The sequence below is a fragment of the Candoia aspera genome, chromosome 1 (genome assembly GCF_035149785.1).
Source record: "Candoia aspera isolate rCanAsp1 chromosome 1, rCanAsp1.hap2, whole genome shotgun sequence".
NCBI lineage: Eukaryota > Metazoa > Chordata > Lepidosauria > Squamata > Boidae > Candoia > Candoia aspera.
The window spans coordinates 243,683,608-243,827,786 of NC_086153.1; the positions used below are offsets into that span (position 1 = coordinate 243,683,608).

General features: G+C 40.7%; 1 protein-coding gene across 1 annotated transcript; it reads right to left on the bottom strand.

Annotated features, from left to right (window-relative positions):
- Positions 1 to 1,216: 1,216 nt before the first annotated feature.
- Positions 1,217 to 112,088, bottom strand: PTPRJ (protein tyrosine phosphatase receptor type J). Its single transcript, XM_063289368.1, has 23 exons — positions 111,770 to 112,088; positions 51,673 to 51,691; positions 50,071 to 50,283; positions 47,295 to 47,561; positions 44,854 to 45,120; positions 37,363 to 37,629; positions 36,724 to 36,990; positions 34,283 to 34,549; positions 19,718 to 19,975; positions 17,764 to 18,024; positions 16,936 to 17,067; positions 15,673 to 15,874; positions 15,422 to 15,540; positions 13,457 to 13,544; positions 12,497 to 12,535; positions 11,435 to 11,522; positions 11,064 to 11,154; positions 9,690 to 9,763; positions 9,470 to 9,604; positions 8,673 to 8,792; positions 6,877 to 7,037; positions 5,042 to 5,177; positions 1,217 to 4,774 (listed from the first exon to the last, which is right to left on the bottom strand). The coding sequence occupies exons 1-23, from the start codon at positions 111,818 to 111,820 to the stop codon at positions 4,616 to 4,618; spliced, it is 3,681 nt and encodes a 1,226-aa protein (XP_063145438.1). The 5' UTR covers positions 111,821 to 112,088; the 3' UTR covers positions 1,217 to 4,615.
- Positions 112,089 to 144,179: the final 32,091 nt, after the last annotated feature.

Sequence of the window (144,179 nt, forward strand, 5' to 3'; positions counted from 1 at the left end):
CAACACAGGTTTAGGCCACTCTGCCCACCACTCACCTCTCATCCTGAGCCCTAAAACTTTTATTAAGCAATGTTTGTGCCAGTGGGTCTATCAGCATAAATTGTGGGCACATCTTTCTACTACTGCTTTCCTATAAAAAGATACCATTTCTTTTAGTACGAAAGAGGCCTAAACTTTGGTAACTTTCTGACCCAGCAGTTGTTTGTGCATGGCTGGGCAGTCACTTCATAACAGTAACAACCGATAGGTCAGGTTTGGGTGTGTTCATAAGGGAAATTATGTGTGGCTATCAGACCTGGGTGGCAAAGATCTAGACAACTACCAGAGAGCAGCAAAGACCGTTTTCTGCATCTTTTAACGGCTCTCTACTGGTCATTCCGGATTTTGCAGCCCAGATATAATAGCCATAAAGTTTTTTTCTATAACTGTAATTACCTCAAAACCCATGAAGGCTGCTTAAATCCATTGTTAGGTGATTAGCATTTTGTTATCCCTGACCAGTTTCTTTTCTCAGTTAAATTGTCTGCAAAGCTTTTTTCCTATGGACCAGCTTTCACCACAAAGAACCTCATCTTTATAAATCAGTCTGTATGGGCTCTCACCAACTTGCAGAGTAAAAGTTACATTAAGAGGTGGCCTCTTCCTATTTAACTTCCACATACTGGTAAATTATATACTATGCGTGTATGTGTGTGTGTGTGTGTGTGTGTGTGTGTGTGTGTATATATATATAGAGAGAGAGAGAGAGAGAGAGTAATGAGGAAGATAGGGCAACAAGATTATTAAAAAAACCAAGGCAAGTAGAATGCATTTGGACAAACACACCAAAATCCAGTGCCAGTTTATGGAAGGAACATAAAGAGTAAAAGGAGCCACCAAAGATGGACATCTGTACCAGAGAAGCGGCATAGACTAGGAAAACATTTCTATACAGCAGTCTGTTTCCAAACTTCGTAACACTGGAATTTCCCCAAATCTTAAAGTTTAACGGTGTGAGCAGTTTTGTTCACAAGCCTCATGCAACGGGGGGCTGCACTGAAGAAAAAGCTGAGTGAAATCTACAATACTAAAATACATCCTAGCTCTATAATACACTCAAATATCATACCAGTTTCTAATGCTGCCAGCGCATCAACTAAAAGAAATACATGAATCCCCTTCCCTTTCAGAAACCATGTCCTTCATGAAAAATGTCTTCATCGCTGTCAGATCAGTGTACCAACAACATTAATTTAATGCTGAACCCTTCATTTTTCATTAATCATATCCATTACAAACTACAGCAGCATAATACAAAAACAGAGCAATTATATATACATTCATACAGCAACGTACGCATGAGTGTGTGTGTGTGTGTGTATTCCACTGCATAAAATACTCTGCAGCTGAGAGTTTCAGTAGATCATTGTATTTTTAGTCTGAAAGTAACAGAGTAAATGTGATTACTCTACCACAGGAGTTCTTCAGGCTTCTGAAAATTATATGCACAAGAACATGAACCAGAGAACAAACAGGAAAAATACCGAACCTGAGTAAACTCTATTCAAATAGAGGCAGTCATTCAATCAATCAAATATTGCACTTTTAAATAAATCTTCGTCACAGAAAAGAACACAAAAACATAGCCAGGACAGGAGGGGTACCCACCCCACCAATACCACACACTATTACAACAGTCACATGCAAACCATAAAGCTACATAGCTTTTCTCTTCCCCTAAGAATGCCACTTGTGGTCAGTCCTCAAGATCAACTGAAGTGACAGCTATCGAGTGAAAATCTTTTAACTTGGATAAACTGTTCACTCCGCAATGGGCACTCAAAACGACCAATGCGGTAATTTTGTAGCTGTTTTGCATATTGTGAACCAATTATTACTACTCTCCTATAGTTATTCGGAAACCTGAGAATACATGAAGGGTGTGTGAGATAATGCTGGACTTAATGGGAAATCACAAATGAGTTTATCTCTACAGTATTCAGTTTGCAACACAGTAACATGCTTTTAAGTAGCTAGTGTAAGATTTAATTTGGGCTCCAATTCAGAAGAAGTCAATTCTGGCTGGTTCAACTTGGGACCTGAGTATGAAACTTCATTTAATTATGCAAACCTCAATGTCTCCACTGAGTGCAATGGGAAATCAAGTTCTGTTTAGAATCTTTCGTCTTTCTAACATAACTTCATGAAAACTGCAGGAATGGTAGGTTCTTGTAAGACAGAGGTGCACAACTTTCCTAGCCTTAAGGGCTGCAAGGGAAGGATGGAACATAAATTCAGCTGGGGAGTGTAGAAATTGGTGGGTGAAGCCTCTGGGGGGCAAACAATGCTATTCCCATAATTGGAAGCTTTTCAAATTCCTCACAAAAATCACATCACTGAAATCTGGTAGCAACAGGACCAAATTTAAGACCTTTTGCAAGGGTGTCAGGAGATGAAATGGGAGTGGGCTATTTCCCAGAGGCCCCCTGCTTCTACTTCCACTCATTTCAGCAAGTAATGCTGAAAATGGGCCATTTTGTTACTGAATATAAGCAGTGTAATGGTGAAGAGATGGGCACCATGGGTGCCCTCTGAATGTAGACTATCCATCCCATGATAAAGGAATGAAGCCTCCTAACTTTAAGTCAACTAGGTATAAGGGGGTTGTGCTGGGCATATTGAAACGTTGCTTTTTAAAACAGAAAAAGTGCCATTAAAGATCTTTTGTAAGATCTGGTAACATTTGTAGGACTAGTAAGCCCCTCTAACTTTTCAAGTTTGCTCAGTTTCATATGAAAAGGTTGAACAGATTTTGTGGAACTGTTGTGCCTAACAGGTTGCCCCAAAAGAATGCACCAATCCCCCATTGGTTTATTTGGACTCTTGTTACGAAAATAACATGTAACACAGAGAAGATTCCAGTTAAGAAGCTTGCATTATTCTAGAGGGATCAGTCCATTTTTCTGGAATGGGAGTTTCTACAGTTTTAAGTTGGAGGGAATTTTTATTAAAATAGTGAAACTATGCAGATCAACCTAGGCAAGGAACATATAGAAGGACAAGTGCAGGGTTTTGCAAATTGCTAAATGAAAGAAGTTTCCTTTTTTCCTGTTTAATCAGTATTAAATACCATCTTTAGTCACCACAGGACTGGGCTAGATAATGCCTATGAAGCATGCCATGACTGAGACACTTGAACTACCGTGGTCAAGCAGGAAGGCATGCTGTGATATTCCCAGGTCCTATAAACTCCACTTTTAATATACCTGCTTTTGGGTGGAAATCTACTAAAACACTGAGCACTGCAGATATGCTGTATATTACTTAAAAACCTTGCCCTGAAGAACTATGCTTTGAAAACTTTGATAAAAGCATTAAATTTGATAGGAAGTTAGAGTTGTCACTCAACACACCCACTCTCCCTATATTTGCATTATTAGTTGCACAGCCCTAATAGTTAAACCTGCAGTCACAAGTATTGAAACTTGGACATCCCTTATTTTGATATTTACCTTGAAATTAGCATATTCCACAAAGTAAGAGCTTGACTCCCTTTTCCCTCTTAAGCGGCTGCTATTTCTTATCACCATTTTCTTTCACATTGTTGATCATATTTGACAACAGTAAGGACAATCGCAATTCACAAGAATTGCTAAGCATCCAAAGTATGACATCAGATGAAATCTGATGGTCATTATAATAAGGGCAACTAAGACTGAGATCAAAGAAGAAAATGGTACTGAGAAATAGATCAGCCAGGGTCTTCAAAGGGCATGGAAAGAATATGAATATGCTTGTAACACCAAAAATTTTAGAAAAGTGGGAATATTTTCAATACATGAAAATAAAACTGGATGAATTTTAATTTACCCATATAAGAAAGCCTTGTCCTTCTTACAAAACCAAAATATGACATGATAGCTATTGTGCTCACATGATCAAGTAAATTAATTCTGCAATAAAGTTTCTGCAGAATAAAGCATCATATAAATGAATGGTTGCAACTTCCATAAGGAAGGAATAAGCATAAGTATTCCAGATAAGAAATTGGAAATAATCATATTCAAATGTTAGATTTCATCTGAGAATTTCAATACAAAAATATAGATCTCTGATTATTTTGTCTTTAGCAAAATAGAAAGGCACAATTACATAATAAAATATCCTATTTATAAAAGGTTTATGTGTTCCCATTTTAAATAAAATGAATTTGAGCAGCCACTGTTGAACTTAAATGTTAAAGTGACCAATATACTGTACATCATTAATGTTTCTGGAACAGGAACAATAGAATCAGTATCCTGTGAAGTCTGAACATGAACATTTAAAAAAAGATTAAAAGTGTCTGTTTTTCACTCTTTTGAAGTTTTAAAAAGGATCTTCTTATTCAGCCAACATTAATTTCACCAATAATACTTTGCTTTATCAACCCTCAATGCAAAAATTCTCTGCAAAATACAGTATAGAGTTTTTTTTCTTTTCACACTATATCAAAACCAGAGTTTCCACTGGCAATTGAACATGTGCATCTTCAAAACAGGTTCTGAAGTCTTTGTACATGAAGTCATACAAAAGCAGTGCATATTCCACCTCCTCTGCAAAAGGCCCAAATGCGAAGCATGTCATTCCTTTGTAGTTATACATGATAGCCATTTGCCCTCCCAATATATGGTGATGGTGTGAAGTTCTCATAGATTGCCATGGCATTTGTGTTCTGATAGATGAGATCCGCTTTCTTCTCTTTCTTAGATTTAATAATGTCCATAACGCAGTGGTTTAGGAAGACATACTGGTCCTAAAGGGAAAAAAAGACAAGGCGATCTTTACCAGTGCTTTACCAATGCAATCGTTTTAGATGACGCACCCATCAGTTTGAAGAGAAAATTGCACGTGTCTGAAGCCAATAATGACTAGGGCTGTGTATCACCTTGGATTCAATCTCCAAAAGCTGCTACATACTCTGGAGCACTTTGGAGATCAAATCCAAGGCACTGTACAGCCCTAATAATTATGACATATCCAACTATTTTTCTGCAGGTTTAGAATAACAGTCTGCCCATACCTCTGTTTGTACCATTAAAGATCGATGCATTCGTAGATCATATACGATGCCATACACGTCGACTGTGTTCTCCATCTCCATTTGCTGGATCAAATGGTCAATTGCAATGAAAGTTCCTGTCCTCCCAACACCAGCACTGTTTAAAAAATGCACAGGATTGAATACCTTCATCTCATTCTTCTATTAGCTTTTTCAACCATTACATTTACAATCCAGTTTAAAGACAGCACAGCCCAATTTTGTCTCTTCTATGTAAGGAAAAAGAAAAGAAAAGAAATAATGTCCTAGTTGTACAGCTACCCTATTTAATCTATATGCTGTTTTTCCAGGGACTAGAGTACAGTGTGGTTAAGTATAATGTTCTGTCATCATCATCATCGTCATCTTGTCAAGGTGTGGATGGGAGACTACTGGATTACATGGATGGGGGATTGTTAGGGATAATACGGCTGTAGGCTAGACTGGGAAATTGGGAAAAAAAACTTATACTAGAAGAAGACAGTGGCAAATCACTTCTGTGTTATTGTTAAGAAAACTTCCTGATTGCATCTGTGAAGTCACCAGGAGTTGACCACGACTTGAAGGAGACTACCAATTTACCGAAAGCAACAGCCAAGCCAGTTTATACATAAAACAGTTTTGCCAGCTGGAGGATGGATTATGGAGAAGGAAAAAGGAAAGTGCAGATGCTCTCAAATTACGATGACTACGATACCAAGAAAGTGGCTTTCCGGCTTTTAAAAATAAAGTATCTAATGCCCAGGCAGGTCCTCAGGGTTTCACAATGGATGAAGAAGAAAACATGACCTGGCCCTAGTGTTTTTTTTTTAACAACTGCGCTAAAAGTTGAGTGATTGGTTTGCTTTTATATTCTGATTGTCTACAGAATGAGATAATGCATTTTGGGAAGGGCAATTTAGAAGAAAACATATGGAAAAGGGAAAAAAAAGCACTCCCATAGCACAAGTCGGACTTGAACCCTGATCTTTTCCTTCCCCACACCTGCTTCGATTTAATAAAAAATTGTTTAAAGCCAGAGGGAGCCTGACCGTAAGTCTCCAGCTGGTTTGTTTTTGACTCCATGAGCTTGAAAAAATTCTGCCATTTGTGGTAGCTACCACTTAGCAACACTCTGTGCCTCATACGCACATTAAGTTAAATCATCCCAAAGTTTGTATAACTTTTCAAGTGCATACATTCCCAACACACATATAGTCTCCTTCTGATATATACCTTGATGCACATGCTATCGTATTTGGAAATATATACACAGCTCTCATCTCAGTCCATTCCTCTCCCTGGGATAATCCAGTTGGCTGGGACCATGTTTTTTGCTATAGTGGCAGCGTGACTCTCTACCAGCCAACTGATCATAGTTGTTATAAACCAACTAGTTAGATGCCATCAAGTCAAAAAACTGCAGTTGGTTGCTCTAGTTGACTGACACACAATTACTTAAAAGTAAATATAAAAACTCCAAACGCCCACTTCAGGCCATGGAGGAGGAGAATACATAAATCCAAGGTGGAGCATAACATTCAAATATAATCAATATAAAATAGCCTCCCTTGTTCAGATGATTTAAGAGGGTACAAGCCAAAAGGCTGGGTGCCCCTTGTGTATGAGTGTCACACTGACAGCATGCATTTCAAGTGTGGGTTGAGTTCTAATTGCCATCCTGCATATGGCATTGTCACTTACTAGCTCATTGCCTGATTTTATAACTTTGAAAGCAGTCATCTCCATGAATATCCTTGAAAATCTGCCATTCATTGTACACAAGCACAACTACACAGAATCATACTTTAACGTTCATAAAGACAGCATCTTTGTACCTGCAGTGAACTAAGGTTGGAGAAGATGGTGGCTTCTGCTTCATGAATTCATGAACCAAGTACCTGAAGCTAATGAGGAGGTCAGTGGTTTCTGGAACCCCGTGATCAGGCCAGGCAGTGAAGTGAAACTGACGCACAGGATGACTCTCTGGTGAACCACCCTTGTCAACATACAGAGGAGGAGTTAGAACTCACAAAGAAATTATTCCTGTGGATGCCTCCTGGCATCCTGCCTTACTTTTTAAAAAAAGAAGCTTTGTTCTGACAAGCTATCAAAAGGGCTGTATTGTGACTACTGTTTAGTATACCTTGGTCCTGTAATATCAAACAAAGGAAATGCACATTGGGAGAAAAAAAGATCAAAGCTATCTGGGCAAATGGACATTTTTCCTCAACCTCGTACCCTCCAATTGCGTTGGGGCTCTATTTCCCAGAATTATCAGGTAGCACTGCAGACAACAAAGCTCACTGGGAATTCTGGGAGTGGTATTTTGCACAATTGAGGGCACCAGGTTGCCAAAACTGGCCTAACTGGAAGCAAAAATAGAAGGAGTGAAATTAGGTCCAAGGGCAGCTGCTGGAAGAGAGAGAATGACAAACTGGTCATGGTGAATATAGGCAGGGGAATAAAAAACCAAACTATGTTTATGAGTTCACATTAAGAACAAATGAATTTTCTGACCTACATTTTTTATTCATTCTTATTTTTTTATGGTAATGCTAGAAGCTGACTAACTGGAATTAAATATGGTTAATGCAAGTGCAGGCAAATATATATAGTTTTAATATGATTTTTAAGAAAAAGATTTATCCTATGTGGGGAATAATATATTGCCCCATTCTGAAATCTATTGGCATAACATTGCTCCTACCTGGAATAATTTAAAAGTAAGGGTAATTTCTGGATCCTGGCACATTACTCTTAATTAAAGACTGACAGGATTCTGCCTAGCTCCAAACTTCAAGGTTTTAAAATATTTTTTTCCCCCACCCAAATTCTTGAGACAAGCCAAGATATGAACTGACCTAAAATCAGCAAGTAAGTAAGTAATACTAAATTTAGCTTTAGGAACAAACCATACAAAATTGTTAAAACACAGCCCCAATGCCAATCTTGGTACATCTGTGAAAAATTCCTTCTATCAAATCCAGTTTTACAATATTTATTTTATCATAACAATATTTATTTTATCATAACTAAATGATAAAAATGGGGCATATTGCAGGACTGTTTTTACTCAACATCTACAGAAAACCACTTGGTGATATTATCCATTGGCATGGGGTCAGGTTTCATCACTCTCTTGATGGCACCCAACTGAACATCTTGACCCCTGGCTGCTCAGTGATCTTTAAGGGCAGCCCCATGAATAGCAAATGGCAGCAATCAAGCTGGAGAGGGCAAGAGTGTAAGTGACCTAGATCAGGCTGCAGTGGTGGTAGCACCTGAAGCTGGACAAAGGCCCTCGTGGCCATGATCTCCATGTGCTCCTGCAGGCTTGACCTCCCACACCACAACCACAGACTTGTCTGCTCAGAAAGAAGTGGAATCACCATAAAATAGTGCCTCCCACTCCCAAGCTTTATAGGCAGCACAGAAGGATACTGTGGTTCACAATACGGAAGGCTGCCAAGCTGTCTAGCAAGACAAGAATAGCTGTGCTCCCACCATCCATGCCTTGCCACAAGTCACCTATGCAGTTTCTCTCCCATACCATGGGTCTGAACCCTGACTGCCAAGAGTCCAGGTAATTTGCTTCTATCAGAGTCTTCTGTAATATAGAATCACAACTCACTTGCTCCATGGAGAAATCTCTTATTGTCCACTCTGGAAGGACAATTTCTGAAGTCATGGCCACTATTATGTCCCCATAGTTCATGGACTGTTTGTTTGGCCAATACCCTTCACATTTTGTCTAAAAATATAAATGACATATAGATTAATAATTCATAAAATAAATTTTACAATGTCAAATCCTTTCTTGGACTGGAGATACATTGTACCAGACAGACATGATGTAACTACAACTCCCAGAATTCTTAGCCAGCATGGTTAGAGAACTCAAGAAACGACTGAAAACCATGTCTCCTCTACCTTGAAGACTATCATGATTCCAATCACCATCTAGACAGCAGTTACAAGAAACCTCCTAAACCTTGCCAAAGAACACCATTCTAATTATCTGTTGTTCTGTATCTATAGACATGACATGCTGGAGTATCCACTGCTCCTTAATTGCTGCATTATCTCCAAGAATATAAATAAAATCTAAATGGAAATATGTATCTGTTAATAATTGACTTTTAATTTTGGCCCTGTCAAAACTAACCTTGTTCTTCTATCTTTCCTCTAAACTCATTTTTGAGTGTTCCAGTGTGGACAAAATCTGAATCTTGGCTTTTCTTGCACAGCTCTCTCTCCTGCATATATCCTGCATCTTCATTATTCAGAAACTGGCAATATTGTTTTGTGTAAGGAGCAGGGAATAATAGTCTTAAATAAATTCTAATGCTACTCAGATGCATGGGGCATAGCACAGTTGTTGTGGGCTGTGATGTTTTGTAACTGGTCCCAGAACTTTAAAAAACTTACCCGGCCTTGTTCAATGCATTTCGTCAACATAACAACTGTGTAAATCTTCTTCTCCCAGATCATGCGCCAGAAATCATGCACAGTGTTAGGCAAAGGGCCTTGCGCAGCAATGAACTCTTTCTTGGAGTTATACCCCTGTGATAAAAGTATGGTCTCAGTATCATTTCTCAACAACCTCCCCACACTAAATAACATGTGTTTTAAACAAACCAGGACTTACAGGCATATAATTTGCATTAATATAATCATCAACTGGATGATTTTGAACTGAAAGTTTAACACGAGAAATATCATCTGCAAGGAGAAAAAAAGAGATGTAAGGTCTTGCTCTTTATTATGTAAAGTCATTAAATAAATAAAATGCAATTATTGTGAAAGGTCAGATGCAAAGTGAAAAAATATAGGAAGTAGGGTTACAAGTGAATTTAATTATTCAAGCCAAAGGTTAAATCTTAGGCAAGTAGAAAGAATGTTCCTTAACAACAAATGAAAACTTCAGCCCAATTAATCATGCTTGGTCACATGAAATAATCATGGCCCACTAAGGAAAGGAGCTAAAGCAGCTTTGGAATGCAATTTTCAAAATTTTCTTTAGGGGACAATGATCAACATACAGCTTTTTATCTAGTACACATAAGAATTGCTTAGTACAGAAGCATGGTTACTGAGAGATTGCTTCTGAGCACTAAAGACACCTATCTTCCCCTTCATTTTTCTGAATGCGTGGACTGAGACACTTCAAACATCACATCAAGCATTTAATGGGAATTGGTTACACATGAGAATACTCCTTTTCATAATCAGGTTTGGTTCCTATTTGATGGCTGTCCATGCAACTTGAGGTGGGAAGTAAAAGACTATGATGATCTTATTAGACCAAACAAATAGTGTACTAACTAGGCACACTTCAGGAAAAAATTACTTAAATCCTTTTGCGATCAACAGGATTGAAGGAAATTACAATTCTACAGATTAGGCCTCTAATGTGAACCTGTACAATATTTAGGATTTGCTTTAGCGATCTTCTTCCAGGTGTCCCTACATATGTATGATAAGCAAAAAGAAAGAGTAACCCATTGGCTACCTGCGGTCCTTACAATATGAATTCCCTCCATAGTTCTTAACTGAACCATGACAGCCAAGGTCTACCATCCATACCAAATTTTGTGTCATGGTCCAAGTAAAATATCAAGAATTTAAAATCAAAATCAAAGTTGCCTTTTCTATTACAACTGTTTTTATTTATTTAATTTATTTTATATCCCACCTTTATTATTTTTATAAATAACTCAAGGCGGTGAACATACCAAATACTCCTTCCTCCTCCTATTTTCCCCACAACAACAACCCTGTGAGGTGAGTTGGGCTGAGAGTGCGTGACTGGCCCAAAGTCACCCAGCTGGTTTTCATGCCTAAGGCGGGACTAGAACTCACAGTCTCCTGGTTTCTAGCCCGTTGCCTTAATCACTAGAAGTGCTAAGTAAAAAATCAGAAAACCTAACAAATGAAAGTTCTGATCACATTTTTTAAAGTTACAGCTAAACTACTTTCAGTAGTAGTAAGAATAAACAAAGAACAAGAATGGGGAACCTACAAGGCAAAACATTGTTATATCTGTTTTTTCCTTTGTTTTCTGGCAATTCAGCAGCAAATTTAGGCTGATTAGCACCAACTACCCGGAGATCCTACAACAGAGAAAGATATAATTAATTACTTTTCTGTCTCAAAACACAGGAACAGTTTTTGAATATTTAGTACTGTTGTACTTCAGTGACAGTGGATGCCAGGAAGGGTAATTTTTATCTCTGCTTGTTATTTTGCTTTCACAATTGAGTTTTGGCTCTTTACTGAAATCCACTCAAATACGTAACTGTTACAAGTTGCAAGAATTTACTTAATAATGGAAGTGACCATATATGTATGGATAATAGTTCCTGCGTGAATAAAAATTGTAAAAATGCATACCTCATACTCTTCAGCAAACCCACAGTTCGAGTCAGCTTTCTGTTTCTTAAAATAAGATTCATAATTTTCAACTTTCAGTAACTTTGACCTGCAAAGGACAAAAACAGCAGCTACAGTTTAGTGCACAGTTTTGTTCAAACTACAAAAAAGTACTGAGACACTTTCGGAATTAACTCCTTAATTATGCAAAAAAAACCCCAAAACTTCCATGCCTAAGAGCCAAGTGTGTCCACTGAGAAATGCTGAAGCATATCAAGGTATGAATTAGAGACAATAGCAATTTAGAAATTCCAAAGGTCAAAAGCATAGTCACTTGACAAGTGAAGTTTTTAACATGTAAAGAAAGGACAAAAAAGTTCACTCAAAAATCAACACTAAACGGCTTAGAAACTAAGCAGAAATCATAATGTGTAAATACCTGGGTAGAAAGGGAGACACATTAATTCTGTTTGTTTATTCAGGGTTGAATTATTTACTTACTTTTTAGGTCTGGAAAGGAAAAATGAAAGAAAAAAATATACATTAGTTATAGTCTTTATTAACTGAGCAAAACAATTTTTACATATAATACTTGGGATTTAGCAAAGGTTGTAATGAGTTCCATAAAACAATTCCCTGTTGTGATATGAATGGTTCCAATTAAGTTTTGAAACCAGTGCGTTGCTTTAAAAAATGATCTTATCCAGATTTTAAGCTATGTTAATGCCGATTCCAATTATTTGTTTCCTTTCTTCCTGCTTCTTAGGTATGTTATTTCATTCAGAAGGATTTTAAAATAATTATTAAATTAAAATTGATGTGATACCAGTTGCACAATTAGTAACTATGTGAATGATTTTTTTTAAAGATTAACTTGCTTATTAAAATTCTAAAGACCTTAAATGTTTGTAAAGCTTTGGAAATGTTTCAGAATTTATTTATTTGAATGTATGGGCCACCCAACTCCATTGGACTCTTTATGTATCACTCTCTCCCACCCATTTTCAAACCAGAATCAGAGAAAAAATAGTTCAAACAGATTTCTGAGTACTAGGCAAAGAAAAAAAGCAACATTCAACTCACTCAATTGGAGTAAATGGCACTTCGTTATTTCCACCTTTCCTATAAAATTGGAGATTTGAAAAAAAGTTAGTTGGGATTTTCATTTATCGCAAACTAGCTATGTAGCTTTTCACAGCTCTAGTTAATGCACTTACATTATGCCATCAATTATGCTTTTGGGGAGGCAACAAAAGTGTTTTCAGAAATTGCTAAAGGATGGTGTATTCAATCTTCTGTCACAAGACAGATCTGGGTAACCAGCAGTCCTGCCTTATTCCAGGATACATAGCTTATAACCAAAAAAAAAAAAGGTCCGTGTAGCAATGGATCTAAATCAAGAATAAACAAAAATATGCCCTCCTTGTTTTGAATTACAACTCCCCTAATCCATTAATAGCTATTGTAATGATTGCCTATTCTAAAACATTATCAGACTCACAGGCAGAAGTTTAAGGATATCTGATTTATTAAAGAACAGCATGCAGGATCATAAAGAAAGCTGAGAATGCTAAAAGCGCGGGCAAATTCAAACTAAAAACCCTCGGTGAAAACGAAATCCCTCCCCCTTAGAATCTTCTCAAGTCCATATCCACAGGTGCTCCTAACGGTTCCTGATGGTCTGTGGGAAAAGTCCTTGAACAGACAGAATAACCCAAACACATTCCATTCCCCAGATTCCACAGACAGAGTTTGGTACAAGGTTTCACAGCAGCTCCCTCCCATACACGCGTCAGCGCCATGTCATGGGAAACGTTACAATGTTTTAAAATACATTGAAACAGTGAACATGACAGCTATGCTGACTAGATCTTTTAGCTGAAGATATCTAGAGGAAACCATATGGACAACGATCTAGCTGGGAATTCTGGGAGTTCTAGGCCTAATCCATTTGGAGAATCTTGGTGGAGGAAACTGCGGTAGAGATGCCTATGATTTATCATGGAACTCAAAATGTAGCTGCATTATAAGTTGTTATTATACCTTTTCTTTCTCCAGAAGATGAATGCCACTACTGCAACAATAACTATGAGAACTAGAATGCATCCAACAACAGCTCCTGTAATGACAGCTTGGGGTGGGGGAAGAAATAATTTTCACTCTTGATGTATGTTTTTAGATCCTTTATGCTTCTTTCTAATGACTGTACCCCACCCACTTATGCTGGTCTATGACTGTAACTAAGATTTGATGCTTTTATTGCCACAATGTAGCCCTTAATAAAGGCAGCCAACTGAATTGGATCAGCTTTACCTCAAAACTTCATTGATACACAGCAGGGTTTCTCAAGCTTGCCAAATTTGAGAAACACTGATATACTACATCAAAGCAAAGTGAATTGGCAATTCACACATCCCTTATATTTGTTATTGTTTTCCATAAATTTGTTAGTTCTCAGAACTGAGAGTGGATTCAGGGACAGGGGCTGCCTATGCAGTATCCTTAGTGATAAGGAATATCCAACACCACTCGCTAAGTAAACAAATCTGCCCTACTTTAAAAAAAAGTCCCAGTAATTTAAGAAACTGGTGCTAATAACACCAAGTAAATTTAAGAGCCTGGAGCTTAGAACATGAAGTAAAATTTATAGTTTGCTAATTGTCATATATGCTAGCACATATAAGGCTTCAGACTAGCATAGAACAAGTCCTGGCACATGCAGATTCCTATTAACAGGTAGTGTGGAACCCAATGGAATATTGTCCATCATGTTAACTTAGTGCACCACCTTAAACTCTATCTGGATGGAGAAAGCTTGGCTTCAGTAATTCACTGCTGTGATAAATTCAGACTAGGCTACTGTAGTTTGATCTGCATGGGAATGTCTTAGAAAATGGTTCCAAATATAGGGATAAGACTGTTAACTTGGATTGACCATTAAGGTTATAGTATGCTTATGCTTCAGGAACTGCAGGATGTCTCTGTTTATTATTGGATTTGAGCCAAACAGTGGCTATAACGTGGCCTTCCAAAGCTTAGGTCTCTAAATAAATGCTTGCAAACATGAAGGTTTGCTTGTACACTGAGATCTTCAATGAAGATCTTTCCCTGGGTGTCCTTGATATTTTAAATACTGTGGATGGTTTTTTCAGAGATGACTACCCCAAGGGTGCATTGCTGTTCCCAGGATGGCCTAGGTGATGCTCACCCTAAGATCTTATATTTTCCTAGTGTGGTGGATTCCAGTGCTGCTGCTGGTTTCCAGGGGAAGAACACACTCCAGACTAGTAAGAGCATGGCCGCAACTAGGGTCTGTGTCACCCAGGGCAAACATGGATTCCACACCCATTGTGGCGCCCCCCCCCCGGTGCTCATTTTGGCACACAGCCCCAGCATGGCACCTGGGGCACATGTCCTGCTTGTCCCCCGCCCCCGTCCCCAGTTGTGACCCTGAATAAGGGGCTTCGCAGCCCGGACTCCGTTGATGAGAAGGTTAAGAGGTGCCCTGGAGCCCTTCCGGGTTATTTTCCCTTAGGTTAGTTGAAGAGCCTGAACCTGGCAAGATTCTGTCTATAGAGTGAGAACAGTAAAGGACTAGAGTTGGAATATCGGCTCACCGTGGTTCTTGGCCTGGTTCCCGACATCAATCTTGCCAGACTCAGGCTCTTCAACTAACCTAAGGGAAAATAACCCAGAAGGGCTCCAGGGCGGAGCTCCCTTGAACCTCTTAATCTTCCCATCAACAGAGTCCGGGCTGCAAAGCCTCTCATCAGTCTGGAATACATTCTTCCCCTGGGAGCCAGCAACAGTGCCAGAATCTACCACATCACCCCCTCCTTCAGGAACACATTCCATCACACCTCGCCTGTTAAACTACTTTTATGCCTCTGTCTATTTATGAATACACAATATTGACTTTCTCTTCAAATTCAGTAAGGATTTTGATCAGAAGATTCAAAGGTTTTGGTCTGAGCAGAGGTGGGTTTGCAACAAGAATTTAATCAGTACCTGGATTCTGAGGTAAGATAACAGATGGTGAAAGAGGTGAAAATGAGACATAACTCTTCTCTGCGTTGACAATGGTCTCATTCAAGAATACAATCTGAGTGAAAGCAGCCACACATGCCCTAATCAAAGGTAGGGGAGAAAGAAAATAGCTGTTAGGTTGAAATACAGTCAAGAGTTTAAATATGTAAATTACTCATTCATCATGTTTCGTTCACATGCAGAACTGGAAAATGCAACGTAAGAAAAATTACCTGTATGAAGCAAGAGGATCTAATTTTCCATTAAAATAACCGTATGTTGTAGATTCACTTCCTATTTCAACATCATAGTCCTGATTGTTGGTGGAAGAAGACGAACGCTTTTGTTCAGTTTTGACATATGCAACGTAAGTTTTTGTTTTCTGACTGCTGAAATCATTATATGTGTACTTTAAAGACTCATTGGAGACTGTACCTATTTAGGAAAATAGCACACTTTAAGCTAAAGTTAAACGAAATGCTATTATACTGTTTTTAAATTGGAAAAAACATTGAGACATATTTTTACTATTTTATTCAGCTGCCTGGGAAGTTTGCTGATGACTGTAACATGCCTCACTTCTATACATGCAAGATTCTGTATTGCTATATTCCTGAACAGAAGTTACAGTACAAATTTCTAAAGATGGTTAGTTGAATTCACTTTTGGAAATAGTTTATATACATTTTTATGAGTAAATGGACAAAACTGTTTTTTTCCCAGTTTCTAGAATTTGCTGATAAAAAGGAAATACTTTTTCACCTGAATGTTTCTGAAATTGATCATACTGCCGTTTAATTTTCCAAGTTACTACTGGAACAGAATTTGAAGATGTAGTCATTTCATTCCCTCCCTCACTTTTTAAAAGAAAAAAATATCCAATGCTCACACCCCTTGACCAATTTGGGTAAGTCAGGGGGGACACTACAGCTGATACTATAAATTTTGCAGGTGAGGATCTCTATAATAGTTTCTGCTTATTGTTTTGTAGCTCCTTAAGGATTTACTGAGCAAGTGTTCAGGTATGTGGCTGGGTTTTATGAGGAAAATGATACAGTGTTAAGGTGTTTGTAAAACTCTTGATGGCTTCATTGACATATCCATGTCGTTTTCTTAGCAACAATATAGAAATGGTTTGCCACTGCTTTCTTCTGGGATGCTATTTTGACTTCCCAGTTTAGCCCACAGCTGTAATTATTCCTGGTCTCCCAGTCCTGCTTAGCTTTTCAAAATCAGACAAGATCACCTAGGTATAATTTGCAGGCATGCGATAAAAAACGTGCTATTCTCCCAACGATTTTTAAAAACAAGAGAGGATGACCTTTGCATACAGCAAAGGATCTGGATTACTGGATCTAAGTGCTGTCTTAGAATTTAGCTTTCACTTACTCTTTCTTCTTCTTTTAATAAAAGAACCCTTATGTATAAACCTCATGACATAAAGACGAAGTATTTTTAGATAAATGGAAAAAAAACTAGAGATGTAATATTTTTACCTTCTGGTGTGGTAATAATTACTGCATACGCTTTTATAGGTCCATGACTTGAATTAAAACTACTGAACTGAACATTTAAAGAATTGTGGCTGGTTGCCACGACAGTAGGGGATTTGTGCAAAGGTGGGGGATCTGGAAAAGAAAAAGTAACCATGAACTTATCAGTATATGGAAGGAATAAGAAAAAAACACTGTGCCAAACCACCACCCAGACAGTCATTCACAAAGCAGCAACCTCATCACATCATGCAAACTTTATGACCCCATGTTCCAACTCAAACTGCAGAAAGGGATGTGTCTGGATAGTTGCTCATAACTGCCTCCAAGTAAAAGATGTTCCAGTTTGGACTGGCATCTCCTCATTTGAACTAGTAATTTTGTAATACATATATACCAGTTAGATACAGTATTCATCCCTGAACTTGGAGATAAATGTATTGCCACATCAGATTGATTATGTGCCATCAAGCTGGTGTCAACTGTTAGTAACCACATAGATACTGACATACTAATAAGGAAGAGTTGTAAACCATAGGAAACAAAATATATAACACTGTCCCCCTCTGCTTACTAAAAAGTTGAAACAACCAGTATATAAAATGGAACAGAGGTACAATTTTTCTTCAAATGTGTTCTCCCACAGATCTGCTCCAGAAATTTATAAAGCAGATTTTGAGGGGTGCAAGGAAGAGAAAGGAAGCACTGACCCACAGAGGTTTTCATGGAAGTACATTTCTCATGTAAAAATGGAAATATACATACATGCATCCAATAGCTGTATCATTTTTATTCATTCAACAAGTCCATACAAGGTAGGTTTATGCTTACTAGTGATACTTGTGAGACACGTTTCTTCCTGAGGAAAGCTCACTTTCCCACATGAAAGGGTGACAATTCTAATGGTGTAAGTGGTAAAGTAAGCCAGGTCTGTCACTGTGGTTTGATATTCTTTCTTCAAGGTCTTGTTCCAAATATTTAGGACCTCAATTTTGAAGCCTTCATAAACTCCTTTTGGACTACTCCAGTTTAGAAGTAATTCTGGCTGTTTCGCTACTGGATTACAGTCCAATTTATCCACTGATGCTGGATCTGCAACAAAACAGAACACCTATGTTAGTCACATTTGCGATTTAATAAGCAGATAAATTTGAATGAAAAATAAAGTAGCATGGAGCAAAGAAAAACACAGTTTCTTCCTATCAGTCATCTCTGTTTATTTTTTGAAAAAAGATGCTAAAGAGTTAATACCCCATTTGCATTCCTGTGATGATTAAGAGAAAAACCATATCAACATAAAAATGGGTCATTATTGCACAAGGAGAAAAAATACTGAACTCAAATAAATTTCATCTGATCAATGAATGAATTTAGGCTATTATATTTACAATTCCTGTGGAGTAAGCTCACTTGAATTCACTGGCACTTAATTCTGAGGACACCTGAACAGAATTTCATTACTAATAACATTCTCAAATCACAAATCTAGGATCATTTGATGATTTGTTGTAGAGTCTAAAGACACTACTCAGCTGAAATATTGCCTATAACCTTGAAAAGATTCAGAATTACATTTCTGCAGTATATTGATTCATTGATAGAAGCAAACGCCTACCATTCTATTATAATCTCATCATCTTTACATTTCAATTTGACTTGAGTTTTCTAATTTCAAGACTATCTTGGGTAAATATTGGCTGGGTTCACTCAACACATTTAACCAGGTCACAGTTAGAAACACAACATGGTAAGTTTTGTTAGTTTTAACCTTGTTTTTTTACTTTGGTAGTTTAGCATGGTATAGGACAACAGGCCATTTTCTTAGTTTCTGAGTCAGTACATAGTAACACCCCAGAAAAATGGATAAATTTGGTAACCAAATTCTTCGTTGTATAAATATGCAACTTCAGTGTATTAGCCAGCTGGTCAATGGAGTATTGGAGTCAATAAGAGTCCCTCCCAGTATAGTAGAAATGATAGAAACTCCTGGGGGTGCAAGAGCTGATAGAACGTAACTGCTTTTGTATGCAACACCCAGGAAAAGCTCTTCTGCAAGCAGAAGAGGTCTTCTCACAAGGTGCATCTTTAGAGCAAAATCCTTATCAGTTACTAAGGAATCACATAACATTTTTAGCTGAAAGATGTAGGAAGCTTTCATCTATAGCATCCCTGATAAATGATTATCTAGCTCTTCTTGTGGGATGTGGCACTGTCAGATACCTCTTAAAATATCTATCCTAATATTTAGTTGCTCTCCTACCCCAGATGGGGGAATTAAAAAATAATACGGCCTAACATCCAACTACTAGAAACAAAGTAACATCCAACTTATCTGAATACTTTTTGTTCAGTCAAGAATACATGCTTTTTGGATTATGCTCAAAGCAGACCACCCTTTTCCTCCACTGAGCCTGCCCTTTGGAACCCAATCCCCCTGAAATTAGATTGGCCCCAATGCTGCTGGTCTTTCAGAAGGGACTGGGAGGTTAGGTGAGCCTGTGAGTTATTATGATTGCTGATGGTTATTCTCAGCTGCCATCCTTTTTGTCCTTGTTGTGTATTGTTATTTTTTATTATTATCAATGTGCCAACATTCTTAACTCTGCCACCCAGAGTGGCTTCTGTTACATTGAATAAAATAAATAAAATCTTTGACCCAGTTTCCAGATGGAGCAAAGCATACACAGCACACAGATTTCACTCCATGTACAAATCGTATGAAAATGTTTATTCTGTGTACAGAGCAATTTGCTCATCCTTAGTATGTACGTCTCTAGAGACTTACTTGTACAATGAATTATACTCCTGAGTGTTCCTTTGGTCTTGTTATCTGCTGCTATGGAATATATGCTGAATGTATATTCACTACCAGGATTTAGCTCTGAAATTTCAGTGCTGGTAGTTGGGGATATTTTATCAGATTCTCCATTGATGAGTATCCTATAAGAGTATGTAGAAGAAGCTCTATCAGGACTTTTCCATGATACGTTGACCACGGTTGTACTGACATCTATAATTGTGATGTTGAGGACTGAGCTAGGCTCTGTAAAGAAAAAAAGGTCCTTGAATACATACATACACATACATGTGCACAGAATCTTGATGTCTTCAACTGTCGGATCATCATCATCATCAAATCATTTATCATTAAAACCATATATCTAAATCATATGCAATCAAAATATAGCAATAATTTTCATTGTGTATTTATAGCCAAGCCCACTTCATCCACCAGGTAAAAAGAATGGATTATTAGTCATAGTAGTCTGGAACTAGGTGCCTAGCTCACCCCCCAGAGATGACTATCAGACCCACCCTTAAATTTAAAAAAATAATTTAAATTGTCAGTCAAGATCCTTTCAAAATGTCACAATTCTTACATAAGATTATGTGATATCTCATGTAATAACACTGTAAAAAAATACCTGAAAAAAATCATGACTTTGGTATTCTTGAGGGAAGATAAGATTGTTGAAAAACTGCAAGGCTTGACATCTTGTGGGAATCTGGGTAAGTCTTAAAAATGGATGGAGGTGGGGATTCAAATCATTTTGTGATGAAACCTGAAAACCGCTGTATTACAGAATGAAAACAAAAACCAAGATAATCTCCCCCCAATGCCACCCCAAGAATTCCCTGGAGACAGCTCTTTTCTGAGCACATTAGAGGTCATTGTAGGGGGACAACCATATCCCCAGCTTTGGGGGAGGGCAGCTGCCACTAATCATGCACAGACATTTCTTAGAAAAGGATGGCTGAGACTCAGTCTTTCTGTGGATACCCACCAGCATAAGAAAGCAAAATAAAATGCCCAGCATTAATTGATACACGTGGGATACCTGTATTAACACATTCTCCTCTCTCATTGCTTTTTTCTACAGAACAAGGAAACAAGGGAAACGCTTCAAAAGAATAACCTTGCTAAGCAAGTCAAGGTCTTCCAGAATCTTAAATAGGAAATTCTGGGCACGGTTGAGATTCATGGCTTCAGGAAACAGTGGTACCTTATGACAAAATAAAAACTGGAGTTGAACTCAGATTCTGATGATTTCATGGCTGCACCTGTTTCTTTCAAGTGTTCCAGTCTAATCTACAGCCCTGGAATTCCCTCGTGGTCTACCATCCAAGGACTAAACAGACCTGATTCTGTTTAGCTACAAAGTTCAAACAGGGTTAGAGACGTACTGCCTCTTGCTGAGATTTTCAACAAAATCATAGGATAGAGAAAGACATTGATTCAGTAAGATATTTCAGTATTTTTCACTACTTGAAGCATAGGTTCAGTCTTATGGAAAATGCAGCTTTGGAGTACACATGCACTGTACATGATTGTCATGATCATCGTTGCGATGCTTGTGACATCGCAATGGCTTGCATGACAATACAGGGAAATGGGTCCCTGGCGGATTAAGGCAAAAGGCAACCATGAAACAAAAAGAAAGCAACAGGTGCTGGAAACTAAGTAACAACCAAAGCCGGCGGCGCGGAAGACAAAGATACAAAGTTGCCAAAAGGTAATTGACAAGACAACAGGAGAGGCGCGCCCGAGTTGTCAAAAGGGATTAAGAGCCTGATCGCCCAGCAGTGAATCATTACCGTTCAGGAAGGCGATCGAGGCGACGCCCGGGGCACAGGGGGGATGAACAACCTCTCACCTGACAAGGACGAAACCGGTGGGACTTGTGGGACGCACCTGGAAAAAGGTGGGGTGGAGCGCTGACCGGCGCGGGCTATTAAAATCCCGTTCCGGCACGCTCCCCTCACTCTCAGCTTTTTAAAGGCATGCACTCTGTTTTCTCAATAAAGCCAGAACCTAAGCCTACGCTAGCGTCTGTGTCTTTACTGGTTAGCAGGCAGAGCCTGACATAAAGCTGAGAGTCACAAAAACGAACCTCGCCAGTCTCCACCGGGGAAATTTTTTTTCCACAGGAGAAAAACACCGGCGATGACGGAACCGGGGAAGACCATGGAGTTGGCGCTTCACACCGGAGGCGCGAAGGATGCCATGCAAGAGGAGGAGATGACCCGACAGCTGCTAGAGTCGGCACACCCGAGATGGGACACAGGCTCCCTCCCTGCCCACACTGCACCCCAGTTCCAGACCTGGAGCTCCAGCCCGGATTGGAGAGCCCTGACAGAAGATGAAGTCGGGGGCCAACAACTCTTCACGTGGGACGGCGGAGCAGGATGCCGGACGGGGACATCTTACACCACCTGGAGACTCCACTACCCCCAAACGCCCGAGCAAGGAGTCGCAGGACTGCCGATCGGGCAGCAACTGGCAGCACCGAGGACGGATGACCCTGGCATACCGGACAGGGTCAGCACCCTGGAAGCCAAGGTACGAGCCCTGGAACACATGCTCCAGTCCATGGCATCGGTGGTGAGCGAACTCACAAAGACTGCTGGTGCACAGGGGGCAAGAGGGGATCGGGGCACCCTACCCACCCCATCAACAACCACGAGAAGAAGGGGCCAAGCATGGGACTCTTTTGCAGGGCTTCGTGGTCCCAGCCCGGTGGGGGTCATCCCTAACCACCCACAGGTGGGGGTCTCGCAAGTTGGGGGATTCGCCAAGGACTTCCTCGTAAAGTTTGACGGAGACCCCACGAACCTGTCATTCTTCCTCATGAACACCAGGAACTACATGGCCCAGTACGGACATTGCTTCGGGATGGAAGCGTCCAAAATCTCAGCAGTGGCCACAAAACTCAAAGGCAGGGCTGCGGACTGGTACGTTCAGATGTCCGAGTCTGGAGCCCCAGCCCTGGCCACTTTTCACGACTTCCTGGCCGCGCTGAAACAATACTTCGAGGACCCCCTGGCAAAGGAAAGGGCCAAGAGTACCCTCAAAGGACTTCGCCAAGGGAAAAAAGCGGTCGCTGACTACGCCCTCGAGTTCAAGGTCCTGGCGGGCAAAATCCCAGAATGGTCTGAGACCACCTTGATCGACATGTTCAAGGATGGCCTCAATGAAGTGCTACAATGGGCACTCTATAGGGACGATCCAGACTCCCTACATGGGTGGATTTGTCTGGCCAGAAAGGCAGAGCACGCCCAGCGCACTTTCATGCTAGCAACCGCAAACGACAGGACCCCTCCCAGCATGAGAGGACCAGTCCCGCAGTCGGGCCCGACCTGGGACGCAGAGCGACAATGGAGGTTTGCCCGTGGGCAATGTGCCAGGTGTGGGAAGACGGGCCACCGGGCAGCGGACTGCTTCAAAGACAGGATAATGGATCGCCCGCCCAGACCAACACAGACAGCGCCGCACAAGCCACCCAACCCTCCCAGACGGCTGACAGGAGCGCTAGTGACCCCGGACGAGGAAGCGGACGCCTACCTCGCAGGGGACGTGGTTGACGCCCAGGAGCAGCCGGCGGGAAACGCCTCCCACCTGCCCTAAGCAGCGCCACCGGGCAGGTGGTAAAGAAGGGGCACGACAACCCCAGGGTGAGTGAAGATTGCTCCATCCTGGCAGGGCAAATAGAACTCACTTATGGCTCTAGAGCCATCGCGGTCAAAGCTCTGCTGGACTCTGGGTGCTCCAGAAATCTGATCCACCCAGACATTGTCGCCGCACTCAAACTGCCCTGCTCCCCCCTCCCTAAACCGCTGGTGTTCCAACAACTCGACGGCTCTACAGCAGGGGGGGGGAGGACCGGGCACCCAGGGTACAAGAAAGGTCACCCTGAAAATGGGCACCCACAGGGAGTCCATAGACTTTGTGGTAACCCTGGTGGGGAAGCCCATAGTGGTGCTGGGGATCCCCTGGCTAGCACGCCACAACCCCTGCATAAGTTGGAGGACCCGGTCTATCACATTCGAAGACGGGGTCTACCAAGCACCAACAAAGGAGAAATCCTCCGCTCTGACTGGGGAGGGCAGAGACCGTTGACCAAACCCACGCCCCCCCCCAAGAAGGACTGCCGGAGCAATACTTAGACTTCGCAGACGTCTTCAGAGAAGAGGAGGCGGACCAATTACCCCCCCATCGCAAGATGGACTGTGCAATCGAACTGCTCCCGGACGTCCCATTACCCAAGCCCAAAATCTACCCCATGACCCAGAGGGAATTGGCGGCGCTGCAAGAATTTTTGGACAAAAACCTCTCCAGGGGCTTCATCGAACTGGTGAACTCGCCGGTTGGAGCACCCGTCCTATTCCGAGAAAAGAAGGACAGCACCCTGAGACTATGCACAGATTACCGCGGATTAAATTCCGCCTCCCTATCCAACAAATACCCCCTTCCCCTCGTAAAAGACATGCTGGCACACTTGTCAGAGGGAAGGGTATTTTCCAAACTCGACCTCCACGAAGCGTACTACAGAATTTGCATCATGGAGGGGGACGAGTGGAAAACGGCGTTCAACTGTCCCTTGGGCTCCTTCCAGTACAAGGTACTACCTTTCAGTCTTGTGGGGGACCCGGGGGTCTTCATGCAACTCATCAACGAGGTGCTGCATGAACATCTGTTCAAGGGCGTACTAGTTTACCTGGACGATGTCCTAATCTACACGACTCAGAGGGAACACGAGAGATTAGTGAGACAAGTTCTCACTAAGCTCCGGAAAACCAAACTCTATGCTAAGCTGTCCAAGTGCGAATTCCACAAGTCGCGCTTGGACTACTTAGGGTACAAAATCTCTGACAACGGCATAGAAATGGACCCCGCGAAGGTTCAGGCAGTTTTGAGCTGGGAACGCCCACACATCAGGTGCCAGCTTCAAAGCTTCCTTGGGTTCGCGAACTTCTATAGATCCTTCGTGAGGGAGTTTGTGGAAATTGCCCTGCCCTTAACCGATTTACTAAAGACCAAAGGCATCGGGGAGACGCGCAAGGTCAAAAACCCAGGGGCCGTGCTTAATTGGACTCCCGCCTGTCAAACCGCTTTTGACAGGCTAAAAGCGCTGTTCACAGCGGAGCCCATTCTATCCCACCTGGACCCCGAACGGCCTTTTGTGGTGCAGGTGGACGCCTCTGACTTCTCAATTGGGGCCATCCTGCTGCAAAAGGATTCCGCTGGAATCCTGAAGCCATGCGCCTATCTCTCTAGGAAATTCTCAGAGACAGAGTTAAAGCAGCACTGGAGGCTTGGCGTCACCTTTTGGAAGGGGCGACTTGCCCGTTTGAGGTCTGGACAGACCACCGCAATCTCGAGGCGCTCCATATGCCCCGGCGCCTCAGTCCCAAACAGATACGCTGGGCTCAGTTCTTCAGCCGGTTCAAATTCCAGCTGAAGTTCATCCCAGGGAAAAAGAATTTCCTGGCAGACGCATTCTCCCGACTACCCCAGGATGCGGAGCCCATCTCCGACATTGTAGGGACTGTGCTCTCTGATTCCCAGCTGGGTCTGGCAGCTGTCACCCGGGGATGCGCTCGGGGACAGCCTGCCCCCCCCTCACAAGCAACTCCGGCGCAACCCGCCCCCAGGCGCAGGCAACCCCAAATGCCAGGTGGGTTACGGGCAGATTTTACAACGGTGTTAAAATCTGACCCCTGGCTCCTCGCCAACCCCAACAAGGTCACTATGGAACAGGACCTCGCATGGGCAGAGGGAAGGTTATACGTCCCTGACTCACAAAGGCAGACGATCCTCAGCAGATCGCATGACAGCAAACAGGCTGGTCACTTCGGGTTCCTGAAAACCCTACACCTAACTCGGAGACAGTTTTGGTGGCCCTCGCTGAGGAAGGACGTCAAGATGTATGTGGCGTCCTGCCCGGTGTGCGCAATGGCCAAGCGACCAGCTGGCAAACCCCAGGGGCTGCTGCAACCCATGGCTGAACCCTCCTGCCCTTGGGATGAAATCTCAATGGATTTCATTGTAGACTTACCGCCTAGCCAAAAGAAAACGGTCATTTGGTGTCCTAACTACCAGGAAACACACTGAGACAATGAACTGGTCTCTAATATTTATTACTAGTACTTAACAAGAATCCTAACAAACTGAAGAAACGTGGGAAAAACCCAGACATATAACCCCCAAGGGTTAAGGCGGTCCCGATCTGTGTCTCTTTGAATGGCTGAACAGTTCCTCAGTGCTACGCATGCGCTTGACAGTCTGGATGGGAGCCCCCTGCTCGCCATCCTTACTCATGACATCACCCTCCCCTCCAGATTCACATTCCATTTCAGCCCCCTCCCCTCCAGAGTCTTGATAAGATGTGCTATCTGCTTGTAAAGTCCCATGGGAACTGGGCAAGGAAGGCAATTCTTCAAAGGACAACTCCTCCAAGGACGAAGCAGTGCTGCCCTCCCAATCCGATAACGCCTCCGGGCCAGGTGGCTGCTGCTGGAAAACATCTAGAGAGTTAGCAGGGTCAGCCCCCCTCCCCCCTGGGAAATGCAAGCCCGAGGTTGAGGGCTGTGGTTCCCCCACCTCCTCTGTAACTGGAGTCGAGGCTTCAGGCGGGGGCGGGGGGAAATACACACTCACAAACTCCTCAGCTTGGGCCTCTTCGGCCTGCTCAGGCGAAAGAGGAATCTCGGGTAAAATGCGAGGCTTGGGTTTGTGAGGGAAAAGTTGATGGAATCGATGAACCAGTGCTGGAGCATGTACATCTCTGGCATTCTCCCACGTGCGCTCCTCCTCAGGATACCCTTTCCAGTGTATGAAATATTGGATGCCCCTTCCCTTCCTCCTAGAGTCCAGAATTTCCTCCACTTCGTACTCTTCCTCTCCCTCCACAATTACTGGAGGTGGGGGGGGGGGTAGTTGCGATCGCAAGTTACTTGGGGGAGGGTCTTTGGCTAGCAAGGCTCTGTGAAACACTGGATGGACCTTCATGGATGGTGGGAGCTGTAAATGATAAGCTACTGGATTTATCTGCTGCACCACAGTGAAAGGGCCGACAAACTTAGAGTCCAATTTCTTGGAGGGTCTGGTAGAGATCAAAAACTTGGTAGAGAGCCACACTTTGTCTCCTACTGCAATCGCTGGCCCCTCCTGCCTGTGAGCATCTGCCGCCCTCTTGTAAGCACTCTTTGCCCTGTTCAGCTGCTCCTTTAACAACTCCTGTGCGGCTTGTTGCTCTTTAAGAAAATCAGCTGCGGCTGGAACAGTTCCCTGCTGGGAGGAGGTGGGCAACACCTGAGGGTTAACCCCGTAGAGCGCTTGGAACGGAGACATCTGGGTAGATGACTGCACAGAGTTGTTATAAGTAAATTCTGCCATGGGCAGCAGGGCTGGCCAATTGTCTTGCCGATAAGTGGTGTAACACCTGAGATACTGCTGTAACCACTGGTTAATTTTTTCGGCTTGCCCATTACTGGCAGGATGATGCACTGATGACAGGTGGATCTGGACCCCTAATGACTGGAAAAGGGCCCTCCAGAACCTGGAAGTGAACTGTGGGCCTCTGTCACTCACCAAGTGATTCACCATGCCTCTATACCTAAAAACGTGGTCTATGAACAACTGCGCTGTGGCTGGTGCAGATGGGAGGCCCTTGCAAGGAATAAAATGTGCCATCTTTGTGAAAAGATCCACCACCACCAGTATGGAAGTCAGGCCCTGGACCGGGGGTAAATCAGTGATGAAATCCATGGAGATCGTATCCCAAGGCCTACTGGGGGTGGGTAGGGGTTGCAAGAGTCCTGTGGGCTTCCCTGGGAGAGGCTTGGCTCGTCTGCAGGTGTGACAAGAAGCAACGTACCCCTTAATGTCTGCAACCATCCTAGGCCACCAGTAGTCTCTCAGAGCTCTATGGAGAGTTTTGAAAACGCCTCCGTGGCCTGCCGTTTGGTGGTCATGACACAGTCTCAGTACTTCTTCCCTCAATGAAGGGGGAATATACAATCGCCCACTATGCCAGAGGATTCCTGCCTCCACACTGAATGGGGAGGCAGTGTCTTGCGGGGCCCTCTGGAGGTCATCCATCCTGGCCCTGGCATATGGGTCCTGTTGCTGCTGAGCTCTGGCTCTTGAAAATAGGTCCTCTGCTTGTCTGCCTGCTGCTAAATTCTCTGTTTGGCTCCCCCTCATCGGCTGATCAAAGTTGTGAGGTTGTAATATAGCAGCCTGTACTTCCTGGTGAGTGGGGGGTTTTGCCTGAAAGGATCGAGACAGGGCGTCTGCCAAGCAGTTTTGCGCCCCGGGCACATAAGAAATAAAATTGAAACGGGAGAAAAACTGGCTCCATCTGATCTGGCGTGGGGGGAGAGATATGGTGTTCTGTAGAAGCTGTAAATTCTTGTGATCGGTGCAAACTTTCACAGGAAAGGTCGCCCCTTCTAGCCAGTGCCTCCACTCTTGGAATGCTGCTTTAATTGCCAGCAACTCTCTGTTAAAAACATCATAGTTTCTCTCTGCTGGTGAGAGTAGGCGTGAAAAAAAGGCACAAGGAAGCAATGTATTCTCCTCCTTGTTTGTATATTGCAATAACACTGCCCCAATGGCAACATCTGAAGCATCTGAATACATTATGAATGGCTTCGTGGGGTCAGGGTGCCTTAAGAGTGGTTGGGAAGCAAAAAGCTGCTTCAATTCCTGGAACGCTGCTTGCTCCCTCTCCCCCCATATGAATTTTGAGCCTTTCTTCAAGAGCTGTGTAAATGGTCTGGTACGTTCACTGTGATTTTTTATGAAACGGCGATAAAAATTACAGAATCCTAACCATTTTTGTATATCTTTAACATTTCGGGGAGGTGGCCAAGAGAGAATTGCCTGGACCTTAGCAGGATCCATGGATATGCCTTCTGTGGATACTATATAGCCCAGGAAATGTACTTCAGTTAAATCAAAGGCACACTTCTCTAGCTTGGCGAACAGCCTGTTCTCTCTTAGTCTTTGCAAAACATTACGTACATGGGTTACGTGAGTTGTGGCATCCTCAGAGAAAATTAATATGTCATCTAGATAAACGACCATGTACTTGTCTAGTAAATCAGCAAAAACGTGATTCATAAATCTGGAAAATATGGCTCCTGCATTAGACAAGCCAAAGGGCATAACAAGGTACTCAAATTTTCCAAACCTGGTGTCGAAGGCAGTCAGGTATTCATGCCCCTCTTTCACCCGGATCAGATTGTACGCACTCCTGAGATCCAACCTGGTAAAAATGCGTGCCTTCTGTAAGCGATCTAGCAGATCCGAGATTAAGGGCAAAGGATAGGATTCTCTCTTTATTTAAAAAACTGAAGTCGTGGACCACTCTCATGGGTGTCTCCTGGGTTGCAGGTGCCAACGGGTCAGGCTTCTTTGGTACGAAGAAGGTAGGAGCAGACGCTGGGGACGTAGATGGTCGGATGAACCCCTTTTGGAGATTGGAGTCCAAGTAATCCTTTAAGGTGGCTAACTCCTTGGGGGACATGGGATATTGTTTCCTTGCTGGAATCTTGGCTCCTGGTATCAACTCAATGGTGCAGTCACAGTCCCTATGGGGGGGTAGTGCTGTGGCCTCTTGCTCGCTGAAAACGTCTGCAAAATCTGCATACTTGGCTGGCAAGTGGACTCCCCCTGCTACTGTGACTGTGTTGGTTGCTGGAGAGTGTGGAGCGGCTTGAATCTTGTGGTGCTGGCATTCCTTAGCTGGGAAGGAGATTGCTCCTGTAGTCCAGTTCATCAACGGGTTGTGGATCCTCAGCCAAGGCGTGCCTAGGATTACCGGCACATTTAGCGCTGCAGTAACATAAAGCTGGATCCACTCAGTGTGGTCTCCCACTGTCAGTTGCACTGGTTCTGTGAGCCTTCTAATCGGCCCTGCCTTGAGGGGCTGGCCGTCAATGGTCTCCACTTCTATGGGGCATGGTAATTCTCTGGTCGGGATGTTGCAGTCTTGTACGGTCTGCGCATCAATAAAATTAGTTGAAGCTCCAGAATCCACGAGGGCCTCTAGCTTGACCTGGTGCTCTGGGTTGACATGGACTTTTACTGGTAAGTAGTAAAAGGCTTGCCTGGAATCTTCGGAATGAGCCCTCCTTAATTGATTTATGGTCTCCCTGCTGAGCTCTGTGGAGGGAGACCAACGGAGTTTCCCTGATTGGAAACAGAGGCGGGGATGGGTCTTGTTTCAGCTGCCTGCCCTGGGGGTCTTACTAAGGCTGCTTGGTCTCTCGCTGGGCAAGCTCTCACCATGTGCCCCTGGGCTCCGCAGTAGAAACACAGGGCTCTCTCTCTCCTTCTCTGCCTCTCAGTCTCGGAAATCAGTCTCCTGCTTGCCCCAATCTGCATTGGCTCCTCTTGTGAGAGGCTGCTACAGAGAGAGCTGGAAATCCTGAAAACGCTCTGAGGGTCTTGCTTCTCCCCGGCTGCATCTGCCTAAGCTCCTCTAGCCTGGCATCTATGACCACTGATAGCTGATATAGGGCTTCTAAAGTAGCTGGTGTTCCCTGGCGCACCAATTCATTCTTAATTTCCTCATCCAGCCCCTGTTTGAATTGGTCTTTTAATGCACTCTCATTCCAGTCCAGATCTCCTGCTAACAACTTGAAATCAGCAATGTAGAGTCCCACCCTCTTGTTACCTTGCTTGAGCCTCCGAATTTCCCGGCTGGCCATGGCTTCTCTGATGGGGTCGTCAAAGTGTGCTCGGAACCCTGCCAAAAAGTTCTGGTAGTCGTTGAGAATCGGGTCGTTGTTCTCCACCATGGGAATAGCCCATTTGGCAGCTGGTCCCTTCAGCAGGCCTAGGATGAAAGTGACTCTGGTTCTGTCTGTGGGAAACTCTGCGGGTCTGCTGTCGAAGAACATAGTGCACTGTGTGAGAAAGATTCTCAGCTGTCCTGCTTCTCCTCCAAATTTCTCTGGTAGACTGCCCTGGGATCTCAACATTACTGGTGGAGCTGCTGCTGCCGGTTGTGGGTTAATCGGAGCTGGTTGTTGTAACTGCTGTAGCATGGCAGCTTGTAATGTGTTGATCTGGAGATCTACTTGTTGCTGGTGTTGTTGTAGGGCTGCTGCCAATTGCTGGATGGCGAGTCGCATTTCTTGGTTTTCTGAAGACATTTCTAAACGTATCTCCTTAATTGCTTGTTCCTCCCTCTTTCAATGGGAGTAGGAGTTTGTTAGGATTGATGTCCTAACTACCAGGAAACACACTGAGACAATGAACTGGTCTCTAATATTTATTACTAGTACTTAACAAGAATCCTAACAAACTGAAGAAACGTGGGAAAAACCCAGACATATAACCCCCAAGGGTTAAGGCGGTCCCGATCTGTGTCTCTTTGAATGGCTGAACAGTTCCTCAGTGCTACGCATGCGCTTGACAGTCTGGATGGGAGCCCCCTGCTCGCCATCCTTACTCATGACATTTGGGTAGTCAAAGACTACTTCTCAAAACAAGCCCATTTCATCCCCTGCACCTCGATCCCGTCAGCGCAACAGCTGGCAAAACTGTTCCTAGTACACGTGTATCGCCTACACGGCTGCCCCTCCCGCTTGGTGACCGATAGGGGCACACAATTTACCTCGAGGTTTTGGCGGGCTTTTTTGAAGCTGATAGGTACCCAGCAAGCCCTGTCAACCTCCTGGCATCCCCAGACGGACGGATCTACAGAGATCCTTAATGCCACACTGGAGCAATTCCTCCGCTCCTACATAAACTACCACCAGGACGACTGGGTGGACCTACTCCCGTTTGCAGAGGTCGCATACAACAACGCAATACACCAAAGCACGGGACAAACCCCCTTTGGGGTGGTGTTGGGTCAGGAGTTCATTCCCATCCCTGAACTACCTCAGCCCCCGTCCACAGCAGTGGCCGCCTGTGATTCGGGTGCGAAACTCGCAGACTCCTGGCCGGTCATCAAGGATGTTCTTAAAGAGGCACAAACCGCATACAAACTGCAAGCGGACAAACACCGGCGCCAACAACCAATGTTTCGGGTAGGGGACCTGGTCTACCTATCCACCAGATTCATCAAATCACCGCAACCGTCTAAGAAACTGGCCCCAAAATTTATTGGGCCATTCCAGGTGACACAAATCGTGAACCCAGTCACGGTGCGCTTGGACGTGCCCCATAATTTAAAGAGGCTGCACCCGGTGTTCCACTGCAGCTTACTCAAGCTGGCAAGTGACCCCTCCCGGTGGCACCCACGCACGCCCCCCCCCACCAGTGATGATAGACGGACAGCAACACTTTGAAGTGAAGGAGGTACTTGACTCCCGCAAGCTGCGGGGCTCCCTCCAATATCTAGTAAAATGGAAACACTTCCCACATCCTGAGTGGGTCGCTGCCCGCGACATCCAGGCTCCCGACCTGGTCCGCAACTTCCATACTGCCTATCCCTCCAAACCCACGGCTTGACTTTCTAAAGGGGAGCAGTATGTCATGATCACCGTTGCGATGCTTGTGACATCGCAACGGCTCGCATGACAATACAGGGAAATGGGTCCCTGGCGGATTAAGGCAAAAGGCAACCATGAAACAAAAAGAAAGCAACAGGTGCTGGAAACTAAGTAACAACCAAAGCCGGCGGCGCGGAAGACAAAGATACAAAGTTGCCAAAAGGTAATTGACAAGACAACAGGAGAGGCGCGCCCGAGCTGTCAAAAGGGATTAAGAGCCTGATCACCCGGCAATGAATCATTACCGTTCAGGAAGGCGATCGAGGCGACGCCCGGGGCACAGGGGGGCTGAACGACCTCTCACCTGACAAGGACGAAACCGGTGGGACTCGTGGGACACACCTGGAATAAGGTGGGGTGGAGCGCTGACTGGCGCGGGCTATTTAAATCCCGTTCCGGCGCGCTCCCCTCACTCTCAGCTTTTTAAAGGCATGCACTCTGTTTTCTCAATAAAGCCAGAACCTAAGCCTACGCTAGCATCTGTGTCTTTACTGGTTAGCAGGCAGAGCCTGACAATGATGCTATAATGCTGATGAGTAAAAATTTACCTGCAAATGTTGTTCAACATAAAAAAATTAGTCAACTAAAGCTTTAGTAATGGCACTGTCATCAGTAAAATTAAAGGTTAAAGGCTTCAGTGGAACTTCATTGAGCAGCAGAGATGAGCTAAGCAATCTCTCTTCCCCGCAAGTTTCCAGCTCTCAAAATTCAATCAGTGAACTGGGAATAGCTAAAATGACTAATATTTTTGTTTAAAATATGTTTTGCATTATTAGTATGAGCTGAACAATTTCAAATCTAATTGTATCAACATGAAAGTAGGCTTGTATAAAACAGATTGGTTACTAGCAACAGATTTATATTGATTGCCTCTTGGGAAAGGTGGTTTGAATTCCTGCTTTTTGTTCTGGGAAAGCACTTTCACCAGATTCATGCTCATGGACTTTGGGAGGCACATAAGAGATTATTAGATTTTTTTATTTGTCAGACAGAGGCTTCCCAAATTATTTCTCCTTCAGGCTATTATCAACATGATTACCACACTAATTACTGGTTCATTATTCCCAATACAGTAAATCTTTTAATATCTATGAATATAAAGGCTTTATAGGCTCATGTTGTGACAATGAAATGCACTAATACACAGAAGGTGTCTGGCTCAAGACTTCCAATAACCATTTTCTTGAATTATGATGGTACAAACATTTGTGTTTCAATTTGTTTAAACATTTCTTTATAAGCACACCCTGGAGAAGTATTATCAACATCAAGCTAAGCTAATGTAAGTGCTCTTGTACTAAAAAAAGCAAAATGGAAGTCAGAAACATGATTGGGTTCCATATGGAAAGCACAAAAGAAAAACAGATGTCAACCTTGGTGGAAAGAAGTATTTTAAAGGCTTTAGCTGTTCACTTTTTTTATTACAAATGGCAAAGTCAATCTCTCTCAATATTGTTTTGCCTGAAAGCATACTGGGAATGTAAAGAATATTCTTTTGGCATTAAAGTAGTATATCCCTTAATTTATTTTATTTACTGATGTAACTGTTTTCTGAGAGTTTAGGGTAATGGGTAAATTTAGGGTTTAATTACATAAAAATAGAGTACACATGATGATACATGTGAGAGAAAAATAAAATAATTTGCAATAAAGGCGAATCCTGATATTTATTTATTTTCTATCCTGCCTTTATTATTTTTATAAATAACTCAAGGCGGCAAACATACCTAATACTCCTTCCTCCTCCTATTTTTCCCACAACAGCAACCCTGTGAGGTGGGTTGGGCTGAGAGAGAGTGACTGGCCCAAGGTCACCCAGCCAGCTTTCATGCCTAAGGTGGGACTAGAACTCAGTCTCCTGGTTTCTAGCCCATTGCCTTAACCACTAGACCAAACTGGTCTATATTAGCATGTCAAGGAGTATTATTGATCAAATGTTAATATTGCACTAAAACATTAGTCTTTCAGCATGTTAGACTTTATGCTGTTTAACTCCATGCTGCGCATTTATAAAATAAGCAGAAAAAAATCACATCTCTTAATGTAAAGCACTTACTTGTATAAACACTTGTTTCGTTTGGAAATCCTTCAGTTTTATTGACACCAACTTGTGAATATATTTCAAACCTGTATAACGTTCCAGGTTCCAAGTGATGAATTGACACATTAGTAGTATTAGAAGTTGTATTGCGAAAATGATCAGGTCCACCAAATTGTATTCGATAAGTGTAATTAGATGCATCTGTATCATTATTATTCCAATATAAATCCAGGGATGTAGTACTGATGTTTTCAACTTTAATATCATAAACTGGACTGGGCTCTGTTTAAGAGAAAAAGGCGTTATTTTAGATACTGAATGGATTAAAGATTTTTTTATTACCTTGGAGAGTGAATGCAACTTCTCAAATGGTACTGACAAATTATAGACGAAGGTATGTGGGCTTGCAAATAACGTATGCAAGAATACACTGTGGAAGAGGCATGGAATTACATGCACAATACTCTCCCTCATCCCAGCCAATTACTGTATGCCTCAATCTATGTGCAATGAACTATAATTATGCCTCAATCTATTTGCAATGATCAAAAAGTCTTCCATCAGAAGACTTTCCCCCCCATATATTGTGAGGCAATGTGAACAAGGCAGAATCACCAATGGAAACAGTAATGAAACTAGCATTCTCAACTAAGGTCAGCCATATGTCTGCTGTATTGCTTTCTTCAGTCTATGAACTGCTGTATCTGTTAACTGGGGAAAAACACATATACTTTAAAAAGGATTGTTTCAATATATTCCTAAAGTGAAGATGTAGACCAAGACTGAAATTACTAAACTTCTAGTATTTTCTTTTAGCTCTAAATTTCAGGATTTATGTAGCAAAAATGTATGTATGCATGTCTGTGTGTTTGGGTGCATTTTTATACACATGCACTACAGTGACGGTCAAAATGAGGTTTTATGGGCAAAATGTTGCCATTTGTACGGGGCCTAAAAATTAAGGATCCTAGCTACACATAGCCCAGAAGAATTCGAAACTGCCATAAGCCCTATTCAGAAATGGGGGGAGGGAAGGAGTGAAGCAAAGGAATTACTGGACATTTTCATTAATTCATCTAAAAAGAGCGTATACCTTGAAACTATATGAACAAAACAAGTGAGCAGTTGTGCTTTGAAAAAATACAACTACCCACAAATATACTGTTTCTCAAATATATGCTCTATTTTAGATGCATTCTCTCTAAAATATCATTCATTTATCTGCTTGGGCTTTTATGCTCCTTTTATTCTAATATACGGGGCCGCAGTGGCTCAGCGGTTAAGACGCTGAGTCAGAGAACCATTAAGGACGGCAGCTCGGCAGTTTGAAACCCGAGAGCGCGAGCCGCATGACGCAGTGAGCTCCTGTCAACTTGTCCCAACTCCTGCTAACCTAGCGGTTTGAAAGCATGCAAATGCAAGTAGATAAATAGCTACCACTCCAGTGGGAAAATAACAGGGACATGAAAGGAGCCCCCTTGGGCATCCCCCGGGCAACAGTGACGTCACTGGCAAATCCTTTCAATACAGAAGTGCCTTGGTAGGTGCTTCTGACACACACACACACATAAATAATCCAATATATAAGGGGCTGAAAATTTCCAATTTCAGTAGATTTAGAAACATAGAAGATAACGTGACATCGTTTTGTACACTTTTTAAAATTGAGGAGATCAGTGACATCTGTGCATTACTGCTTGTTCTCTTGCACTAGGCTCTGTAATGGCAGAATGTGCCATTTTAGTTTCAAATAAATCCTCTGCATATCAAGTTTATATTATTATTATCACTTATTATTTGCAGCAAAATGTGGACAAGTATTTTCCAGAATGCTATATATCGTATCCTCTTTTGTTTAACTTAGTATCATTAATGTATAGGCTTTACTCCTGTTGTGCATGTGCAGGTAGATATAATCACACCTCATTGTCCGAGTTGGGGGAGGCTGGGGGACGGCCTGGGAGGCCTGGCATGGCCCACCCATGGACAGGGTGTGTGTGTGTTACAGGTGGAAGAAAAAGCGGGAATGAGTTACCGGAGTGACTCGCTACCTTCCCTGCTGGCTTTGCTTGTGGGAAGCCGGCAGGGAAGGATGCTAATGGCGCTCACGTGACGAGGCTTCTTGCAATGTTGTAATTGGCAACTGGCACGCTGAACACCCAGATCGCGATCACATGACTGCGGGGGTGCTGCAATGGCCAGTACTTCGAGGATTGGTCACACATCCATTTTTTCAGTGTTGCTATAACTTTGAACGGTTGCTGAATGAATGGATGTAAGCCGAGGACTACCTGTACATAGTATCCTCTTTTGTTTAACTTGATATCATAAATGTATAGGCTTTACCCCTGTGGTGCACATGCAGGTAGATATAACCACACCTCATTGCATATTTTACATAATCGCATTATGTAATAATGTAATATACATCACATCTCTTAATGTAATGCACTTACTTGTATAAACATTTATTGCACTTGGATCCCCTTCAGTTTTATTACCATCGACTTGTGCATATATTTCAAACCTGTATAACGTTCCAGGTTCCAAACGATGAATTGACACATTAGTAGTATTAGAAGTTGTATTGCGAAAATGATCAGGTCCACCAAATTGTATTCGATAAGTGTAATTAGATGCATCTGTATCACTATTATTCCAATATAAATCCAGGGATGTAGTACTGATGTTTTCAACTTTAATATCATAAACTGGACTGGGCTCTGTTTAAGAGAAAAAGGCGTTATTTTAGATACTGAATGGATTAAAGATTTTTTTATTACCATGCAACTTCTCAAATGGTACTGACAAATTATAGACGAAGGTATGTGGGCTTGCAAATAACGTATGCAAGAATACACTGTGGAAGAGGCATGGAATTACATGCACAATACTCATCCCAGCCAATTACTGTATGCCTCAATCTATGTGCAATGAACTATAATTATGCCTCAATCTATTTGCAATGATCAAAAAGTCTTCCATCAGAAGACTTTCCCCCCCATATATTGTAAGGCAATTAGCACATTTAATATATGTATCTATATGTGAACAAGGCAGAATCACCACTGAAAACAGTAATGTAATGCACTTACTTGTATAAACATTTATTGCACTTGGATCCCCTTCAGTTTTATTACCATCGACTTGTGCATATATTTCAAACCTGTATAACGTTCCAGGTTCCAAGCGATGAATTGACACATTAGTAGTATTAGAAGTTGTATTGCGAAAATGATCAGGTCCACCAATATGTATTCGATAAGTGTAATTAGATGCATTTGTATCACTATTATTCCAATGTAAATCCAGGGATGTAGTACTGATGTTTTCAACTTTAATATCATAAACTGGACTGGGCTCTGTTTAAGAGGAAAAGGCCTTTAGTGAATTAACATTTAACCATATTGTTAAATGAAGAATGGGTTAATATAACATGGTGAAATATTTATCTGGATTATAAAAACCCTTATAGTAACCATTATACTATATACATTATTGATTATAAGAACCATTTTAGTAACTTTTCATTTGTTTAGATTGTATTCGGTATCTCTTTATTTCTGTTGGCAGATTGCTAGGAAAGCCTTTGGCCCAGGAGAGATCAGAAAAGTCACACACCAGGCATTTCTATAAAAATAATTTTTTATTTACAGAAAGCAAAACATATTTAAAAGCTTCCGCATTCTTACAGGCTCTCAGTGAGAGCAGCTTGACTCTCTACATGCCTACACAGAAGGGAAACAGAAACTAAAACAAGTCCATTCCCCCAGGTGCAAAAATTAACATTTGAAAAGGGGACAGTTGAATTCAACCTCTTCACCTGGCCAAAATGATTAGTTACCATAGTAACCTTAATCTGTAGAAGAAAACATTAACACTCCTTTTTATACTACAGAGTAAGATGCAAACTAATTTTCTTTGACAACTCTATCTTTCCATTCACATTATTTTAACATTATCTCCCCTTTGGTTTAACAGAAAGCTACCATCCTTCTTCCTGTGTTTTTTTCAAACCTAGGTTGTTATAATTCCAAGGCTTTTTAACGCGAAATGGCTTTTCATGCAGGCTTCAAAATCAAGCCTTTGTTTTTCTGTTGATGTGAACAGCAGCAAATCATCAACATAAATGCAGATACATACAGCCTTGTTTGTCTTTCTTCATATATACACATGGATCTGCTTTTCCTTTTTCAAAACCAAAATTCTGCAGTTTTTCATCTAATTTTTGGTTCCAGGATCTAGCAGCTTGTTTTAACCCATAGATTGACTTCTGCAGTTCACAGACTAGATTCTCCCCTTTTTCATAGCCAGGGGGTTGCTGCATGTATAATTTGTGGTCTAAATCACCATAGAGAAATGCAGTTTGAATGTCATAGTGGTGAACTGACATTCCTTTGAGTGCAGCAATTTTTAACAGTAATCTAATTGATTCACCTTTAGGAACTGGTGCAAAAGTCTTGTCAAAGTCTAAATCTTTCCTTTGAGTGAACCCTTTTGCAACCAGCCTTGCTTTATATTTTTGGATTTTTCCATCAGCATCCCTTTTCAGTCTGAAAACCCACCTGCAACCTAGACAGCGTTCATTGGGAGGTAGATTTACCAGTTTCCATGTTTTATTTTCTTTCAAGGATGCTAACTCCTGTTGCATGGCAGAATGCCAATTTTGTGCAATCTCAGGTGGTAAAGCATTCACTTGTTCTAAAGACTCAGGTTCTGTGAATATGTGAAAAGCCTTTACTGTTTCAGCCTGAAAACGTGATGGAGGAACGCCTTTATTACTCCTCTGAGATCTGCGAGGTAATACAGGGCTTAAATTTTGACTCCTATCACTTTCCTGAGAAGCATCTGTCTCATCAGACAGATCTTCAGTTTGCTTTTCTGGTTTAATGTCCTCATCAGGCAAAGATCACCATCAGCAAGTCCTTGCTGTTCTCTTGTGGTCAGTTCAACTGGAGAGCTAGAATTTAATCTCCCCCAGTTTTGTTCAGCAAAAGAAGCGCTTTTGCTAAGTATTAATTTCTCTCCCATTATGAACCTGTAGCTCCTTTGGCTTTGTTCATAGCCAACAAAGATGGCTTTCTTTGTTGTGGGGCCTCCTTTCCTTCTCTGTTGTTTTGGAATATGAACCCAAGCAGTGCTACCAAACACTCTAAGATGGTTTACCTTTGGTTTCACACCATAAAACAAATGGAATGGAGTGTCCTGAATCACAGAGTTATACAATCTGTTTTGGACATAACAGGCAGTAGATATTGCCTCTCCCCAATACTTAAAAGATAAATGTGAACCTTTAAGCATGCATTCCATCGCATTTTGCAAGGTTCTGCCCTTTCTTTCAGCAACACCATTTTGCTGAGGGGTGTAAGGGTTAGAAATAATTTGTTCTATCCCCTTTTCTGCTAGGAGCCTTTTGAATTTGTGAGAAAGGAACTCTCCTCCTCTATCACATTGGAGTGCAGATACAGGCCTAGGGAATTTTCCATTTGCCCATGTCACAAAACTTTTAAATTTCTCAAATGCCTCATCTTTATGTTTTAAGATGTAGATAAATGTGTATCTTGAGAAATCATCAATGATGGTCATTGCATACCTTGCTTGTCCAAGACTTGGAGCAAAAGGACCAATAATGTCAGAGTGTACAATTTCCAAAGGTCTAGTTGTAACTCCGTCACTGTGCTTACTCACAGGAGCTTTTAGTGTTTTGCATTCTTTGCAAACTACACGATCTAAGTCTTTGTCACAGGGTTTTATCTTTAGGTCAGCACACAGCTGTGGCATTTGTGCTATATACTTGAAATTAGCATGACCAAATCTCCTGTGCATCAGGTGTACACATTGGTCATGATATGGCATGTTGCCAACTGCAGCCTTGCAGCTTGGCTTCCTTGCATTTTGCACAATGTACAAGGAGTCTTTTAATATACCAGGAGCACACAATTTTCCATGTTTACGTATCTCACAACCATTTTTCTTAAATGTTATGACATACCCTGATGCAGCCAATTGTGCCACAGATAAAAAGTCTGATTGTAAATTTGGCACATACAACACACCTTTTACAGTTTCTCCCAAGCAGGATAAATACAAGTCACCTTGTCCCATAATTTTGGTCACAGACCCATCAGCCAAAGATACACTTTGTCTTTCAGTTTTAGACAGTGACACAAAAGAGCTTTTACAATTACATAAATGACAATTGGCCCCAGAATCTAACACCCATACATCAGAATTACCCTTCTCAGCAACCTGTGCAATTTGGCTTGTCTGAAGAGCCTTCTTCTGCGTTGCCCTTGTGTTCTTCTTCTCTGTCTTTCTACTCTTGGGTCTCAAGACACAGTCTTTCTGCAAATGTCCAGCTGAACCACAAGTGAAGCATCACTGGCTGGCTAGTGCTATGGCCTCAGCTTCCTTTCCCTTCTTTTCCCTTGTTTTCTGGTACTGCAGCTTTCCAGAAGAGATGGGGGGGGGGATCTTTCCTCTCTCTTCTCCCATACAGCGAGTAAGCGCTGTGTAACATATGATGGGGTGAGGTCTGCTTCAGGCATAGCCTCCAGGGTACAAATCAGCATGTCCCATGTTTCAGTGAGGACAGGAGGATATAGGATTTTGTGAGAGGTATAAATTCCATTCCTCTCTCCTGCAACTCAACAAACAGCTGCTGAATATAATGCAGGTGCTCAGGAAGGCTATCTCCTAGGCTTTGTACAGCTTTTTTGTCAGGGTAACTTTACTCCCTGCTGTTGCCTTTACATACAAGTCTCTCAAAGCGTCCCAAAGTTGCTTTGCAGACTGCATACCTCGCACGTGGACTAGCTGATTGTCCTCAACTCCCAGGATAATGGTGGCTCTAGCCCGCTCATCCTGTCTCAGCCATTCAGCACTGGGATTTTGGGGGGTTTGCTCACCAATTGGCAGCCAAAGATTCTCTCTGTGAAGATACATCTCCATCTTCAGGGCCCAATTCAAATAGTTGGTCTCTGATAGGTGCTCCAGAGGCATTGCTGAGGGCTGGGAGGTAGCCATGGCTTCTTCCTTCTTTTGCAAGTCACCTCAGCTGGCTTCTTTGTCCTGTAGACCGGCAGTTGCTGGAAAATCTCCAGGTGGCTCCAAAGAAAATCTTCACAGGTCTTTGCTACCTGCCTTTAAATTGTGCATGAGGTGTGGAGCTGATCTCTCTTTTCTCTCTGGGTTTTACTGGGCTTACTGGGCTGTTTACTGGGCCCATAACCTGTTGGCAGATTGCTAGGAAAGCCTTTGGCCCAGGAGAGATCAGAAAAGTCACACACCAGGCATTTCTATAAAAATAATTTTTTATTTACAGAAAGCAAAACATATTTAAAAGCTTCCGCATTCTTACAGGCTCTCAGTGAGAGCAGCTTGACTCTCTACATGCCTACACAGAAGGGAAACAGAAACTAAAACAAGTCCAGGCAAGTTCTTTCCCCCAGGTGCAAAAATTAACATTTGAAAAGGGGACAGTTGAATTCAACCTCTTCACCCAGCCAAAATGATTAGTTACCATAGTAACCTTAATCTGTAGTAGAAAACATTAACAATTTCCTGATTTTACTTGCCAAATTCAAGCCTATACTGCAGAATCTATTTAAAAAACAGTGACATGAACTTGGCCATTTGACTGATGGTGATCTCATCACTTACAAGACATTTTTATAGACCATGTTCATTTTTTCCCCTTATAGGTTGTGTTTTGGTAAATAACATACTTCACCAGATACTCCATTTTGCAGCAAAGGAGCATTCTTCGTCTAATATCACCATTTATTCAGCTGGTTTTGTTTTTTTCTTATTTAAATATCAATGGGTAGTCCACTTCCATTTTGTGGCTCTAAGTCCTTACAACCATCCCTCTCTATCAGCTCCCTGCCCCCCACCAAAAAAGTCAGGGGCATAAAAGGCTGTAAACAGAAATATTCAAGTCATCCGAAGAAGGGCAATAGCAATGATTCTTACATCAAATTATTACTTTAGCACAAGTTAACAATGTCTTAAAATGTACCCGAAATGAAACAGGGGGTTAGACCAGAAGACCTCCAAGATGTCTTCGAATTCTACGATTTTATAGGACTTGCATAAAGGGCCCTGGTGAGGATCTAACAGCATGAGACAGACAATATTGGAATAAGTGATCTTGAAATAATTTAGGTCAAAACTGTGTAATCACTTAAGTGTACTTGTTTATTCGTTTAGTCGCTTCCGACTCTTCGTGACTTCATGGACCAGCCTATGCCAGAGCTTCCTGTTGGTCGTCAACACCCCCAGCTCCCCCAGGGACGAGTCCGTCACCTCTAGAATATCATCCATTCACCTTGCCCTTGGTCAGCCCCTCTTCCTTTTGCCCTCCACTCTCCCTAGCATCAGCACCTTCTCCAGGGTGTCCTGTCTTCTCATTATGTGGCCAAAGTATTTCAGTTTTGCCTTTAATATCATTCCTTCAAGTGAGCAGTCTGGCTTTATTTCCTGGAGGATGGATTGGTTTGATCTTCTTGCAGTACAAGGCACTCTCAGAATTTTCCTCCAACACCACAGTTCCAAAGCATTTATCTGCCTTCTCTCAGCCTTCCTTATGGTCCAGCTCTCGCAGCCATATGTTACTACGGGGAACACCATTGCTTTAACTATGCGGACCTTTGTTGTCAGTGTGATGTCTCTGCTCTTACTATTTTATCGAGATTTGTCATTGCTCTTCTCCCAAGGATTAAGCGTCTTCTGATTTCCTGACTGCAGTCAGCATCTGCAGTAATCTTCGCACCTAGAAATACAAAGTCTTTCACTGCTTCTACATTTTCTCCCTCTATTTGCCAGTTTTCAATCAAGCTGGTTGCCATAATCTTGGTTTTTTTGAGGTTTAGCTACAAGCCAGCTTTTGCACTTTCTTCTTTCACCTTCATCATAAGGCTCCTCAGTTCCTCTTCGCTTTCAGCCATCAAAGTGGTATCATCTGCATATCTGAGATTGTTGATGTTTCTTCCAGCGATTTTAACTCCAGCCTTGGATTCCTCAAGCCCAGCTTGTCGCATGATGTGTTCTGCATACAAGTTGAATAGGTAGGGTGAGAGTATACAGCCCTGCCATACTCCTTTCCCAATCTTAAACCAGTCTGTTGTTCCGTGGTCTGTTCTTACTGTTGCTACTTGGTCGTTATACAGATTCTTCAGGAGGCAGACAAGATGACTTGGTATCCCCATACCACTAAGAACTTGCCACAATTTGTTATGGTCCACACAGTCAAAGGCTTTAGAATAGTCAATAAAACAGAAATAGATGTTTTTCTGAAACTCCCTGGCTTTTCCCATTATCCAGCGGATATTGGCAATTTGGTCCCTAGTTCCTCTGCCTTTTCTAAACCCAGCTTGTACATCTGGCAATTCTCGCTCCATGAATTGCTGAAGTCTACCTTGCAGGATCTTGAGCATTACCTTACTGGCATGTGAAATGAGTGCCACTGTTTGATAGTTTGAACATTCTTTAGTGTTTCCCTTTTTTGATATGGGGATATAAGTTGATTTTTTCCAGTCTGATGCCCATTCTTGTGTTTCCCAAATTTGCTGGCATATAGCATGCATTACCTTGACAGCATCATCTTGCAAGCTTTTGAACAGTCCAGCTGGGATGCCGTGGTCTCCTGCTGCCTTGGCATTAGCAATGCTTCTTAAGGCCCACTCAACCTCACTCTTCAGGATGTCTGGCTCTAGCTCACTGAACACACCGTCAAAGCTATCCCTGATATTGTTATCCTTCCTATACAGGTCTTCTGTATATTCTTGCCACCTTTTCTTGATCTCTTCTTCTTCTCTTAGGTCCTTGCCATCTTTGTTTTTGATCATACCCATTTTTGCCTGGAATTTACCTCCAATGTTTCTAATTTTCTGGAAGTGTACGTGTACTTACTGGGACTCAAATAATGGTGCCTTATCATGGAATCATAGAGTGCCAAAAGCAAATGATCAAGAGACCAACTGTTTAATACAGGGTGATACTTTTTTTGGAGGTATATTTAGTATCTGTGCTGCCATATTTTGTAACAGCTTCAGTTTCTGGACAGTCTTCAAGGTCCACTCCATAAAGAGTGTTGCAGTAACACATCAGAAGCATAAACACCTTGCTTTTTGGTTTTCTCTGAACGTGAGCATCAGGGCAGTCACAGGTTTAAATTGGAGAAGCAGCACAGATACCAGCTAAAATAATGTAATTAAACGTAAGAAAAAACATCCAAACACATGAAGCAAAGCTGAAACTAAATTTGATACATCTGACTTGTATTTGTAAAGCTACTTTGAACATAATCTTAAAGTAACGCCCCAAATTCTGTGAAGAAAAATAAAGTTCATCTCAGTAATTTACTGCAAGCACTGGGATCATTATGATATTTCGTAAGTGAATGTGCAACAACATGTACGCGAGAATTTTCCAGAGCATGTGTTCTTTTTTTTATATTGTGATTTACAGGCTGTACCCTTATAATGCAAATGCAAGTAGATATATTCACCTATCATAATGTAGCTTACATAATCACTGTGCCTATCCCTCATTTACAATCACATCTCTTAACGTAAAGCACTTACTTGTATAAACACTTGTTTCGTTTGGAAATCCTTCAGTTTTATTGACACCAACTTGTGAATATATTTCAAACCTGTATAACGTTCCAGGTTCCAAGTGATGAATTGACACATTAGTAGTATTAGAAGTTGTATTGCGAAAATGATCAGGTCCACCAAATTGTATTCGATAAGTGTAATTAGATGCATCTGTATCATTATTATTCCAATATAAATCCAGGGATGTAGTACTGATGTTTTCAACTTTAATATCATAAACTGGACTGGGCTCTGTTTAAGAGAAAAAGGCGTTATTTTAGATACTGAATGGATTAAAGATTTTTTTATTACCTTGGAGAGTGAATGCAACTTCTCAAATGGTACTGACAAATTATAGACGAAGGTATGTGGGCTTGCAAATAATGTATGCAAGAATACACTGTGGAAGAGGCATGGAATTACATGCACAATACTCTCCCTCATCCCAGCCAATTACTGTATGCCTCAATCTATGTGCAATGAACTATAATTATGCCTCAATCTATTTGCAATGATCAAAAAGTCTTCCATCAGAAGACTTTCCCCCCCATATATTGTGAGGCAATGTGAACAAGGCAGAATCACCAATGGAAACAGTAATGAAACTAGCATTCTCAACTAAGGTCAGCCATATGTCTGCTGTATTGCTTTCTTCAGTCTATGAACTGCTGTATCTGTTAACTGGGGAAAAACACATATACTTTAAAAAGGATTGTTTCAATATATTCCTAAAGTGAAGATGTAGACCAAGACTGAAATTACTAAACTTCTAGTATTTTCTTTTAGCTCTAAATTTCAGGATTTATGTAGCAAAAATGTATGTATGCATGTCTGTGTGTTTGGGTGCATTTTTATACACATGCACTACAGTGACGGTCAAAATGAGGTTTTATGGGCAAAATGTTGCCATTTGTACGGGGCCTAAAAATTAAGGATCCTAGCTACACATAGCCCAGAAGAATTCGAAACTGCCATAAGCCCTATTCAGAAATGGGGGGAGGGAAGGAGTGAAGCAAAGGAATTACTGGACATTTTCATTAATTCATCTAAAAAGAGCGTATACCTTGAAACTATATGAACAAAACAAGTGAGCAGTTGTGCTTTGAAAAAATACAACTACCCACAAATATACTGTTTCTCAAATATATGCTCTATTTTAGATGCATTCTCTCTAAAATATCATTCATTTATCTGCTTGGGCTTTTATGCTCCTTTTATTCTAATATACGGGGCCGCAGTGGCTCAGCGGTTAAGACGCTGAGTCAGAGAACCATTAAGGACGGCAGCTCGGCAGTTTGAAACCCGAGAGCGCGAGCCGCATGACGCAGTGAGCTCCTGTCAACTTGTCCCAACTCCTGCTAACCTAGCGGTTTGAAAGCATGCAAATGCAAGTAGATAAATAGCTACCACTCCAGTGGGAAAATAACAGGGACATGAAAGGAGCCCCCTTGGGCATCCCCCGGGCAACAGTGACGTCACTGGCAAATCCTTTCAATACAGAAGTGCCTTGGTAGGTGCTTCTGACACACACACACACATAAATAATCCAATATATAAGGGGCTGAAAATTTCCAATTTCAGTAGATTTAGAAACATAGAAGATAACGTGACATCGTTTTGTACACTTTTTAAAATTGAGGAGATCAGTGACATCTGTGCATTACTGCTTGTTCTCTTGCACTAGGCTCTGTAATGGCAGAATGTGCCATTTTAGTTTCAAATAAATCCTCTGCATATCAAGTTTATATTATTATTATCACTTATTATTTGCAGCAAAATGTGGACAAGTATTTTCCAGAATGCTATATATCGTATCCTCTTTTGTTTAACTTAGTATCATTAATGTATAGGCTTTACTCCTGTTGTGCATGTGCAGGTAGATATAATCACACCTCATTGTCCGAGTTGGGGGAGGCTGGGGGACGGCCTGGGAGGCCTGGCATGGCCCACCCATGGACAGGGTGTGTGTGTGTTACAGGTGGAAGAAAAAGCGGGAATGAGTTACCGGAGTGACTCGCTACCTTCCCTGCTGGCTTTGCTTGTGGGAAGCCGGCAGGGAAGGATGCTAATGGCGCTCACGTGACGAGGCTTCTTGCAATGTTGTAATTGGCAACTGGCACGCTGAACACCCAGATCGCGATCACATGACTGCGGGGGTGCTGCAATGGCCAGTACTTCGAGGATTGGTCACACATCCATTTTTTCAGTGTTGCTATAACTTTGAACGGTTGCTGAATGAATGGATGTAAGCCGAGGACTACCTGTACATAGTATCCTCTTTTGTTTAACTTGATATCATAAATGTATAGGCTTTACCCCTGTGGTGCACATGCAGGTAGATATAACCACACCTCATTGCATATTTTACATAATCGCATTATGTAATAATGTAATATACATCACATCTCTTAATGTAAAGCACTTACTTGTATAAACACTTGTTTCGTTTGGAAATCCTTCAGTTTTATTGACACCAACTTGTGCATATATTTCAAACCTGTATAACGTTCCAGGTTCCAAGCGATGAATTGACACATTAGTAGTATTAGAAGTTGTATTGCGAAAATGATCAGGTCCACCAAATTGTATTCGATAAGTGTAATTAGATGCATTTGTATCACTATTATTCCAATGTAAATCCAGGGATGTAGTACTGATGTTTTCAACTTTAATATCATAAACTGGACTGGGCTCTGTTTAAGAGAAAAAGGCGTTATTTTAGATACTGAATGGATTAAAGATTTTTTTATTACCATGCAACTTCTCAAATGGTACTGACAAATTATAGACGAAGGTATGTGGGCTTGCAAATAACGTATGCAAGAATACACTGTGGAAGAGGCATGGAATTACATGCACAATACTCTCCCTCATCCCAGCCAATTACTGTATGCCTCAATCTATGTGCAATGAACTATAATTATGCCTCAATCTATTTGCAATGATCAAAAAGTCTTCCATCAGAAGACTTTCCCCCCCATATATTGTGAGGCAATGTGAACAAGGCAGAATCACCAGTGGAAACAGTAATGAAACTAGCATTCTCAACTAAGGTCAGCCATATGTCTGCTGTATTGCTTTCTTCAGTCTATAAACAACAGAGCAGCTGTATCTGTTAACTCTGTTCACCCTCTGTTGAATGGCAAGGAAGGTTTCCATTTGCTCCTTTTCTAATAATGGAAATGTCTGCTTGCTTCTGACCTTATAAACATTTCCTATATAACCAATCTGATTAAATGCCCATGCAATCATTTATAAAATGGGCTGCAGATTAAATCAGACAACGCACTTATTTAAAAATGAACAGTCTTATTTAAACTGACATGACAAGCATCATCTCTAGCACTTAAAGTGATGCCAGTTATGCATTGTTACAGTACTAAGTTAGTTTCCTTCATAATTTAAAAAAAGATATAGATATATGACCTTTCTTCCCCACACTTTCAGCAGCAATCAGCGTGGTTAGGATGGCATAACCGCAACCAACATCTAAAGTAATAACTATTAAAATAGTAAAGGACTGCAGAGCAAAAAGCTCCAGTAAAATGTAAGTACATTTAAACTTATTGGCATATATTTTCATGAATAAATCAATTACAGCTCCTTTCATTCAGTCGTATTCTTACTTACTGGGGGGAGGGGGGGCAGGAGGAGGTAGAAAACTGCCAAAGCAGAAAGAGCCAAGAGAAAGGCTGGCTTCCATTTCTTTTGGGGGAAACTTGTTAAGTAATGATCAAGGATGCAACAGATGACGACTTAGAAAAACAGGTAGAGGAATATAAGAAGAAAGTGTGAGTCTGAAAAAGTTAGTTTTACCATTCCCACCCCCAGTTTCCTAACAAGTGGTATAAAATTTATAGTGGTTTGGGCTGAGCAACTACAGATGGGAAGCTTTAGATCCAGCAAGGAATTTCCACTGGATTAACAGGGAAGCTGGCAATTTGTACCAATTTCTTCCTCCTTACCCTCCAGTTCCACATTGATGGATTATGTGCCATCAAATCGGTGTCAACTCTTAGTGACCACATAGATTCGCTTCATGACGATCTATTGCTAACCTCGTCTTTCAGATCTTCCAATGGTGTACTCATCACCAGTGTAACTGTTCCTGGGAGATGGGAGCCCTCTTCTAGAAGTGGACTAAAAGCTATTAAGGGAAAGGGGATGAGAGAGCCTCCTCTCCTTCTGCCAGCAGAAGTTTCTCAGCTGAACCACTTGGGGATGCTGTTGACTAGGGAATAAAAGTTCTCAATTCAAACATTATCTTTACAGACCAAAATCCTTGGAAGTGGTCACTGCACCCTGTCTGGAACGCATAACAACCTGAAAACCAACAAAAAATGGGTGGTTGCATCGACAGTTATTGTGAAGGGGAGGCAGCTGGAATAAGCAGGTGGATTCTGGCTTACTGTATCATCTGATTGTGCTACAATTTAATTCTCATGGCATATCCAGGCGTAACTGCTTATTCAAACCCTTCCTTTTGCAAATGTAATTATGAGAGTAATTTCTCACAGTCAGAAGCAACTACCTGATACCAGAGCAGGCTAATATCAAACAAGTAGAAATTGTTTCTCCCATCCAAAAGAAGAGAGAATAGGTGTAGCTCAGGGTTGAACTGTGGAGTCTCTGGTCCTCTCTGAGCTTGGCTGTTTGCTTGCAGATATTTTATTACCTGAGTAGGTAACATCTAGTCAGGTAATAAAACATATGCAAGTAAACAACCAAGCTCAGAGAGGACTAGGACTCCAGCGAATGTCTTTAGCTGATTAAAACATGCAGGTAGAAGGAAAAGATAGAAGAATCTGAACTTTGATTACATAATAAATAATGCTTGCATCTGATACATAGTTCCTGGAATTCTTTCATAATGGCTTCATGAACTTTGCTACAATATATCTACTTATCAGACATTTGGTATCCTTGGAAGTCTATTTTTGTAGTTCTTGCGTAGATAGCCAATGACAGTAATGCAATACCGATAAACTGATTCTAGATCTCATTTTCTCACTGGCTACACCTAGTTCCAGGAAAAAATGGTGATCTCTTAATCATGGGCTAATAATTAGTTCATTTGAGTGAGCTCAAGTTACCCACCATGCATGCCATCATAACTTTCTCTCATCTTAAAATGTAAGAATGACATTCCTGTCAGATTGATCTTGGAAGCCATTTTCATGGAACTTCTAACCCATCACTTACTTGTAAAAATGTATTTGCAGCAAGTTTCATTAGAATTATTGAAATAAACTATATACTGAACACCGGGATAAAGCCCAGATATTGAATCGTTCCCAGACAGATGCACATTTGATTGAAAAGTTGCATTCCATATTGCAAAGTTGTCAGGTGACTGGATGCTTATTGTTGTTTCTGTTACTGTTACATTGTTTACAGAACTGCATTCGTTACCACCTATATAGGAAAAAAAGAAAAAGATAGCCACTGCTATATTTTCATGTAACTAGACTTTTATTAATAAGCGCAGCATTATTTAATTTTTATTCTTTATTAATAAGTGGGGGAAACAGTCTATAACTTATATGAGCTCCAGGTATCATGAACTGCACGAGAGAGGATGCTGTTAAGATCAGGAGGCATCTAGTACTGATGAAATGCTAGTGCATTTTGTACTAGCATGTTTGCAAAGGACATAAAGAGTGGCACAGGGCTGTGCGTGAACAGGGTATGCTGCATCCTCATGGATATCCTGCTGCTTCAGACTGTAAAAGGATGGTTTAAATAGTACAAGCCAACGCATCTGCATTCACAAATGTGATTTATTTAGCTTGGGCCTAGCATGTAGCGTGAACCCAATGTAGTTTATTTTAACAAACATGATCAATCATAGCTTAGCATGCTACATAAACCCGGTCACCATCTACACCACCATATGAAATACAGCAGGTCCCAGTTTAAGAACGAGTTCTGTTCCTAAATCTGCCTTAAGTCAAATTTGTATGTAAGTCGGAACAGTTATTTAACATCAGTTAGTTAAATGTTCGTCTTAGTATATAGTATATATTTTTACCTTTCTATGCAAAGAAAACACTTCCAAATACAGTAAAACATCTTAAACATAATAAAACACAAAGTAGTATTTGTATTTATTTATTAAATTTATATCACCACCCATCTCCCCCAATGGGGGACTCTGGGCGGTTTACAATAAAATAACACTAAAAACATAACCACCTAAACATAACCACCTAAAAATTACCATTAAAATATACATAAAAACAGATGTAAAATCCAAGTGGAGATGGAACACAATCACTAAGAGGTGCTATGGCACCAGCCATCCCCAGGTGGAGCTATCTCTCTCCCCCTCCCAAGCAAGGCGGCAGAACCAGATCTTAAGTTTCTTCCGGAAGTCCGAGAGCAAGGAAACCTGTCTCAACTCCAGGGGCAAGATGTTCCAAAGGGCGGGCGCCACTGCAGAGAAGGCTCGCCTCCTGGACCCTGCTAGATGAAATTCCTTTATTTAACCCGAAACATTGTACTTAACTTGAATTTTTAATACGATAGTCTTTATGGCAGTCTGTTCTTAACTAGGAGTCGTCTGTAAACCAGGACGTTCTTAAACTGGGGACCGGCTGTATACAATGTTACCTTTCAATATTCATAAACTTGTCTTTGTGAAGAGCAGTGTATTTCAAATTCTAGGTTAAATACAATGATCTTTCCTAGACCACATACAGAGATATATGGTTTAAGTATTTATACAAACACACTGAGTGCTGATTCTACAAAAACTTTTAGGCATAACACTGGAAGTAGGATATATAACAGAACAGTACTTACATGCAGCAGTGACTTTTATCTGTAAAACAAGAAATCATACACAGTATTAGAATACATTGAATCCTTTATACTACGGGACACACTCATACTAATTGTGTATCTCTGTATCAGTGTTATTTATTATTTATTTATCCAATTTGTCCCCGCTCATCTCCTCCCATCAGGGGACTCTGGGCAGTTTACAATAATTAATTAAAACAACAATAATACAATGAATAAAATATACAATATAAAATTACAGCAATAAATAGTATAAATAAGAGTAAAAAATAAAAAGTCCAAGCAGCAAAAGAATCAAAAACAGTCCAAGTACGGGTGGAGTGGTCCCATACTTGGTTATAACAAAATAATTACACTAAGAACCAGGAATTCAGTTCTATCACACCATGGTCAAGTTTAGAAAGTGTATTGACTCAGATTCAAATTAATGTCTCCCCTTGACTGATATCCAGTGAAATTATTAGCTGCAAATGTAAAATTTAATTCCATTCCATCAAATGGCTGAACATTATTGGACAGTGTTAACTGAAGCCATCTGATACAGGTAATCCTCACTTACTGACTGCAATAGGGACCTGCAACTCTGTGGCATGGTTGTTAAGCGTGACATCATGTGACCATGCTCACTTATGATATCAGTTCTTGGTGAATAACTGTGGGCCATTAAGCGCTATGTCACGGGACTGCAACTTGTGACTTCCTACTGGCTTCCCCATTGACTTTGCTTGTTGGAAGCCAGCTGTGAAGGCTGCAAATGGCGATCACATGACCATGGGATGCTGTGACTGTCATAAATGTGTGCTGGTTGCCAAGCACCCGCATCATGATCGTGTGACCACGGGGACACTAGGATGGCCAGACGTAACTTGGAGGACCAGTCATAAGTCTCATTTTTCAGCACCTTGTCACATTGAATGGTCGCTGAATGAGTGTTCAGTAAGCGAGGACTACCTGAATTGTAAAATAAAATTTCATCTGTCAGTCAAGTGATAAGAATACATATTAGCCATATATTCCAGATCCAGAAGCCAATTTATACTGAATCCAAAATTTTTCCCAGCTGCACAAGAGCCTGGTCTAAATTATGAAGGCTATGAAGGGAGCCCACCATTTCTCTTTATTTATAAAGGGTAGTGTGGTTACATATAACCTAGAGGTCACAACTATATATAGTGACACCTACAGTTCCCAGCCCAGCTTTAAGTCCATGAATGCAATGGTCATTCAGGGTCTCAGAATGAAACTCAGTGTTTATAAGTTCTCTAAGCAAACAAGTAAATAAGTAAGACCATAACTTCTGGTCTATAAATTGGGCCGTCTGCTGTTTTACTACTTCTGATAAATTCTGACTCAGAAACGCTATACATTTTGCAAAAATACTGAAAGTACAGAAGTTCCTTATATAAATCCTTAATCATTCTTAAACTTATCTAAACATTGCCTCTAAAAACACAAATTAATCTGTTTTCCCACAATCTGTATTTCCAGCTGAAAAATTCACTTCCACATTTGATTAGAATAGTTCATATTTCACAAGGCACTCAGGACACACTGGAAGTTACCTCATGTAATACTAATAGAACACCACTAGAGGCCACAATAAAACCATAAATGCACCAAAACAATTTAAGAAACTTAATATTGACAGTTTCTGGATTGCCTTTCTCTTTCGTGAGGGAAAAGAGGATCATATTGCCTTCTTTCTCTTCCTGCAATGCATTTTATTCAACTTTTGTTTAGCTTTTCAGATTTAATACACAAATGTTGCAAAGTTAAATCTTATCCCCATCTCTAAAATCCCTCATACTCATTACCTGAATTTTGAAATCACTGATTTACTCATTCATCTTACCATTTTTATCTTGGCTTTCCATTTTAAAGGAATGCAAGAACATAAAATACTGCAAATAAAATAAACTCTATCACCTGCCATTTATCAGAGAATTTCACATCTATGTATCAACAAACAAGATGCTTCCTCAGCTCCCATCAGCCATCCAATTTCTGATGTAATGTAACAGTTTGGCTAAGAAGCTGGTTAGTTTTGTCTAGTCAGGCAGTCAAGCCCAATCTCCGTCTATATATATATATGAAAAAGCCAGTGCAAACTATAGGTACATTGATTTTTTAAACCTGTATCTAGCTCTTCCCATTTGTTTTTAAATTAAGATACTTGACATTTATAGTATTTTTTTTCTAAATATGACTATATCTGAAAGGATAGGAACTACACCTCTAGCACCAATTTTTGTTGTTATTAGATATTTTCAATACTTTGTATATAAACAGCAATGTGGGGGGGGGGCAAATTCTGGATTTGCACAGCACATTAGACCAGGATAAACTGGACTGAGTAGTTTGTGGTTCTATATGTTCTGCCAGGTCAACCTTTATCTCATCATGTAGTGTGAATTAGGCCCTTACTGTAAGTCAAAAATGGCTTATTTGTACACAGCACACTATAAGAATGAAGAAACATTCACTGAATTTCATTTTGTGGATTTCATTTTGGCATGTTGTATTGACACAACCAGAGGGTTCTTTTCCACCTATTCCTACTAGCTTCAGGGAACAGGGAACAGAACAAGCACCTCTGATTTGCGGGTGGGTTAGGAAACCCGTGGTGGCACTTTGGGTGACCGTGTGATTGCCATCATTTCTAAGAATGACTGCCTCCTCCTCAAAATGCCCCCACCTCCAGAGACTGGATTAATGAGGAAGGGTTTCAAAGTGCCTGTCTAGGCTGCACTGGTAAATTTAATTGGGGGGTGGGAGGTGGGGAAACCAACAGAAAGGGTATGGATCTGAGATAACACAGGTGTGATATTATGGTAGTCAAAGTATTGCCAGATATTCTGATTTGTACTCAGTGTATATTCCACTAGACAATTCCTGTCCCCATCTTCCCTTCCACAGTAGCCATCCATAACCACATAATAGTTAAAGAGTGTTGCTACACAGTATTTTTTATTGCTGGTTTGCAAGCATCTAGCGTTCAAAGTGATTAAATAAATTATCTGCTATCACAGGTTATACATTACCTTCCCTATCCATAACTTAAGAACATTTTGTCCAGAAAACTCTTCTAAGTACTAATTCTTTGATTGCATAATGTATTATTACATATGCATTAACTCACTTGGATTACGTTATCTGTTCTGCGTTTAGGAAGTTATTAACTTATCTATACCAGGAAGTTTTAATGTTACTTTTTGAAAGGACATCATAATAATTTACATATATCTAAGCTTCAACATAACCAATCTCCGCCTATATTTTTTGTAATTCATTCACATAGATTATCACTCTGTTTTTTTTCTTCTCCCTGTATCCAAAGGTACATACCCCTACCAACAGAAGCTCACATTCAGGGCATTTGCTGAAGCAGTGTAGTCTTTAAAGCATGACAGAGTAATGCCTTTTCCTCTAACCTTAGATTGTTTTAATTTGCAAAGGCCTGACATCACATGCAGATAATACTGCTTGGTAGTGAGGGACTAGTAAATCTATTCAGTAGGTGCAAAACCTAAGATGAATGAAACATTTAGCAAAGGTGTCACCTCCAGATGAGCATGAACGTCTTGGGATGAAATATGGAAGTAGCCCCTTCCGACTTTGGAGGCAAAACCGATCGCAGCCAGATGTACTTGATTCAGTGGTTATCTTTATTTGGAGAGTTAAAAGTCCCCCTTTTTGGAAATCTTTGGCAAAATCTGTTGCTAATCTAAATATTCTATGTATTTCAAAAACAGGTTATTTATGGTCTGGTTTGAAAAGTAATCTAATTCTACTTTTCAATTATTTTAATCATCTTAAGTAGGCTATATTTTATATATTTATAGGTTATAGAGCAATTTTTATTTTAAACCTTTTTGACATTTAAATGTTAATATATATTAACAAAATAGACATTTGTATATGTTTTATAAGTTTATTGCAGATCATATTGTTAAAAAAATGTGTTTATGTTAAGTACTACTCTATTACCTTTTTTACTACATAAAAAGGTTCATCATAACAAGCTTGGAATAATGAAGTAAAGCCAGTAAAACCTGAAATAAAAGCTCCAATTACGTGTCCGTGAGATTCCCCATCTCACTGGCAAGCTAGAAGTATTTTGCAACTTTCATCTACAAAGTTACAGATCACTGTGTAGTATCCTTGTAGCTGGTCAATCATATGCCAATTTTTTGATTCTTAGATACTAGACTTCTGGATAACGTGAGTGAATATGTTACTTCTTCTGACGTATCCATATGCCTGTAGTATTATGTATGTGCTCAACAAGCACTATAAATGGATAGAGTTCTGTAACTCTAGAAGAAACCAGAACAGCTTATTCAAGGGTATGTCATTTTTTGACCTTGAGAATACTAAAAAAAATTGGGATATAAATTTTATAAATAAGTATGTTTTAATAGCTATATAGCCTTTTCAGCTTATCTCAGGAGCTTCATGATTCTCTCAAAAATGCAGCGTTGCCTTATATATTGAAATATTTGACATGGAACAGGATTCCCACTTTGTGAATCAGTTCTTTCTTCAATCAATTTTTAAAAAGTCTCTGTTCAGGTGACCTATAAACAAAAAAATGAAACTATTTTCTGTCAGCAACAAGGATCCATTAGCTCTCAGATCTTAATAGGAGGAATAGTAACCTCCATACAAGTTTTTGAACTAGTAATTATAAATATGAGAAAAAGAAGGTTAGTTCTCTTAGAAAGGAAACAAAGCGTATGTGGCAAAGATAACATAGCTCTACTTATAGAAATGTTTCTAAAGAATTTAGAATATATGGAAATTCAAGGTATAAATGCTGAAATATAAGGATTGAACTATGTCAAAATTCAATTCAAAATTCAAGACAGTGTCAAAGAAGCAAGAAAAGAAGAGGAAGTCCTCTGACAGCTTTACAAAAAATCATCAGTGTAATTAGGTTGGAAGTTCCTCTTCACTTGCCCAGAGACATACAGAAAAAAGTATAATGTGGCAAGGCACAAACTCACTGAAGGGTTTTCTTTAATCCTTCTGACAAAGAAAGATGCTACCTGGATTACTGGCTGCCTATCCATATACTATGCCCAACCTCACATTTTACAAAACAAAAACATGTGCTGATTGCCCATGGAAAAAGTGATCACCTTACTGGACGAATAAACATATGACGTTTCTTAACAAGCAGCGGACAAGTAAATAGTCCTTGTATGTCATTTATCTCCTTCAGATCAGTGAGTCTGCCTTGATCCATCTCATGTAAAGCAAGATTTCTATTAGCAGGTCTACCAGAATATAGGAGTTGGAGGAACAGCACAAAACAGCAGTTTCGTATGTGTCAGGGAATACAAATCTTAATCAGAGTGTAATAAAAATTGCTCTTAGTGAGTGAAGTTCAGGAACCATAATTTTAGAATTCTTAGTCTAGAATATGCAGGAGAAAAATCTATGACACATCGTAGAAATTTCCATTGAAGGAAAATTCTATTTTTCAGAAAAAAGCAGAGGTTCAAGGAAACTGTGATATTACATCTAGCTGATCTTGGCTGAACTTGAAAACCTAAGCAGCACTGGATCATGCTTGATGAGAGAACACCAGGAAATCCCCAAGTTGAAAGCTAGACTGGGAAGTCAAAGTATCAACCAGGAAAAGAAGTAACTATTTCTGTATGGCAGCCAGCATGAACAACAACATGGATATGTCTATGTAGTCATTAGCAGCTGAGTTCAACCTGAGGAAGACTTTACTCATTTAACAGTGCCAAAAACTATTAAGTCTGTTCTAATATTGGACTATATCTACTTATATACAAATTCTACTCCTAATCAGCAATTTTTGCAATGCCTAAATTTCTCTTAATCTCACCATTTTTTCCTCTAGGCAACTGATTTACAAAGCACTGTGTTTGAAATAAAGAGAATCTAGGATTACTTGTTTGACCAAGGCTGTATTCTTCACTGTTAAATAGCTAAACAAGTGAAGATCCCATTTTCCCATTCTGGACATAGGTATAGCTTCATTCCAACCATTTCATTAAGCAAAAGAGGAATAAACATTTAATTAAGGACTTCTTCCATACAATTTGATCTTTTGCATTTTAGTGAATCAAGTAATCTAGCCTATCCCTCAATTTATTATTCTGTTTGCTACTATCAGATATTTTGTCTACCATATACTATACAGTTACATTACAGAGCACTATTATATATAAAAAACACCCATCAGGATTCAGCAATAGTTTCAGAGGAAATCAGGCAAAACTTTATAAACATCCACAATCAAGCTATTTCAATGGGAATTCTGAAAACCTAGGGCCTAGATTTACAGATTTAAATAAACCATAATGTGATTTAATTTTGGTTTAGTATGTTTTTCATGTTACTCAAACCATGGCTAAAACTGATTAAACAAACCATAGCTTATCATACGTAAACCCAGTTACTGAATTTCTGAAAAGTGTTTAGATTTAAGAGTGTGTGTATGTATGCATGTGTATGTGGTAAGTATTTCTTCTCTCCAGTGGCCAGAGAAGAAATGTCCATGGAAGAGCAACTAGATGGGAGGGGGCAGTCCTGCAGCAGGCCAACTGACCCTCTGAAGACTCCTACTCCATGCAGCATGGAATGTTTTCATTGGAGGGCTTTGAGAGTGTTCTGAATGGAAACACCCCTTTCCTACTGGATCATCTTGATCCAGCTTCAGCCCATCTCAGCAGCAGGGTCTGTTGTGAGAACATGTCCCTAATAAACAGTAAGCAAGCTATCTTGGAGGCAGATCAAGGAGGCTGTACAGGTAAGCCCATAACCACACCCATTCTAGTAAAACTAAAGGATCAGTGAGATACATAATGAAAATGTGCAATATTTCAGCACCAAATGGGCTTTTGGCTTATGTGTCAGCAGCAAATGTGTACTATGTCCAGAACAAGTCATGGAAGAAGAAAAAATAATCAGTTTATTTGTTCATGTGCAAGCCAATTCACTCCCCCCTCTCTCAATCCATGTATTTTAAATATAGCTAACAGTACCATATGAGCCATAATTTGCACATACCAGAGAGTCCTTGCTTAACGACCACAATTGGGACTAGAATTTCAGTCGCTAAGTGATGCAGTCATTAAGCGAAACATCACATGACCGGACCTGATTTTATGACCATTTTTCCTGTGGTCATTAAGCAAATCACTACAGTTATTAAGTGAATCATGGTCATTAAGCAAATCAATGGTTCCCTATTGATATGGCTTGTCAGAAGCCAGTTGGGAAGGTCGCAAATCACAATCACGTGACGGCAAGACATTGCAACTAGTTGTAAATGCGAGCTGGTTGCCAAGTGCCCAAATTGTGATCATGTGACCATGGGGGGTGGTGTGACGGTCATAACTTTTTTCAGTCCTGTCATATATCCAAACCATCGCTAAACGAATGGTTGTTAAGCGAAGACTACCTGTAATCCTTGGAGGGGTATGGGTATTTCTCTAAACCTTCACTTCTGTGCATCATACTTATAATCATTTTACTAAACTACTACAGTAAACAATTTTCATAATCTGAGACATCTGCATTCAGCATGAAGACTTCATTCAACTCAGCCCCTGGAATAATTATGAGGGTTAAAAGTTTAGACAACATTTACAAATCAGAGTACAAAAAGTAAGCCAAGGAATCTGCTAGCAAATCTAAACATCTCAGATACTCTTGGACTTTTCTTATCTTTTGGCCAGCTTTTACATTTGAAGTAGATTAGTGTATCTATAGATGAGGTACTTAGAACATCACTATAATCAAGCAAGAGAGGCTTTACACTTCACTGACAAGCTTATATAGAACAGAACTATGCATTATTACATGTTGCAACTCTCTCAAGTGTTCACTTCATTTAGTTTTTAGCTTCTTCCACATCTACTTTAATGTTAATATATGGAGAGCTGAACTCAATTATATGCACAGCTGGCATCTAAAATTTAATCCATATGTTATTTTTTAAAATAACATTTTATTAGAATTTTACAATACAATAAAAGTTAAAAAAAAGAAAAGAAAAATGAAAAAAAGAAAAAGAAAAGAGTTAGAAAAAAGAAAAGTGAAAAAAAAACCCAGAATTTTGACTTCCACCCTTCTTTCTATCAAGCAATTGTCATCTTAGTCTTTCCCCTCCCTCTTTAAACCTTTCTAATCCCCAAATCTATAAATAATCAGTTCTGTCTTTTCTTCTTTCAGCAAAAAGTCCCACCTTAGGCATGAAAGCCGGCTGGGTGACCTTGGGCCAGTTACTGTTTCTCAGCCCAACTCATCTCACAGGGTTGTTGTGGGGAAAAGAGGAGGAGGAAGGAGTATTAGGTATGTTCGCCACCTTGAGTTATTTATAAAGATAATAAAGGTGGGATAGAAAATAAATAAATAAAAATAATTTTAAAAAACCATATAAGGGTTCCAGTCTTTAAAAAAGACGGTATCTCTGTAAATGCTCTTAATTTGTATGTCTCCTTTTTCACTTTCACTCTAATAATTCTATCACCTTCTATTTGTGTCCCTAGTGAAAACCTCCAACGCGAAAATAAATAGCAGTGAAAGTGGGCATTCTCATCTTGTCTCCTTTTGAGTATGACATGGTCTTGATAGTTCACCATTAACTATTATTTGGACTGTCTGTGATTAATATATTGATTTTATCCATTTGATGAAATTATCTCCAAAGTCCATTCTTTCCATGGTTTTAAATATAAATGTCCAGTTCAAATTGTCAAAGGCTTTTTCAGAGTCAAGAAAAATCAACACTGTTTGTCAGTATGCTGTTCTAAATATTTTATTATGTTAACATTTCTTATATAGGTAGTCCTCACTTAACATCCATTTGTTCAGCGACTGTTCAAAGTTACAATGGTGCTGAACGAAGGGACTTATGACTAGTCTTCAAAGTTCTGGCTGCTGCAGCACTCCTGTGGTCATTTGAACAAAATTCAGGCCCACTGGGGCCCACCCACATTTACAACCATCTTTTGGCTTCCCACCTGCCCACTGCCACCAGCTGCCCCCATGCCTAGGCCTGCCTGCCACCAGGCCCGCCACACCACATGCCACTACTGTACCGGCTGGGGCCTTCTTTCATGCTAGTGCAGCCAGGGCTTTGCTCCCCCCCCACCCAGGGTCTCCATTTGCGAAAAAAGCCCGGCATGTGAAAGAAGGCCCTGGCTGCACCGCTGTGAAAGGAGGACCCTTCTGGTTGGGGTCTTCTTTTGCAAATGGAGGTCCTAGGCAGGGTATAAATGGAAGCCCTGGGCAAGGCATGAGAGAAGCCCCAGATGCATCAGTGTGAAAGGTCCTGGCTGTTACAGTAGTGCCATGTGGTGTGGTGGGTGTCCTGTTCAGACTATGCAACCAGGCAGATTAATATCAAAAGTAATCTTTATTAAATAACTATTTACAATAAGTAAGTCCTTGAAGTACAAAACTTTGGGTCCAATAAGCCGACTGGAACACTGCAGACAGTGGAACAAGACTGCTGAATGAAATGGAAAAGGCTGGAAACCACTGAAATTCAAGGTACTATGAAACTGGAAACAACAATTCTCGAAATGGAACAATACTGGAGTCTTGAAGCAGGACTACGAACTGAACATGAAGCTGGACTTGGCTAGGAACTCTGGACTAGAGTAAAGCTCAAGGCAGAACTAGAACTTGGAGCAAGGCTGGACTTGACTAGGGACTCTGGACTAGAGTGTGGCTTGAGGTAAAACTGGAACTCGGAGCAAGGCTGGAAACTTGGAGCAAGACTGGACTCGGCTGGAAGCCCTGGACTAGGCTGGATTCTCTGGACTGGAGACGTGGAGCAAGGCTTGGAACTCGGAACTAGGCTGGACCCGGCTGGAAGCCCTGGACTAGATTGGATCTTCTGGACTGGAGACTTGGAGCAAGACTTGGAAGCAAGGCTGAACTCAGCTGGAAGCCCTGGACTGGACTGGGACACAGATCCTGAGCAAGACAGATGTGAAATTCCTGAACACAGCTGAGTGTACAAAGCGTGGCTGCACAGGTCTGAGGACAAATAGCGGTGCTGGACTTTCAAGGTGCAACTACGGTGCTGAGGAGATTGCAGAGTTTCAAGGCTGGATGCAAAGCGGAGGCTGCTGGGTGCAGCTGACGCAGATTCCTCGGTGGCAGCAGAAGCAGATTTCAATCCCTCCTCGGAGTGGAGCAAAGGGGCTGATTCCTCTTCGGCAACAGACACTGTCTCCGACGCAGGTAAGGACTCTTCTTCTGAAGCTGCAGGCTTGGAGGATCAGTTGTCTCCGGCAGCCCACTCTTCGCGCGGCTGCCTTCTATTCCGATCTTTGGCGTGCTTGGACCCTTCTGTAGCCAATTGGGTTGCTTTCTCCTTTGTGCGCTTTTCAGCTCATTGTTGGCGCGCGCTTATTGGAGGATTCAACTCCTCCTCCGAATCTTGGCTAATCAGCACCCTGGGTTCTTCCCGCGCTGCTGACTCATCCTCGAGTTTTGTTTTCCCGGTTTCAGCCAGGTAAGTTTTTAGTTCCTCCTCTGACTTCTGAGTTTCACTTTCCGAGTCAGAGGCAGGCTTGGTTCTGACAGTGGGCATGGTGGTGAGCAGGCCCAGGCGGCGGGGGCAGTTGGTGGTAGCAGGTAGGTAGGCAGCCGAAAGGGCAGAGATGGGGGGGAGATAGGCAGGTGGGGGGAGTTCAAGGGGAGGCAGAGGACGCTGTCTCTTACCTTACTGAGACCCGGGGCTGGGAAGGACCAAGCCACAAATGGCTTGGATCAAGGTGAGTCCTCGCCTAATGACTGGTGGGATTTGATTAACAATGGCAATGAGGACTGCTAGATTGCCATCACTAAGCAATCTGTTTATGTGATGTTGCACTTTACGACCACATCGCTCAGCGATGGAAATTCCGGTCCTAATTAATGTTGTTAACTGAGACTACCTGTATTGTCTCTCAGTTGTCTTTTGGGTATACACACTGGCCTTTATGCATAAGATCCTTCATAACAGCTTTCATTCTTTCTGCTAAAATTGCTGAAAATACTTTATAATCATTTAATAATGATATTGGACAGTAAAATTTTGGTAGTATTGGATCTTGACCTTCTTTGTGTATTAAATCAATATTTGCTACTTTCCAAGATTCTGGAATAATTCCATTTTGTAAAACAGAGATCATTACTGTTTGTAAAGGCAGTGTCAGCTCATCTTCAAAATATTTGTAGTAAAATGCAGGTAATCCATCAGGGTCTGGGCTTTTCCTGATTTACTATTTTTTATAGCATCCATTATTTTGGTCCATGCTGCTCAGTGAATTTAGGCAGCTTTGACTTCTCTAGATAGTCATCTATTTTCTCCTTTTGAATCTCCTCACCCCTGTATAATTTTGCATACTATTTTTCAAATTATCTCTTGCATTTCCATATTGTCTGTTCTCATATATTTTCCTTTTCGCAATTTTAATATTTTTTCTCACTGTCTTTCCTCAATTTATACACTAACCATTTCCCTGGTTTATTTGCTCATTCAAAATTTTTTTGCTTTTTCATGTCAACATGTAAAACTCTTCATGGTCTCATGCCACAGTGACCCACACAATTCAGAGATTGTATAATGCATTAGATGTATCTAATTCATTTTATGCTAAGTTCTCATGGCCAAATGCGAGCAATATTAACATGAACAATAAATAAATAAATATGTATGAGAACTTTCCTAAGAGATACTAATTTATCTTACCTATCTCCATACTGTACAGCTGACATTTTAACTATTTGCAGTCAACATGCTTTTTAAACTAGTACTTTAAGCCATATGCAGAAATAACTAGTTTAACTTTATTGCAAGGAGGAAAGCAAAGTTTAAAAATCTGAGTCAAACAGCCTCCTTTATGCATGCCACACAGTCTATGCAAATGCATGCAGTAAATTGTTACTTCACTGCCTAGAATAGCTAACTACATTATGACTGAGTTTTCACCTCCCACACAAATAACTGTTTAAAAGCATATATAAAAACTGCACTGACAATGAATAATATATGTGTGTGTGTGTGTGTGTGTTATCAATTCCATCAACATGTACAGTGGTTTGTGAAACCTTTTGAATTTCCAGTATTTCTTCATAAATACGACTTAAATATGATATGTTCTCCACACAATTCCTAAAACTAGATAAAGAGAATCCAATTACACAAATGAGTTAAAAATATTATATTTGTTCACTGAGTTATTGAGGAAAATGATCCAAAGCTACATATTTGTGTGCGGCAAAGGTATGTGAACCTCTAGGATTGTCAGTTCATTTGAGGGGAAAATTAAGAGTCAGGGTTTTCAGTCAATGGCATGATAATCAGGTGTGTGTGTGGAAGGTCCTGACTTACCTAAAATACAGAATTCTTGGTCTTCACTATCAGTCTGATCTTTACAACACAGGTATGCAGAAATGTGTCATGGCTCAAACAAAGGAGATTTCTGAGGATTTCCAAAAAACAGTTGCTGCGGCTCACCAGGCTGGAAATGGCCACAAAACTATTTCCAAAGAGTCCACTGTCAGGCAGATCATGTACAAATGGAGCAATTCAACTCCACTGTTATCTTTACCATGAGTGGTCAACTAACCAAGATCATACCATGAGCAAGGCATGTAATTCTCTGGGAGGTCTCAAAGAACCCCACGGAAGAACAAAAGTTCCTCTAAGGAACTAAAGGTCTCTCTTGCATTGGGAATGTCAGGGTTCATGAGACCACAATCAAGAGAACACTGAACAACAATGGTGTGCATAGCAGGGTTGCAAGGAGAAAGCCACTTCTCTCCAAAAAGAACCTTGCAGGCCATCTACAGTTTGCGAAAGACCATGTGGGTAAGCCAGAAGACTATCAGAAGCATGTTCTGTGGATGGATGAGACTAAAATAGAACTTTTCGGCTTGAAAGAAAAGCATTGTGTTTGGTGAAAGGCAAACACTGCATTCCAGCATAAGAATCTTATCCCATCTGTGAAACACGATGGTGGCAGTATCATGGCCTGCTTTGCTACCTCTGGACCAGGACATTGATGGAACTATGAATTCTGAATTGTACCAGCAAATTCTATAGGAAAATGTTAGGGGGTATCTATCCATGAACTGAAGCTCAAGAGAAAGCAGGTTGTGTAGAAAGACAAGAACCCAAAACACACAAGTCATACAACCAAAGAATGTTTAAAGCAGAAGAAAGTTAATGTTTTGGAATGGCCAAGTCAAAGTTCTCACTTTAATCCTACAGACATGTTGTGGAAGGACCTGAAGTGGGCAGTTCATGAGAGGAAGCCCACACCAACATCCATGAGTTGAAGCTGTTCTGTAAGGAGGAATGGGCTAAAATTTCTCCAAGCCAATCTGCAGAACTGATCAACAGTTCTTGGAAATGTTTAGTAGCAGCTATTGACCAAAGGGAATGCACCAGTTACTGAAAGCAAAGGTTCACATATGCTTGCCACACCCAAATATGTAACTCTGGATAAGTTTCCTCAATAAATCAGTGAACAAGTATAATGCTTTTGTCTCATTTGTGTCATTGGATTATCTTTATCTAGTTTTAGGACTTGTATGGAGAACAGATCACACTTTAGGCCATACTTATGCAGAAATATTGGGGAAGCTGGCAGGGAAGGTTGCAAGTCACTCCGGTAAGTTGCTGCCATCTTTTCCCCCTCCTGTAGCGACCCCCACCCACGTGCAGCCTCTGCTGGCATTTCCCCAACTCACGCGTGGCCTGTGCCAGCCCTTCCCTGGCCTCCACCCACCCCCGACGGCACCCCATGTTCCTTACCTGGGACTCACACCTGGGGTTACAACAGCAACCAGGACTGCCTGGGATTGCTGTCGCTAAGCGATGCTGTCACGTGATGTCACGCTTTACTACAGGATTGCTTAGCAATGGCAATCCCGGTCCCACTTGCCATTATATCCCAAGAACTATCTGTATTCAGGTTCCTGACTTATTTTTAGATCTACCATAACATTTATCTAACTCATGCAACAACAACAAAAATGTCTTCAATCTTTTTTTTTTTTGCCAAGCTTCTCCCTTCTCCTTAAAGAGCAACCAGGTGACACTGACAAGTGATACAAGACAGCCAAAGAGAACAAGGATGATTACTACCCTTCTCAACCAAGGACATCTCTTCTGTGCCATATGCAAACTATGTATTTTCTAGAGAAAACTATCCAAACATTTATTGGCCCATAATGCCTGATATACATCATCCCCACAGTCTTCACTACTCGTATTTTTGTGAAATTGTATTGTCCCTCATTGTTTTAGGCTACCCTTTTCTTCAACCTCATGTATTCCAGATGTGTTAAACTACAGCTACCATCATCCCAGCCACTATAGCCATGCTGGTTGGAATAACAGGCACTACGGTTCAGACCATCTGGAGAACACGAGATTGTGGAAGGTTAATTTAAGATAAGCAAGCCTCAGAAACACATAGGACATCTATATAATCATCACTGTTAAAACTCTTTCAATAGGATAAGCATAGCCTAGCCATAATCTTTTAATTAACAGAGGTAGGGGATTCTAATCACTTCTGAAAGGGAAACATTACTACATTAGACAAGGTCTAATATAAGTCAGATTAATATACTTTATCATTGGTTCAGGGGAAACAGAATAATGCAGACAGCAAATACTACCAATAGGAAAAAAAACTATTATTACATGTAGATCTTTGGTAGTATTTCAGAAAGTTGACTCTTGTTTCATACTAAGCTCCTATATATCCTACTAGCTTGGTAAGACAGAGAAGGATACACAATACAATTTAGCTTGCCATTCAAAGAATGGCAAATTTCAAAAGGACATTGGAAGGGCCTTGCAAGATCAGGCCAATGGTCCAATTAGTCTAGCATTCTATGTCCCATAGTAGCTAAGTCCCTAGCAGTTGGTGTTTGAAAAATTGGTGGAGATTAGACAAAATGTATGTTTTGCAAACAGTGATCTAGAAACAAGGGTGATGGACCAACCCACTTCAGATCAGTCTACTAGTAAGCCTCCTCACATACATTATTTGCCTAGTAATCCAGGGAGAAAGCTTTTCTAATCTAGCTCAAACTTCCCCTTGCCATCCTAATGTTCTATGTGCAAAGACATTTTTTTACAAAGTAATTAGCATTAAATTAAGGATATCACTCATGTGCAATAGGGAAATATACAGACATGACCTCTCCCAAAACAAATCCTTTCTCACATTTTTTTTTTTTTTGCTATTCTTTCTACCACTTGGGAATATTGTAAAGAGATCTTACTGCTACACAACAGATAGGATATTACAGAGCAGAAAAAATACAGAATACAAGCAATGAAAGTGATCTGGAGCAATAGTCTTCATAGGATATGGTACAGCATCTGAGGGTTTTTAAAAATTTTTTTTAATAATAATTAAAAAAATGAAAGGATGAACAGAGGTGTGTAACACATATAAGGTACTGAGAAAGCCCCCCCTCCCCATATTAGAACTGGGAATCTTCCAGTGAAGCTGAATGATGGGAGATTCAAAACAAGTATAAAGACTCTCTGTAAACAGTGGAATTTGCTACAAAACTTCTAGTTGCTTAGCCTAATTAATGATGGATAAAGCTATCAATCTTCTATTTGTGTGTGTTTGTGTGTGTATCTGTACTGGAATTCACATACCTGTATCAGTTGCTAAGAAACAAGAGAGCAGGAGCATGCTAATATAGTCACATCTTATTTGTGGTTCTCCCACTGGGATATGATTAGCCACCATGTGAATTAAATGCTGGATTCACCTTTGATCTAATCCAGCCCAGCTCTTATTTGTCCATTGTTAAACTAAAATTCTAACACAGGAATCTAATTTACATAGAACCAGAATGCACCAGCTGTGAAAGAATTACATAATGTGTTTGTCACTAATGAAGAGGAAGATCTTTTCTATTCTGATGCTATAGCTCTGAAATTCTTTCCAATTGTAGTTACAAATGGAACTGATGTTGAATTCTTTTCACTGTTAGGTCAAAATGCCATTGCTGACCCGGACATATAGAACATTTTAATGCCTGAGAATAATCTTTGTTGATGTCCCTTAGACATACTGGTATAATGTTTATTTTTAAAATAATTTTATTATGTTTATTACTGATTTTATGTAAGCCATGCTTGGATTTTTGAATGAACATGTGTTTAAAAAAACAGAACATAATGAAAATGACATACAGGTAAAGCATACTGAAGCAACAAAGACTGTAACATAAACTTCGTAGAGACACTTTTAAATGATAAAGGCACCATGTTTCAAATAAATTTTCTTGCTTAACTATTTTCCTGCTACATATTATCCACTTGTACACAGCTTTACAAATGGAAAGATGGTTCTACAGAACACTTCATGATATCTAACCTCATAGTAGATGTCATAAAGAACCAGACCAGGTGAGTTCCATCATTATATTTTGACTAAATGAATGAAAACAAATAAAATCTCTCCAAGTTGCTTTGACCTGCCTTCAATCTGGAAATGGCTGGGCGTAGGAGAATTCAGGAGAATCCATATCCCAAGAAAGAGCTGCTTTCCTCACAGAAGTCATAAATGTGTCTCATCCTGCTGAAGAGTTTGAACTGCCAGCTTCATGGTGGACTAGTTCATTTGGGACCTCTAGTGACTGTCTAGCACCAGAATGGAAACTCCCTGAAGGTAACAGCAGAGACATACTAGACAAATCATGCACTCTTAGTTGTAGGTTATAGTGTCCTCTGAGATATTTTTTCTGGCTTGTCAAGTACTTTTAGTTCATATATTGAGTACTGATAACTACATCTTAATGTCCATGAATAGCTGCTCCTCAGTTTTTGACACCACATTCCCAGTCATGGTATCAAAACCAAGCACATCACAACAGCTTTCTTTAGGGGAATTCAGCTATGGGGCAGTTCAAAGTTTTGCTTTGAATTAAGTTTTCCCATTTCCTAAGCTTCTCTAATACTGATTCACATACTGATGTCTTGATCACAGAACCTGGAAAGATTCAAGAAATTGCCTTCCTCCCCTAGGAATATTATTCTGCCTAAACTGCATTTCACACTAGCTTAGCTATATTCTCAGTTGCTTTGTGAAGGCAGCTTAAAAAGCAAGAAATGAATACATAAAATAAATAAATGTTTGGGCTCCATATGAAACAAACCAAGCATTTTCAAATAGACTATACTGGTTTTTAATTAACAATCTGCATAGCCGAACCGAACCAAACAGAACAAATCCTTCCTGATAGCCAGGCAGCAAAGCATTAAAGCTGGACAACCATACAGTAATTTACAAGCAACTCAAAATATTATATAGATAGAAAATTTATTGTTTGCTAAATCATTTGAACTTGTTTAAAAGGACAGAATAAGTACTTGTTCTGGGTATATTTCTCTCCTCTCCTTTCCTCCATCTCTTGTGTTAGCCTCCTTTCCTTCACTATCCATTCCATGTGCCATAGACATCTTAGAATTACCAGCAACGACAATCCTTTATGTCTTGAAAAATGATAACAACTAACAATACTACTGGCAAGTTCTTCTAGGCAGCTATTCTTGTCTGTTGCCTAGTCAACAAAAGCATTCCTGCACCTCTATAAACAGTACAATTCATTATTTCCCTTCCCTCAAGACTGGGCAGCCACTCCCAAACAAGTCAGACTAACTAAAAGATCTCTTGATGATAGGAACCTCTGAAAGGATAAATCAAATTAATATATTGCTATGTTTAACTTCCTATGCTTACTTGTAGTAGGCAGCATACTTAAGCAATGATTAAGAAACTATCCCAACCAATCCAAAAGAGAGGGAACAATTCTGGCATTTTCAGTAAAACTTTAGCACGCAATTGCATCAGAAAAGAATATTCTGTGAATGGGGCTCTATGTTTTTAATTAGCTGCTACCAAACAGATTGCATTAGGGAAAAACAGAGAAGTTATTTTAAGAGTAAAATATGTAAATTATTCCCTATTCAGTAAAGTTTTACTTTATGAACAGATATGTGAAAGGAAAAAAATACAAAGCACATGCATCTGGTCTGCTCTTCCCCATTCCATTAAAAAAAAATCAAGCAAAGAAGAAAAGTAAAGACAAGTATGTGGATCTCTCATGGGGCCAGCTCATAGACTCAAATTGGTTCCATCCAGAGTTTTAACTGACCCTGAGAAATTTATATTACATGTCATGGACTTAGTGATCTCACAAATAATATTAAGTTTCTTTCATTTTTATATGGGGAGGAACTAAGAATTTTAGAAGTAGCTATTGTCTAAACCTTCAGCAAAGGATCGTTACCTTGTCGTGGTGCTGGAGCTTGAGCACCTCAATGATGCCATGAGCTAAACCGTGAAGGGCCACCCAAGACGGGAAGGTCATGACAGAGAGGTCAGACAAAATGCGATCCCTGGGGAAGGTAATGGCAACCCACCCCAGTATTCTTGCCGTGAAAACTAAATGGATCAGTACAACCAGAGATATGTCGGTATACCATCGGAAGATGAGACCCCCAGGTCGGAAGATGGTCAAAATGCTACTGGGGAGGAACAGAGGATGAGCTCAACTAGCCCCAGACGTGATGACGCAGCTAGCTCAAAGCCGAAAGGACGGCTAGCGGCCGACGGTGCTGGTGGTGAACGGCGAATCCGATGTTCTAAGGATCAACACACCATTGGAACCTGGAATGTAAGATCTATGAGCCAGGGCAAATTGGATGTGGTTATAGGTGAGATGTCAAGATTAAAGATAGACATTCTGGGCGTCAGTGAACTGAAATGGACTGGAATGGGCCACTTCACATCAAATGACCACCAGATCTACTACTGTGGACAAGAGGACCACAGAAGAAATGGAGTAGCCTTCATAATTAATAGTAAAGTGGCTAAAGCAGTGCTTGGATACAACCCAAAAAACGATAGAATGATCTCAATTCGAATTCAGGGCAAGCCATCTAACATCACAGTGATTCAAATATACGCCCCAACCACAAATGCTGAAGAAGCTGAAGTAGAGCAGTTCTATGAGGATCTACAGCACCTACTGGACAACACGCCTAAAAGAGATGTTATTTTCATCACAGGAGACTGGAATGCTAAGGTGGGCAGTCAAATGACACCTCGAATTACAGGTAAGTATGGCCTGGGAGAACAAAATGAAGCAGGACATAGGCTGATAGAATTTTGCCAAGACAATTCACTCTGCATAACAAACACTCTCTTCCAACAACCTAAGAGACGGCTTTATACATGGACTTCACCAGATGGACAACACCGAAATCAGATTGACTACATCCTTTGCAGCCAAAGGTGGCGGACATCTGTACAGTCGGTAAAAACAAGGCCTGGAGCTGACTGTAGTTCAGATCACAAACTTCTTCTTGCACAATTTAGGATCAGACTAAAGAGATTAGGGAAGACCCACAGATCAGCTAGATATGAGCTCACTAATATTCCTAAGGAATATGCAGTGGAGGTGAAGAATAGATTTAAGGGACTGGACTTAGTAGATAGGGTCCCGGAAGAACTCTGGACAGAAGTTGGCAGCATTGTTCAGGAGGCGGCAACAAAATACATCCCAAAGATGGGGAAAACCAAGAAGGCAAAATGGCTGTCTGCTGAGACACTAGAAGTAGCCCAAGAAAGAAGGAAAGCAAAAGGCAACAGTGATAGGGGGAGATATGCCCAATTAAATGCAAAATTCCAGAGGTTAGCCAGAAGAGATAAGGAATTATTTTTAAACAAGCAATGCGCGGAAGTGGAAGAAGACAATAGAATAGGAAGGACAAGAGACCTCTTCCAGAAAATTAGAAACATCGGAGGTAAATTCCAGGCCAAAATGGGCATGATCAAAAACAAAGATGGCAAGGACCTAACAGAAGAAGAAGAGATCAAGAAAAGGTGGCAAGAATATACAGAAGACCTGTATAGGAAGGATAACAATATCTGGGATAGCTTTGACGGTGTGGTCAGTGAGCTAGAGCCAGACATCCTGAAGAGTGAGGTTGAGTGGGCCTTAAGAAGCATTGCTAATAACAAGGCAGCAGGAGACGACGGCATCCCAGCTGAACTGTTCAAAATCTTGCAAGATGATGCTGTCAAGGTAATGCATGCTATATGCCAGCAAATTTGGAAAACACAAGAATGGCCATCAGATTGGAAAAAATCAACTTATATCCCCATACCAAAAAAGGGAAACACTAAAGAATGTTCAAACTATCGAACAGTGGCACTCATTTCACATGCCAGTAAGGTAATGCTCAAGATCCTGCAAGGTAGACTTCAGCAGTTCATGGAGCGAGAATTGCCAGATGTACAAGCTGGGTTTAGAAAAGGCAGAGGAACTAGAGACCAAATTGCCAATATCCGCTGGATAATGGAAAAAGCCAGGGAGTTTCAGAAAAACATCTATTTCTGTTTTATTGACTACTCTAAAGCCTTTGACTGTGTGGACCATAACAAATTGTGGCAAGTTCTTAGTGGTATGGGGATACCAAGTCATCTTGTCTGCCTCCTGAAGAATCTGTATAACGACCAAGTAGCAACAGTAAGAACAGACCACGGAACAACGGACTGGTTTAAGATTGGGAAAGGAGTACGGCAGGGCTGTATACTCTCACCCTACCTATTCAACTTGTATGCAGAACACATCATGCGACAAGCTGGGCTTGAGGAATCCAAGGCTGGAGTTAAAATCTCTGGAAGAAACATTAACAATCTCAGATATGCAGATGATACCACTTTGATGGCTGAAAGTGAAGAGGAACTGAGGAGCCTTATGATGAAGGTGAAAGAAGAAAGTGCAAAAGCTGGTTTGCAGCTAAACCTCAAAAAAACCAAGATTATGGCAACCAGCTTGATTGATAACTGGCAAATAGAGGGAGAAAATGTAGAAGCAGTGAAAGACTTTGTATTCCTAGGTGCAAAGATTACTGCAGATGCTGACTGCAGTCAGGAAATCAGAAGACGCTTAATCCTTGGGAGAAGAGCAATGACCAATCTCGATAAAATAGTGAAGAGCAGAGACATCACACTGACAACAAAGGCCCGCATAGTTAAAGCAATGGTGTTCCCTGTAGTAACATATGGCTGCGAGAGCTGGACCATAAGGAAGGTTGAGCGAAGGAAGATCGATGCTTTTGAACTGTGGTGTTGGAGGAAAATTCTGAGAGTGCCTTGGACGGCCAGAAGATCAAACCAGTCCATCCTCCAGGAAATCAAGCCAGACTGCTCACTTGAGGGAATGATATTAAAGGCAAAACTGAAATACTTTGGCCACATAATGAGAAGACAGGACACCCTGGAGAAGATGCTGATGCTAGGGAGAGTGGAAGGCAAAAGGAAGAGGGGCCGACCAAGGGCAAGATGGATGGATGATATTCTAGAGGTGACGGACTCGTCCCTGGGGGAGCTGGGGGTGTTGACGACCGACAGGAAGCTCTGGCGTGGGCTGGTCCATGAAGTCACGAAGAGTCGGAAGCGACTAAACGAATAAACAACAAAATTGTCTAAACAGATACATTTTTAAAAATAAAGAAAAATAAAAATTCACACCTCCATATATTTTAGAATAGTTGATCTGAGTATACAGAGGAGTTCAGTGAGGTTAAGGGTGCATATAAATATCCTTCACCCGCATCAAAATGATTTAAGAACAATCAATCATCCCTTTCTATTCTCACAGTACTTAACGCAGAATAGAATCTATCAATATTTTGACTCTGATGTATACAAAGGATGAGGTGGAAAACTTGCCACCATTTATTTACTTTATAGATCAGCTCTCTTGTTTAAAGAGCCTATAGCAGTGAACAAAATGAAGTACATTATCAGCAAACAACTACTAGATGAAGTCTTGACTTCTGGTGATTATATGGATGTGACCATGCTTCCTTGGAAAATACAGAAGTGGCTTGCCATGGTCATCTTCTGGGACAGCTTTTGGTTTTTTTAACTTCCCAGTCTAGTTTACAGCCTTGGGATATTCTGGTGGTCTCGCATCCATATACTAACTAGATCCAATTCTGTATTTTTATATATATTATTTATTTTGGGATCAGCAAAGTCATTGCTATGCTACATTCAGTTTTATGGGCATTTCATAGCTGTTGTGTACAACTATAAAATGTCCATAAAAACTGAAAGAAAAAGAATTTGAATGACCCATCAACGAGACAGAGTTAGGAAACATTTTAGCCTAGGGCAGTATTACCTCCAAACACTAGATTGATAATGTATCATCAAGTTGTTTTCGACTCCTAGCAACCACATAGTTTTTTTCCATGATGATCTATCCCTAACCTGGTCTTTCAGATCTTCCAATGGTCCAAACAATAGAGGGACAAGTTTTTATGGTGTGGGGTGTAACTGTTGGCAATCAGCAGTATATAGAGTCTAATCGTTATCATTTACTCCAATAAAGCCCCAATAAAAGTCACAAACTATGGGACATATCCACAGAGGAATTACAGGCAGTACCCACACAGCCCTCTAATCACATCATATAGTTTGGCTATGGGAAGAATTCTTAAGTACTTGAGTCCTAGGCAGTTTTCATACCATGTCCCATGCATTTTCTATTGAACAGGTTTTGAGTGACTACTTCCTTTCTGCCTTCTCACTTTTACACCCAAGTTATTTTATTGCCTCTGTGCTTCTAATTTTCATATACTAAATCACATATTTTACTTCATTACTTTGAAAGTTAATTGCGTTTCTACTGAAAGTGTATTTAAGAACCAGATTTGTATCAGCAACTACTAAAAGCTTTCCACAATCAAGTCAGGGCTAATTTTGAATTTGATAATATAAATATCTTAGCATTTGGTCTGAAAAACCAGGCATGTGACCTTAAGTGTGAAAGCAAACCTATAGTCTAATCAATGGTAAAGTCATTTTGACTCACCCTGCTTACTCTGAATATATTTGCTGCAGGATACAATATTGATGTAAGCCAAAAAAAGCTTTTGGAAGTTACGTCTTTCTTTACATCTAGAAGGATGGGGAAACAAGATGTTTGGGCATGTTAATATCTATTAATTTTCATAATTTATAACCCACACCATCAATATATGTTTATCCAATCTGGGGCAGTCTCAGGACTGGAGAGGGGAGATGGAGTGCCAACCTGTATCTCTGTGCTTCTTCTGCATGCTACTCAAGGCTACAAAATACACTGAAACCCTTATGCTATTCTCCCTGATTCCAGCAGAATGCCATCGCTCAGCCAATCCATTCATTGTCCCCAATGAACCTTCCAGATGAAACTGGGTTCTACCCTGTGCACCAGCCAAAGTCTGGCCTTGTTCTTAAGGATTGCTAGTGCAGCCTGAAATAAAAGTAAGATTAACAATAAAAGAAATTTGCAGTTGGACAGGGCCCATCAAAATAACACCAAAGCAGAGAAGGTTCAGCTTCAAACTGTTTCAAATGAACTACCATTAAGCTGATGTTCACATAAGGAGGACAACATGTAAGCAAACCTACTTTTTTTTTCTTGTGTGTTGCTGGAGTAGTTCCACAGGAACGGAAGTACATTATTTCATTTTTATGTGGTTAAAACAAACCACCCACAATTCCCAGCAAGTTGAGAATTCACTGACTTTCACAATTCCGTTTAATAGAGATTTGCCAAAATAATCTTTGGAAAACGTAAGGAAATAAAAAGAAATCCCAAGTGTAAACTGGATTGTAGTGAGGAGATGAATCTCACTTCTGGCAGAATTAAGTGTTCTGACCCTTCCATGAACTCTAAATAGCCAGCTCATAATTTCACAAAGCATTAGGAATGGAAAGCATGCTGCACAATGTTAAGAATCTGAGCCTCTCTGTAACTTTGTTTTGTAGGGAGCCAAAGAGCTGTAAAAGAAGATGTGTGTTTTAAAAAGTATCTTCTGTTGATTATTGTTTGACGGTAAACCTTTTCTGCAGTGTGTAAGTTGTATGATACCACAGACCACCTGCACAGAAGGCATTATGCTCATACACAGAATATGTATTTGCACTTAAGTATTAAAATATGACCTAGGATTACCACCAATGTGATGAAACTCAGGAAATGTATGAAAAACACAGCAAAGCTAGGTCATCCATACCCCCTCACCCTCCAACTATTTCTCCACTGTAACTTGGCATGGCTGCTACATCAATTCTAGCCTCCAGGTAAATGTCAAGGCAAAGTAGAAAGCAAGAGGAAGATGATGGAGGAGACAATATTTTGTAGAAATTCTCCATGGAAAAACCTGGAGGTAAGATAGAATCCAGAAATTGCAGCTATTACTTGCAGTGCTGGGTACCTTGGTCATGAATAGCTCAAACCACTCAAACACAGTATTGATAAGTTACAGCCCATACTGAACAATGACACTGCATTTTCTCAGGCACTGGTAGCAAGCCCATACTTGCATACAGACAACTAACCTGAAGCAGATTCTCACAAGCAACAAGCAATGACAGGACAATGATGTAAACTTGGGTACCAGATGTTTACTTTGCCCCACATCTACACCAATAGCACCATCACAGGCCACAACAAGCACACACACAAAATTGGAGAAAGAGCATATGAAGGCATCTCTAATGTGATATATGCCACCATCTGCCAGCAATACTCCTCTGGACAAATGGGCATACTTTGAACAAACGAATTAATGGGCACAAATTTGAGATCAGGACTCAAAACAAGGACAAAATAATATCAGAGCATTTCAATCTCCCAGAACACTTTATGGCAGACCTCAAAGTGACTTTTTTTTTTTAAAAAAATGGGACTTTAACACCACTGAGAGATTGTTGTGAATTCACATACATCAAAAGGTTTCAGGCAATCTCAGAAGGTCTCAACATACAGAACATACGCATACAATTAATTGTTAAGGTACTTGCAATGTGTCTCACATATTGCCTGCATATGCATTATCAATCTGTGTTTCCCTCCACTCCCCCTTGCCTCACCAAATTTAAACCCTACATCAGTCTAGTTATGCTATGCATCTAATGAAGTGAGCTGCTCTCACAAAAGCTTATGCCTTCTAATAACATTTGTTAGTGAGCAAAGGGGCTAGCAGACTCCTCCTGATTTTTGCCACCATAGACTGACATGGTTCTCCTCTTACAATGTATACTATGAAAATTGTGACATTAGTTTTTCCAGAGTAAAACTTCCGTGTGGAAGCATGAAAAAGTTTAGTGCATATCATAATGCATGCATAGGTCTGACTGGGCACAGGAAAAGTTTGCTTCTGATTTTCAGAAGCAGCCCTGGCACTCACAATCTCTGTATAAAGAGCTAACATGAATTTAACAAAAGTTAACACATTTTCTGACATTATTTATATATAACAGAATTGTTAGATGTCCTGGCTAATTGGGATAAATCAATGTAACTAGCTGGCTATATCATGGTCTGAAAAGTCAGAAGAATGAGAAATCTGGGAAGTGGTAAGTAGCAAATAATGTGAGAAGGAAAAAAAAGAACAATCTTTTAAAAAATTGAGTACAGGTAATGAACTGAATATTATGGCACAATCAGTGGCTAGAAATAACTAAAATTATTAATATAAATGAGTCCTCCAAGAAACAATTTAGTCCAAAGTATGGCTTGGCTATTCTCCTCTTCCACGTAACCCAGCAGAGTCATCTCTTGGCCAAATAATAAGCTGTATAGTACTTCCCCCCCGCCCCCACTCCCCCTCTTTTTGGCAGCTGCAAATGAAGAAAGCTATCAGTGAATGCATTTGAATGAAAACATTTCTGGAGTGAAACTAATTAATCATCAACTGTATATGCCAAGCATTTTTTCAAGGTACAGAAAACATTCCAGTACCTCAGCATTGCATTTGAGGGCTTTGTCCATTGCAAATAATGCCAAACAGAGGTCATGGCAGTATATGATGGTAAAAATGCTATTTCCTACTTAATCAGAAGATATGGTGGATATGAGGAAGCTCCCACAAATGGCATGTAAGAAAAGTTGCAAGTGCAGCAGAAAACTGAAGAAAAAGAGGAAGTGATCAAGAATGACACATTTTCATTTCTTTCACACTGTTCCCTGCTGTCAGCCCTTCAAAGTGGTCCAGATAGGAAACCAAAACCATGAGTACTAGCACTACCTTTATTGTTACAGGAGCAGAATCTTGCAAGTCTGAAAGCACTCCTTCCCTCCCTGGTCTTTACTTTCCAGAGAACCAGGGAGGGTCCCTTTTGAGATGCTTCCTCTACTCCCATTCCTTCTGTGGACTGAGATATCTTTTAACAAGGTTGTTTTCAAAAGTTAATAATTATTTATATTACAACCAGATTTCAACACTTTATGAAAGAAAAAGATAAATAATCTTTCAAACATCTTTTTGCCTATCACAACAAGAGAACTATAACAACACCTTATGCTCGGTGAGTGGCCTTTCCTTGTCCTTTTAAAAATGAAAGCGAGTAAAACTGCAACTAAGGTTAGCACTTAGTTATTTATTAACTTACAGTTTTGTGAATATTTACTGAACATGAAATGACAGCATGGACTAGAGTCCCCCAGGAAGAATTTTGTTAAAGGAGTCAGAAGTTCACTGGATAGCCAAAGAATGTTCCTAATTAAAAATTTAAGCACCTATCACCTCTGCAATATAAACTTCAGAATATAGCCAATGGATCAACATTTGGTTGATCCAAAAAAAGTGGACCCTGCACCCATGGGAAAAACGCTAGGAAGAAAAAAAAAAAAGGTAGCCAATTACACCTTGGTCTATACTTTTGAGTCGTCTCCCCTTTCTAGGCCTCTGAATTTATTTTCTTTCCTATGCTGGAATATAGATGGGGTCATGTCTTTGACACAAATGTACCTGTTTGCTTGTTGTAAACTGAAAATCCTCAGCTATTACCTGCTACCCTCATATGATACCACAGTGCGAAAAGGGAAGAAATTAAGAAAGTTAATTATAGTAATCCAGCCCTTCTGCTCCACAAGTCCTAGTCACAATTATAGCAACTTGCAACTTTTCTTTTCCAATTCCCTTTCTTTTGTAAACAGTAATATTTCAGGGCCAAGACCAGAATTATTTCAGCACACAGGATGCATATCAATCATATCCAGGACAGAAATAACAGTCTTCTTTTTCTTCCATCCATTTTCACCAAAAATGGACAAGAATTTATTCTAGGGCAGGATGAGTTCTCTCCTACTGTCTAGTTTCACCTACTTGTTTAAACCATGAACCCAAAACAGGAGGTTTCACTAATTTAAGGGAAGATGGACAGTATAGACTGTTCTCAGAGCTCATTTTGGCAGGAGATTGAAACAATAGGCTTTAGCAACTAACTAGTATATCCTTCCTTGTAATTTGGACATAAGCACTCCTGAAATAAAATTTGGATTGACTCTTTTTGGAACATACTGTACATGGAATTTTGTGTTCTTTTTCAGAGGTTGTCTGTCAATAAACATAAATCACAGATACAAAAAGGAAGATGAAGCGAAGAAGTTCGATCTGTGGACTATACTACTGCAAATAGGACTACTCCAATGCTCTACATGGGGCTGCCCTTGCAGAGCATTTGGAAGCTTCAGCTGGTACAGAACGCAGCTACACAGGTTGTAAATAGTGTTGGCTACTCGGCACACATAACGCCACTGCTTTGGGGGCTGAACTGGTTGCCAGTGTGTTTCCAGGTGCAAATCAAGGTGCTGGTTGTCATCTTTAAAGCCCTTCATGGCTTGGAACCAGGTTACCTGAGGGACAGTCTTTTCCCAGTTGTTTCTACCCATCCAATCCAGTCCGGCAGGATGGGCATGCGCCGGCTCCCGTCAGCCAAGGAAAGTTGGCTGACAGGGACCAGGAGAGGTGCCTTTTCTGCCGTAGCGCCTGCCCTCTGGAATATCCTCCCTCCTGAGGTAAGGATGGCCCCAACCCTATTGGCTTTTCAGAAGGCCTTGAAGACCTGGCTATGTGCCTGGGCTTGGGGTCCTGAGTGCGTGAAGGACCCCGTTTCCTGGTTGCGCTGACAGATTTTAGTATCTCTCTGCTATTTATATTTAAACTTTTTTTGTACCTTTTAAATTGTTCAACCGTTTTTATTATTGTTAGCTGCCAAGAGTCACTGGTTTGATATGGGCGGTTATATAAATGAACAAACAAACAAACTCATATGCAAAAATTGCTTCTGGAGGATGAGAGGCTGCTTAGGGTCTAGTCTCCATCTGGGAGTTCAAAGCATACTCAGAAATCAGAAATCAGAAAAGTGCTTCTCCTAATGGGCATCACTTTGAATATCTTGTTCAAATTACGAAGAACAGAAGCAACAAGAGCATATTAGAAAGTGTTGGGGTGGGGGGGATACTGAGTATACATCTCAGCAGATGGCACCATCTGGCTGACCTTACCTAGGCTCACAAGTAAGCACAGCTGGGCCCAGTTCATACTTGGATGAAAGACCTCCAGGGAACATCATCCCAGAAGGAGGGATTCTTACAGACTTTACATCAGCACACGGCAGCACCTTTGCCAACCCAGAAAATAAATAGGGTCTGGCTTAGGTTTTCAATAAGAGATCGTAAGGGAACACCAGGACTTTAAGCTACAGTACACTGAGAAATTAAGGCAGCAATGGCAAACTGTTCTGTATTGCAATTAAGAAAACTATACGGCCATGTCCAAGAAGTTACCGGGAGTCAAGCTTGACTTGAAGGAAACTTTACTTTTAGTTAGAGCCCAAGAGTATAGTACAGAAGAAAAGATGAGATTGTCCAGCATGATTACAGTACTTTTATTTCAAAACACCTAAACTACTATTTCGGATTGTACGTGTGGGAATGCAAAATGCTCCATTTTTAAAAACTGAAGTTCAGTGTGTACCATCTGACTCTGATTCCTCCTTCATGTTTTTTTGGGAAAAAAAAGGAAGTAAATGCTTTACAAATATACTTCCCCACAGGAACACTTGTGTGTTAGCTTTCATTGGGCATCCTCACTGTGGCATGGAATTCATTTTCCCAAGGCTTCATCACACACTACTCTAGTAACACCGAACAAAGCAGTGTCTATGCCAATGGAATGGTTCATCTCCCCACGACTGCCATTTTTCATCCCAAAAGGACTACATCACCATGAAAACAAAGTCACTGGCCCAGCCAAGGGGTTCTTCAAGAAGACTGTGCTTTGAGGAACCTTGCTATTTCCCAAAGCATTATCAAGTACTTCTTGAGCAGAATAGGAACAGTGTTGGACAATTTGCCAGCAACACAATCATAACTCTTTTGTTGCGTTGCATAGCCACAGTTGGGTTGCCACTTTCTGTTCATGTAGGATACAGCACAACAGCACACGCCACTCATGAACAAGAGTATGTAGTGGAACAGTTCAGAGAATTTCTGCAATGCACTGGAATTCTTGATAGATGAGGATCATCATCCTAGTAGATAAATCAGTTAACAAGTCTGAAAGCCACTATGCTATTGCAAAAGAAAGAAACCATTGCAAAGTGCATCCATAATACAATAATAAATCAGCTTTGCTAAAACAAAGGGAGACAAATGTCTTCCTTTCTTCCCAAAGAAAAAATCCTAGTCAAAGAGGGACTAGCTTGTCTTTCACGTTTAAAAGAGAGACTTGTTCTAACAGACTGATGGACTTGTATATCAATTCATGCTCATTATTACAGAGACAGAAACGCTTGTCAGAGAAATACAAGTAGTCCTCACTTAACAACCATTCCTTTAGTGATGGTTTGGACTTACAACAGTGCTGGAAAAACCGACTTGTGACTGGTCCTCGCACTTATGACCACTGCAGCATCCCCAGAGTCATGTGATCATGATTTGGATGTTGGCAACCAGTTTGCATTTATGACCATCACAGCATCCTGTGGTCATGTGATCACCATTTTCAACTGTCCCAGATGGCTTCTGGCAAGCAAAATCAATGGGGAACTGTGTGTTTTGCTTAATGACCACATGGTTCACTTAACAACTGCCTCAAAAAGGTTGTAAAATTGGGTCAGATTCACTTAATGACTGCTTCGCTTAGCAACCAAAATTCCAGTCCCAATTGTGGTCATTAAGCAAGGACTACCGCTACGTTAAGTTATGAGGCAGTAGCCTTCAAATAATGTTATCTGTAAAGGAATCCTGTCAGTGTGGTGACAATGGTGGCTCCTGGCCTACACATGTTCATTTAACATTATTCTACCTTACTCCATGGATTTTTATGTTTTTATGATGTAAACTGAATGTGCTCGGACTGTAGTACATTACTCACTAGATGCAATCTCAGCTGACTCTCTTCATCATTTACTATGCAAACCAAATTGGCTAAATAAGGACATTATCAGTCATTTCAAGTTCTATTTTATTCAAATGGCTTTTTAAAAAACTACAGTAGGTTGCATCATTAAATTTACCCTACAATGGTACTTTATAGAAACCAGCAATAGAAGATTAACTGAACTATGGACAACAGGATTACTGTTGCAAACTCTAAACTGATCTGCTCTATCAGAGACAGACAAAATGGACAGAACAGAAGCTCTCTCATTCGCCTCAGTTAAATTCCATGTCTGAATTCAAAGCGGTGTTATTAGCCCAGCAAGTGAGCCCAGTACTGACATTTTTTAAGGATAGTGGTTAAAATCATTTAGTATCCAGCCATCTCTAATAATAGCAATATCTTTTTTTAAAGAACAACAGACAATGGCTCCATTGACGATTTTTATCAGGGCAGACGGTCATTCACATAGAACATTTTCTACAATTTGCTAGATGAAACCACACAAAGATACAATTCAAAGACCATACTTGTCTCTAGCAAATATAATAAAAAACTAAAAAAAAAAAAACCTAATGATAATCCCACATCAGGGAAGTCTGTTGACTAGAATATTCAGAGCTGCCACATTAAGACTGCTGTAATGACTAAGAATATTTTATCTGTCACATAAATGAGGAAAAATCAGGAAAAAAATGAGATTTTTCTGTCAAAAAGGCAAATATAATTGCAGAATTGCCAGATACATTTGAACCTGTTTGTTGTGAAACTGACTTCCTGCCCCAAGACCTACTAATTTGCAAGCACAGATAGATCTAAAGTTGACAAAGCCGATAATCTGATCTATCATTTCTCTGAATAGACTTGACAAGTCTATTTGTTACATTACAACTTTAGTTAGAGAAAAAATCACCAACATGTTTATTTACAACCTCACAGGCTGCTAGACTCCAGATGACTCTGGGTTGCTCACACTTAAAAAAAGGAGGAAACAATAAAATAGAAAAATAGATTATGTACGGCCAGAGGGGGAAAGCCCATACACCTCAAAGGAAAAAGCAACAGGGACTCACAATCACCCAACCCTAAGGCCTGGGAGAATAACCAAGTTTTCAGAGATATTATGAAATTGTGCCTAGATCAGTTATGCTTACCTAAAAAGAAACAAAGGACTCCACTGCTAAAAGTAATCCCATATTTGCTATCCTGAGCTTCTCTGAGGAAGGCCAAGATATAAATGCAGCAACTAAAAAGACAGGTTAAAATGTGAACGTTAAAAAAAAATATCTGGCATATTTTAGGCTGGTTTCACAAACGTGTGAGGCTAAAGTGCAGTTTGTTAATTTTGGGCTCAGTGAGTTAGACAAACACATTGGTGATTCGATGAATTCAATGATCCCAAGCAATTTGATTAATTCAACAAACTGTGTACTTTAACCATGGGTTAGCACACATTGTAAACAGTGCAAACCAAGTTTTCAAAATTTCCATTTCTAAATAATAAGAGTATTTCATTCAGCCACAGGCCACTTAATGCTAGATTTTGCTAAAAGAAAAGTTTATCACAGCCTCTCTCCCCCAACAGTATCTCCCAAGCAGAGTGTACAGAAACGCATATTGAAACCAAAAAGCAGATTGAAACCTGGGGAATATGCAATTTTGGATTGAAAACTGTACAGGGTGGAACTACACTAGAACAGCTACAACATGAAGTTCTTATTAGCAAGAGGAATCCATCTATTCCCTTTAATATTTGTTCTATTTCATCAGTTTAATGGATATTATCTGCATACCCAGAAGCCTTAATATACAGATGGAGTATTATTTTTCTTATAAACTGAAGAGAGGTAGGAGAATCAGATGAACCTGAAGCTATAAAAAATTTGAACAAATTGTTTTTCTTATCCTAAAAGAGGCCTTGGGAAAATTGTAGGAATATGAATTGTAGGAAAACAGTAGGAATATGAAAAAGGATTGATATTTCAGATATAAATTGGCTACTTCTAACAAAATCTTAGGCAACTGATTCTTGGCATGTTAGGTAAGCATATACAAGCCTGTCTTTTCCACTCTCTGAATACTCACACCTGTCAAAGCATGCAAACATCAGTACCTTTATGGATACATTTCTACATGCACGTATGTATCCATATAACTTAGGTTTAATTTTTCTTGTTCTTAATCACAGTCTGATAAAAAATTTTCACTATTAAGTATCAAGAACCACCAATGTACATTTTAAATACTATTTTTATAATCAGTCAGGTTTCCTTGCTATCCTTGGTAACAAAGGTCTCAACTGCAGGAATAACTTATTTGGCTTCTTAGTATAAAACATCAATCTATGCCCACATAATTATATTCTGCACAAGACTAATCCAAATAAACAGATCCTCTTCTGTGTAGCCAAATTCCAGTTTTATCTTAGTGTCTTCAAAGTTTATGTTATAATGTGGAAATCATATTTAATCTTCTGTTATGGTATACAGTTCTAAAGTAACTTTCATCAATGTGTCTTTCTGCAATAGTAACAGAAACTCCCTTCAGCAAAGGATCGTTAACTTGTCGTGGTGCTGGAGCTTGAGTACCTCGATGATGCCATGAGCTAAACCGTGAAGGGCCACCCAAGACGGGAAGGTCACGACAGAGAGGTCAGACTAAATGCGATCCCTGGGGAAGGTAATGGCAACCCACCCCAGTATTCTTGCCGTGAAAACTAAATGGATCAGTACAACCAGAGATATGTCGGTATACCATCGGAAGATGAGACCCCCAGGTCAGAAGATGGTCAAAATGCTACTGGGGAGGAACAGAGGATGAGTTCAACTAGCCCCAGACGTGATGACGCAGTTAGCTCAAAGCCGAAAGGACGGCTAGCAGCCGACGGTGCTGGTGGTGAACGGCGAATCTGATGTTCTAAGGATCAACACACCATTGGAACCTGTAACATAAGATCTATGAGCCAGGGCAAATTGGATGTGGTTATTGGTGAGATGTCAAGATTAAAGATAGACATTTTGGGCATCAGTGAACTGAAATGGACTGCAATGGGCCACTTCACATCAAATGACCACCAGATCTACTACTGTGGACAAGAGGACCACAGAAGAAATGGAGTAGCCTTCATAATTAATAGTAAAGTGGCTAAAGCAGTGCTTGGATACAATCCAAAAAATGACAGAATGATCTCAATTCGAATTCAGGGCAAGCCATCTATCATCACAGTGATCCAAATATACGCCCCAATCACAGATGCTGAAGAAGCTGAAGTAGAGCAGTTCTATGAGGATCTGCAGCACCTACTGGACAACACGCCTAAAAGAGATGTTATTTTCATCACAGGAGACTGGAATGCTAAGGTGGGCAGTCAAATGACACCTGGAATTACAGGTAAGTATGGCCTGGGAGAACAAAACGAAGCAGGACATAGGCTGATAGGATTTTGCAAAGACAATTCACTCTGCATAACAAACACTCTCTTCCAACAACCTAAGAGACGGCTTTATACATGGACTTCACCAGATGGACAACACCGAAATCAGATTGACTACATCCTTTGCAGCCAAAGGTGGCGGACATCTATACAGTCGGTAAAAACAAGACCTGGAGCTGACTGTAGTTCAGATCACAAACTTCTTCTTGCACAATTTAGGATCAGACTAAAGAGATTAGGGAAGACCCACAGATCAGCTAGATATGAGCTCACTAATACTCCTAAGGAATATGCAGTGGAGGTGAAGAATAGATTTAAGGGACTGGACTTAGTAGATAGGGTCCCGGAAGAACTCTGGACAGAAGTTGGCAGCATTGTTCAGGAGGCGGCAACAAAATACATCCCAAAGAAAGAGAAAACCAAGAAGGCAAAATGGCTGTCTGCTGAGACACTAGAAGTAGCCCAAGAAAGAAGGAAAGCAAAAGGCAACAGTGATAGGGGGAGATATGCCCAATTAAATGCAAAATTCCAGAGGTTAGCCAGAAGAGATAAGGAATTATTTTTAAACAAGCAATGCGCGGAAGTGGAAGAAGACAATAGAATAGGAAGGACAAGAGACCTCTTCCAGAAAATTAGAAACATTGGAGGTAAATTCCAGGCAAAAATGGGTATGATCAAAAACAAAGATGGCAAGGACCTAACAGAAGAAGAAGAGATCAAGAAAAGGTGGCAAGAATATACAGAAGACCTGTATAGGAAGGATAACAATATCGGGGATAGCTTTGACGGTGTGCTCAGTGAGCTAGAGCCAGACATACTGAAGAGTGAGGTTGAGTGGACCTTAAGAAGCATTGCTAATAAGGCAGCAGGAGACGACGGCATCCCAGCTGAACTGTTCAAAATCTTGCAAGATGATGCTGTCAAGGTAATGCATGCTATATGCCAGCAAATTTGGAAAACACAAGAATGGCCATCAGATTGGAAAAAATCAACTTATATCCCCATACCAAAAAAGGGGAACACTAAAGAATGTTCAAACTATCGAACAGTGACACTCATTTCACATGCCAGTAAGGTAATGCTCAAGATCCTGCAAGGTAGAATTCAGCAATTCATGGAGCAAGAATTGCCAGATGTACAAGCTGGGTTTAGAAAAGGCAGAGGAACTAGAGACCAAATTGCCAATATCCGCTGGATAATGGAAAAAGCCAGGGAGTTTCAGAAAAACATCTATTTCTGTTTTAGTGACTATTCTAAAGCCTTTGACTGTGTGGACCATAACAAATTGTGGCAAGTTCTTAGCGGTATGGGGATACCAAGTCATCTTGTCTGCCTCCTGAAGAATCTGTATAACGACCAAGTAGCAACAGTAAGAACAGACCACGGAACAACGGACTGGTTTAAGATTGGGAAAGGAGTACGGCAGGGCTGTATACTCTCACCCTACCTATTCAACTTGTATGCAGAACACATCATGCGACAAGCTGGACTTGAGGAATCCAAGGCTGGAGTTAAAATCTCTGGAAGAAACATTAACAATCTCAGATATGCAGATGATACCACTTTGATGGCTGAAAATGAAGAGGAACTGAGGAGCCTTATGATTAAGGTGAAAGAAGAAAGTGCAAAAGCTGGCTTGCAGCTAAACCTCAAAAAAAGCAAGATTATGGCAACCAGCTTGATTGATAACTGGCAAATAGAGGGAGAAAATGTAGAAGCAGTGAAAGACTTTGTATTCCTAGATGCAAAGATTACTGCAGATGCTGACTGCAGTCAGGAAATCAGAAGACGCTTAATCCTTGGGAGAAGAGCAATGACAAACCTCGATAAAATAGTTAAGAGCAGAGACATCACACTGACAACAAAGGCCCGCATAGTTAAAGCAATGGTGTTCCCTGTAGTAACATATGGCTGCGAGAGCTGGACCATAAGGAAGGCTGAGCGAAGGAAGATCGATGCTTTTGAACTGTGGTATTGGAGGAAAATTCTGAGAGTGCCTTGGACTGCAAGAAGATCCAACCAGTCCATCCTCCAGGAAATTAAGCCAGACTGCTCACTTGAGGGAATGATATTAAAGGCAAAACTGAAATACGTTGGCCACATAATGAGAAGACAGGACACCCTGGAGAAGATGCTGATGCTAGGGAGAGTGGAGGGCAAAAGGAAGAGGGGCCGACCAAGGGCAAGATGGATGGATGATATTCTAGAGGTGACAGACTTGTCCCTGGGGGAGCTGGGGGTGTGGACGACCGACAGGAAGCTCTGGCGTGGGCTGGTCCATGAAGTCACGAAGAGTCGGAAGCAACTAAACGAATAAACAACAACAACAGAAACTCCCACAGTAATTGGCACGAGACAAATATAATTCATGTATTATACTGGAACAAGTACATTGCATCTATCTCCTAGATGATGTGATGGAAGCAGCTGTATATTGGCTTGCTAAGTTGTCTTTAGAGTAGAGATCCTAGCTTGCATATAGTTGTGGAAATATGCTTGGGGTAAAACTGGGTTTTGACTGCACTTGTCACATACCAGCCAAAATGTAGCCAAACAGACTAGTTTGTTTCATATACTTATACCATTAGCTGGAAATTCTGCATGTGGCATGGATACAACTAAAGTAGGGAGGGAGGGAGGATTGTGCAACTATGAAAGAAGGGTAACAAATCTGAATGAAGGTGTCTGATCTTGTGGAGTTAATATATACATGAATTGTAGGTTTAATTACAAATAAAAGAATTGGGCAGAAAGAATTACTGCTGTGGGCATATATGAAAGTAGGAATTCTTAGGTTGATGATGGTGCATATTATGCTCAAGTCAACAGTGATAATTAAATAAGCAGGGATGTGTTTTGGAGGAAGATTGAGCAACAATCTGAATGAATGCAATCTGTGGGGAAAAATTACTTTTAGGTGATATGAATGGATGGATGTGAACAAGATGAGTACAGAAAACTAACTGGATTTTCAGAGACTCACGAAAGAATGAGAATGGTGACTGCTAGAGCACCACTTTAGGAAAAAATGCATTTTTTTTTTTAGAATACATGGTTTAAGCATCCATGTATTCATTTGTACACATGACAAAGGAATTAAAATAAAAGCATGATTGATTGATTGATTGATTGATTGGTTTATGACGAAAGACTGAGAAAATGAGTGAAGGATACAAGATGATATGAGGTTCTAAAGGTGGAGTAGACTCATTTTTGGTAGGGTCAATAATGGATCTTGGGAAAAAGGGTCATGGAAATAAAAGAAGAAATAACGTAATGACTACAGAAAGTATAAGATGAAGAAGCATTAGAAGATAAATTAAGCTTCTAACAGAATGAATGGAAAGTGGACATAAGGAAAGAAGGTGTGGAAACTGCTTGGAACATTGTGAAAAGAATTATGTTACACAGTACCATAAAACTGTGTGGAGTTATGCTAATGTGAACTATGAAAAGGTGATAGGTGAAATAATGAAGCAAAAGAGCATGTGGATGAGAAAAAATGCATATTAAAGTTCCTCCAAAAGGTATGACGAGAAAAATACATTGTATTATATGCATTGAGTGAAAAAGGTAGTTGCAAACAGTCAAAGAGCAAGGAATAATTAAAAGAGGCAGAGAATATGAAAAGCAGTGTTGATGGAAATAAAAAATTGTTTGGAAATTAGGTGAACAAGTCTAAACAAGAAGACTCAAACAAGCAGAATGAAATTAAAAATAAAAATGATGAAATAATTTGGAGTAAAACTGAACTGTTATGTAAGGAGTAATTTAGAGATTTGTATAGGGGAAGGCAATGGCAAACCACCCCGCTATAGTCTGCCAAGAAAACGTCACTAAAGCGGCGTCCCCCCAAAGGGTCAGACATGACTCGGTGCTTGCACAGGGGACCTTTCACTTTCACCATAGGAATTCCAGGGATATAAAGGACAGAACAGAAAATAATACTGTAAATATTATGGTCCAAGAAAAAAAAGATGAAAAGGAAGTCATGCATGTATGAATGCTGATCAATAATAAGGTAGGAGGTGCAACTGGAGAAATGCTAAAATATGGATGTGGTCCGCTTATGGAGTGACTGTGCAGCTTGTTCAACATATGAGTAAAAACTACACCTATGTCTGACAATTGGAAGAATACTGTTATTGTGCCCTAACCTAAAAGGAAAGGAGGTAAGAATGAATACAAAAACTACAGGAAGAGTAATTTGTTAAATGTGCCTGAGAAGACATCTGGCAGAATTCTGACTGAAAGGAGAGATGGCACTAAGTAAAATTTCAGAAGTGCAAAAGAAAAAAAAAGTTTATGATATGTTTGTCAATTTAGAGGAAATGTACAAAAAAATGAACTAGGCTTGAATTATGGTACTTTTGCAAGCACATGAGGTTGGTTGCTAGATGCAGTAACTTTAAGGAAGTTAAATAATTCATAAGTTCATGAATTTGTAACAATGTAACATAAAAAGAAATATAGCATTCAAAGAAATTACACTGAACTAAAACCAGCACTGTAATTAGAACATAAACATTTTGCCTGGGTTTAAAGGACAACATACTAAACTAAACATACTAATACTCGAAGTATGTAGGTTGAGTCATGGCAACTAGATTTCTTTCTGTTTGGTTGAAACGTTTCACTACTTGTCCCCCATTTTTCATGCTGCTCTTTCATTAGTCCCCAGGAAGATTAAGACCACTTCACAAGTTTACCAGGAAGGCCACTCTTAACGATCCACTTGGGGATGAACAAGAGATTTAGGTGTAAGACATCCCAAAGACAATCCACACCTCCATGGCACAGTTAACAGCCATTCAGGTGTAGGGACAATGCAGCCACCCTGGAAGACATATATGGGGTCCCCCTTACCAACTTTTGCCCAGACTGAAGAAGCTGCTAGGACAAGCAGCTAAACGTTTCAACCAAAAAGGAAGAAATCCAGTTGCCATGACTCAACCTACAGACAATTCCACCTGGATGACTGAGAATCTTCATCGACATACTAAAAGTAGCAACCTGACTCCTAACAAATGGGAACTGAAGTTGATCTATCATTAATGCTATCATTAATGCATCATAGACAGGGCAACAGAGGACATGGCTGGCACCACAGAGACAAAGCACTGTTCTACTGGGTATGTGCAGAATCTCTGAGATAATGCTGAAGGCACAGTCTGTAAGCAAAAGAGCACAAACGCTTTCCCCAGCAGCGCACCAGATACTGTAAGAGGCTTCTATGTTTCTTATAATGGTGGCACCAGAAGAGACACCTGGAGCACCATTGGAGGATGACTCAGAGTGAGTCTGGCCAACACGGGCAGAGCCCATATCAAGGATTACCTTGTGGCGATAAGGGCAGTGAAAAGTTAATACTTTTCCATCCTTGTTGCATCCAGTGATAGCTGTCTGGCAGTCCTGTTTAGGATGACCCAGTGACTGCTGGGCAGAGAAGGCCCTGTAATGGTATGTGCGAATGACTCTGGGGAGACAGAAGGAAGAGCCGCAGACTAGACAACAGTTAAACGGATGGCAGCTGAGTCTGCAGAAGGAATGTGGGCACGGCAAATGTTTCTAAAGGGATCCTCCCTAGTTTCTTGGACTGTAAAGGTGAGGTGGGAGAGATTTACTTTCAGACTTGCAAGATTCTGTTAATCTAACCTTACAAGAAAGTTAAAGCTAGTACTTCTGGGTGTGCTTCTTTTCTGGACTACCTCACAAGGCTAATAGGCTCCCAGGATCATCTACAGGGCCACTGTGAGGAATTTTCTGGCTATCTAGCAGATAAAGTCAGATTCACACTGACTTTGGACTCTGACTAATGTCCAAATTCAGTGTGGACATCAGCTGATGTTGTAGTGTGAACTGGGATGAGTTTGAGCCGGTGACTCTTAAGGAAGTGGACAGGGTTCTCTGTGCTGTCAGTATGGCCACCTGTTTATTGGACCCCGCCTCCTCCTGGGTCTTGAAAGTGACCTGTGGTTGGGTCCATGCATCAGCCTCTCTGAGGGAAGGGGTGGTACCTCCTGCCTTGAAGGATGCAGTGGTGCATCCCCTCTTCAAGAGGCCGTCCCTGAACTTAGAACTTTTAGCTAGCTATTATCCTGCCTCCAACCTTTCCTTTCTCGGGAAGGTTGTTGAGGTGGTTGGTCTCCAATTGATGGGAACCCTGGAGGAAGCAGATTATCTAAACCCATTTCAGTCAGGTTTCATGTTGGTATTTATCAGAGAGACAGCCTTGATCATGCTTGCAGTAGACTCTCACCTGGAAAAGGAAGAGAAAAGCTAAAAACCTAAAAGGTAGTGATGGGGGATTGCAGGCAAGGTTCAGTTAGAAATGCAGCACAACTGACAGCTGCCATCACTGAACAAAGTGCTCTTCTCTCCTTGAAGAGCCTCCATTAGAAAGGAGAGTTCCAATTTTCACCCTAACACAGAAGTCTTGGTCTAGTGGTCTCCTCCTCTCTCCCTTCTCCTTCCGGGTTGTACCTTCCTACATGGCAAGAACTGTCTTATTGCTGAGCCTTTAAGCTTAGATAATCTTTTTGCCTGTTTTTTCATTTTGCCAAAGAGTAGAATAAAAAATGCTCTACAATTTAGCACCGTATTTTCATTTCAAATGTATGTGAAGTTTAATTCACAGCAAAGGAGCCAGAAATTGACATAATACCAAGCGTTCTAAACCTCCAGGCATTTTGTTCCATATGATATTGTCCACTCTGTTCATTTCCAGTGTACTTGTCAGTTCTAGGAAGTTCTAACCACTGTACAGTTCCTTAAACACTAATTGCTGAACAGTGATAATATACTCCAAGCACTAATGCCATGTTAACACTTTTTTGTGTTTTCTTTAATAACAGCTCAAAATAATTCATAGACATTCATCCCAGCAATCCATATAACTCTTTAGTAACACAGGCCATTGTGCTATCCCCATATTAGAAAGTGTAGTCTGCATATATTGGCACCACTGAGAATTTTGATAAAATGTGTTTTGAACAATGTGGCTGAGTAGGTCCTAATTCAGGGACATACAACATGATGCCCTCGGCACAAATATCTTTGGCATTTACCAGGTATCCTGCCCTATCCATCTTAAATGTTAATTAGTAAAATAAGTGAGATGCAGGCATGCAGAAAGCAAACCCCTGGAATATCCCACATTAGGCACCACTGACATCATTCTTAGGGGGGAAAAAAGAGATTCTCACTGCAACAATTGGAAGCAAACCCACAGTGGATAAAGGAAGCTGAGCTTACTTTCTGGAGGGAAATAGCAGCAAGCAACTGCATTAGGGTTTCTTGTTCGCAGATTTTTGTTGTTGCTGCTGTTGTCAATATGGACTGTGGCTAGTCCACCTTAAAATGATGCTTTGCTAAGGCAGCACAGCAAAACCCTCTGCCTCAATGAGGCAAAACACCTTGCGGGGGGGGGGGGGGGGGGAGTCGCTCTGCCTGTGAAGCAGAGCCAGATCAGCCAAACCTCGATCAAGCTTTTTTGTTGAATAAAGAAAACCACTTTGCCACTCTACCAGTTACAAACAGGCCAGCAGGGCATTTCATCTGAGGTACTTGGAAAGCATGTTTCACTTCAACATTCATCAAAATGAAGCCTCCCTCAGAGACATCTATGGCCTTAACTCTTGTGACTGGTCATGCTTATTACAGTAGCCATTTCTGAAGGGATAAATTTCTTCCATGGCATCCATTTTGAGAGACATCCTATCACATGCCCTCAACTCCCCCTAATATATCCAAACCTAATTCACCAAGGCTACTACACAATGCTTTTTGAAAATAAATCTAATATAAATGGAAATGGCTTCTCTTTATCTCTTCTGCTTACAGCTCTCACTTAAGCACTAGAGCGTGTAAAGCATGTATGACCAGTCTCTGCAGATCATGGCACTTAGTTGACCATATTTTGACTCAGAAGCAGGGCCAGATCTGGTTAGTATGTGGATGAGAGATGACCAGGAAATTCCAGGCCTATTTCAATTAACTGGCAAGCTAAAACACATCTTGGAAAGAAGCAACTACACACCCCATCCATGTTGTTTCCAAAAATACTACATGACAAAATCAATGAAGTCACCAAGAGTTGAACTTCTCTGTTTACATGTAATCTGTCTAACAAATTTCCCTGTCTGTTATAGTAGCTCCTCTTCTTCCTTGGGCATGATCTGGTTGCAACTAGTTGTGCCTTTTTATCACAAGGTGAAGCACTACATTCTTTGGCTGACATCTGCTGCTTCAGGATAAAATAAATTCTTCACCTTACTTTGAATCTTCTGCTTTTAAGTCAGACAAGTTAGAAAGTCACTCATGCAGTCAGTATTCTCTTTTCAACCCATGGAACTAAAAAAGAAACAGACTACATATATTTTGCAAATACCACAACTTTCAAGCAAAATTGCATCTAAAAATCCTAAATCTAGATGTGGTTTAGGGCAACAGATGAAGTGTTTTTTTAACTAGTGACAATGATCTTCAAAGAGGAACTGCACTGCAGTGCCAAACAAATGAAAAACACAAGGACAGCACTAACTCCAGACAGAAAAAAATATAGGCCAAACTATGCTTGTCCCAGCAGATGGTAGCACTTGGCTGACCTTGCCCAGGCCTGGAAGCTAAGCGGAGCTGGACCTGGTTAGAACTTTGATGGGAGACCCATAGGAAATATTATACCCTCAGCTGGGTAATTGAAAAAGCATCCCTGAAGGTGGCAATGGTAAACCACTTTTTACTGTTGCCAAGAAAACTATTTGGATGTGTTTGTGAAATCATCAGGAACTGAGCTTGATCCAAAGGAGAGTTAAATGTAGGGAATTCAACTCCCAGATTGCCTTTCAACCCATCTGATTGAAAATTCTAGGAGTTGTAATCCCAGCACATCTGGAGACTGGAGCTTGGGAAGCCTGAAATACATACTGTTGAGAGCAAAGCAAACTGGGACACTTAACTAAAGCTTATGTGCATCACTCCCCACTTTCTCTTCCAATATCTAGTTTTTAGAAGGACAAACAAATGTATCTCTCAAGTCTTCAAATCAGAATCCATAATTACTTTTTGATCAGTCTGGAATTCTGAGAATCAAAAACTTGGTCCATGATGAAGCATTCATGGGCCATAGGAGGCACTGAAGTGCACTGTCAGTATGTTTTACATGGTAGTTCACTTCTTCCTAGATATGGACGTATCGAACCCATCTCTGTCTTGGTCCTGTTAAAACTAACATTCCATTACTTTAATACACATACACACAGTCCTCACTTACCAACCACAATTGGGACCGGCAACTCTGTTGCTAAGCGCAATGTCACATGACCATGCAAACTTACGACATCAGTTCTGGCTGAGGTCGTTAAGCGCAATGTCACATGACTGCAACTTGCTACTTCCTGCTGACTTCCCCATTGACTACACTCATCAGAAGCTGGCTGTGAAGGTCGCAGATTATCATGTGACCACAAGATGCCTCAACCGTCATAAATGCGTGCCAGTTGCCAAGCACCTGAATCATGATCACATGACCATGGGATGCTGCAATGGACACAACTTTGAGGACCAGTCATAAGTCGCCTTTTTCAACGCTGTCATAACTTTGAACAATTTCCAGTTAATTTGGAAATCAAAGTTAATATACTGACTTGCTTATTATACTACAGAATTACTCTGTTTTTGGTTGCAAGGCAAAACCACATAATCAAATCATTCTACGGATTCTCTCAAATCGAGTCAATTGAATCAGAAGTTTTGAACAAAAAAGAGGAAATGGTTACAAGTGCAGAGAATCTCCACTTCTTGAAACCTACTAAGCAGCATATCACAGAGGAACAGAATATATATATATATATATTGGCTTATTAAAATGTAATTTGGTAAGTTAAAAAAAAGCTAGGAGATGTTGGGTACTGAGCTAGACGAAGTATCTTTTGGAACCACTACTTAAACCTTTTGTCCTTACTGGATAATGTAATAGCAAGGGGGAAAGAATATTTGCTATTTGTTATCTCTCCTGTTTAAGACAGGGCACTAAGAATTAATTCGCAGCCCCAGTGGTTATCATGCAGTGGCCACTATGGAATAACTTTTCAGGTAGCACTTCCTAAACTTTAGAAGCAACTAATTTTATCAACTAGATCCAGAATGTATCTCCTTAAAGCATTAACATTTTTCACAGGCTAGGAGGTCCAATTCATTTATTGCCATCCCTCTGTAGAATGTAGGAATTGCAATGAGGATGAATCTAGGGCATCCTTGACATGTAATCTGCCAAGCATCTGAATAAATATAGATGGACAGATTACCACCTCCCAGAAAGGACTGTTAGCCTTGTACTTTAAGGACGCTTCTCCTTCAGTCTAAGCCAAAATGGCTTTCCCATGATTTTCATCTATTGGTTATAGACTTGTTTCTGGAAAAAGAAATAATAATACTGACATTAATAATATATTAAATTTATATGCTGTCCAACTCCCAACGACTCTGGGCAGCTTACAATTGTTAAAACATTTAAAAACAAAGAACGATAGAAAAAGCACACAAACAAACAGCACAAGAAAGAAGAACAATAATGGCAAAGAAAATAAGCCCAGAAGGAAACAGAAAGAAGAAAAGGTGCATCAAACATCTTCTCCAAAGGCTTGGGTGAATGGCCAGTTCTTTAAGGCCCTTCAAAACACCAGGCTGGGAGCTGTTCGAATCTCAGGAGAAACTTCATTCCAGAAGGCAGGAGCTGCTACAGAGAAGGCACACTTCTGGGAACCCAACAGGTGGCATTGTTTAATCGATGGGACCTGGAGTGCGCCAACCCTGCCAGATCAAACCAGTTGGATAGATACTATGGGAGATAGGTGGTCCTTCCCATCCAAGGCCTATGCCATCTAGGGTTTTATAGACCAACACCTTGAATTGCACCCAGAAGCAAACTGGCAACCAGTGCAGCTGGCGAAGCAGAGATGTTACAAGGACATGCCCATTACTGCCCGCGCCACTGCATTCTGGACCAGCTGAAGCTCCTGGGTGGTCTTCAAAGGCATCCCCAGAAAACAAGTCTGTTCTATCTTCTAATGGCAATTTTTCAGATATTATTATACTTATTTTCTATCCCGCTTTTATTATTTTTATAAATAACTCAAGGTGGTGAACATACCTAATACTCCTTCCTCCTCTTATTTTACCCCCAACAACAATCCTGTGAGGTGAGTTGGGCTGAGTGTGTGTGACTGGCCCAAGGTCACCTTTCATGCCTAAGGCAGGACTAGAACTCTCAGTCTCCTGGTTTCTAGACCGTTGCCTTAACCACTAGACCAAGCTATGCCCAGGGAGCCAGTTTTGTGTAGCTGTTGAGGCATTAGGCTACACACCCGGAGACTGTGAATTCTAGTCCTGCCTTAGGCAAGAAGCTGTCTGGGTGACCTTGGGTCAGTCCCTCTCTCTCTGCCCCAGGAAGGAAGCAATGGCAAAGCACTTCTGAAATCTTGCCAAGAAAACCACAGGGACTTATCCCAGCATTTGCCAGGAGTTAACACTGTAAGAGCCAGTTTGGTGTAGCACCAGGCTCCGTCTCAACTGAATCATCATAAAGATATTGAATAACACTTGGCCAAAACAAAAGCTCATGAACTACAAGTTGTAAATCCCTGTTCACAATATTTCTTCCACTTTTTCCATATCAAATATAAATTCTGCTATAGTATATAAGTTAGTGTAGTGTAATTAAGGTGTTAGAATGGAAGTAGGAAGAGCCAAGTTGAAGTCCTCAGTCAACAACACTGTTCAATCAGATAATGGACTAGGAAATAGTAGTCACTTTCTCCCAGTTCAACCTAACTCACAAGGTTATTTTTGTACAGATTAAAAAAATTAGAGGAAGCCACATGGATGCGACTATGAGCTCTAGAGGAAGTGGGATATAATGTGAGATAAGAAGGAAAAAAAAGAACAAGACAGACTAAAAACCGAATATTTATTTATTTTTCAAATTTCTATCACTGCCCATCTCTCCCGAAAAGGGGACTCTGGGCAGTTTACAACAAAATCAATAGTATTTGAAAGATAAACATTTGGCTCCAACTATTCAGTGGTCTGTAGAATTGATGTTACCATCAATTTATAAATCAATAACTTATCAATATAGATTAGTTATGATCGTAACAAATTATGCCTTCCATTCATTGAAATGTTATTGTACAGCTTTATATATGCATGTATAACATATGCCCTGTATGTTTTTGTTTTATTTTTTAGCTTTTTTCCTTCTTTTATAATTTTATATATTTTTCTTTGGGGTTTTTTTGTATTTAGTTAATAAAAGAATGAGAATTTAAAAAAAGCACTTGTAGAAGTAGGAAGCCTATACATTTTCCACCCTTTCTCCACAATTATAGCTACCAAAAAAAAAAATCATCTGGATTTACTTTAGTCCCAGAAAAGCCTGAGAACCAGGTTTATATTCAACATGCTTACTCTGAAGTCTTTTGTTAGGCCATATAGCATTAAGAATTCAAGGAACCACCCAAAGGGTGACTAGGAGGAAGAATGAGGGGGAAAAAAAGATCTACTGGCACCCACTGCAAAGCAAACATATGCAGCAGTTCCTTTAGAGGACATGGAGCTATTCAATGTTTCTATGTTAAGGAAATTCTTTTTGCCCCCAATAAAACAGGACTCGGTAAGAACTGAAAAAGGCCAGAACATTCTTCACACTGCTGAAATATCTAAGATGATAATTGCTTATCAGCAGTGACCCAAAGACGCCCTACTTCACTTTAAACAGGAAACTGTTCACTAGATGTGTGTAAAGAATGTGAATTAATTGAATGAAGGTAAACACCAACCAGTTAAGCTACCATACATCTTGTTAAACATGAGAAGTGTTGGAAAAAAAATTAAAACTTAGGATTGTTTCAGAAGCTATATTAATTGGCAAAGATTCAATGTGACTATGAAAATACGTACATGACTTTAATATGCAAATTATTATTCAAGATTCTTCCAGATACTTATGACAATACTTAAGTTATTTATATTTGAAACAGAGAAAGAGAGATACAGTATGTACTGTGTCCCCTTAAGATTTCATGGTGTGTGACTATTTGTGCGTGCCCGTGCGCGCATGTGTGCCTTTGAGTCATTGTTGACTCCTGGAGACTGCCTGGACTACTCCTTGAAGTTTTCTTGGCAAGATTTCAGAAGTGGTTTGCCCTTGCCTTCTTCTTCCTAGGGCTGAGAGACAGCGAGTGGCCCAAGGTCACCCACCTGCTTTTGTGCCCAAGATGGGACTATAACTCACGGCCTCCCGGTTTCTAGCCTGATGCCTTAACCACTACATCAAACTGGCTCTCATTTTTAATTTATTACAAGCTATTTTGGTAGCAACATATAAATAGTTATGACATTTTTGGAATATTCAAAGATACCAGTAATCCTAACAAAAGTTTTGTGACTGTTATTATTGACCTCATATGGCAGAAACTGGGAGTAGAGGCTTATTTAAGGCTTTTATAAATTCAGAGCTGAGGTGAAGATTGACTTTTTGGATTAGAATTCCCACTCTTAAAGATTGTAACAACTCACCTGTATTTTAAAAATTCCCTTTTGTAAATATTTTTTGTTCTATTCACTTTTTCTCAAAACTACGGGTAAGCAATCAGAAAGCTACCTCTGTTTTAAGAGTTTTAGGTGAGGCAATTTTGATGGGCATGCAAGAGACAGCTATCTCAGCCTTGGGCACATACATTTTCTTCTTTCATCACACATATCGCAAGAAGCGACAAACCAGTCTTTTGCTTCAGTTCAGCAGATTCCTCAGTTATTATATTCACCTCAGGTATTGGTGCTAAAATAACCTAGACAATTTCAATAACAAATCAACATTCAATTGTGAATTCCACTCTGTTTAACGCTACATTTCCTGGCTCATATATGATGCAGGAACTTGATGAATTGAATCCATCCAAACTTCTGGCTACAGAAGGGATTGTGAGGGCTTGGTCCTATACACGATTATTTACTTTCTTTCCTGATATGTACAAATAGGGCCACAAGAAATGATACACCGACCCCATATACTAAGCCATACTGTAGCTTAGTTTTGATTAGTATGTGTGAACCTACCCCCTATGGCTTAACTTAAACCAGGCAGCTATGGTTTATTCCACCGACAGAAAGACTGGTATACAAATCTATTAAATAAATTGAAACTAAATTTAAAAATCTTATCATCCTATCATTAGTTCTGCTTACTCCTCTCTGCGTTACTGCAGCATTTTGTCATTACTTCCCTACTCTTTGTTTATGGAAATAGGTTTATTATGTCCCCATAGTCTCAGAAAAAGTTAACTCATTCTGACAATGATACTTGGAAATACGTATCTTTTTAAAAGTATTCCTATTAATTCATAATGGTTGATCTACCTCACACTGACGATGACATTCATGAAATCAAAAAATATACACAGAAATAAATGTATTACACAATTTCTCATTACACCATACATGAATAAATACCTCAACTTAAGATAATATTCTGTCAACTTTAAGAAACAAAAAACATCCTGAGTTATACTGAAGAAATTAGAAATAATTCATGCAAGTAGTTTTTTTCAGAATGGCTACATAGGACTTTGAATTGTGAAATTTGAAATCCATGGTGAAACAGCAGGAAAACATTTTTTTCCTATGGAAAGCACAAGCCATAAAGTTTTTAGTACTACTCAATATAAATAAAACAATCCAGGTTCACAAAGCATAATAAGTTTATTAAATGAAGTATATTGGTTGGATTCACATAGCATACTGAGCCAAAATCAGTAAATAGTGTTATGGCTTACTATGATGTGTGAAAAGAGATTACTGTATATTAATGATAAACATATAACCACCACATGGGAACTATGCAGAAGCCTTGTTAACTGATAAGAATCCCAGGGTTTATCACATATTAAGAATCATGGCTGAGCAAAATGAAAACAAAACCACAGATAATTAAGTGCCTGGTAAAAATCTCCAGCTAAATGCAAGTTGGCTATTAATTCAAAGGATTATCTTGCTACACCCAAGAGCATACAGTGAAATGAATTATGCTAGTGTTCCTGGGCTAGAGACTCTTATGCTAAAATTAAAGTTGACAGAGATTAACCTGGTGGGATCCAGGCAGCCAATACTGAGATTCCTATTCTGCCACAAACAGAAAGCAAAAAGATGGAGCAAATTTGTTCTGTTTTTCCAAAGAACAGAACTGGAACCAACATACGGAAACCTCAGTGAAACAGTTTTCAAATGAGCATTTGGAGATTTCTTACACTGATTGACCATGGAATAGATTGCCTCTATTGGGAATGAGGGCTTCTTTGCTAGAGGTATTTAATCAAAGGCTTGATGGCAGTAATTACATCCTACATAGTGGTTTGAGCTAAACAATAGCCAGGATCGTTTCCAATTGCATGGTTCTCCAAATAGATAAGCCAAGCTGCATAATACATATTGCACTGAACCACTGAACCAGGATGTTTTAAAATCATGATTTTTAAAACATCCCAGCTTAGTGCAGTGTATGGGTCAATGGTCTGGTTTACACACTGGGGTTAGGCAAGGGCTCAGTCTTTTTAAACAACAATGAATAACATAAGGTGTTCTTCATTAAGACTTAAGCACCCAGAATGCACTAAAGAAAACATATACTGTACTCATTTATAGTTAGGTAACCCTGAGGCCAAGAGGTTTTAATGTTAAGGGCAATCGATAATAGATGCAAAACAACCCATTCAGGAAAATAATCTGATTTAGCATTAATTACAAACTGTCACAATATGGTATAGGAATTAAGGATCTCCTCACTGAATTGTCTGACATATATGATCTGTTGGATATATATTCATTTACTCGTTTATGTTCCTGTGGCTCTCCCAGTCTCATCCAGTTGCAAAGGCTGGCTAGTGCAACCAATGGGGGTTTGGACAGAGCACAGACTAGGCCAGCCAACGTAAATAACAAGAGTGACAGTGGTGTTGGCTGCAGTTAGTAGTGCCAACCTGCCAACTAGCGCAACATTTCTTACCGAATTCTCTGCTCCTGTTCCTGCTGCTCATTTATCATTGCCCAACATAAATTGAGCAATGCAGCATAACCAGACGCTTTCACACCACTTAAAGTGAGGAGGGAGAGGAAAACAGTCATCTTTCACCATACAACAAGAGAGGCAGAAGCTCCCAAAACAACTTGGCTGGTAATTTTCTGAGCAGCTGGAGCCCATGTTGAAGCTAAGACTTTGTTTCTTTAAGGAGACTGGCTAACCCAATACACAGAGGAAAAACAGAAGGGAAATGAAGCTTTTATTGCAAATTTCAGGAAATACTGAAAATGAAATTAGAAAAAAAGGCTTTATTTAGCCCAATTGTTTTATCTTATTAATGACTGCAATCTGCACTTAAGCAACTATAGTATTTTTGCAATAAGAATCTGCAAAATAGTAACTGTGGGGCCTTAGGCCCATAATATCACCACATCTCTATGGTTCTAATACAGGATACTTCAGATAATCTCTCTGGTTTAATGGTATCTGCTCTAAATGCATCTTACAAAATGTCCAAGGCACCTATTTGCAGTTTCTGCTCCATGTCTTTCTCACCCAGTTGAAATTTCTAACCTATCCCATAATGACTGAAAAAGCAATCCTTCTCCATAGTCTATTCACCTCCAAAGCACAGTACCCTATAATTTTCCTCATCCCCATTTATACTGAGATTGAGCATATGCAAGCCTGTACCCACCAAGCATGCATATAAGTTTACCAAAGCCAACTGACTCTGTGCCACGAATTCTTGGCATCATCCTTCATCATCTGCCAACAACCTGCTGCCAGTTGGACAACTGCTCATTTTTATAGTTATGGTGAGTCAGGTATAGAAAGGCAAGGGTTCAGAGGATGAGTACGTTCTTCCTTTTGGTAAGCAAGTCTCTGTTAATCCACAAATATGAGTAAATCTAACAATGAGTCTCTAGTTAAATCTCCTTAATTTGTTCCAAAAGGTATTCCTAAACCATGGCAAACAAGATTAAGAAAATGCTTTCAGAAGTTCTAAACTGGCACATACAGTATCCATCACCACCACTGTGACAATCTGACACCTTATGGGAGTGAGGGAGAGGATACACAAGCACTTCTCTCTCAGGCTGAAACTAGCAGGGTGTTTTATGCTACCTGAAAAAGATGTCAGTAACATCAACTTATTTGAAATTATTTTCCATTGGAGGCAAAATACAAATCCTCAATAGAGCTAAGTGCCAGGATGCAGGAACTGGCATGTGTATACTTCACAAAGGCAAAGAATTCCAAGGATTTCTGTTTTTCATCTGAGTTGTGAGATTATCTGAGTGGCTTGAAAAAAAAATTGTATTCCACAGGTTCAAGAGCTAATCATTACTCTGAATACAGAATATGTTATTAACCTGTTGTGATTTTTTTGCTTAGTACTGTAGTTATAAATTTCTTATTTTGAAGTGAAGGGACAGCAATTAACAACGCTTAAGTTGGGAACCAGTCCTCAGTTCTTTATTTATTCCTTCAGCATTGTCACCAATTAGCAGATCTTGACTGAGCAGCAGAAAAAAATGTAACTGACTTTTTTTTTCTTGCCTTAAACTCTCCATATGTTGCACACACTATTTTTGGAAGAAGCAGTATTTTGTTGCTAGATTTGAAGCCAGCCAACTCACTCATTCTTCAGCAGCAAATCATACTACAGATCAACAGATCTGTAACTTAGTTCTTTCTTTCTCTAACAGAAGCAAATTTACTTGTTATGAAAATTCTCTCAAATGCAGTTTGCATTAAGTATAATTGAGAGATAAATATTGACAAAAGTGCACAGAACTCGCCTTGGACATTCAACTATAATATTAAAACGTTAAAGAGAATACCATTATCAAAATGCTCTTGCTACTTGTTAAGTTCTAGACATTAATTTTCCTTTCTATTGCACTGTAGAAGTTATATTTAGTCCTGGCAAGTAGAAAGAGATTACAGAGATTTAGGGCACTGTTCACGTCAGATAATGCAATTATTTGTTACTTTTTTCACCATCAACTTTATACATCCCCAGGGAGACAGCTTGGCCTGTCTACACTGATTCTTTGTATCATTAAAAAGACAAGCTGGGCTTAGGTGAACTGACATTTTCCTGCAGGTAACTGTCTACTGAACAATCCCTGCTGGGTTCCCATATTACACTAAGCCATAGTGTGTTTGATTTTGGTGTAGCATATTGTGTGAACCAAGTTAGATCCAAACCCTAGTCCATCCAGCTAAGTATTGTCTAAATTAATAACATAAGCAAAGCACAAATACGTAATATAAATACACTGACTAGAAAAGGTTACTTATTATTTGGGAAAACTATCTATCCTACTTCCACATGACAATGCAACTTTTTTGTGTGTGTGTGAACTCTGATCTACCAGCATAAACATTATCTGTCATGATAATGGCTAGATTCACATATTGCTCTAAGCAGGGGCTCTCAAACCTTTTCAGGCCATGGAAACTGTTACTTTAAAAAAGTCCCAGAATCTCTGTCAAGAGGCAGAGCTCTCGTGATGGAAATTGACTGCATTTGAGCTTTTCTCCCTTAGTCTTTCATGGAACCCCATCTAGTTCTTGCAGAACCCTAGGTTTTTTCTTTAAAAAAAGAAAACAAACAATCCTGCTTTAAGTTTCTGTGGTCTGCAAATTATGGTTTATATCTTAGTGAATTAACATTAAGCCATAAACCATAATTTACTATGATAGCAAGAATCACACAATATACTTAGTGAAAAAACAAATGGGCATTCATGCATGCAGTTGAGTCCCATACAATTCCATGAAAGGAAAATTAACCTGGATTCAGAAATTTAAGAAATCTACAAACAAGCCATACATTGCACCAACTGGCAATGCTCAAGTGCTTTATCATATCACTGCCATCCCATGAAGATTCAACCCCCTTCTCAAGACCTTACTATCGCTACCTGCAATGGCATCTCAAACAATCTGGTTGTGCAGATGCAGGGATAACTCAACAGTATCCCTTGCATCCTCTGTAAACTTATATAGCCAGTTTGGTCTAGTGGTTAAGGCAATGGGCTAGAAACCAGGAGACTGAGAGTTCTAGTCCCACCTTAGGCATGAAAGCCGGCTGGGTGACCTTGGGGCAGTCACACTTTCTCAGCCCAACTCACCTCACAGGGTTGTTGTTGTGGGGAAAATAGAAGGAGGAAGGAGTATTAGGTATGTTTGCCTCCTCGAGTTATTTATAAAAATAATAAAGGCGAGGTAAAAATAAAATAAATATAAATAAATAAATTGCTTGCTTGGAATGGCAAGGGTCTAGGAAAGACAGCTAGGAATGGCAACCATTGCTCAACTGCTGATTCTTTTCTGGGTGATGGTTACTCTTCCTCCTTTTCACTTTTACATTCGGTCTCCAAAATTTACAGGAAGGCAAATGATCTTCAGTGACACAGGCAATTTAATGGTGCCTACTTCTCCTTGCTGCCTTGCTATTCATTTGCAAGACAAGAAAAAAACTGTTACGTTTATTGCTCTGAGTAATCCCACACCAGGACAATTTCTGTATCTCACTTCTGCAGGCAATGACTTCTTCCTCTTTTTCTGTGGTAACTATGAGAACTTGGACGGAGCATGAATTAGCCACCATTATTTTCTGACCATTCACTGCCTCCTCCAACCCTCTAATTAGAGGAATTCAGAAATTACTTTTTAGCACCTGTGGCTATGGTTCTAACAAGAAATTGTTCAAACTAACAGCCTCCAAGCCCCGCCTTGGACTGGGATTAGTTGTCATGATAGTGTGTCCACGCAGCTTCGCTCTCTCTCATTTTTCTTTTCCTCTTCCATGTGCACATTACCCCGTGATGGATTTCAAAATGTCAGGGGGTCTTCCAGGTTGTTTTGAAGGTGAAAGAGATGCTGGCTATTGAGATGGCAACTTATTTAAGCTTGGAATCTTAAAGTGACTTCTTACTGAGGAGGTTAGCTGAATTGCAGTGCAGTGGATAGCTGGGTTCACACATCCCATTATATCATAAAGTTATGGGGGGGGTTGTGCAAACTTAAGTATTGTGATCTGTAAACCCTCATTTATGGCTTAGTGTGTTCTGTGAATTCAGCAAGTAGTTTATTCAGTAAATCATAGGTTAAACAAACCAGGTCACTGCATTCTTTTTAATTATTTTTATTTTAGTAATGTATAAATTAAAAATTAAAATTAAAAAAAATTACAGTGAAAGTATAAGTAATAGAAGGAACAGAGGTGCAGAATAGAAAATAGAAAAAGGGGAGAAACACAAACAAGAAATACAAACATATATAGACATTTAATAAATTGACTTCCAACTTCCTTTACAAAGTATACACAACAAACCTTTCATACAACCCTTGTTTAACTTTATATTATTGCTTCTACTTTTCCCAATAACCTGTAATTATAACTAATCATCGAAACCACATGTCACTATTTTGACTATGTTCAGTTACATGCAAAAAGTCAAGAATGGCTTCCAGTCTTTCTTAAATTTTATCAATGTTTTTTCTTTGGGGGGGGGGATGCAGTGGCGCAGCGGCTTAATGATTCTGGAGTTTGCCGGCCAGAAATGGTCAACACTCCAACGGTTCAAGCCCAGCTCCATGTGACGGAAGTGAGCTCCCGTCATTTCGCCCCTAGCTCCTGCCCACCTAGCAGTTCGAAAGCATACCACCTGAGAGTAGATAAATAGGTACCGCTGTTTCGAGGGGGGGGGGAATGCTGGCAGCGCTCTGCACAGGAGCAGGAACCAACGCTGGATCTGCCTGGATGCGAACAGCGGAGGATTGGTGGGAAAAAAGCCCCGGATGATCCAACTTCCCTAGGAACGCTGCTGGCCAGCTGGCGTGAAGCTAGCTCACCCTCTTGTGGTGCACCGGTGCAACAAAGAACTAGTAACTATCGGTGCCAGAACATCTACTGTGTGTAAAAGCATTGTAGACTCCCTGGCATTGTATGCCATACACCAAATAAATAAATAAATAATAAATGGTTTTTTTCTTTTATAATAGCCATCAGTTTCGCCATTCCTGCTAATTCCGAAAGCTTAACTAACCACTCCTCAACTGTGAGTGATGCCTGGTCTTTCCAATGTTGGGCCCAAAGTAGTGTTGCTGCCACTGTCATATAAAGAAGTAAAGCGCCATGCGCTTTTTCTAGGTGTATGTCCATCGCCCCCAGTAAGAAAATTTCTGGTCTCAATTAAATGTCCATTTTCAAAATCTTTTGAATATATATATATATATATATATATATATATATATATATATATACATCCATCCATCCATCCATCCATCCATCCATCCATCCATCCATCCATCCTTCTTTAACTTTTTTACAAGGCCACCAAAGGTGGTAAAAGGTTCCTTCATGTCTTTTACATTTCCAGCAGATGTTCAATACTCCTTTATACATTTTAGAAAGTTTATCTGGTGTTAAATACCATCTACACATCATCTTATAGAAATTTTCTTTAAGGTTATACATACTATAAATTTAAGACCCTTTAACCACATATTTTCCCATTGTTCAAGTTGGATGTTATATTGAAGTTTTTTCACCCATTTTACCGTACAATCTTTTACTAGTTCCTCTTCCGTTTCCAGTGTTAACCATTTGTACATTTTAGTTAAAAGATGATCATTTGAACATAATTCTCTTTCAAATATAGTTTATCTCTTTCAAATTCATATCATTTATCAGTTTTAAATCTGTTAGTTGCATATATGGAACCAATAGCACTTGAAACTTTGTACGGTCAAATCTTCTCTAGTTTTCAATCTAATGCCTCCTTGATGATATTCCAACAAATCCTTGTATCTTATCCAATTACAGTTACTCATCATCTCTCTTCTGTGATAGGCTTCTTGTGGAGATACCCACAGAGGTATCTTGGGACATATTCTGGGTTTATATTTATTCCAAATTCTTAGGATGGCATGCCGAATATAGTGATTTCTACAGTCCATGTTGGCCTTCACCTTATTATAACACAAATAGGCATGCCACCCAAATTTCAAGTCATGACCTTCTACCAGGTCACTGTATTCTTAAAGCAATGCTCTGGATATGTAAGCATTGGAAAGAATGAGTTTCACAGCCCATTCAATGACTGGTTGAATAAAACACAGTTGTTTGGATTTACTAACATGCTAAGCTACAGGCAGGCATCCCATGGTCCACATGTTCAACCACTTTGACAAGTTTAATGCACCTATTTCAACCCAGATCAATGAGACATCAGTGTTTCAGGTGACAACACTGAAATGAGGCTGAACATTTTCTTATTTCCTCAGTGATGTCACTATCATACCCTGGAGGCCCTCAGAGGCTGGATTTCTTTTTTTACTATAAAAAAGTACAACCCACAGCCACAAAAATGTTGCTACTTTTGTGCTAAGCCATAAATCATGGATTGCAAACCATTAAAGGTTCTGTTCAATCATCTTGCTAAGTCAAAACCTACATTATGACTTGACACAAAGTGTGAACCCAGTCATTAAAAAACAGCATTTTTAGCTCTTTATTGAATACCATGTTGGGTCCCTTAAAATTCTTAATATGAATTCTCAGACGATGCAATGGTTTTGTACATCTGTGGCTTCTCATATTTGCAAATTTTATCTGGAAAAGAATACATGCTGTTTGCATTCCTGCTGTTGTATATTTTTCCACTGGCTTCTAGGGATGCCAAACGTGTAATAATTTGATCATGAAATAAAATAGCTATTCCTTTCTCAGTTACATCTTCACGCATTTAAGGCTCATGTACCCAAGATTTTTGGAAGTGACAGTGAAAGAGATCCCAATGATACTTACAATTAACTACTTACCCCTATTAGGTTGTGTAGTTGTACAGTACGTGCTCACCTTATCCCTGAGGGCCAACAGAGGAAAAGAAGGAGGTTCTGTCAGGTTGTAGGGGGGGGAGAATTTGGGGGGGTAGTTGAGAGGGAGTTGGCTGGAGTCCTGGATGAGGGGGTTATCTCAGAGAAGGTAACAGGCTGGCTGTTCTCCACTACACAACTTAAGCCAAGTGTCCACTGCAAGCATAGCTTCTATGGTCAGTTTATAGTTTGGTGTGTTGTGCAAACCCAAATAATTTGGTTAACTGAAAAAGCGTTAATATGATATGCAAATGCAGCCTAAGAGTAGCAATGCCGCAGAGGTGTACATGTGAAAACAGATCAATACTTTGGCTAATCTATCCATTGTTAGGAGGAAAGAGGTCGTGTTCTGATGAGCAGCATGTTTAAAGCTCTTCAGCAAAAGGAGGTAACTGCATATCCCTAAGAGCTGTTCAGACTGAAGTATTATATAAATCTTCTAAGTTAATAAATGACAACTGCAGTAACAATGCAGGAAATGTTGCTGTTACCAATATTACTAAACCTGAAAAAGATCTATCGTGTCATTAACCAGGTTAGGGAACCTGTAGTCCTCCAGATTTAGCTGAATGGTAACTTCCAGCAACCCCTGCCAGCATGCCCAGTGGTGACAGATGCTAAGAGCTATAATTCAGCAGTATCTAAAAGGGCAAAACTTCTCCACCTCAATATAAAAAAAACACTAACCCCCTTTTAATTCCTAGAGTGCTCCTTACTGATAGCAAATGCATCACATGTAGGATGCAGCCTTTTAAAGTTGCAAGTATTCACAGCTGGGGTTCCCACTGGCCGTAAAACTTGAAGGCTGAATTCACCCTCAATCCCAGCATTGTTTAACATTGGTTTAGCATCTAGCCAATTACAATATATTCTATAAACTAAATTCAAGCAGCTATGGCTTAGTATAATTCTACAAATCTTGGTTAGAATCCTAGCTTAGTACAACATGTCAACCAGACCTTTGTTTTTGATGGCATTAGTCTAGAAACAAGTCCTTGAAAAACCACTAAAATGCACTACAATGCAGGATAACAGCATACTGTAAATGAGGGATATGTAACTCTTCTGGGCCATGGAGTGATAAGCTGGGGGCCGTATACCAAAAACTTTCTATTTAATTTGATGACATTTATATTCAAGGGAATATAATTACTCTTCAGTCATGTATTTAATAAATCCCTCTTCCTCTGCATTAGAATTATGTAACAAATTTTGGAGATCCCTAAAGACACCCACAAGGATTTAGGGAGCTGGGTGTAGTCTCCATAACTGAGACTGAGCTACAGCAGAGATGCACAATCTTTCTCCAGATCAATTAATCAGATCCAACATGACTTCCCCTTTCTGTACTCCCTCCATGAATTAATGCCATTTGTTACTCCATTCTACTGGTTATCTCAACTATCTACCATCTGCCCATTTTGTAATAACAGATTAGAATAATTGTTTCCTCTATAAGTTCATATGAAAATGGATATGCATTGGGGAAAGAAGGAAGGTAGGTTTGCTCCTTTTGCTCTATGGTTCAGCACGCTAAACCACAGGCAGATAAATATAGTGCAAGTCAAAGACTGAGCAAATACTTCAGCAAGTATGAGAAGGGTAGCAAAAACGCACCCTTCCATTCCATTAATGCTGAAATGCATTAAAGCAGCGTTTCTTGGAGTGTGGTCCAAGGATGCCAAGGGGTCCCACAAAACTCTCTCAGGAGTCCATGAAATCAAAATTGTCAGCCATTGAAGGTATGTGCAAAAATTTAAAACAACGTTCAGTATTATTTTTTATTAACAAATATAGGTTTTTTTCATGAAAAATATTAGGTTTAATATTATTTTTACATGATTCAATAAATATTCTATAAATGTACCAATTTTAATTTTTAATATGGTAAATATTGCTAAATATAACCCATACAAATATATGCTCTTTGGGGGTCCTCCATAATTCTTAAAAGTGGGAAGGGGTCCCAAGAGCAAAAAATTTAAGAAACACTTCATTAAAGACTAGATTTACCAGTCAATTAACAGACATGTCCTCAGGTTACAGATCAGATTAGCAGCACAATCATTTTTCAAACAAGTCAGGAAGTCACTTCAGAAAACAAAAAACATTCAAATACATATTTGAAATCCCATGAAATTCAATGGAATGCACAGACTAGGTTCATATATTATGTTAAACCATGATTTAACCAAGACTGAATAAGCCACAAAAAACTATTAAAAGTCATGAACCTTGGCTGTGAAATAGTCTACACCTGACACATACTTTGCCTTTACAGTATTTTTTGTTAACACGGTTACTTTCCAGTCACATATTTAACCATTTCTCCTTTCTGTCATACTAAAAAGTGCAACCCTGAAAATGTTTTTAGAGTTCTTTGGGGGCTCACATTCAGAGCTTTAAGCCACTGGATTCAGATCTGGGACTTCTACCACAAACTACGATTTGCAAACTTGAATGGCAAAAGACAGTCGCACAATAACACCAAGCCAAAAACAAGTGACTGTGGTCTTAGCATGATGGATGAGACAGGCCACAAACCACAGACCGAACACCTTGTATTTGCTTATCTTTCATTCCAATGTTAATGATAGTAGAATATTGGACTGCAAAAATCTGGGCAACCAGTAAACATAAAAGCATTTAACTCTCTCATCTAGCGGTGTCCGGATTTTTGTAGTCCTAATAGTCGCCTAGAATGCATAAAGAGGTTTGATCTATTAGTGTCGTATGTATGAGGATACATACGCACAATTCAGTAATTGTAAGTTGCCACAACCAGGCGCAGCTTTCAGTCACGAGTGAATTGTTCCTGCACCGCTAAACCCTCGTGTGCGTGTGCCTTCGAGTCAGTTTTTGATCCCCGGCGACCGCCTGGACTAGTCCTTGCAGTTTTCTTGGCAAGGTTTTTCTGAAGTGGTTTGCCACTGCCTCCTTCCTAGGGCAGAGGTAGTGTGACTGGCCCTCATGCTGGGGGGGAAAAAACCTAATCCCATTGACCCGAAGCGGTTTACGGGCGCCTAATTTTGCACAGGACGGACGGGGTTGCAGGAACGACTGTGGGGCAGACGCAAACCTCCAGCATGTCTCCCAGCAAAAGCTGCGCGAGAAGCCTCCCGTTTTCCGAACGGAACAGAGCGACTAACGAAAGCTCTCCCCATTTCCCGACCGAAGAAGCGGTGTCACAAGGACGGCGGAAGAAGGCGGGGGGAGAGGAGAGTAAACAGGTAGGAAGTAGGCAGTTAAAGAGTTGAAAGCTGGAGGCGTTTAGGAGAGCAAGTTTATGGAAGGTGGGGGTGGGGCTACCTCCTCCGCGGCAGAGGTGAATGCGGGGATGGTGGGGGAGGCGGCCAGACCACCGAGAACTTCTCCCGCTGAGGAAGGTCGATCTCTCCCCCCCCGCCTTGACCTCAACCTCCAAACGCCTTACCTTGCCGAGGTACAGCAGAAACGTGAAAAAAACCTGCGCCAGTCTCCTCATGGTGTCCAGAGGCGGCGGCAGCAGCAGCAGCTCGGGAATGCGCGCTCACTCAGCGCCGATATATGTAGTCATGGCAGAAACTCTCCTACCCGCCCGCCAAAAATGAAAGACGGGAGGAGGGAAACGGAGAAACAGCGCTGCTTCCGTCTCGCACCCTTCTCCAAGTAGCCCTCTGCAGCGTGTCCCCCGCGGTCGCCGAGAGAACTCACGGACGACGCGAACGACAGGCAGAAACCCCGGCACAGCAACCGTCTGGGGAGGGCAAAGAGTCAGCCACCGCCCCTTTCTGACCATTCATCGCTTCCTCCACGCTGCTGCCGCCGCTGTTTCCAGAGGACAGAAATTAAGCCCCACGTTGGCGGCAGTTAAAGGATTGGTTTTCAGCATTTGCTGCTGGGAGCGGAGTAGGAAGTTGTTCAAGACCGCATTCCCTCCCCCTCCCCCTCCCCCTCCCCCTCCCCCCTCCCCCCCGGACTGGGGTTAGGGTGGAAGTGGCTCACTAAAGCTTTTTGTCCTCCCGCTTCTTCCTGCACGCATTATTTCTTATTTTCTGTGGGGGGGATTCCAAAATGCGGCTGGATAGGGGTCTTCCGGTTTGCTCCGAGAGTGGGAGTGATATTACCCGGATTGCAACTGGACGACTAGGATCTTGGGAAGCAAACTATTGCACTCAGGGTTGAATTCACCCCTTGTAGTACAGTATAAATTTTGCCTGGTTTAGGCTAATAGTGTGTCTGATTCAGTAGGTCACCAAACAACCCATGACTCAGTGTGAGGTGCAGCCTACCCAATAGAAGGAACTTGCAACCTAAATTTGCATAAAACCGTTGCAAAAATGTCTAATTGCCACGTTGGGTGCAACACTTCGTGGGTGCATCCATGTCACTTTTTGGCACCAATGTAGGAGGTGTTTGCCATTGCCTTCTTAGGTGGGATTAAATCCCTTTGAATTGAGTTTCCACCTTTGCACAGCCTGCTATGTTTTTGTATTTGGGAGCAAGCTGAGCCTCAAGCTGACCTGATGTCATGTGGCACAAGACCTGGGTTTGCCAAACAGGCTAGTTGACTATTTTTGTGGTTCAGCATTACATGCAAACATGCCACTTCTGAGAAGACATGAATAATGTTAGATACCATCAACTCAAGCCTGACCTGGCCATTCTATAGACAAATATGCTGATCCCAGTAACAATCCACAGGCCTTCCAAAGTCATTTCATATTGTCCATTTCATCTATGGTTGTCCCGTTCTATTTCCCTAAGAGAAATATAATCATTTTTCCTAATCTGTCATCCATTTGCCTCACATAGTGAGTTTTTAGCTGCTGATCATTGCCACAGAGTGAGCAGTCAGCCTTTATTTCCTGCTTCTTACAGGGCTGTGATATTCTTAGCAACATCTCCAAATCCCTAATTCAATTATGCTTATATTTCCCTTGTTCTTTCTCAATGTACAGCTTTTTGCAGCCATATATTATCACTTGGAAAGTCACCACTTTAACTATCAAATTTATTTCCATCATGTATGGATAAGATTGCAGCCTCATTCATTTCTAGCGACAGACCAGCTGTAATAGAAAATTGCAGTTGGAAAATGATCAGAAAATGTCTCCACTGAATTCAGGGAGATTTTTCTTCTAAATAAATATAACATTGGGCAACAAAAAGCAGCAGTAGGTGTCAAAACCTCTTTGCACCCTTTTTAATAGGGTATAGGTTTAGGAATTTTTTAAAATGCTCATACCACCATACATGCCACCTTTAGATTTCTCTTCTGCTTTTGTCATAAAATAAAGGGAAGCAGGCATGTGTGGCCACTCAAATGAGAAGTCTGCAGTGCTGCTAGACTGTACTTAATTATCTTGCTGTAAATTTTGTACGAAAGGAATTTAAAGAACATGCTTTGATGTTTGGCATTCTAACATGAGACCCCTTTATATGATGCAGATGCCACATTGGCACAAGAAAGCTGACCTAGGATTCTTCTCCATGGTAGCTGACTCAGAAGCTCAAAGAAGAGCTGACTGCGCTTTGGACTCTGATTCTGTTTTGGCAATGAAACAGTTGACGCCCGTTACTGGCAGCAGAAGACCTGTGGGATCCGAGGACTGGAACCAAAGGAGCTGTTCTTTGCTGCTGCTCTCCTCCTTGTTCCTCCTACCATCCATGGCAAGACAAATGGAGAGAGAAGGTTCAGTCCTTGCTTTTCTTGCCAGGGGTAATAGTTGAAATGGGTGAGAGGAAGAATGGAAGGAGCATGCCTTGGAAAGTGGCTCTGCCGTCTTTAGCCACATGAGAAGGCAGTGGCATAGCTGCTTCTCCCAGCTGAAAATGTCCTCTCCACTGGCAAATGTTTTAAATGTGTCCTCTGTGGCTTTGACATCCTTCCAGTACAGCTACCAATCACCCCACAGCTTCAGAAAAGAGGGTAGGCATTTTAAACACCTGTCCAGGGGCAGACCTTTAGCTTCAGTGTACCAATGCTGAACTTGTGAGGACTGTTTGGGATGTATGAACAGTTCACTGGTACACCGCTGGTCCACATCCAAGTGGCACATGTTCAACAGCTTACCACAAGGCCAGGGCATTTAAAAGCTCTCATGCCTTGCTTCTCCACTTAATCCACAGTGCAGGCTGGCCTCTCTACCACAGGGGAAGCACTTCTGCGGGTGGCAGAAAAGCACACCGGTGGGGGACACAGATCTTTTGGATGTCAGGAGAACTGGCATCCAAAAGACCAGCTTCCTTTCCTCTCTCCTTGCCCCCACAGGGAACAAAAGCAGCATGGGAAAGGCCTGGAGAGCTGCTCCCTTACTCCCAGGTCTCCAATGGAAAAATGGCAGCAAATGTCCCTCTTCTTCTGTGTCTGCTTTCCAGGGCCAGGGGGAGTTCTTCTGGCAAGAAAAAGTTCATCTTTCCTTCCTCTCCCAGTTTCTCCTGCCACCTATAGGAGAGAAGGATTTTTGGAACAGTGGGAGAGTCCTGATTTTCTGCTGCCAAAAGGCAAATGGCCCTGAAAATCAGTGTCAGGGACCGAAAGGGAGAATCACTTCAGGAGCCTGAGGTGGCCAGTAAGAGCAGGACATGAATGCATCCTTCTACTTATCTCACAGTGATTCTTTGTAGACTGACCATTTAGAATGGCTTGTGCTGGCAGAAGTGGAAAAACTCTACTTCTGAAGTGGGACAGGGGAAGACAGGTATAGGCTACAACCTCAGTGGGCAAGGGAGAAATTGAGCATGATGTTGCGTGTTCATGTCTTGAATAAATGATTAGTGAGGATCTTCATGCTGGGTAAAACAGGATGTGGGGATGAATCCCTAATATGGATCAAACCATGGAAAGTGACTTACCTACTGATCTAGAACCGGATTATATCGGAAACCAATGACTGCCCAAATTATAATGGGAGCAGCCATCCCTGCAATGGCTTTATGATTTATTTTTTCATTTAATAAATGAAATATGCAGTGTCTTGACTGCAGTTAGAACTACAGTGAAGCCTTCTCCAGCCTTCCTCCATTTCAAACTCATTAAGGGGGGAGTCTGAAAAGGAGGCGACTCTAACTTCACATCTTTGTCCTCAAAAGCCAGAAGGGAAAATTAAACTCATCCCTCCCTTCTGAGGTCAAACAACACAAGGACCTCAAAATCAGATACTGTAAATTAACATAATTATTTAGAGCTGCTTCAGGGTTAATTTGGCCATGATCCTGACCAGAAAGTGAACAGCCTGTAGGATTCACATTATACACTTACCAACATACTTAACTTTGCTACTAAATTAACGCAATTTAGTAGGGGGTTCACACAAACCATTACATTATAAATGAATTAAATGGTGGGGTTTGCATAACACTAAAGTATGCTTAGCTAATTTGTAGGTCATGGCTGAGTGTGTATTGAACAGCTAATTAGCCAATCCCATTTTACCCAGTTTTGTGGTAGGCCCACAACCCATATGATCATCTTATGATTCAGTATACTGGGGATAACCAGAAAATTGGTGTAGTTAACACATCGTTCATTTAACCATGGGTAAGTATGTAATGAGGACATAGTCTTAGGTTTAGTTTGATGTGCAAATTCAATAAGGGTAGATTCATGGAAAGTTTAAATAATTTGATTCCATGGTTTCACTATTTGGGTTGCTTGGCTTTGACTTAGCATGTTACATGAACACATCAGTTCCACTGATGTTTTGTTTAACTGTTAGTTTTCATGCCCTAAGTGTGCCAGGCATTTTTATTTAATTTCCTCCCAGGTGAATGAATGAATGAATGGTAAAGCCTATGCTACGTGATTTTGCCATGTATTTGTCATTTATAGGCAGCTGTTTGTCATCTTGGAATATCTTGGTGTTCTGTGTTTGGAAACTTCATCAAAGTAGCTTGTTATATTTCTTTCCACTGTTACTTGATTTCTCCATCACCCATCATCACTAATCTTAATAAAGCAACTCAATCAAAACATTGGGTTTTGTTATGTTTGTTGGCAGATCAAGAACCTTTCCCCTGTATTCCAGATTCAAGATAAGTGCTTTATTCAAGAGAAGACACAAAGAAAACAAGTTCACTCTGCAGTGACTGAGAACTGTAACTGTTTGTCAATCCCTCTAGCTAATCTTTGCAGATTTTATGGTCCCCCCAATGTAGTTTGAAGATATGGACAATGGTTATTTGGCAAAATAAATATTTGGAGAAATATAGCAGGCTGCAGTCCTTTTGGACAATTGTAAAGTCCCACTTTCCATGCAATGAATATACAAAGAAACTTGGAGGCTTCTTTATGCTTATTCTAATTGTCTGTGTTTGCATGACACAATCCATCACAGAGTTGCCAAAGGTGTTTTAGCTAGCATGTTATGGTTTATGGTTCAGTGTGATGTGCAAACCCAGAAACCAATGGTTAAGTTAACCATAAATAACCATGGCATGCAGATATAGCCAATAATTTTCTGATGGCACTGTTGAGAGAGAGTAGAAATGTGGCATCAGTTTTATAACAGATCAGCATCATTCTTTAACTGGTTTCACACAAATGAGATTACTATGGTTAGTTTGTGGTTCTACAGCTGTATTTCTATGATACATCAAACCATAAACTAGCCAACCCCATTTTAGCCAAATGTATGGACAAAATTGGGTTGATTCAGTAAATCATAACTTAATAAATGATGACTTTACATATTCTGTGAACAAATCCTTTGTTCTACTTTCTCCTACATAGAGCCTTTTCTCCTACAGGAGAACAAGCTTTATTTTTAACAGAAGTGTGGCATAAAGAAATCCAACAGGCTTAGATGTGCCAGCATGAATGTGTACAGAGGAGAAAGCTGTGCTATTCCATTCCCATGTTAGCTTGTGGTCAGAAAGGCAAGGGGTATTGTTGGTATATAGAGTTCATGACCATACCTTCCTAAGAGCACCACAGTGCCCTTTTGTCCAATGCATCTGGAATTCATTTGGAGGATTTACAAGAACTCCTGGTTTTTCCACTTAATTTCTGGTCACTTTTCAAGAGGACCCCTGCTGGGATAGTATGGGCTTGCAGATTCAGGGCCAGGGTAAATCTTGATCTCTTGCCTGGGCAGCTTGAGGAAGCGACATGATGTTTTTGTCCTAAGGCTCTCCCTTTATGCAAGTGCTTCATTCAGTCACACTGCTTTGGGGAGGAAATAACTGGGCGTGACCAACCAAGTTAAATTTGGTAGCAAGTTTCCAGAAGTCAAAAGAGAAAGTTGCTAGGCTCAGCTCTACTGGAAGAAACTGAGGTGTTGCTTTGCTTCCTATTTAGAGTAATATGGAAATAGAAACTGTTCTCCCCCGCCTCTATAATTTATGGCTCTAGTTCTAGTTGATTAAATGGAGTCATATTGTGTGCCTTTTTTCTCTACCATATGTTACCCCCTTAAAACTCATCTCTCAGTAATTAGCATCAGGATGCCTTGTATTCTTAGGCATTGTTCCCTTAAGTCTCTATTCAGTACATAGAGATGAACAAAGCTATTGATGCCATGAAGATAAGTAATATAATCCAATAATGTTACTATTGACAGATGAAAGTTAATCTTCATTTGCTTCAGGGGAAGCTCCCCATAACAGAAATTACAGCAGTCCAACTTGGCAACCACCGAAGCACACACAACCATTGTGAGGGTAGCATCTGAAAAAAAAAGGGTAGATTTGACGGAGTTGCCTCAGGCGACTGAAGCAGCTCCTGACCATAGTCCCTACCAGAAATGACATGGCAAGAGACTGGTCTCACCAGGTCTCAAACTTTGGACATAATCCTCAAGTGCATTCCGGCAATGATGCTATCAACCTCCTGCATACATTCTTCCAGCATAGCTCTTAAGAATGGCAAGTTGAGAAGTTAGCATTAATCCAAACAGTGAAAAATGTTCCATTCTAAATTGGCAAGCTGGTCATCTTTTTTTTTTTTTACACTTGGGGAGGGAAAACATCAATCAGACACCATCTGGGGGTAAGGGGAGTTTCCCCATAAACCAAATGCTTGTAAGAAGGGCAACCAAAAGTCTGAAATAACGTAAGAAAAAAACCACACCTTCCTAGTATTCTTCCTTTAAAACCACATGCTGTAAAATACTAAATTTTTGAGCCAACCCCAGTATTGGGAAAGAAAGAAATTTCTGAGCTTTAGACATTCTGTATTATGAAAGAGGAATTTAGCACATGCATTTTTAAAGTTGTAAGCACTGTTTGGAAGGATATGATTTTAAACACACATCAGATTAGGATCTTAAATTTAAAGAAACATAGGCTGCAATCCTAAATATATTTATCTAGGAATAAATCCCACTGAAGTCAGAATGACTTACTACAATAGGATTGCAATATTAAATGTTGTAAACTGTAAGAAAATTTAACATGGTCTGCCTTGGATTCTATAGTTACCTTGTAGTCCCACTGATAATTTAACAAATCCCAGCATTTCTTATCATATTGCCTTCAAAATACCAATATTTCACACAAAAGAACAGCAGCAACAACTAAAAGTCTTGGAGGAAGAGGAATTAGGGAAGAAAAGAAATAAGAATATTCTACATTTAGAAATATTCCACTTAATTAATTCACTACACTTCATTCCCAAGGAATGTGTATTGCCAGAGGATTGTGTGGCACTGAACTCATCCTAGGTGTTATTACATCATCTTTAGCAGATGAATCCTAAGAAAACCGAGCACAAGGAAAATCATGGAGGACAGATTTTCTTCCCCATCCTCCAGTAGCCAAAGCGTTTCTCTGGGCATTCAGGGTCCTCTTGCACACTGAGTGATGGGCGCTGTTGATTAGACAGACTCATCAAAAATTAAGGAGAGGGCCTGAGGCACCTTTCTGTTTTGGGAAACAGCTGCCATTCCACCCCAAATCATTGTGTTGGAGGGAACTCTTCCAAAAACATTTCATGATCAGGATAGGAAGCTTCAGGGAGAGAGGGGTGTAGAAATTTTCCTTCCATGGATTCCTGGGTTCATTTATTTTAAAATCCAAATCTTTACATGACTGAGCTTACTGAAGGCTATTTTATTAGTGCATTGTATGAAGATTACTATTCTAGCCTCAAGGGTTATAAATAAATGGAAAACAACTATTTATATTTATATCGTGGACACCACACACTGCAAAGAGCAGTACATTTAGCATCTTCTTCTTTGAAATGTTATATTTTCTTTCTTTGAAAATGTTATCTTTCAGCCTGCTACAAAAAAACTCAAAATCACTATCATGGGAATAAGTTGCTTTTAGTTTTATGGTGGCCTATTAAACCTTATACATAGTTCCCAGCCCTCTGAATAATTAAAGTGCCCTCTGTGTTAGCTGAATCAGCTTATGAACTTCATTTCTATTTGCATTACAAGCTTTGAAAAAGATAAATAAGTGGAAGTGGACAGGGATCTTGTAGTTGTTAGTTCAACTACTTCTGTATTAGATCCATGCCCATCCTGGCTGGTCAAGGCTGCCTGGGAGGAGACATGTGATTGGGTTTGGGCAGTGGTTAATTCTTCCTTGACGGAGGGGGTGGTTCGCCCCCTTTTCAAGGGGCCATTGCTCAACCCAATCAGTCTAGACAGCTTTTGTCCAGTTTCCAACCTTCCCTTTTTAGGGAAGGTTGTGGAAAAGGTGATCACGCTACAGCTTCAAAGGACTCTGGATGAGTCAGATTATTGGGAGCCCTTTCAGATGGGATTCAGGCTGGAGTATGGGACAGAGATGGCATTGATTGTGCTCTTGGTTGACCTCTGGCAGGAGTGGGATGGGAGTAGTGGGTCCATCCTTGCTCTTCTTGACTTCTCAGCAGCTTTCAATACCATCAATCATGCTATTCTTCTGGACTGGTTTTGGGAGTTGCGGGTGGGTGGCACTGTGTTGTGTTGGTTCTCCTCCTTCCTCTGGGATCAGTTCAAGTCAGGGTTGATAGGAGGGGAGAGGTCCAGTCCTCAGCCCCTACTTTGTGGGGCATGGCATGGCTCAGCCCTTTTCCCCCTCCTGTTTAACATCTACATGTGGCCACTGGGTGAGGTCATTCAAAGGTTCGGGATTAGGTTTTATATCTCTACCCCAGGCCACCTGAGTGATGCCGTGTCCCAGTTTCTGGAGGCTGTGGGGGCCTGGATGGGGAGCAACAGGCTTTGGCTCAACCCCCCAAAAAACTGAGTGGCTTTGGGTGTTTGGACCTTCCAGAACCAGGGACCTTCCATCGTTGGTTGTGGATGAGGTGGCACTACCTTAGACAGACCCAGTGCGCAATCTGGAGGTCCTCCTGATCTCACAGCTCTGGCTTTTTCCCCCCAATAATTTTATAAGAATTATATTAAACAGATAAAACTCATACAAGAACCTAATACAAAAATACATTGAAAAAAGAAAAGAAAGAAATATTAAAGAAGTGCAGAGAAAAAAATTACCTCCCCCCCAAAAAAAAGAAAAAAAGGAGGAAAGAAGAAGAAACTTCCCCCTTCATCCCCAGCAGTTATATTCAACATTAACAACTTATCACTGTCTCTTAAAATATAACCAAATATTGTACAAGTTCATTCCATGCCTCACCCCATTTTCTTCTATAAACTCACCTCTAAATCTTTACCTCTTAATCAGCAAAGGTCCAGTAAACGTTAACAGAAATACCTAACAATGTAAGTATATGGTCCCCCTTTCCATTTAATCAAAATCCCCTTAATCCCTCTCTTTAATAATCAAAATCTAATCCCAATTAACAATTAAATATTACAAAAAATTAAGACTGTTAAACATTACCAGAAATAGTAAACCCTTATTTACATATCAAAAATAATATCGTAGATATTGCAGACTAATCCATTACACCCACTTGAACATTTCCAAAAAAACCTATCCAGTCAAGATAACCATTAAGCATTACCAGAGATAGCAACTCATTATTTAACCATAATCAAATAAACAAAATTGGTATTTTTTTCTTCTTCCTCCCAGCAATCCTTAAGTCCCATAAACAAAGTTCTAACTTCTGCTTTCTTTTATTATACTTGTCTCTTCTCTTGGAATTCTTGTCATTTTTATCCAAGTCCATTTGAAATGTTTGTGTAGTAACTCCAGTAGATAGATCTCTTATATTCCAATTTAAAAGGGCAATCCACATCTCACAGCTCTGGCTTGAAGAGCAGGTGGTAGCCGTGGCTAGGAGGGCCTTTGCACACCTTTGGATTGTGTACCAGTTGCACCTGTTCCTGGACTCTGCTCACTGTCATTCATACCCTTGTGACCTCCCATCTGGACTACTGCAATGTGCTCTACATGGGGCTGCCCTTGAAGAGCATTCAGAAGTTTCAGCTTCAGCAACACAAGTAGTAAATGGCACCACTTATTTGGTGCATGTAACACCACTACTCCGTGAGCTGCATTGGTTGCCAGTGTGCTTCCTTGTGCAATTCAAGGTGCTGGTTTCACCTTTAAAGCCCTTCATGGCTTGGGAGTGGGTTACTTCAGGGACTGTGTCTCCCCAGTTGTTTCTACCTGTCCAATCTGCTCAGGCAGGATGGACATGCCTTTGGTCCTGTCAGCTAAGAAGTGCCAGTTGATGGGGCCTAGAAGACATACCTTTCCTGCTATAGTGCCTGCCCTATGGAAAGTTCTCGCTCTGGAGATCAGGATGGCCCTAACCCTGCTGGTCTTTCATAAGGCCCTAAGGGCCTGGCTCTGTGCCCAGGCCTGGGGTCCCAACTGTGTGCAGGGACCTGTTTCTTGGTTGCACCTGTGATTACTGTATGAGATACGATATTCTCAGCTACTATGTATTTTAATTTTTGCATCTTCGCCATTGTTTTTACTTTATTTTAATTTTGTTCACTCCCAAATGTTTGTTTGTTGAGATGGGTGGGATACAAAACAAACAAACAAAAAGTCAACCCTTAAGTAAAAACTGGTTTTTATTAGGATCTTGCAATTTGCTTTATTTTCTTCATCTGAGTCATAGAAATACCTGTAAAACTTTTTAATGGAAAGAAAAATTTACATATTTCAAAAAAAGTCATTACCAAAGTGCAATTCTATACACATTTACTCAGAAATAGTCCTGCTTGAGTCCAATGGAACTTACCCTCAAGTATATAGGGTAACAGAATGTCCTATAAATCAACCTAAAACTATGTGTAAAGCAGTAAGTTGTATCCTGAGTATAATGATCCAGTTGTCAAAGTGAAACAAAACTTAACTTTTCTTTAATCTAAGAACAAAGAAGTTCACATTTGTCTTTACAATCTTGTGGATACATCTCTGATTTTAAAAAAGGAGGAGGTGGAAAATATTAAGAAAAAGAACAGCTCAGTGCAGAGATACCATAAATAAAAGCTTTATTTTATCCTGGTTGTTGGCTGCACCCAGAAGGAAGCAAAGAACTATCAAAAGACTATAAGAAATGCTCTCCCTCCCTGCCCCAGATAAAAATATGTGCCCAGGATACAGAAGCCAAATGAATGGCCATCATGTAGAGCTCCCACAGATGCCCTCCCACCTACTTATCTCATTGACATGTAAGGACCTTTAAATATTTCATGGGATAACATATTCCCATGTAGTAAAAATCCTGCCTTGATGTGCCGGACTAGCAATTTTCTGAAGACCCAATAGGTTTTGATATGTGTCTACTAGTGTTCCAGGAAGTTGATAGACAACTAACCAGTCAACTCTTTCAACCCGTGGGACAGAAATTAGACTCCAGTAGTGGAGTCCAAAGAATAACAATCTCCTTGAGAATTAGGGTACATAATTACAGTGAAAAGTGAATTCCAGTGCTGATGATAGAGTAGACAATGTGGTAGCATCTGCCCATATAACTCTAGAAGCTGGGAAAAATGTATACCATACTTTTTAATGAATTTACTGTTGCATGTAGAAAAACAAAAAAGTATACATGGAGGCCTATCCTGTTGAACTGATGAAATTTTGTAAACACAGTAACAAAACTTTAATAATTTTTTTACTTTGTAGGACTGAGGGACTTGTGTTCCTCCAGGCACTGCTGAACTGAAATTCTCACTATCCCAACACTGACAGTGTTGGCTAAGGCTACTGGCAGTTGTACTTCAGCACCATCTACAAGTCAATAGAGTCTCTGTCCCAGCTTTGAGGGTTCCAGAAGACTTTGCTCAGGTTGATTAATGTGGCTCCCTCTGTGGAAATTCAGTCTGTTTTGTAGTTATGTATCCAATCCATTGGTCATAGTTTTTCATGGAGGGAAGCTGCTTACTTTTTGTATCTCCAAAAAAAACAAAAAAGTGCTACTTACAATCTATGTTTGTTTGTTTGTTTTTAAATCTGTTCAGTTGTGTCTGATTCTGGGAGACTGCCTGGACAAGTCCCTGCAGTTTTCTTGGCAAGGTTTTTTGGAAGTGGTTTGCCACTGCCTCCTTCCTGGAGCTGAGAGAAAGTGACTGACCCAAGGTCTCCCAGCTGGTTTTGTGCCTTAAGGCAGGACTAGAACTCACGGTCTCCCGGTTGCTAGCCTGATGCCTTAACCACTACACCAAACTGGCTCTCATGTTTATTTATAACTCCCATAAATTACCTGCTAGAATAACTCAATACTCTCTTGAAAGATTAAAATGCCTCTTTTTCCTTGTTCTAGTAAAGCCAAAGCTCACAGTAAATTATTTAGATGGAGTGCATGACACTTACATTGGAATGACAAAGAAGATAAACAAGCATTTAATTTTAGTCCGTGGCTTTGATTGCCATCCTAAACATACTTACTTACAAGAAATATGCTTTATACGCAGTTTAAATATTACGTATTTTACTTCACTGCTACAGAATATGAGCAGATGACTAAAACTGCTTCCCTTAGTATCAACCACATTATAGATTTTTTACTTAAAATGAAGTAACAAAGCTCTGCTCAAAAATCTGCTGCCTATTTTAGTGTGCAAATGTTGTTTGCCATATATTTTCCATGGCTATTTAGGTACAGAGCTCTAGAGTAACCTGAACATAAAACAATATGTTGTAAAGTGGAAATAAAATGAAAAGCATTTTAAGCACCTAAATAAATCTTACATCAGGAGTCAGCAACATTTTCATAAGAATGTCACAGTCTTCCCTCCCAACCAGCTGGTGGCTGCAGAAGGCCTTCTGGTGATTAGATGTCACTAGAAGGAGTAAGGCTAAAAATGTTCAGCTTGGCTTTTTAATGGATTTTAGGGTTTCAGAGACATTAGGTTTCAAGATTATGATTGGCACCATTATTTTCATTTTTTATTCAAAAACTGTGCAACCCTGGCTGAATTTCTGGGATTTTAAGGGTGGAAGTAGAAATGGTTTCACTTCCCAAACGTCTTGGCCACCCCTTTTCAAAACAAAATAAAACAAAACATGGACTACGGCCAACTGATGCCTAAGCACAGTGCCTCTTGGCCATTCCGTTACTTAACTGATAAGACATTAAGACTCAATAAGTGCTAAAAACTAAAGTTGAGTTTGGCAGTGAAAGAGTTAAGGGCATGATAGCTGGGGAAGAAACTCTGTGATGCCCCCCTTCCCTTGGTGCCCTAAGCACAAGCTTCTTTTGCTTAATGGTTAATCCAGAGCTGCTTTGTAGACCCCCTGCACTCCTCCCCATGCAGCTGCTGGTTGCTGGATTGGGCTGCAAGTTTGCTATATTCTTTTTTGTCCGCCAGTTGTTGTTTTTATAATCTTGCATTTGATCCAATTCATGCACCATTCATCCTTTACTTCTTGGGGGGAGGATGCTTTTGGTTTCTACTCAGGCAGGTTGAAAAATGCTCCCCTTGTTTTCCCACCCCACTACAATCTGGATTGAAATTCTGAATTTGCCTCCAGAAACAGATTGGAATAGATGGGAGAGCAGCAGCTTAGACAGTAGTGGGGAATTGCCTGTAGGCTGTGTTCCCACAAGACCGAGCTGTGATTAGCTTAGCCTAGATTTATTAAATAAACCACAACTGATTGGGTTCACAAAGCCGTTAACCTTGCTTTACACACTATAGTAGCTAAATTCTCATGACATGGAAAACCAAAACCATTCAAATGGCAGAATGGCTTACTATGTGGTGCAAATTCAGTCCTAACTAATCACCCAGTGTAGGAATTTCTAACTAAGAATTAAATAAAAGTAGCTGCAAAGAAACCAAAAAGAGGTTCACAGTAGTTTTACTTGAATTATGGAAATCTGATTGGTACTTTTTCTTCAAGAAAAAAGATAAATACAGAGCTTTATTTAGCCAAGCTTTCAGTAGATGATTAGTGGCTGCTGTTTTATGGGACCTTAAATCGTTTTATTGCCGGATTTTGTATATTATTTTTGTATTCTACTCTTAACCTTATGAACTACTTTTTGAGGATCTGATATCTTCTTGGTTGGTGTATATATCCTTCTGATTTAATTGGTTGCTGAGTTACCTATGGCAGCATAAGGGTCCTTAGAAGGATGGCCTCCCAGTGACATCAGTGGAGGGATATTGATGGCACCACATTAGGACAACAGCAGAGCTTCACGATGCATGGAGATCTGGCTATGAGCAGAAAGCCTATGAACTATGCAGCATGTACTTCAATACCACGCTGCCCAAAAACTAATGAGGATTCCATCTCATACAGTAGCATCTCTTACATTCATTCCATCTCATGAATGGTGTGTTTTTCATAGCAAAAGAGCTGTACTGCTGGTGATAGCAACATATTTTTTGTAGTGGAGGCACATGACAACACACAGTATCTTCAGCATTCTGTGCAGTAATACAGCCATTAAGTTGCCTTGGACTTCTATACAATTGAGATTCAGAATGACATTGTATAGCTTCTATAAAATTGCACGTCTCGTTGGCTGGAGAGCCTCAATATAGGATTATGTCTTTAATTAAAAATAAAAATTAGTGGCTTTTGGTGGTGGTAGGTTAAAAAATAGAAAGCTTAGGATTTGTTTGCTTCTATTTCAGCTTGCTATCTCTGGACAAGTTTCTTTACACTGTCACATGGTACCCCTAAGAATGAAGTATCATTTAGCTTCTTCAACTATATAGGAGGACTATGGGCTAACTGAGTAACACAAGCCAATTAAAGCTACACTGATAATGGAGTTTCCATATTTCCTCTTCATTCTGTGTACTTTGCATTGCCAAGCATCATCACCCTACCCAAATTATCATAAACACAACAGACTAGTGAAAGTATTTCCTAAAACATCCTGCCTACACACCATTAACTCTTTCTTTACTTTACTCTTCTGCTCCTCTTGCTTCTTCCTGAAAGTTGAGGACTTAAATGGAACTAAAGATTTTGAAAGAACTTTATTATTAACAACAGAAGAGGCAAGTAGGTCAAACCAGCACATAAACAAGAGCTTTTTTTCCTTTTAAAATCAGCATCCAAAACAAAGAGGCCCATTGAGTGTCTAAATTATAATATGGAGGACTTAATGTTCTATATTTTGTCTACAAAGGCAGCTGTAACTTTCCAGCAACCAACCAGATAAATAAAAAATGATTCCGGGCTCCCTTTATACACAAAACTGCAGAACTAAGGGGCATTTTGTATTGAAAAACAGAAAATAGTGCTATTTGTTAATTAATTAATTAATTTTATTTGTCCCCACCCATCTCCTCCCATCTGGGGACTCTGGGCAGTTTACAATAAAATGATTGATTAAAACAACAACCATACAAGATATATACAAGATATAAATATAACATTATTCTTAATAAATAAATATAAAAATAAGGGTAAAAAAGTAAGAAAGTCCAAGTGGCAAAGAATCTGATGCAGCCCATATGTGGGAGGAGTGGTCTAAGATTTAATGTTGATAATCTTTATTAGTTGTTTAATGCTATTCTTAAGGAGTGTTTAAAGTAAAAACTCTGAAAATGAGTACTGCAGTCTTGAGGCCGTGCTATATAGACATACTATATGTTGAATATGCTTGTGGTTTTCTTGTTAAACAAAAGCTTTAGGCAATGATTCTCAACCTGTATTTTGCAGACCATGGCTGATATGCAGGAATCCACCAGGTCATCCACAGCTACCTCGCCACATGCACCACCAGTCAGTTGTCCATAGTCTCTTTACCACCTCTTCCACCACCTCCCCACATGTGCTTTCAATAGCTGAACACTGGTTCATTGAAATCTATCAGTGAAAATGCAAGTAGCAAAATGAATACTAATTAAGAAAACTGGTAATAGTGAACAGGTTTTAAGTTCAGTTATCAGCTATGAGCGTACATGGTCCAGTGCTAAGTAGATCTATGCTGTTATATACCCAACACAAAACTAAAAATGTAAATGTAAATAGGAAATACTATGAATATCTAAAAAGAGGATTTCATTGGGCTGGAGATCCACTTGCCCCATTTATTCTGAGGATTATTCTTGACCTGCAAGTTTGTATTAAAACTTGCAATTATGGCATGTGGTAAATGAAATAATTCAATTTGTAAATAAAAACTTATTTTTTATTAAGTTTTAAAGAATAAACTATTATTATTCAGGTTTTGGTAGAAAAATCATTTTAAAACTACTGTAAAAATGAAGGGGATGGTAAATCATTACCTTGTTAGCTTAAAAACATGAGCACCAAGGTTCTTAGAGATGAAATCATCGGCAGAAGGTATTTGTTAATTGGGGTTTCCTACATTTTTTAAACATTTACTTAGGGGCCCATGCAAAGGTTTGAGAAACCCTGCTTTGGGACAGTACAGTGAAAGGAAGAAGATTATTTAACCATGGCTTAACAAAGCTATGATATATCAAGAGTGGGAACCCAATGACCATGTGCAATTAAGGCTCAATTAATTCAGTTTTTCACTGAATCTATGGATGCTTCTAGCTGTAAACTATTATTAATCACTTATATATTGAACTTATATATTGAACATAAAGAAAATAAATCTCTGCCTCATGGCTTAGTGCATTCTTTACTGAACATTTCCCATGTATAACTTCGATGTTTGATAACATATGAGACCTACAGAGAGATGGACTCAAGGTATGAAGAGATTTGCACAGATTATAGTAAGGAAGGCTGGAAGAAACAATTATAGATTCAAACACCTCTGACCAATGAAAGGAAAAAGGCAAATGGAACTAGGCAGTTTCCCCAATCCCTTTCAAACAAACTTTTTAAATTTTAGACATTATATCTGACTTCAAGTTAAGCCCTCATCACACTTCTAGCAGAAAAGCAGTAGAAACCAACCACTTCCTGGAAGAAACATCATTTTGCAATACAGTCGTGTTTCAGAAACATCCAAGGCATGCCTGACTGGAGAAAAGTTTGCAATTTTTTCCAGTTAATTAAAAAAATGTTGTTTTTCAGGGCTTGAATCACTGAAGCACACTCTATATGGCTCTGTGTGTGATTTCTTCATGGATAGCATATATGCATGGTAATTCAGTAAATTTTAAAAATATCTTTACTGTTTGTGTGTTTAAAATAACATTATTTGCTATCTTTCTGTTTTTTTAACTGTGAAAATTGCTTTGATGGCTATAACTCCCATCTCCAGTTATCACACATGGACACACACACATATAACCAACATAATATTTACTGGGAATGTTCATCCTAAAAGTTGATAATGAACTCTGGAAAAACTTGTGCTTTTTATTTTTTTGCTGTTTGGGGAATGAAAATTAAGTACTGAAAATATACTGTATGAAGATAAAAGCTGACAGGATAATCATAGGTTAAAGACCTTTGTCAGAGGCTGAAACAAAAATGCTAAGTTAGCTTTTGATTGAGCAAATGATTTCACCACAGAAGATAGATATGAAAGATAGTAACTCAAACTGCAGTTAACTGGGGAAAGGTCCACTGCAGTTGTGAAGAAGAAATGCAATGGCTGGCGTGCTAACAAGAGACTTAAAATTTTCAGATTCTCAGCCTCCATTAATCTATTGTTTTCATTGATCTATTGTTTTATTCCATTCACATGGCATTCTGCACTCACTCTTCACCCATTACACTTTCAACATTAAGTCTGAAAGCTTAATGTTGCTTCAAAATATTCTCCTGTATGGAAGTCAATTTTAGTTAAATTTTAACACATTTTTGTTAGCTATTTTTCACATATTCACAATGCCTTAATATAACTATACTCCACCCCAGATGTTATCAAGTAACAGTGGTAATTATTCGCTTCCAAATGTTGCTTTCTCTGTATTGGATGGAATATTTACTGATTTGAAAATTGGGACTTAACATATTTATGAACAGCTAGCTATTTAGATCATCAAAGGGCTAAATTAGATTAAATATGAAATGTATGTATGGAAATGTTTACTGTTTGGACAAATAGCAGCTGGGACTGTACTTTTCATTATAACCCTACCTGGGGAGAGGGAAATTAAATTCCTTTAATGCCTTTCCTTCACGATAATTATTGACTTTTAAAAAATGTGTGAATTGCATTAATGCACTTCATTTACATGTTCAATTTGTAACCCTATCATTTATTGAGAAATTCTACTGTATGCTTGGTTCTCAGTTTTATGGTCTTAGCCATCACTTAAGTTTTTTCTTTTAATGATCATGCTAGGTGCTATTGAGCTGGGTTTGACTTTTGGTGGCAAAATGCTCCCATCTCCAGCAATACTTCCTGGTTCTTCCAAGGGCAGTTCTATAATCTATTTAATCCTATCCATCCATCTTATCTGCAGAACTGAAATACTTTGGCCACATAATGAGAAGACAGGACACCCTGGAGAAGATGCTGATGCTAGGGAGAGTGGAGGGCAAAAGGAAGAGGGGCCGACCAAGGGCAAGGTGGGTGGATGATATTCTAGAGGTGACGGACTCGTCCCTGGGGGAGCTGGGGGCAGCGACAACCGACAGGAAGCTCTGGCATGGGCTGGTCCATGAAGTCACGAAGAGTCGGAAGCGACTGAACGAATAAACAACAACAACAACAAACATCCATCTTATCTATTGTCTTGCCTTATTTCTACTTTCTTCAACATTTTTTTCTAGTTCATCATTTGCTTGTATCACATGCTCAAAGTATGTGATTTTCTGTTTGCTGAAAATCATTTCAAGGAAACATTCTATCTTTATTTGGTCCAGAACTGAACTGATTGCTTTTTCTTGCAGCCTATACTACCCTTAGGGACGCGGTGGCGCTGCGGGTTAAACCGCTGAGCTGTCTTTCGGAAGGTCGGCGGTTCGAAACCGCGCGGCGGGGTGAGCTCCCGTTGCTCGTCCCAGCTCCTGCTCACCAAGCAGTTCGAAAACATGCAAATGTGAGTAGATCAATAGGTACCGCTTCGGCGGGAAGGTAACGGCGTTCTGAGTCGTCATGCTGGCCACATGACCCGGAAGTGTCTATGACAACGCCGGCTCCAAGGCTTAGAAACGGAGATGAGCACCGCCCCCTAGAGTCGGACTCGACTGGACTTTACGTCAAGGGAAACCTTTACCTTTACCTATACTACCCTTAGTAACTGCCTCCAGATTCATAGTTCGAAGATGTTTATTTCCCTTATCTTGCTCTTGCTCTTTCAAGCTATATAGGATCATTCGAAAGACCATTGCTTTATCTGTTGCCTACTTTCATAGAAATAGCCTTATTCTTCATAACCTTTCCTAAGTTTGGCACTGATTTCTTCCCCGGAAGCGATCACCTTTTTACTTCTCCAGGAAATTGGGGGGAGATCGGCGGTAATAGAAATTTGAAAAACAAACAAACCAATAGTCCATCTCTGCCTATTCTTGAGCCCAAGAAAATAAAACTATTTACCCCCTTCATCCATCACCATCCTTTGCAGCTTCACTAAACATACTGATTGACATACCTTTTATCTTCTTAATGTTTAACACTGACACAGATTTTTCATTTTTTTTGTTTCAGCTAACAAAGTTAGTGCTGTCTGTATGTCTCAGATGGCTACTATTTGTACTCTAGTTTTGATTCCCGCTGTTCTCTTTTCCAATCCTGCCAGTCTTACAATAACTGTATATCCAGTGTAAAAGTTAAAGTGATATGGGGACAATACATGTTCTTTTCTAGTTCAGAATATTCTGAACAATTCTTTTTCTCCAAACTCACTTCTTACAGCTCATTATAAAGGCTCTTCAGAAGAACAATCAGCATTTCTAGCAAATCTTTTAGCTTTAATATAGTCCACATTCTTGCATGATCTACAGAATTAAAGCCTTGCTGCTACCAAAAAAGCAAAGGTGAATCCCTGTCTTAAATTCTCTTGCTTTTCCATTGTCCATCTTATGTTAACTAATTGATCTTGTTTCCCTCTGCTTTTTTCAAAGCCTTTCTGTTCATTTGGCATTTCTCGCCACGATGTCTCTGTTTCTCTCCGTAAGTCCTCAGGGAAAACTGTTGTCATGAAGCGTTAGTGCGGTAGTTCTGTATTTTGCATACTCCCTTGCATCTGTGATGTAGGTATATACCCTGACTTTCTCCATTCTTTAAGCCTTAGAGTTTGTTACATATTTCTTGACACAGAACTATTAGCACTTTAACTGCTTCTTCTCCTCCAGCTTTAAACAGCTCAATAGGTATTTTGTTTGCAGTGTAGCAGATGCTTTCTGATTTGACAGTTGCTCTAATGCCTCTCATAATACATTTCTGGTTGAATCAGTTTCTGAATATATTCTTTCCGAAAATGTTTCTGTCATCTGTAATCCCATTTGTAAAAGGTTTCAATATAGTCTTTCCATCTTCATTTGTCTCTATTAGATCTCTTCCACGAATATTCTTAAGAATTCCATCCTGCAGATTTTCCTGTAATTTCTTTGATCTTAGCAATAATTCTTATTTTCCTTTTCTTATTATTTTCTTCTGTCTGTTGCATTCTTGACTGAAATAGCTTCCATAATCCTTTTCTGCATGATGTTGTAACTCGGAATTCCAAATGTTGCCAAATGCCTTTCTTGCCTAAGGCTTCCATCCTTTGTCTCTTTGGTTATCATAATAGCCTATTCAGCAAGGCCATTTGGATGCTTTCCTGTCTAAAATTTTGGATTTTTCCCCCATTTCATTTTTCACAGTGTCTCATCTCTTTCTATAAGTCCTTGGGTTCTCTTTCACTTAAATTAAGTGTAGGGCTACCATATCTGGACTGCAAAAATACAAATGACCACCTGATGGCAGCAGTGAGTTAGAATTTTCTGCATCTCTTTACTGCCATCTAGTAGTTGTCCAGATATAGGTGGCTGGCTTAGTTGTGCATTTGATGATATCTGTGTGTAGAAACTAGTTTATATTGTTTGAAGCAGGCACGGGCATTAACCAATTCTTTTTCAAAACTCAATTAATTTATTCTCTATGGTATTATATTTCTCCAGTCCAAAGCTTCCCAGAATTCCAGGCTCTTCCATGTCTCCAACTTTTGCATTTCAGTTGTCAGTTTCTCAGCACAAACTTTCCAGACACTTAACATGACACCTCCAAGTAACAGAGGGAGGGTGCTTTGGGTTCCCAACCTGCAAGAGATCCCAGGAAGTGGAACTCAGAAAATGACAATCGCAGACGTAGCCCACTTTCTCTGGAAGACCATGTCCCTGAAGTCAGGTCTGACCTTTTAGTTCTAAGAAACTGGTAAAGACAGTTCTCTTTTAGAGGCCATCGGGTTAGGAAGATTTTAATCAGACAATGAGTTCTATATCTTAATCTTATTTATTGATATATTTTAATTGACAATTTAATTTTCATTAGAAGCTGCCTAGATTTGCATGAAAGCACAGTAAATGCTGATAAATAAATAAATGATAAATAATGACACATCATGTCATTATTGCTTAGTAGGTTGAAATGACTTTAACCAATTGATTTGCCCCATCAGCGTAAAGTTGATCAGCGTAACATTAATATACCCACAGCAGTCAATTACAGTACTGCTTTTTCCAGCCTTTTTTGCAGATTAACAGATATTCAGACTTTTGCTTTTCAGCCCCGAGGCTAGACAACTCTTGATGGTTAGCATAACCAACATTTCCGCCTGGAGAAATTCTAGCTCCCAATATAACTCTCCCACACCAGCCAATTATCAGCAACACTGTCTTTCTTGATGCTGCCTTTAGCACCTCCTGCAATTTGCCACAGAATTCTTCCTACTCTTCCACCACTGCATCTGTAGTACATGCCTATACATTTATAGCTGGCTAGGTTCACACAGCATGCAGAAACAACATTATGGCTTACACACCTCAGTAGGTGGGCTTATGTGATACCCAAAGCCTTAACAATCAAATGATATTTCAGCTTTAAGTTTCATGTTAACCCAGCCATATCTTTGGAGTATTTCCACGGTAAGGCAAAAGCTAAAAACAACGGAATTACGTGTCTGGCTTGCTACCATCAAGTGCTGAGAAGTGCAGCCATCTCTGCAGCTGCTGCATGCTTACTGAGATGAAGTGTAAAACATCTACAGATTACATTCTGTCCAGATATTTTGCAAGGCACATGAGGATGGGGAAAAAGGGCTTTGTCAGCAAGTTGTACTGAGATGCTAATCTAGGGCTAAGAGGGAGGATGAAGAAGTAGCAGGCAGTTAATGTCAGGAAACAATAACACTAATACTACACTAATTATTATTTTCCTCTGGGCTACTAGCATAGTTTAGGAGCGTGGGGCTGGGGTGGGGCGAGGAAAGCCAGTAATTTATGTTAGGAATGAGAGGATACATCTGCTTCCGGAGTTAGGTTAATCAACTCAAGTCTGTCAGAGGTTTTTCTCTTCTGAAACATATCTTCTTCAGATAGGAATTTCCCCTATTTTTAAACTTTATTTTTACTGAGTGGTGCGTGTAAGCAAGAGTGAATATTACATCATTTGGTGATAATGCAGGGGAGATTTCTGAGGGGGCAAGCTCCTGCTGACGGGGAAACAAATTTGAAGAGTGAAAACGGCTGACAGCAACCTTTTGCTGAGCAGTGGAATGAGCGTCCCTTATGTTCAAATTAAATGAAATTAAAATGTTTATAAACAAGTGTGCCTTGTGCCTGAATATGCAAAATGACTTCATGTTACCAGAGATTCTGCAAAAGGAAGTATAAGCACTTCCTCTTTTTATGCATCTTGGCATTAACTATTTCACACAATACTTCAAAACCTCTTGAAGCCTCTCTTCCGGTGTTCTGTTCTGAGAGCTGTATACTGGAGAGAAAAGGGATTGTTCATGCCCAGACTCCAAGTGTTAAGATAAGCATGGCACTCACGTGGAAGCTTTCTCAGAATTAAGTCCCTTTATGTGGGACTTAAGTAGGAAAATGTCAGATAAATATTGGTAAGATGATGGCTGTAGGGATGCCCGATTTACACATAATGCAATATAACACGAGAAGGAGCTCCAGTTCTTCTAGCAAAAGAAGGCTGTGGAAAGATAATTCTTGTTTTTCAAGACTTTGCTGCCTGCGGGAAATTCTACCTGTCTTGGGTGCTTCTTACTGACAGCTTCAGTCAGCACTTTGCAGAAGGTCCAAGTTGGGTTCTTTTCAAATAAGTTCAGCTTCATCTCTCGTCACTGCCCCAAGCTGCCTGGCTATTTGGGAGTTGTAATATAATGTATTTGCAACAGGACAGAGGAAGTCACAGTCCTGCAGAAAGAACGTGGTGCCCTGCTTGGTCTTGCTGGATAGGAATTACAAAAAGGAGAGCAAGTTGTTTCGTTCACTTTCCAAACTACATGCAACCCGGAATACAAGTATGTGATGCCATCTATACTTGATTTTGCCATAAAATTTGATTAACAGTGTGTTATATGCAAAGTGTATACACTATGGAAAGTCACATTATACTAGGGATCACTGCTGTAAAAATCTGTATGTTTGGGAGAAAGGTACACAAAGAAGAGACAGCAGCAATACCTGTTGCTGAAAAAACTGAGCAGGAGGATGGTAATGCAGCCATGTCCTGCCTGTGGATTTCGTTTTTATGCATTTATGTTCTTAGCCTATGGAGAAGGGAAATATTTAGCACTATGCTGGGAAGTGCTTTGGTTTACAAAAGCCTTTCAAAAATGGAAACATTATTGCCTTGTTTATGGAGTACCTGAATTCCAGCTATTAAATTAGGTAGTAATACACCGCCACTGATAACGTTAGTGTTTGGCCTGCAATGAACTCTAGATTGTAGTATTGTTAAAATTAAAGGAATTCCTGTTCCCCACTGTTGTTTTTGGCTGGCTGAATATTGCAGGTTTTCCCTGCAAGCAATGAATTTTCTTCAGTACAAATTTCCTTCAATTCATCAGTGGAGATTTGGCTTGTTCCACTTAGACTTTGTGACTGGCTTTTTGGATAAAGCTGAGAACGTGCAAGTGATGGTGGGGGTGGGGTTGTCCAGGACATATTATCTTAGACATTTTGTTCTATTTTTGTTGCATGACCTTCCTTTTCCAAGGTTGCTGCTCTCCTTGAATACCTCAGACATATTTCCTTCGCATCAGCCTGTCTTGGCGTAGGCATGTATAGATGTGTATATTCTCCCACTTTCCCCTTCTCTGTGCAGAAGGCAGCTGAATCTTCCTGGGAAAAGATACAGCTGCTTTAAAGAGTTGCAGGACAGGTGCCATGCTTGTGCTCCCATCCACACTGAATTAGCTTTTCAGTTATTTCCAAGATGTTGCCCACCCATATATTACACATAAACACAGAGAGAGAGAGACCTAAAATATTTAATTATTTTTTAAAAAGCAATACTATACAAACTCCCAAAGTGGATGGGAGCCAGGGCTTAATTTGAGAGGCTTCAGGACTTTTAAGAGCTGACATGGGAGAATCATGGTGTGTAAGTTTAAAATGTCTTGATAAAAAGTGAAAATTATTAAACATACGTTAATCAAAACATTCCATTGCTAATGCTAATCTTTTAGATCTAGACATAGAATGTTCTTCCTCTTTTTACTTTAAAAAAACATTGAGTCCAGATATTAAGTATTTATTGACTGATGGAATCTTGTTTGTCTATGCTTCCATCAACTTTGGATATTATATATTAAAAAAGAGCATAGATTTATTAGAAAGCTAAACATTTCTGCTTACTATTTGATTGAGCCATCCATCAAAAATAGCTAGTAGTCACAGAATATGGAACTGGTGCAAGGTCAAATCCCAATGAAGAGTGAATTTCAACTGTGGCCTTCAATATTCTTCTCTGAAATGATGCCCTCCAGATGTGTTACATTACATTATCCCTGTAAGGGTGCTAACAGAAAGTTGGGAAGAGAAAAATGATCATCATTGAGATAATAATGAAAAAAAATCACACTACATATGCAAGCTGTCTTCTTCACTTTGCATGTGAAATAACTCAACGTAATTCTCTTTTCTTGGTTCCCTAGTGACAAGCATTAGTGCAGATTAAAAACATTGCTTCCTTGATGGCATTGATCCAGGGAGGGAAAATCCATTCTTTAACCATGAAAAGTAACTAGAGAACATATGAAAGCACCATATATAAGCACCGTATGTACATACATTTGCTCTCTAGTTAGTATTGTATAAAAAGTGTTCAAAGTTCACAGTTAACCAGCCATAAATAATCTGACAAAAAGAGTTTAAAAGTTATCAAATATAATCTGCATCCTGTTTGGTTTGCCATGGCCCACCCATTCCAGTCAGTGAAGGAACCCGGTTCTGTGATTTTCTCAGCTGAGACTATACTCTCTGCAACTTCTCAAAATGCCCCATATGCTCCTTTGCCTACACCAGTGTTTCTCAAGGCTGGCTGGGGAATTCTGGGAGTTGAAGTCCACACATCTTAAAGTTGCCGAGGTTGAGAAACACTGGTCTAAACATTCAGCCTATCAAAGCTCAGCCTTGCCTTTGGTACTTGGATAGATTGGGTGGATAACGGAAAGGGCAGGGAGTTAGGCATGTCCTTGAACTGCCAACTAACTGCAGGGTCTGTTCCCCTTTTTCTCTGTAGGCAGCCCAATCACCCACTTGGGAATCCAGACTTGGAGCACAGTATCTTGATCAAAAAATTAAATTTCTAAACCAATATAAAACATACAGTGGTTCATTAAAAAACTATAAAATATAACCCAGGTTAAACAACTGAAGCATAACACAGGGGACCTCTGTCCTTCCTGATGTTAATGACCCAGAACTTTTGCCACCATGAGCAATATCAAGAAACACTGAGTTATAGTTTGGGAACCATTGTGCTTCCATAGTTTGGAAACCATTGTGGTTAAACTTGAACTGGATCTCCCTGGATCCCCAGGGAGATCCATTTCAAGTTTACCTGCAGCCAGGAAAGCTCCCTGAGTCATTCTGGCCCACTACTCTTTCTCAGACCCAGCTGCCTCATAGGGGTGATGTGAGGAAAATTGGGAGAAGGCCCACTGTGAATGGCACCTTGAGTTCCTGAAGGAAAAATGGGGTATAAATCTAACAGAGAAATAACTAGCAAACAAACATCTAGAAGCCAAAAAGTTCCCTGTCCCTGAAATCAGACCCTTTCAATTACTTATGATGGGGTACAAAAAGTGTGGCTTATGAGACCCATGCAGTCTGCTAGCAATCCTTCTACAACCACCAGAATGGATGGGCCAAAACTTTAACCCGTTTTATTTTGGAAGGCTTCCAATCTTTTAGGGAACTAGAGGGTGTTTTGAAGTACCGTAAGACTCATAGACATAATTTCATCCCCTAAGACCTCTGAGAAAGCTCATGCCCCACTCAGCGTGGACCTGGCATGCCGTGTGAAACTCAGTGCAGCTGTCATGGTGGCCAAAGTTCTGCAATTCTGAGGTATGAGAAAGAAAATAGGAGAAGTGCATAATAATACTTTATAGGTTTATAAATCAAACACTCATATGTGGTGGTTAATGTGACAATAACAGGATAGCAACCCTTATAATGCCCCTTTGATCCATTTAACCTCTGACCAAAAATGCTAAGTACTTCCCACCCCGTCCTTTACAGCTATAGTTTCCCTGACTCACATCAGGAAGCAGAGGAACTGCAACAGATGAGGAATAATATGATAAAATGCTGTTGATCAGACTGTAAAATGCAGTGTGCGTTTAACATGTTTCCTGGAATCCCCATAAATGCCTTTCTAATGTTGCCTGGTTAAGGATGTTTTGGGATGTTAATATTTTGCTAGCTGAAAGGTCTAAACAGACCATATAGGCCACAAGTAAGTTTGGTTTCCATAGGGATGGCCACTGGCCAATGATTTTGTTTCAGACAGATGAAAGTAGGGATCAGAAAATAGTTTCCCATTTTAATATCAAGAATCACTGTCTACATCCATAGACACAGTTCTAGATTCATTTGTACCATTCTGCTCTGTTTTAAGAGACAAGAGAAGGTCTGTTCATTATTAGGAGTGCATATTCATAATGGTTGTTGTTCCTTGCGTGTCTGTTTCGCCCCATTCTGTGGTGACACAAAAGGGTTGTTATTTCTTTGCTGGGCATTCCATCACAATAGCTACCCCTCGATTTTTGCAGAATCCTAGGGTAACAGTGTCAGTTGAGGGGAAAATGGCAGCTCCTCTTCCCAGGGAACTATAATTTTATTCAGAGTACTTCATAATGGTTGGTACATCTTGAGAAGTGTCATGTTCACCGTTGCGATGTTTCTGCATCGTAACGGTTCACTTGCCAAAGTGTTGATGTGTGTTCCTGGCTGGGAGGGTGCTGCTGATAACCCTTGTACGGGAGATGTGCCGGACTGTGCCAGGGAGGAATGTGTTTGGGCTATCTCTTAAATGTCAAGGTCTTTTTACCCGTTGATCAGCAGAGCTTGTTAGGAGCACCTGGGAATGTGGGATTGTACTGGATGCGAGGGGTGTGTGTGCTGATGTTTGAAACGACGCTATTTAGTTTGAGTTTAGGCGCGCTTTTCTCATTCTCAGCTTTTTACTTGTTTGCACTCTATTCTAAATAAACCCAGAACCTAAACCGTGATTTTGAGTCTGAGCATTTTATTCGGATTAAGGCAACCATTACATAAAGCTGAGAATCTTTGTTCAAACCAACCTCGCTACTCTTTACCGAGAAATTTTCTTGCAAAAGGGGAACTAGCGATGGCAGAAGGGGGGAAGGATCCTACGGAGTTCGAGGAGGAGACAGGTCAACTTCCAGAGTCGACGTTCCTGAGCAGGGACCCGAGCCCTGTCCCAACCCACCCCACGCCCCAGTCGGGGGACTCCAGCTCTAGCCCGGGATCAAAGAAACCAGCGGCGGAGGACATAACGGGGCAGGAACAATTTTTATGGGATGCCCTGATAGACCCCTGGCCGGGGACGTCCCGCTCCATGTGGAAGCTGCGATGGCCTGACACTCTGAGGGGGGTGCGCCCAGACGTGTCAGGAAGCCCGCAACCTGAGGGACCAGGGCTAGAGGACTCTGTCACACCTGACAGAATCAGGGTCCTGGAATCCAAGATCGAGTCCATGGAACACGTGCTGCGCTCTATGTCGGCTGCATTTGGGGACCTCATGAAAATCGTCCGAGGTCCCAGAGCAACAGGGCCGCCCAGCCTCCCGACTTCCCCCTCACAGGCTGCAGAAAGACGAAGCCAACCACGGGACTTTCCACCAGGTCCGCGGGGCTCCACTCCGGTAGTGGGGGCCCCAGTTCGACCATCGGGGGGAGTCCCACATGTTGGAGGAACTCCCCGGGACTTCCCGGTGAAGTTTGATGGAGACCCCGCTAACTTGTCTTTCTTTCTCACCAACGCCGCCAGTTATATGCAACAACATGGCCACCTCTTTTCTTCAGAGGAAGAGAAGATCTCGGCGGTGGCCACGAGGTTGAAGGGCAGGGCTGCTGACTGGTATGTCGAGTTGTCAGAGATTGGAGCACCAGCCCTGGGCACTTTCGATACCTTCTTGGCTGTGCTGAAGCGCTATTTTGAGGATCCCTTGGCTAAAGAAAGGGCTAAGGACACTCTTAAGGAGCTGGTGCAAGGGCAGAAGGCTGTTGCTGATTATGCTCTGGAATTCAAGGTTTTGGCGGGCAACGTTCCTGAATGGTCTGAGGCCACCTTGATTGATAGATTTAAGGATGGCCTCAATTGCGAGGTCTTGCACTGGGCGCTTGGGCGAGATGATCCGAACTCATTACATGATTGGATTTGCCTTGCTGGAAAAGCTGAACATGCCCAGCGCACCTTTATGATGGCCACCAAGGAAGATAAGCCTGCCACCCCTACAAAGGGACCTTTGCTGCAATCAAGCTCTAGATGGGATGCCGAGAGGCAACGCCGCTTTGCCCGTGGACAGTGCATCACCTGTGGGAAGCCAGGTCACTGCGCAGCAGACTGCCCCAAAGCTAAGGCGACGGATCGTCCATCTAAATTGCCACAGAAGACAACAAAGAAACCAATCAATCCTCCTCGCCGGCTGGCGGGGGCACTGGCGACTGCGGACGAGGATGATGTCTACACACCGGGAGATGCTTTGACTGCTCTGGAACAGCCAGCGGAAAACGCTTTCCACCTGCCTTAAACGGCGCCGCGGGGCAGGTGGTGGAAACCGGGCGCAATTCCAACATGCTGAGTGCTGATTGCCCTATCCTCGCTGTCAAAATTGAATTAGGATATCAATCCAAGACCATTGAGGTCTGGGCTTTGCTAGACTCGGGCTGTTCCAGATGTTTAATCCATCCTGACTTAGTCAAGGCATTGGATTTGCCCTGCTTCCCTCTTCCAAAGCCGCTGATTTTTCAGCAACTTGATGGCTTCACAGCGGGGGCGGGGGGGCGGCTACCCAGTTTACTGGGGAAGTTTCTTTACGTATGGGGTCGCACATGGAACTCATTCAATTCATCGTTACCCCGGTGGGCAATTCTTTAGTTGTGTTAGAGATTCCCTGGTTCACCTCTCATAATCCCTACACCAATTGGAAGTCCCGCTCTATTACCTTTGAGGACGGCTTCTATAAAGCTCCTCTTCTGGGACATTCCCTGGCTTTGACGGTGGGGAGAGCAGAGCTTGTACATCCTATAGCTCCCCCTTCCCCCTTAGAGGGTCTGCCAGCTACGTACTCGGACTTTGCTGACGTTTTTGGAGAGGAAGAAGCCGACCAATTGCCCCCCCACCGCAAGACGGACTGCTCCATTTAACTTCCTGACATCCCCTTGCCAAAGCCAAAGATTTACCCCATGACTAAAAAAGAGCTCACCGCATTGCGGGAGTTCATTGATAAAAACCTGGCTCACGGGTTCAGTGAACCAGCAAACTCGCCGGTTGGGGCTCCTGTCTTGTTCCGTGAAAAGAAGGATGGCAGCCTCAGACTTTGCACAGACTATTGTGGGTTAAATTCCGCCTCACTCTACAACAAGTACCCTTTGCCTCTCGTCAAGGACATGCTCGCACATCTGTCCACTGGCAGAGTTTTCTCAAAGTTGGACCTCCGCGAAGCCTACTACCGGATTCGCATTCGGGAGGGGGATGAATGGAAAACAGCTTTTAATTGCCCATTGGGTTCTTTCCAGTATAAGGTTCTCCCTTTTGGACTGGCGGGGGCTCCAGGAGTTTTCATGCAACTAATCAATGAGGTGTTACATGACCACTTATTTAAAGGGGTTTTGGTGTATTTGGATGATGTCCTCATTTATACTAAGTCCTTGGAGGAGCACGAGCGGCTTCTTAAACAGGTTCTCACCAAGCTCAGAAATGCCAAGCTTTATGCTAAGCTTTCTAAATGTGAGTTCCATAATGTCCTGATTACCAGGAAACACACTGAGACAATGACTTGGTCTCTAATATTTATTAGTAGTACTTAACAAGAATCCTAACAAACTGAGGAAGTGTGGGAAAACCCAGCCATATAAACCCCAAAGGTTAAGGTGGTCCCGATCTGTGTCTCTTTGAATGGCTGAACAGTTCCTCAGTGCTACGCATGCGCTTGACAGTCTGGGTGGGAGCCCCCTGCTCGCCATCCTTACTCATGACACATAAGTCTCGCTTGGATTACCTTGGTTACAGGATTTTGGATAAGGGCGATGAAATGGATCCTGTCAAGGTTCAGGCAGTGCTTAGTTGGGAGCGGCCCCACACCCGGCGCCAACTTCAAAGTTTCCTGGGGTTTGCCAATTTTTACAGGTCCTTTGTCCGGGGGTTCGCTGAGATTGCCCTACCCCTAACTGATTTGTTGCGCACTAAAGGGGTGGGGGAAACCCGCAAGGTTAAGAACCTGGGGGCCGTGCTCAATTGGACTCCTGCATGTCAGGCTGCTTTTGATCGGCTGAAGGCTCTTTTCACTGAAGAGCCCATCCTCTCCCACCCTGACCCTGACCTTCCGTTCGTGGTTCAGGTTGATGCCTCTGATTTTTCTATTGGAGCTATTTTGTTGCAAAAAGATTCTGCCGGGCTTTTGAAGCCTTGTGCCTATCTCTCACGAAAGTTTTCTGAAATGGAGAGGTGCTGGCATGTTTGGGAGAAGGAGGCTTTTGCTGTTAAGGCTGCCTTAGAGGCTTGGAGGCACCTTTTGGAAGGGGCTACTTGCCCTTTTGAGGTTTGGATGGATCACCGCAACCTTGAAGCGCTCCATACACCCAGACGCCTCAGCCCAAAGCAAATTCGCTGGGGTCAGTTTTTCAGCCATTTTAATTTCCAACTTAAATTTATCCCAGGGAAAAAGAATTTTTTGGCTGATGCCCTTTCCAGATTGCCGCAAGACGTGGGCCCGGTCTCCGATGTCATTGGCACTGTCATGTCGGGACCGCAATTGGGTCTGGTCGCTGTCACGTGCAGCAGCACTCGGGGGCAGCCTTCGTCTCCTTTGTCTATGGTTCCAGCGCACCGCCCTCTGGTCCGCAAGCCACCTCTGTTGTCGGGTGGATTGCGCTCCAATTTTGTTTCTGCGCTGAAGTCTGACCCCTGGCTTCTTGCTAACCCTGACAAGGTGTCCCTTGAGTATGACCTCGCCTGGGTGGGGGGGCGTTTGTATGTACCTGACTCTCAACGTTCCACCATACTGGCCTGTTCTCATGACAGTAAGCAGGCTGGTCACTTTGGTTTTCTCAAGTCCCTCCATTTGGTCCGAAGACAATTTTGGTGGCCCACTTTGCGAAAAGATGTCAAGGCTTATGTTGCCTCCTGCCCTGTGTGCGCTATGTCCAAGCGTTCCACTGGTAAACCGCAGGGACTCTTACAGCCTGTGGCTGACCCTTCTCACCCTTGAGATGTGATCTCCATGGATTTTATTGTTGACTTACCCCCTAGTCAAAAGAAGACTGTCATTTGGGTGGTCAAGGACTATTTTTCTAAGCAAGCTCATTTTATTCCCTGCGCCTCCATTCTCTCGGCGCAGCAGCTGGCTAAGCTTTTCTTGGTACACGTGTACCAGCCGCACGGCTGCCCCTCTAGTTTGGTGACCAATAGGGGCACACAATTTACCTCAAGGTTTTGGCGGGCTTTTTTGAAACTGATTGGCACTGAGCAGGCGTTATCGACCTCTTGGCATCCCCAGACAGATGGATCTACTGAGGTCCTTAATGCCACACTAGAGCAATTTCTTCGGTCTTACGTAAACTACCTTCAGGATGATTGGGTTGACTTGCTCCCTTTCGCTGAGGTTGCTTACAATAATGCAGTTCACCAAAGCACTGGGCAAACCCCTTTTCGCATTGTTTCTGGTCGGGATTTTGTCCCCATCCCGGAATTTCCCCAACCTCCTACCCCGGCTGTTGCAGCCTGTGATTGGGTCTCTAAGCTGGCTGATTCCTGGCCCATTATTCAGACCACTTTACAAGAGGCTCAGGCTTCCTATAAACTGCACGCTGATAAGCACCGCTGCCAGCAGCCCATTTTTCGGGTGGGGGATTTGGTCTATCTTTCTCCGAGGTATATAAAGTTGACTCAGCCCTCTAAGAAGCTGGCTCCTAAGTTTATTGGACCCTTCCCTGTTACTGCGGTGCTCAATCCTGTCACTG

Coding starts and splice junctions, on each gene's coding strand:
- PTPRJ (XM_063289368.1), bottom strand. CDS start 111,820: ATGAGGAGACTGGCGCAGGTTTTTTTCACGTTTCTGCTGTACCTCGGC. Junction 36,991..37,362: donor TGCAATAAATGTTTATACAA/GTAAGTGCATTA, acceptor TCTCTTAAACAG/AGCCCAGTCCAGTTTATGAT. Junction 5,178..6,876: donor CCAACCTTAGTTCACTGCAG/GTACAAAGATGC, acceptor TTTTTTAAACAG/TGCTGGTGTTGGGAGGACAG.